Consider the following 144,179-nt stretch of genomic DNA (forward strand, 5'->3'; position numbering starts at 1 on the left):
TTTATTTTGACTTTTATTTACAGTTTGCAAATGAGCCGCACATGTCTAATGGCATGGTCAATTTGGACTACAAGGTCATCTTTCAATTTACATGTTTCAGTTCTTCAGGAACATTTTAGTGTACTAGATTGCCTTCAGCTTCGTTAAACTTTCCAAGCTTAGTTTTAGAAGTAGATGGTGGTTCTCATCTCATGTGTCATATGGATATGGTGCTCCTATGATTACACAGGGTTCAAACTCACCAATTTCTCCAAAATAACGTCCTAATGTGAAGCAATAAGAAAGACTTGTTCATATTGGTGCATAAACTAGATGGCATGCAAGGTCACCTACTAAAAAAAAGTGAATACAACAAACTGTCAGGCAATAAGAAAGGCTTGGTGCAGAAGTTAGACTCTGATGTTTTGAAGAGGTGGACCGAGTGTTTCATTTTTTTAGTTTTTAATTTGGTTGTTCATTGACTCGTGTACTCAGTGCGATGTGAAATGTTGTGTTGATTTTTTATTTACGTTGCCGGTAATTTATTCGAAGTGTAATCGGATTACGTTGCGGATGGTGATTGAAAAGTAGTGGAGAGATTTTGTGGAGTTTGGGTTAGCAACTTAATGAGAAGTTGCTTAAATATTTCATTTTCATTTTTGTTGCTTCCCATTCCATACTCAAAGGCATTTCTTTACCGATAAGAAAATCACTTTAGCCCGTTGGTACTTTAAGTTGGGGAGTTTTCTAACCGCATTTTCCCTCTCGTTATCGAAACAATATATGATGGACTGTTTATGGTAAAGAATGTCGGTTCTGTTGCAGAAAGAAAAAGAAAATGAAAGACTCAAATATCTTTTCTAGGTTAAAATTGATTTTGCTAAAAACTATACAAATTTGCTTTACTAAAAATTATATAAAATTGACTCTATATATATTTAAAACTAATTATGCAAAAATGATCGAGATCAGGTTGGGCTAATGACGTGTATGTAATTTTGTTCATGTTGTACATATTTGAAACTGATTTTACAACAATGGTTGAAGACGGGCTGAACTAATTCTAGAAAAATGGTCAAGAACGGGTTGAATTGATTCTGCAAAAATTGTCAGAGACGGGTTGAACTACTTTCTCCATATACCGTCGTTTACAAAACAAAAAGTAGAGCCAGCCAAAGAGGCAGCTCGACCTATCGATTTAATATGAACCCAAAAAACGAGTGGAAATAATTAGTAAGGTACCAAACTTCCAATGATATCCTCCTATGCAATCTAATGTAGAACTCCCCCTCTCGAAACCTACCCGCGACCCGGAGAACAAAAATCGAAAACAAAAACAAACAACTTTCATAGATGCAAGTCAAAGCCAATTCCCTGAGGAGCAACCGGATCAGGAAATGACGAATGAGCAAGATGAATCATCTCTTATTTCCAAGACGGGGTTTGCCAGAAGTCCGTTGCAATGTTGCCGAGGACCAATCATCAGCAGATTTCTTGAGGGTTAGTCCTTGCTTACTTTTTGGCCTGCCTAGGGCATCATCACAATAAGAACAAGAAAACATTAGTCAGCTTCGACCATTGGACAAAAATTGAACATTAAAAAAAGAGTGAATGTTGAGAGGCAAATCAACTCCGCAGACCCCTTTGAAAATAACAGATTGAAAAGGGGAAATACATTTTGTCCAGTGGCAGGTCCCTTGTTCACATTTAACCTCCGAGTCGATGGAGCCCGTGCCACTGATGAAGCAGCTGCAGCTGCAGCAACACGTATTCTGCAAAGAAGAAGAAGATTAATCCACTTTCAAATTATAACTTTCGTACATAATGTCAACCAACTATTTGCTTTTGTCACTCTATGATACCTTTTATGTACATCAACATATTCATCTGTTTCATCCACAATCTCCTCCTGCATTTTTCAAGACAATCATCACTACAACCAAATAAACAATTTTCATTAACTGAAAGCACGAGAATATCAATTGCGTGTACATTACCTGCAGGAGTTCTTCAAATACATCCTCCAGAGTGATAATCCCAATGACTTCACCCTCCTCGATATCCTCTGATACCTGGAGCAAACCATTTGTTGCTTTCTCACTATGGGGTGAAAAAGTTTCCTTGTGTCTATGAGGGGGCTTTGGTATCCTGGGTATATCAACAACAACACTGTCCGGCTTTCCATCCTGCTTGGATAGCAAAGGAGTAGTCAGTTGGGAGTCCATGCCAGTGTCGCCGTTCCATTCATCTCTCTTTCCATCAATGGTTGGTCGAGGAATTTTACTTTTCACTTTAGGCTTCACCACAGCAGCCATATGACTGCTGCCCTTTTGAAACTCATTCAATATATCATACAGTGGCATATCTGCAGGAACTCTGAGAATATGATCCACACATGAAAACCAGATATCCCATACTGAGTAGTGGAATTGAGAAGAAACAATAGCATATTTAAAGAAGTTGAAGCACACCTTGGAATTCTACGGATGGAAACAGCACTAACTGGGGTCTCTGTTTCAGGTCGTACAGTGAGAAGACTTTTCACCTAATCCCCAAATTAACATCAAGACCGGGGTTAAAATAAAAACATGAGAAATACCAATTACAGATGTGGTGAGTTTGAAATCCAGAGAACGAATACATAATATCAAACTCCAAAGATTTAAGTTCTAACACCCACCAGCAGAAGTCCAATAATATTCTTTGAGTTCCCAGAATAGACAGGAACTCGACTATGTCCACGAGCAAGAACTTTCCCCATTGCTTCCCTGAGGGGGAAGAATGAAAATATAATTAGACATACTCGAGACTTACAATCTACAACTTTTGCTGAATTTACAAAATAACAAGATAATAGAAAGATAATAAGAATAAGTGCCTAGTAGAGACGACTGCTTGAAAATAACAATGGTTGACAGGTTATCTTTCTGAAAGTTAATTGAAATCGTGAAAAGTTTCTTAGTAGGAGGGTTGGCTTCTAATTCTAATCATTTAGTACACTCCTTATTTAAGATGATGTTAAATGTTCCCTCCAAAGGACGTTGGCAGCATAACATACATGTGATTCTTACAGGAACCAATGGGACAGTTAACTGAGAAGGCGAAACACTAATTTTTCAGGACCAAAGCTTACCAGTCCAATTTTGAATTGACATCTAAGGAGAAAGTAGATTCAATAGGCGTCATAGCCTCCTCAGCAGTCTGTTAATATATGAGAAGAAAAATAAATAGGTTAAATTTGATTTCCCATTGCACGATATCTTTTAAGATTTATATCACTTAAGAGCAAGAATGAAATAGAAAAAGAATATACAAAGCGAGCTTCTAAAATATTATGTTCATGCTGAAGACTATCAACGGTCCAATATCATGAGTTTTAGCTACACGATGAAGTAGCTACTAATTGTTCTACTCTAATTAAGGGTAAACTTCACAATGTCAGATTAAATTAGAAACGGATAATAGTAAACATCTCAGTGGTAAATCCTATTCATTTTTTATGCATTGAAGGGCTAATATTCTAGAAATCACAAAAACCAGAAAACCACAACAGTTGAGCATCCAAAAGAAAGGCAGTTTCATTATGATGCGTACCTTTTCAGTTAAATCAAGGGCTCCACTAATTATCGTTGTCTCATCGTGTGTAAGCTCACCACCCTTGCCCTCCTATATGCGACATTAACAGAAGGCAACTTTCAAAAATAGAAAATCAAGAATAGTATTACCATTTTAGTTTCCTTACACAATCAAATGGTTTTACCAAGTCACATATTGATTCTGAATTATTCACTTTACCTCCTGGCTGTGGATGGAGACAAGGGCTTTTAACTGAGCTCGCCTAAATAATGCTTCATTATGCCCAAGAACACAGTCCAAGATCTGCAACACTTAAATTTCTTAGTGTCAACACATAGATGCCAAATCAAACAGCATCACCAATCATTTGCTATTTACATGACAAGGTGCAGAATGATGTAAAAGAGAATTTTCAACTTCTAGTTAATTTACAATTCTATTTTTTATTTGTTTCCTTTATCCAGGCCTTTTTCATATGCGTGAAAGAAAAGAAAACTGATATAAATTCAAGCTTAATTACCTAAGAACTTGTTTTATACAAATACATAAACCTACGAGGAGAAATACGATTATAAGTACAAATTCCTACAGGAAGATCAAATTGCATGAACATGCAAAGCTAGTACTATCTAAAGTGAGGAACATGCCAGAGCAAGCAGAAGCATTAAGTGATAAAAACTCCTTCATACGTACAATTAACTGAATAGCCATGGCATTAGAAAAGTAACATCTGAAGCAGGTGTGATACCAAATTTTATGCAAATATGAACTATCAGCCAGAGACTATACCTTGCCAATTGGAAAAGCAATTGGATAGCAAACAAACATTAAAATTCTCACAAGCCACACAAAGTTCGAGCCAACAGCAAGTCCGTATCTAGTGCATATTGCTTGGGGAATAACCTGGAGGATCAAAATAAATGATCAAATCAATTCCAATTCAAGAAATCACGTGTGAGTATAAATTTCAAAACTAAGTGCTAGGTTACAACATACCTCCCCGAAAAACAGGACAAAAGTCACAGAGAGAATTATAGCAACATATTGATTGAAAAGTTTATCCAAATATAAGGGAAGAGCCTGCAGAGCAACAAATACCAAAGTTAACAGCTGACATTGCATGTTCAAACTTTAAATGCTTAATGAGACGCTCATATCGAATCTACAAACATGATATCGTAACACATTCAACCTTTTAGCTTTCAATTAAATACATTCGGCATTGAATCACATCGACATTCTTGAACTAGATTAAATTAATTTCTTGCAAAACCAAATCCGATCCGAAAACAAATGCATGGAGAACGAAAACCGCTCCAAATCATAACAATGGAGTGCCACTTACCTCCATAGCAGCCGCATTACACAGAAGCAAAGTGACGAGCAGCTGGTGCTGCTTCTGAACCACCGGCAATATAATAGCTGAAACAAAAAACACAAAGTTTTCAGATACCTACGAAAAATTGGCGATTTGCGAGCGAAACGAAACCGAAATACAAGAATCGGCGAGAACCGAGATGGATGCGGACGAACCTGCTTGTTTCTTCTCGGTCGGGGAGCCGCTGCGCTGCAGAATCTCGAGGTCGACGAGGCCGAGGGACATGAGGCCGAGGGTTAGGCCGGACATTATACCGGCGAAGATGACAAAGAAACAGGAGAGGCCGGCGTAAATGAACCACCAGGCGGATCCGAAAGGGATGGCGCCAATCTCTGATGCGAGGCCCGAGTTCCGAGTCAGCATCCGAGTCATCATGATCGCATTTATCGGATGCATCGCTGCTGCTGCTGCTGCTTCTTCTTCTTGTTGATCGTGGGAGTCTCTGTGTGTCTCTGTGCGTCTTTTAGAACGATAGAATCTGAGTGTGTGCCCGAGAGGAGAGGTTGTTGGTACTTTATGAGAAATTTTTAATTGTCACGCAACATAAATGATACACGTGTTTAAATAAAAATGGCAAAAAATTTTATTTTTTAAATTATTAATATTTTAGTACATATATTCTATCATTTTTGTAATAACATATGATATATCATTCTGCGTATCGATTACACTTGGTACTTTATAGGAGTGAACGCGTGGTGGAATCATATGAGGATATTGATTTGCTAGAATCCGTGATCCGGAACAGAACAGGTTTTCTGTACCTTTTTAGTACAAAGGTTTTATGAGCTTCTTTTTTATTTACCACCTTTTTACCCTTTTACCTTTTTAACTCCTCTTTATACAAGTGAGCTTTTGAAGAAAAACAAATAAATATTAGAAAATTGAAAATGTGTGTGGAGGAAAAATAGGGGATCAAATCTTCTGTCTCAAATAAGTGCGACATTTATGTGCTCTTAATAATTATTTGACACATATTAAATTTATTAAAACAAACTTAAGAAATTTAAGATAATAAATACATGTCAGTCACCTATCCGGGCCATAAAGAGGCTATGCTTATTTTGGGTGTAGAAGATTTGGTCTCAAAAAATAGCATGTGGAAAAGTTACCAATCAATTGTTATTCGTAATTTTAAAAAGTTAATGTGCATGTTAAACATGTAAAACTAATATATATATATATATACATATTGCTTAAGGGGAGGGATCCCCATTTTTTCAAAAAAATGGAGACACGCTCCCCACCGTTAGATTGGTTTTAATAAAATTGTGTAGTTGAGATTAAAACATAGGCCACACAATTTTAACCACACAATTTCATTAAAGTTAAATTCAATGGTGGGGAGCGTGTCCCCATTTTTTTAGAAAAATAGGGATCCCTCCCCTTAAGCAATTTGTGTGTGTGTATATATATATATATATATATATATATATATATATATATATATAAGCAAGGAGAGCATAATAACTTTTTTACATTGTAAATAAAAGTAGCATGTTTTTTTTTATGTACATATCTAAAAACACAATAAGTGACATTATTATTTCACCCAAATTATGATAAGTAAATCTTTTATTTATTAATACATCCTATTAAAAATGGGGCATGTTGATCTTGTCGTATAACCAGGGACAAAGTTATAAATTTAACTAAGAGGGCACCTTAAAAAATTCGAGCTCCTTTTTTGGACAAATAAAGCTACTTCTTTTACAAATGCTGAAAAAATTAGTTACAAAATGCCTAATTTTATTACTCTATTGTTTAATTTTGTCTTTAATTGTTGTATTGACAATCAAATGCTCATTTGTACTAACTAACCAAATACATGCAACTCAATAAGGTTTAGACATTAGTGCATGAGAAATATATAGGAATGAAGTAGGGGCATTTAAAAACTAAAAGAGGATTTTCATTATTTTAATATGATTAATTGAATAATTTGTAAAGCAAAAAAAATGAGAATGATTAATTGAATAATTTGTAATGCAAACAAAATAGGATGAGAGGGGGCATGTGCCCCTACTGAGCCTTACCTCCCTTCGTCCATGCGTATAACATTAACATGTAAAGTATAATTTGTAATGCAAACAAAATAGGATGAGAGGGGGCATGTGCCCCTACTAAGCCTTACCTCCCTTCGTCCATGCGTATAACATTAACATGTAAAGTAATAAATCACATAACTTGTATTCTCTGACACCTATAAAAATTTATCCAATAGCATCTCCCTTTTTATTTATTTTGTTTGGAATGAAAAAAAGGAGAGAGGAATGTTGTGTCATGGGCTTCATAAGTGTTCACAATTAATTGTTACCAATCACTTATGTTTGGAGGGAGAAAAAAACACTTCACCATATAAGAATAAGAAAGGAAAAGTATAAGAATAGTTATGGTGGTTAGATTCTTTTTTTTTTATTTTAAACATAGTACGTTCTGAGTTTAAACTTCATTTTAATTTAAATTAAAGTAGTAATATCGCAAAAATGAGTACTCTTCAACGGATTAAACTATTTGGGATTCACCTAACAATTTATGGTTAGCAAAACCGCAGAGAATTGAAGTTTATCAATTGTTGGGTGATGACAAAGATTTGGACACGTACATGGTACATGTTAGTTTCTTAAATGTTTACTAACATATGGGCACACACAAAGTGTGTGTGAAAATTTTTTATTTTTGTTTTCGAAATAGAAGGAGAGAAGAAGAGAGTGATAGAGAATGTGGGAGTGAGAAGGTTTTTTTTTTTTTTTTTTTTCGTTAGAGATATGTTAGGATTACATGTAGGTGAGGCTTTGAAAAAAAAAACAGTAAAATTTGGTTGTGTAAAATTACATTTCTTCTCTGTATTACTTATTCATGTTCTGTTTTAATTAGAGGGTTAAATTGGTAATTTCATAGAACTTTGGTTGACAATGAGTGTTTTATTAATTAGTAGAGATAACAAGAACACGTCGAACACCTAAACTACCCACCTTTCTAATCTCATATAACTTTCACATCCAATGAGCAGCCATGTACATATGCAAATCCTAAGGAGTAAGCACTCCCATATGTTTATTTTCCTCTTAATTGTAACCATTTTCTGCATGCATGTCTCATCGTGCATGTAATTTGTTTGGACCGAAATTGGGCATAGGGTCCAGTCACAGTCCAGTCTTTTGAAATAGCCTCACTTCTTGGTGAGAATTTAATCTGGACATAAAGGAATAATAATCGTTCCAAAATTTGAAAGTACTTTTGGCGTGGCAAGTTTGGGCGGCAAGACCACCCTTGTTCACACGATATAAATAAAATTTTGCAGGCAGATTTTGTAGGAAAAATCACTTTTCAGTGGCAAAACTCGTAAATTCAAGCGGATTAAAGCTTAGGTATCCAAGTGAGGACTCATCGTTTGCCAATAATCACATTAGTCACTTGTATGAAAGGAAATGTATAAAGCCAAAGAGGCTTATTTCGCAAGAAAGAAAGCTCCTATAAAGGTAGCAGGAGAATTAGAGAAATGAACACTTAACTGAAACAACCAGAAAGACTTCTAAAAACTTTGCAACTTTTCATACACTCCTTTTGTAGTTTAAACACTTCCTTTATAGTTTTAGCTATGCTACTTTCCGTTTGTACCTTGTAATTGCAAAGAGCTTGCCCGACATGCCTCTAAGTTTGTTTGAATAGGCTAAAACTTTTTCCGATCATCTGTATTTGTCATTTACTTTCAAGCTATTGTCTTTCCACCCAATTTATTGCCATTTTAATTAACACTTTACGAACCTGCAAACTTTTTACCTTTAATTCTTGCTTATTATCTTCTTTGTTTTACTTTCTGTCTTACTCTTTCATAAATGATTGTGAGCTGTTTTGGATCACTGCTGATCAGTTTGTGATTGTGTTTTTGGCATTTAACATAAAAGAAATTTAAAGTCTGTGTCTTCAAGGTATAGAAAAGAACTTATTATGGATTCAACTTCTCCATTAATAATCTTTTGATTAAGAGGCTCAGTGAACTTGTGGCACAAGCAAATGATCTATAAAACATCTAAATTCCATCTACAATATGTTGTGGTCAACAGTGGCACACCTAACATTTTATTAACTTTGTAAAATGGCCTAAGAGCCTAATAAAGGCTTCACTAAGGTACATTTCAAAATTAACAGGAGAGTCCATCACCAATGCATGGGATGCTGTGCGAGATTCTTACAAACCAAACATAATTTAATTCATGTAGACACGTACATGGTACTGTTCGGGCCAGATCTGTCCCTCGCATAACTCCCCTTGTCTTTCCTGTCGGGGCAAGGTTTGTTGCTTATTCTTCTGCAATATACGTTTATTGTTAGTTTGCATGGTGCCTTTGTGGGGCCTTTATTAGGCCTTAAGGCTCACAATCAAAACTAACATGGATCTGAACATGCCATTGTTCTTTTTGTCTAACAGATTGTTTACTTGATTGTTCAACTAATCGATTTCTTGCGCTGCAAGTCACTTTAACTTCTTGTATTTTTGGGATTGTTCATAGATGGGTTAAGTCTGCATTGAGTTCTTTTCTTGCCTTTTGATCAAGGACTTTCATTTATAACATCATTCGTTCGTTCACAAAGAAGTTCAAGGTCATTTACATTAATTCCCTAATTATTAGCTTAGGCGGATGTCAAGGAAACAAGAGCAATTAGTTTAATAGGATTAATCATAACTAAAACTTGAATAGAATTAGTTAAAAATGACATGAGGCTTAAATTAAAGATACAGAAATAACAGATCTATTGTACATAAATACAAATAAAGGAGATTCAGACAAGATTACAACATTATTGGGCAAGGTTCGTCCTCTTGCAGACACCTCTCCTTGTGTTTGACAGTGATTGCAATCTTGGAAAAGTAAATATAAATATAAACAAGGTTTACTAAAGGGATTCAATACTACAACAAAGGAAATGGTAACAGAGCTTCTAAAACTAGACAAAAGAGAACTTTATATGGTAGACCTACCATTCGAAAGGGACAAGGGATGAACAAACTAGAGCTTTTTTTTGTTTTTGTTGTTGATTGAATTGAGAGTTGCTTGATTGATTGGTTGAGAGAACGTTTTTTTTCGTGCCCTTCATGGCTTTTGTAGACTTTTCTAGCCTGATTGTCCAAGCCTTCCTTTTTGGTAATGGCTTCTAGAGCACGGTGAGTCGTTATCAACTTTTGTTAATTACCTACCCATGCCACAGAAAAGTACTTTTTACTGAGGGTGAGCTATCCTTTGTCACTTGTCAAGCCTATTCGTTGTAAAAAATGATTTTAAATTCCTCCTAGGCTGCAAACTGTCCAAGCCCAACCCCTTTATGTTTTTTGCATTCCTAGGCTTTCAATTGTACTAAGCCCAACATTAAATATCCACCCAAACAGTGCCCTATTTTGTCACATCCCGGCCCGGGCCCCACCACATCCCGATCTTGACTCTGCCTTAGCACGATATTGTCCGCTTTGGGCCCCGACCACGCCCTCACAGTTTTATTTTTAGGAACTCACACAAGATATTCCCAGTGGATCACCTATCATGGGATTGCTCTCGTACGAACTCGCTTAACTTCAAAGTTCTAATGGAACTCGAAGCCAGTGAGCTCCCAAAAGACCTCATGCTAGGTAGAGATGAGAATATATATATAAGGCATAAATGATCCACTCCCTTGGGCGATATAGGATGTTACAATCCACCCACCTTAGGGGCCCGACGTCCTCGTTGGCACACATCCGACCAGGGATTGGCTCTGATACCAAATTGTCACATCCGGCTTGGGCCTCCACCACATCCCAGGCTCGACTCCACCTTAGCACGATATTGTCCGCTTTGGGCCCCAACCACTCACTCACGGTTTTGTTTTTAGGAACTCACATGAAAACTTCCCAGTAGGTCACCCATCATGGGATTGCTCTCGTGCGAACTCGCTTAACTTTGCAGTTCCGATGGAACCCAAAGCCAATGAGCTCCTAAAATGCCTCATGCTATGTAGAGATGAGAATATACATATAAGGCATAGATGATCCACTCCCAAGGGCGATGTGGGATGTTACACATTTAATCATTATTAATTCTGCTAATCAAGACCTTGATAATGATTAAAATTAAATGCATGCTGCAATTGGGTATTAGTGCCTTTTATCTTAGTCGTTTTAACTAAACCTTTGCACTAACCCACGATTTCCAACGTTAACTACGTGCCCGTTATATAACTTCCACTTTACTTTTTTTTGCCATTACCTTCAACAAGCTTAATTCTCAGAACAACCAAATTTTCTTGTTTTTTCAATCTTTCCCTAACTCAATATCTAGCCATTTTCTTTATCTTTTTTTTAATCCAACAATGGCTCCCAAATCACGCTTTGCATGCGAGTCTGGAGAAGGTATTGTCACTTTTCACTGTCATCTCATCAACCTTCACCACCATCAGGCTAGTCTCAACCTCCCTATCTTCTTTCTTGAAGATGAGACCCACTCATTGGGACCTACCTGGACCACTAAAGTTCTTGTTACTGTGGAAAGCAACATGCCTGCAAAGGAATGGTTCGCCCATTGTCCTTATGAAGCTGAGGCGGGCATTTCTGCTGCCAAATGGTTGAGTTTCAAGATAGGTTTTCCTTCCATGACCGATGCAGCTTTGTCCAAGTGGGTGAACGAGATAGAACCCATCTGGAAGGGGAAATGGATGGCAAATGGTATTTATGAGCTAATCATGATGCCTAAGATCACCATCCCCATCAAGCATGAGCTTCTATCAACTGCTATTATTTTCTTTAACAATGAGACCAACATTTTTTACTTCAGAACGGGCCCAATGACCCCAACTGTTCTTGACATGGCTCAGGTATTCAGGCTTAAGCTGTCAGGCAAATGCGTGGACATTACTAATGACTGGTCATCCCCTTCTCAACCAGCTGCTAGAAGTTCTGAGGCCTCCTAAGACATTGTGAGCTTGAAGTATGATTCCACAAACTTCAAAAGTTATGGGACTTCCTTTGCAGGTTTTATCCTTTTGCAAAGAAAAATTTCTACCCGCCATCCTCTTCTGCTGACAAAGCCCAAGAACACATGTATTTCCTCATCTATTGGTTGAACAAACATGTGTTCCGCAACAAGTCCAAGAGAGTAAAGCTAGAGATGTGGCCATGGAGCCCTTTATCCTTGCCCTTCTCTATCATCTGCTCTATGAGATAACCAAGGGATATCCCTTTGAGACTAATCTCAACGGAGCAACCTGGATAGTCCAGATTTAGCTCAAGTGGTACTTCCCTGAATTTCGAGCTCTAAACCTGAAATTGCCTGAGGGGGTAGCTTATGCACGAATTCTAGTAGAGGCTCCGGCTAAGGGTGGGTTCAGTTCCGTTTGGTTCGGTTTTTCTTCAGTTTTTTTTGCTTCGATTTTTTTCGATTTTGATTTTTTTTTGTTCGGTTTCGACTCGGTTCAATTTTTTTCATGAGTTTTTTTTTTTCTTTTAAATATGGAGCTTGAAGCCTTGAGCATCCTCGGTGAGAAATCAACCTGCAAGTTGAACAACAGATAAATCCACATTTTAAAAGAGCAAATATATACATTCCGTAGTAGGATGCTAGATAGGAGAATCCTTGATCCCATTGCAGCAAGCTTGTCAAAATTGTAAAAACTAACTAACTAACAACAAAAATAATGTAAATACCTACTTGAATCTTTGATAAACAAAACAGCATGCCCATTAACCAATTGGGTTGGAAAGCATAAAGATGGATTTGATGCCTTAGGATATGAAATCAAAGTTGGAGTTGATCCAGGCTTCGACCTCGTCCATGGAGACAACTTTGACATCAGGAAATGAGCAGAGCCCAGCCAAGCTCAGGCCATGGTCTTCCATTCCTGGGAAGACTGCTCACTCAGAATCTTACAAGCTGCCGCAGGTTTCTAAGGTGGGATTTCTGGGTTTTTGTTGTGTTTTTTGTTGGAGGGAGGTAGAGAGAGAGAGAGGGAAAGAGAGAAGAGGATGATGAAAGATGGGAATTGGGTACGAAGCGGCTAGGGTCCTGTGGATGGCTGCGGCAGGGAATGAAAGAGAGAAGAGGGGAATGAAAAATAGAAAAGGTGTGGCTGCCTAGGGTTTTGTCAATCACTAATAGCACAAAAGACTATAGATTTCAATTTTATAAATAAATTAGTCATACATCCATAGCAAAACAAAACCCGCTGCCAACTTAGTTTCAGTGAAACTTTCTCAAGTTGGAGTGCATGGGCTTGAACCCTCATGGCTCTAGAATTTCGAAGTTTTTTTAATGATTTTTATAATTAAAATATTATAAAAATATAATTAAATATATATTTTGGTTTGGTTCGGTTCGGTTTTTGAACCTTAAAAATCGAAACCGAACCAGCCATATTCGGTTCGGTTCGATTTTGACAGTTTCGGTTCGATTTTTTTTTGTTTTCGATTTTTTGAACCCACCCCTAGCTCCAGCTACCAGCCACTTAGCTTTCTCTTGCCTCTACTTTTTCAAAATCTGCAAAACTAGAACCGACTTGGAGTAGGGTGCCTCTGTGCTTAGGAGGTATCTTTAGTTCTCAAACAATCTTTTCCAAGACTCATTCGGGGCAGATGCTAGCTGATTCTGTAAGAAAAAGTTCATAAGCTGCATCCAACAAAGAGATTTAGCTTGGGGAGTAATGAGTGACCGAGCAGGCTATGAACGCAGGTTAGAGGTCTACCACCCAAACTTGCGTGGTAGACAAATGGGATTCAGGCAGGCTATCCAGTTTCTTTCTTTGATTCGCTTCAGTGTCGAACTTCTTATCCGCCTCAATCCCCTTCTAAGGCCACATTTCGGGCAAGCAGGTGCAGCCTAGAAGTGATGAACCACCCTTAACTTTGAATGTACTACTCTATTTACAACTTGGTGGGAAGCCAAGTAGTCTAACAAATCTGGCGAGGACATTATAAAATCTCATGACAGGCTATTTGGGCAAGTTTTCTTCAAGTTTGTCCCTAAAAAAGAAGAATTTGAGAGTTGGAAGGAGGCTATCAACGAGAAAAACCAACTTATGTTAATAAGTAACTCATCTTTCTACTCCCTTCCTTTAATTATATGATCTTTATCAATGCTAATCTTATTTTCTTCATTTTACAACTCAAAGCAACCCTAACGAAACAGTCGTCGGGCAAGAATAAGAAAAGGCTAATGATGCCCTAATTTTACAAGAAGCCACCATTGAAGCTACTAGACAAGGGGCAGGGCCGAGCCAAACTCTTGGAGAAGCTGAAAACATCTATAAGATGTTTAGTGAATCTGAGATAGAGGCTGAACCTGAGGTAGAAACTAGAACATCTCGTTGGGCTAATCCCAAGGTGGTTGAGTCATCTAATTCAGAGCTCGAGAAGAGGTCTAAGGATAGGCATGATGCTCCTACCCCCAAGTTACTCCAACCAAGATAATAACAAGGTCACAGACTTCTCAAAATGCACAATCTCTTGTTGCTCTTCCAGCTGAAGTGGGCAGGAAGAAACATAAGTCTACCAGTAAGCACTCAATCCTTAAATTTTCCCACTCTGCTCACTTCTCATAGATATCATACTCATTTCATTTTTCCTTATGATTAAGACTGCTGCTAGTAAAAAGCTTGACTCTCCTTCCAAAGAAATGAAGGTCAGTGAGGAGGGGCATCAAAGTGACAAGGAAGTTATGTCCAAGATTTTGAAGGAACTGAAGGTAGTCACTATTTGAACACTTAATATCTATTTCCTCTTCAGTTTTTAACCCTCATATACTAACTCCAATTAGTTTTTTTTTTTTTAAAGCAAGCTTCCAAGGCAGAAGGAATCTCCCAGGAAAAGCTCTCTTCACCTCCATCCCGACCTGTACATGTTTCTCCTCTTCGGGTCAAGCCTTCAAAGGTACATTCTTTTTCTCAAAACTTGTCACTTTTTAAATTCTTAAGATCCAATCTCTAACCTGACTTTTGCTATTTTTAGACAAGGAAAATCACTCCAACTCCTGCAACTCAGCAAACACCTACTGCATCTCCCTCTTAAGTTCCTCCAGCCATAACAGTGAATCTCACTTCTCAATTTAACCCTGTAACTGGATAGTTTTTTCATTTTGTAGAAGATGATAGCACCTTTGTAATTTCTTCTTTTAAGTGCTTTTCATTTGAAGATCCTTTTTTTTTTTTTTTTTGACCTGGTGCTTTAAACTTTGTCTCTGTCAGTCTTCACCTCTTCCAAAAGCTACCAAGTTTCCTACACCAGCTGTTAACGAACCAATAGTCCCTGAGATACCAGTCATCTCCGAGGTGACTAGTCCTAGAGCTTCCCCTGCTCTATCCCCATCAAACTAACCATCCCTTCCAAAAGCAACTACATTAAAAAACCTTCCAACCATGGCTCAAGGCTCAACTAAAGTATACTTAACTCGATAACTTGTCCCCATTCTCTCATTATTTTTTTTTTAATTTCAGCTTAAAGTTAGCTCTTTAACTTATTCCTTTTGCATCTAATAGGTATCTGGCGAGGGTTTAGGCATTCTTAGCCCGCTATGAGTAAAGTGGTTCCTCTTCGACCTCCTCAAGCTACTGGAGCTTCAGGGATTCCCATCCTTAGGCCTAGGAAGGTGGCTGCTACCAGATCTTATTTCTCATCTGCTACTGCTGATGATATTGCCACTACTGCTGTTGTTTCAAATGGTGTTGGTGTCATGCCCCCTCCGTTGGCTTATCTCCCAGCCATAGCCTTATTAACCGAAATAATTAAAGAGTTCGGGCAAATCAGGACTAAGTTGAGATCCCCAATGTGCCATTCTAAGTCTCAACACATTCAAGATCAACGCAAGATTTTTAGAGAATGGATGCAGAGGGACTTTTCTGCCTCATTCAGTCTTAAGGCACTTTAAGATGCTGAGAAAGCTCTAACTGAGTCCAAGCAAATGACCAAGGTGTAATATGAGTCATTCTTCTCATTCTTTGAGAATCTGAAGGCTTTGAGGGATCAACATCTTAGGGCTAAGAGGCAGGCCAATTGGGTGAGGTGCTACAAAGATAAGCATGCTCGGACTTCCACTAACCTTCAACAACTTGTAGAAGAGAGGTCGGGCATAGAAGATATGATCGTGGTGGTGGCAAGAGAAATTCAAAAATTGGAGGAACAATTTTCTGCTTTGAAGGCTAAGCAAATGACCTTCTCTAACAAACTTTACAAGAAAATAGAGGAGGCGAAGAAAGTGAACCAGAAAATGGAAAAATTAGAAGCTCAGCTAGCCAATAACAACACAGCTCTAGAAGAGCCAAGTCTCATCTTCACCATAATTCTAGAATAGTTGCTCTGGCCAAGGATGTAAATCTGTGAAACAAATCTTACCTTCTATATTTTCACAATCATTAAATAAAAAGACATTCCATTGTTCTACTACTTTATTTACTTATTTATAATTGCTTGTCATTTTACCCAAAAGCAATTATTATTTTTTTAAATATGCAAGGAATCTTTGGAAAACCACTCTAAGTGTCAAACTTCATCAATATAACAGCCTCTAACACCCCAAAGAGTTGGGTGATACTTCTTCAAGAACTTAACATTGATTGGATGTTTTTGTGGATCTCCTTATAGATATGCCAAGTAATATGCCCTCTTGTCTAAGACTTTGATAATCATAAAGTGGTCTTCCCAAGTAGGACTCCACTTTCCAAATCCTCTAACTTGTGCTCCTAATGGTAGAACTGTTTTCCACACCAACTCTCCCTCTTCAAAAGACTTCAATTTTACCCTTTTATTATAAGCTCGGGCAACAACCTTTTTTCCTTCTTGAATCTTGTTCAGGGCCTCATTGCGGGCAACATCCAAATCTTCTATCCCTTGACACATGGCCTGTATAAACTTATCACCGTGTATATCAATTTGGTTATGTATTCTCAAAAAGCTTACATTGATTTCCATAGAAAGCAATGCATCTTGCCCGAATGTTAATGCATAAGGAGTAGTTTCTCCTGCCCTTTTTAAAGTTCTGTGAGCCCAAAGAGTATCTTCCAATTTCTCATGCCATTTCTCTAGGCTATCTGCAACCATTTTCTTAGTGATATTGATTAAAATTTTGTTGCTAGCCTCTGCTTAACCATTAGACTAAGGGTAATACAGGCTGGATTGGATCATCTTTAACTTGAACTTCTTCACAAACTCTTCTACATCTTTCAAAACAAATGATAGTCATCTATCTGTGACAATGACTACGGGCACCCCATATCTATGTAGGATCTTGGTCTTAATAAATCTCTTGATAATAGTTGGATTGATAGTTTTTATAGCTGAAACTCCCACCCATTTGGTAAAGTAATCAGTTGCCACAATTATAAAGGTGTGCCCTTTACTGGAAACTGGATATATTTGCTCGATGAAATCCATAACCCATCATCTAAAAGCCCATGACTTCACAACCAAATTCAAATGCATTGATGGGGTATATTGTAAAGGACCATGTCTTTGGCATTCTTCACATCCTCTAGCATAAACTTTACAATCTTTATCCATATTTGGCTAAAAATAACCATATCTTCTTAGCAACCATCTCATTTTTATTCCTGCCTGGTAAGCTCCACAAATTCCCTTATGTATCTCAGCCATCACTCTCATTGACTCTTCTAGACCCAAGCATTTAACATAAGCTCATATGGGGTTTTTCTTAGCAGAATTCCTTCCCACATAACAAACTTAGTTGTCTATTGTCTGGTTTTCTTGCAAGTAGGGAGAGAAGGATTTCCTAAATACTGAATGATGGGTGACCTCCAATCTTCAATCTTAGGCTCTTCTGTCATTACATCCAAATTGAATCCTCCCTCAAAGATCGAATGAAGGCTTCTTGATATATCTTCACTTTTATTTCGAGTGCTTCTCTCTAGTCATGTGCTTCGGAGGCTAGTTGTGCCATCTCATTTGCAGCCAAATTCAACTCCCTAGGAATATGATTAATTGTGACTTCACTTTCCCGATATGCTAATAATTGAGTAACAGCCATGTAATACCCTGCCATTGTGATATGTTTGCACTTGTATTCTCCATTTAATTGATTAATCACCAACTCTGAATCTCCAAAGACCTCTAATTCTTCTAGCTTTAATTATATCATAATCTTTAAGCTAATGATTAATGCTTCGTATTATGCTCTGTTGTTGGTGATAACTTCATAATCCAAGAAAAATGAATAACAATGGTGAGCACCTTGTGGATTGACAATGACTATCCATGTGCCTGCAGCCTGTTATGTGCATGATCCATCAAAATATAGCTTCCATGGAATGATCCAGAGACTAGATAACCTTTTTATCTTTTGTTGGACCCAAACCTCTTTGCCCGAGCTTCCTTCTATTAGTGGAAGCCATATACTTGCAACTTCCAAAGTACCAGGAATATTAATCAACTCTTCTTTTAGTTCTTGGTGTTTTGTCAAAAAGTCTGCAATTGCTTGCCCATTCACAACCCTTTGAGGCACATATTGGAAACTGAACTCTGATAATGTCAGAATCCATTTCCCAAATCTCCTAATCAACATAGGTTTGGACATGTATTTGATCACATTAGTCTTAGCAATTATGTGAGTATGGCAAGGCATCATGTAATGTCTCAACTTGCTAGCAATGAAATACAAAGTTAAACATAGCTTTTCAACAGGAGGTGTATCTTGTTTCTACCTTAGTAAGGATTCTACTAAGATAGTACACTGCTTGTTATTTCCCTCCTTCATTATTTTGTGACAATAAACTCCCTATAGACTTCTCGGATGCTGAAATGTAAAGCTTTAAAGGTTTCCTTGTCATACCCTGAAAATTTTAATTATATAAATTAATTATTTATGTTTATGAATATGTGAAGGAAATAGGAAAATAAATCAATAAATGGTTAAGGAAATTTCAATGGGAAAATGTGAAAAATCCGTTCCTAGATTTGAATATTAAAATAAGTATTTTGTAGCCGTATTCATAATTACGACGTATTTATAATTACGGTGGATATTTCTATCGATAAGTTAAAAAGACAAAAATGCCCTAGTTGGCTTAACGTAATTATACGAGGACGTATTTTATCCTAATATATTTTATCGTATTTATTGATATATTTGGATAGAGCTTGACCTCATAAGCGTGTAGGCACAAACCGTTTATGAAACGGAATTATAACAAGAGTTATTAATGTTTAAAGTTAGGGATATTTTTGTAAATTTAATCTTCACTCTAGAAGGCTCCAGAAAATCTGGAGCAATGGGTTGTGCCACTTGTTTGGCTAGGATGAAAGGAAATAAAGAGAAAAGAGAAAGATGAATGGCTAAGATGATAAGGAGAGAAGAGAAATGAGAGAAAAGGGTCGGAGACTGCCCAATCAAAGGGGAGAAAAGGAGGGAAATGAGAGAAAGAGAAAATGAGAAGGAAAAGAAACTGGGTCTCTTGACCCGTATAACCCGACCAACGGAGGCCATGAATCCTGGTGGATTCCCAGTCAATTTCCGGTAAATTGAAGCCCTTCACCACCTGGAAAACATTTCCAATTCTTCCCTCTACCAATTTCATCCAAGAATTGATGGAATTTGGCTCGGGTACACAAAGAACCGCACCAGTGGGTGCGATGGTTCCACGGCGGCAATCCATCATTTTTGAAGGTGGTACATCCAATCACCACCATCAATAAGCTTCCCCTAACCTCAGGAACAAAACCCAAACAAGTTTGGGGGCGGCGGAGCACCGGAGGTGACAGATCAAAGTCACCCATTTCTAGGGTTTCTGGCGGGTTCAAGGGCAATTGAAGCTTTTCCCGGCCAAATTGGCCATAGCCACAGGTATAAGACTTATTCCATTCATCGAGAACTACATTTCTATAAAATTTGGTAATTTTTGGAGATAATTGAATTTTTTGGCAAGTCAGGACGGCATGTGTGGCGGCACGTTACCAGTAAGCCGATGTCGTCTTTTTATACTAATTTCGATATTCTGAATCCATATTTAATATGTATTTGGTGTGATTCCGTTGTTCGAACCTAGTTAGTGATTGTTAGTCACTTGAATGTTTTTCGGAAATGAGTTTGAAAATGGAAATGTGAACTACAAAAGGCTTGATCCCTCTCAAGGGTACGTAGGCAGTCTAACAGGGTTAGATGCAGCCTTACTAATCGAGAATTAATTCTTTAGTTGAAAATGTTGACCTAAGAGAGTAAAATATGATAATTTGAAAATATAATCATATATGTGGATAAAATAATTATGGTTATAGATCATGTGTGGGATTAAGGAATTTAATTAAAGAGTCGGGATCAATGGTAGTTAAATAAACAAGTGTTTAGAAGCCTATCACCAATATTATTTTCCGAAATAAATATTTCGGTGCGGGGCGTTACATTCCTCCTCTGGGGAGGCATGAGCACCTGAGGGGATACCATGTAGGCTTTTACTTTATCAAAGGCTTCTTGATGTTGAGGGCCCCACTCAAACTTGTCTTGATTCTTTAGCCTTAGCAAATGAGATAGGGGTTGGATCTTGCCCACCATGTTAGCAATGAATCCCCTCAAGAAATTAATCTTTCCCAGCAATCTTTGCAATTATACTTTGTTGGTAGGTGCATATGACTCTATTATGGCTTTGGCTTTATTCTTGTCCACTTCCAAGTCTCTTCGATGAACTAAGAACCCTAAAAAGTTGCCTAATTTGACTTTAAAGGCACATTTTCAATTTGTGGGTTCTCATTCTTAGTAAAGCTTGTCTAAGATCCTCTAAGTATTGCTCCTCAGTTTTAGACTTCACCACAATGTCATCAATGTATACCTCCATGCTATGCCAGATAAGGTCATGAAAGATAGCATTCATTGCCCTTTGATATGTAGCACCATCATTTTTCAACCCAAATGGCATCACAACATATTCCTAAGCCCCTACATATCTAGGACACCTGAATGCCATCTTATGTATGTCCTCTTTAACCATTTTTATCTGATTATATCCAGCATTTTCATCCATGAAAGATAACACTTTGTGTTTTGCTACTACATCAATGGACAGGTCAACCATGGGTATAGGGTATTCGTCTTTAGGCGTTGCTTCATTAATGTTTCTATAATCCACGCAACATCAAATGGCATTAGTTAAAACTTTCAATACATGTACAATGTTTGACAACCATTCTACATACTTTACAGGTTTAATAAAGCCTATTTTCACAAGTTTCTCAATCTCTTCTTTAACCTTCTCTTCTATCTTGACATCCTTCTTAGGGTTTGTTTCATCACCTTGTACCTTCTTTTATAGGATTCTATGTTCTACTAACTCAGAGTCTAATCATGGCATCTCATTATAATGCCACGTAAAACAATCTTTGAACTTATGCAAAAGATCAACTATTATAAGTTCTAGTAAGCTATTAAGTTGTATTGGCCTTAAATCCTCCTCATTCTCTAAATTAATTATTTCTAAGGGGTATTGGACTTCTGGTGTTGGCTTGTCGGGCTCTGTAGACAAAAACTCCATCGTCATTGGGGCTTCGGGCATATTATCAGGCCAATCTAGGTCATATATACATTATACCATGTGTACAACAATTCCTATACACTCTTCAAAAAAACTTTCCTTCTTAACTATCTTTTGTGCCAGAACTTCCTTCCTCCCACTCTGCCATTAGGGTTGTAAAAGTTGGCCTCAGCAATATTGGCAGTGGGGAAAATGGTAATGATTCGGCCTCCACTATTTCCCAGAACCCTTGCCCGACAATAGTTAGCTCATGGTAAACAACAATTTGTTGATGTAGCGTAAATGGTATGGACAAGCTTTGGTGTATCCAATCTCTTCCCAATAAAGCCCTATAAGTGGAATTATTGTATACTACAAAAAATGCCATCAGGATCTTCTTGGACCCCATATCCACTTCTAAAGACAATATACCATGTGTTTTAGTAATAGCCCCTAAAAAAACTAGACACAGTGAGGACTATTGGGATAAAGTCTTCTTCACTTCTGGCAAGCCTCTTTATCTGCTTAAGTGGTAACACATTGACTGTTGCCTCTCTATCTATCAATATTCTTTTGAAATGAACCATTTCCAAGTAAGTTGTCACATAAATGGGTTTTAAATGGTTTGCCGATGACAAATTTGGCTTTCTGAACACTATTTCATGAGTATAGATTCTTTCGGGCATCTTTTGCAAAGGGTCGGGCAAGATGACAACCTTCGGCTCTTCTTTGCTAGTCTTTTCAAGGTTCACAATGGCCATCATTGGTTCTTGTGACAAATAATCTGCTTGCATGACGATTGGTTTATCTGGTTCAACACAAAACATAGAGGACAATACATAAGTCATGTTAACATGAAAGTTGCAAGGTCCAGGTGCTCCCTCTTTCTTATCTCCAATTTGGCATAGAAACTGATCCATCCAAGCTTGGGCTTCTTAGTTTAACATTAACTCGGGTGATTCCTCTTCTTCCACTGTGTTGAAATCAAGTAGCTATTTTGGAGTCCCAAAATGAATACCCTCCAGTGGTGGTGGAGGTACCCTTCTTTCAGAGATATGATTCCAAAACGAATAGGCTCTGGGTTCCAACCTGGTGTAGGTATCATAATCATAATTTTTTGCATTCTTCTTAATACCATGTATTTCCCTGGGGTGATGTATCTAAGGAACATGTTCTGCTCCTCCCACAATCTTGTTGTTAGCCTTCTCCATCTCCTTTCTATTTCTCCAGCTCAGCTGCCTTTCACTACCCTAAACAAACTTTTCAATCTTAACATTCATAGAGCTTTATGACACAATATGGATTTGTAATGAATTCATATGTGCTTTGTGCTATCTCTGCATCCTTCTTATCATCTATGCCCCCACTTCTCTCGCATGTCTTCCATAATTTCCTACTACATACCATTTTCAGCCAAGTCGAGCTGAATTTACTTTTGTGACTAGTGGCTTTGGGCTCATGTTCCTTTATGTGACTGGTAGAGGACTTTTTGTTCTTTTCTCTCCTTCCTTTTAGCTAATTCTTAGTCAATAATGGTACCTGGTGCTGGCACCTCTAACTCACATTCGCATTGGCACTTACTATGCAATATTATTCCCTTGATCACAGTTGCTTAAGGCCTATCGAGCAACCTCCTACTACCTTTCGTAGGTCTATTTGTATCTCTCATTTCTCATCTTATATTCATGGTAGCTTTCCCTTTTATCCTCTCTACCCAATTAAGGTTTATCATATTAATTAGGGTTTCGGGAAATGAATCCGTGTCAATCATCATGTTGGCTTGAGACTTTTATAGCAATAAGGGTTTAGTCATCTTCTTGGTACAGTCTCTAAACCCTATAGCAATAACTTCCTCTTGACTATCAAGTCTTAGATACAGTCTGAAATGCACACAATTAGTGATAGAGTGTTTGAAAGTATAATGAATCTTGCAATACTTTTTTCCCCTTAATTCTTCAGGCTTAGGCATCTTCTTGGTAATGTCCGGCAAGATGACTCGGGCCCTCACCATCTCTTCATAGATGTCAACAGCCTTGGTTAAGTTGAAAGAATATGATTAATATTTTGGTGGATTGATAACAACAAATCCCCCATCATTCATCACGATCTTCTAATCTTTAATTGGTTGAACTAAATGTTTCACTATCAAAGGCTTGAAATGATTAGTCATCTCTGCAGCACACAGCTCTATTCCTTCACCCAAGCCATCATTACTTTCCCCTTTTTCCATACCTTCAAACTTTACTTGATGTATTAGCGCTTTATTTTTATAAAATGGGAGTGTTTTAAAGGAATGCTTCACTTGCTGTTCTTTTATTAGCAACTTCTCATACTTAGTCATTGCAATCACTAACTCTTGAAGCTAATTAAATTGTACATCATGAAATTTCTTCCTCATAGGCAACCTTAAAGCCTTTTGCGCAATTGTTATAAGTTAAGCATGATTGATAAAGAACTGTCACCTCATCCTGGTCTTCCTGAATCTCATTATGAAGTCCCTTGTAGACTCATGTTCATACAGCTTTACTTCTACAAAATCATTGATGGTCATTTCTGGCTCTACTCTATAAAATTGTTTGTGAAAAGCCATCTTCATCTGCCCTTAATTAGCAATGGAATTAGGAAGCAACAAAGAATACCATTAGGAAGCCAATCCTACCAAAGTGTTCATGAACAACCTTAATTTGCAGTTGGGGTTGTCTTCAAAAGCCATAAATACTTTAAGAATTTGAAAATGTGATCTCTGAAAGACACATTGCAATTTTCCCCACTGAAGGTTGGAAAAACAGGCATCTTGAAATTAAAAGGGATCCATATATGCTAAATAAGGCTTCTGGTAGGTGATTTTGAACATTGGGCAGGCTTAAGGTTGAGCATTTTGTATCCCCATTCTCCTTAGCTTTGCTAGCTCATTCCTAAGTTGCTGATTGGCCACATTATTCTTTGGGAAAAGGAATTTCCCCACTTTAGGCCATAATATATGCCCGAGAAAGGTTCTTTCATTGCATCAAGCTACCTCCAATTCGCTTATCCTCCCTTATTAACAAATGGTGACGGTCGATAGGGTGGAGGTTTCTTTCCATCAACAGGCAAGCTTCTAGTACTAGGGCCCTCACATGGATTGGGCATGCCAAGTTTTATCACATCTAGCCCTCATAGCTTATTGACCTCTAATAATAGTGACAAGGGGTCTGGCAAGCGCAACTCTTATGGCTCGTCTCTGACTTCTGTTTGGTTGCTAGTTCCTGTTTGTTCATTCCTCTTCCCTTTATCTTCTTTCTTCCCCAACAAAGGAAACTGGGGAAGAAAAGGTTCCTTCTCTAGATCCAACATTGGACCTCCAAGGTTGGCAGCTTCCTCCCCTGGTGAAGAGTATTCCAACTCCAATTTTCTCTTTAGTTTTCCTGTCAAAGAACATAGCCTGATAACCTCATCTCTGGTCTCTAAGGAGATTTTCTCCATACTCCTTAATACATGTATCATAATAGCTTTCAAGTCTTCATTAGTCACCTTTCCTTCAGACTTCTCAAAAGAATAAGTTGGGTTTTCTATGATCCTAGGACTGACTAAGGAAGGAAAATCCCCTAGCTGATCTGTCATGTATGTTTTCGCCAGGCAAAAAGACTGTCCGAATTCCACCTTCCACCTAAACATTCGATCATTCCTTTGTTTTGGCATGCAATATTACAAGCTAGAGGTCCCACTGAACGTGCCAAAATTATGTTCGGGCTAGATCTGTCCCTCGCATGACTCTTATTGTCTTGCTTGTCGGGCAAGGTTTGTTGCTTAGTCTTCTGCAATATACGTTTATTGTTAGTTTGAATGGTGCCTTTGTGGGGCCTTTATTAGGCTTTAAAGCTCACAATCGAAACTAACATGGATATGAGCATGCCACTGTTCTTTTTTTCTAGTAGATTGTTTACTTGATTGTTCAATTAATCGACTTCTTACGCTACAAGTCACTTTAACCTCTTGTATTATTGGGATTGTTCACATATAGGTTAAGTCTGCATTAAGCTCTTTTCTTGCCTTTTGATCAAGGACTTTCATTTATAACATCATATGTTCGTTCACAAAGGAGTTCAAGGTCATTTACATTAATTCCTTAATTATTAGCTTAGGCCGATGGCAAGGAAACAAGAGTAATTAGTTTAACATGATTAATTAAAACTTGGAACAGAATTAGTTGACATGAAGTTTAATTAAAGATATAGAAATAACAAATTTATTCTACATAAATACAAATAAAAGAGATTCGGTCAAGATTACAACCTTGTAGGGTAAGGTTCATCCTCTTGCAGACACCTCTCCTTGTATTGACAGTGATTGAAATCTTGGAAAAGTAAATATAAACAAGGTTTACTAAAGGGAACTACAACAAGGGAAATGGTAGCAGAGCTTCTACACCTAGACGAAAGAGAACTTTCTACAATGGACCTACAATTTGAAAGGGATAAGGGATGAACAAACTAGAGCTTTTTCTATTTTTGTTGTTGAGTGAACTGAGAGTTGCTTGATTGATTGGTTGAGAGAGCGTTTTTTTTCTCGTGCCTTTCATGGCTTTTGTAGACTTTTCTAGCCCGATTGTCCAAGCCTTCCCTTTTGGTGATGGCTTCCAGAGCACGATGAGTCATTATCAACTTTGAAAAAGTGTTTTTTGCTGAGGGTGAGTTGCCCTCTTGTTGGATTTATCCAATATAAATCAACCTTTAAGTGGTCTACTACATGTAATAGGAATGTAATATTGGAGAATAATGTTAATTGTGATTTGATCTCTTAAAGATATCAATCCTATATAAGGTGTCTTATATTGGAAATAGGATTGATGGAATCCTTAATTGAATATGATTATGATACTTGACTTGGAGGCTAATAAAGTAAGTTTAGGTTTCCTTTATGGAAGGAAACCCTAGCTTTTAGCCTATATATAAACACCGGTCCCTGCTAACCCTAGAGACGACAACTAAGGCTTCCCATAGAGCATTGTCATAAAGCTAGGAGTTTACAGAAGAGTTGGTGTTTTCTGTTTGTCACGGCAAACATAAAGATTGGAGTTTTATCGATCACGTCTTGCTTGCATGGCTGCTGCATATTCAATAACTACCATTGGAATCAGGTCAGTCACTCCTTCGTTTGTGTTTTAATTGTATAACCTTATAAGGCTAACACCTCTGTCACTTGTCATTTCTCACATAGGCTTGCTGCCTATTCGTTGTCAAAGATAATTTTAAATTCCTTCTGGACTTCCAACTGTCCAAGCACAACCCCTTTCTGTTTTTCGCATTCTTGAGCTTTCAATTGTACTAAACCCAACATTAAATATCCATGTAAACAGGTACATGTTAGGGTTTTCAGCAACCTTAAACATATGAACGTAGCTAGACAAAGTAAGAGACATGCATTAATTCATGCATGCATTTTCTGCATATATTGAGTGACTTGCCAAATTCCGAGGGGAGCTTTCGGCACGTCTTTAGGTGGACCAGATTGTACAAATATAGCAACTCGGACTGTCCACGTAGGTTCAAAGTCCAGATTATTTGGGCCTAATCGCCATGTGAGTAAAGTTAAAAATAAATTGTGGGCTGCATTATGGTTGTCAGGGCTCCTGGGTTTGCTTATTGTGTATTACCACCACGAAACCCAAGTCTGAAAATATGGCTTGGGCTTTTCATTTTCCTTGTGAGTAAGGATGGCTTAGCAAGTCTTTTTAAATGACGGAAAGCAATTTTATAAAAAATATTTTTGGGTTTTAAAAGTATTTGAAGTGTTTCCTGATAAAAGCATCAGTTTTTTGTTTTTTGTTTAAAACACTTCAAGTGTTCTTTTAGAATTAACTTGCATTTTTACTAAGGTTGGTTCCAAAAACATTTTATCTAAAGCGTTTTCAATCATTTAAAACCACTTGTCAAACGAGTCCTAAGTAAGTTTCTCAATGAAAAAGGAGTATATGATAATTAGATTATAATGTATTTAACCCTGTGTATGGGATTTTGGATTCAATTAGATTTTAGGGAGTTATTATTTCACCAAAAAAACATCATACACTTTTCCCCTGATAGAAGAAAAAGAAAAGAATTCGACATGGATGAACCTTTAACGCAAACATTCCTGCAAATAATTAAAAAAAATAACACGTGTAATAGTAAATTTGTATTGATGAGTCAATATGGTTACAAAGTTTGGGTGAATCTCTTCACAAAATTCGATCATCTGGTTCGATCTCCAAAAGTTTTTGAAAAGAACAAAAGGTGGGTCTGATTCATGGGTCGTAAAGACTTGATTTTATAAATGAGATGTGATATTTCGAGCTCCAGTATGCATGTTTCTTGAGGCGCACAATCGCGGTAATGATGTCAGCGTGTTGACGACGCATATGTATGCATTTAAGGGGTAAGATATTTCAGGCTCTAGTTGTATGCATGGCAAACACTCTCAGAGTAAACCGTGTTCGTGCCCCCAGACATGTTATAGAGAAATGAGATGATTGTTCGAGCCTTGGTTTGAACTTCAAAGTTGGTGGGCCAAAGTCATGCGATTTTTGCATAAATAAAAATAGATAGGTCCCATAACAGGCCTTATTTTTTATTTATAGCCCAAGCAGAAATCCCGACAACCCTAGCCAAAAACCGTGTTTTATTGCTCTCTGTTAGAAAAAGTTCCAAGGAAATTATAATATTCTTCTAAGAAGCACGTAGACAATTAGGCTGAGGCGCATGTATATCGCTCTCTTGAAGGATATTCAAGCCCACTGTAGTTGAGAAAATCCACTAACCAATGCAACATTATATCATTTGACTTGACGTCCCCCCCCCAAGATACAACAGCCCAACTGAATCATTGTGTGACTCAAACCTATCTACACAAAAGGAAGAGTTCAAAGCTCCACTACAGGAACACTCTTCTTTGGTTAGTAAGTAAAAACAAAAAGACGGAAGAATGGGGAATAATTGATGTAGAAGAAATTGGGTAGTAGCAGTAGGATAATAAATAAAAATATGATGAAAAAAAATGCTACTAATTATAGGTTTAAACCAACCTTAGCGAATAGAGCAATAAACACAAATTAGCAATAAAAGAGTTACAAGAGATACATAAAATGAAAGGTTAAAAGAATACATTTTAATTTTCCAATAACAACAAATAATGACAATCATCTTAATTTCCCACTAACAATAAATAATGACAATTATAAGTAACTTGATATTAAAAATGCATCAACTCTCTCTCTCATTCGATCATGGCTACGCGTTTCTGAGTTGTACACAGAAGCTTTTATATCACTTGCTAACGACAGCAAACCAGACCAACCCTAATACCCAAATACATATACAAGACTACAAAAACTTGGTGCTCAAGCCATAAAAATAGAGGGTAATGCTAGAAAGACTAAATTTGTGGACAAAATTTTGCAAACTAAATGACATGAAAATTGATAATTGGGTTACTACTTAAATGTTGATTAACGTGCTTATTTTTAATTGGTAACACACCATTTAGTTTGCAAATTTAATTTAAACATTTAATATACTTAGTATTACTCAAAAACAAATGCCACCGCCAGCAAACAGACATGAGGATCAAACAAAAATGACCTAAATTTCCAAGAAACTACGGATCGAAAACAAGTAGAAACAAGTTGCCAAAACGAATTAAAAGAGTACAAGAGTCAAGAGGGGATTATAGATTTTTCTTTTTGAATAGGGTTGGAAATGTAGGGTTCGATTGATTCAAGTTGACCAAGACAGCGTTCTTGGCAGGTTTCTTTTCTTTTCAGATACTCGCAAATTGCAATTGTTTTTTGTTTCATGTGAGGCATTATCTTCATTCAACACTGCAGGTGTCCATAGGAACTTGTGGTTGGCTTGCGTTTTTTAATCTAAAAGTGCCATAATATACTAGCAAGTCAATTTTGATTGCATGTGCTATGCTTCGAACAGAGCCGGCCTTGAGATGTGCGAAAGGTGCCACCGCACATGGCTTCCGATTCGGAAGACCGTCAAATTTTCATTACATGTATACAGATGCATATAAAATATATTAGAAGCAAAGGACAATCATATCTATGGTTCTAGTGCTATCGGTTTAGTTCTTAAACCTTGTAACCTATGTGCTGGGTTCGAATCCCGATGATATTGCTTTGTTAATTTTTTAAGTTTTTGCAAATTTGCAAACTTAAAAATGAGATAATAAAAACACATCTAACATGTATCGAACTCAGGACCTTGAAGGTAAGGAAAAAAAAAAAACCGGCCAATCAAACAACTCATTTTCATTGCAATAACTTGTAATATATTAATTTTATAGATAAAAACAATTCAAAAAAAAAAAAAAAACATTAAAAAAAATTAAAGGACCTCCATCTATGTCTTGCACAAAGCTCCTAAATACTCAGGGCCAACACGGGCTTCGAATATTATAGGATTGGGCATGCATGGTTCACTCAATAATTGCCTTGTACTTTAAAGGACCATGGATGATATTTGTTTTTTAGGTCTACCACTTCAATCGAGAAAACATAACAAAGGAAACACAATAAAAGATCGGATGTAACATTAATTGATATTTCTCTTTACGACATTCGACCAACTAACGATATTCATGTTACGACAGCAAAAAGTTTGTAACACGGCCGACTACCAAAAATACAAACACGCCATTTTGGTAAAACCCTAGCTCTAGCGCACTGTAAATTGATATTTCAAACATGTATATTGTGGTTCATGTCACTTTGCAACTTGCAAGTTCAAACAAACTTGTTGATTAAAAGTGGAGGGATCGGAATAAACCAGAAAAATTGGAAAGAAACCCTAAAAACACGATCAGAAGAATGAAAAGGAAAAAGAAAAACCCGTGAGCATTTAATTGTGATAGCAGTGGCATGACAACCCTCACACTACCGTAGAGTGGACTGTCCTTTTATGTGTACCCGACTATATATGACAACTTAAGATTCTAAGCAAATAGATAGCTGCCACATTTGTCTGTTCTTTCTATTGTCCTTGTTTAGTACAAATTAACAGATGAGTCGAACGGGCGGTGTTAGGCATCGTTGAAGACAACGGGAATTTGTTTACCATTCCAATCAAAGTTAACTTTTTCTTGCATTAGAAATCGACTAAAGTATAACAAGATAGAAGGAGTAGTGCTACGTTCACGATCTTAACTTCGTTTTGTCTTTCTGAGAAAACAGAGAAAAAAGAAAGAAAAAACAAAACTAAACTAAAGGTTTGTGCATACCATTCACTTGGCAAACCCTAGATTGGTGTAGCTATGTCTTCAAAGTTCAAACATTCAGTTGCTTAAAGTCTTTGATCAAAAGAGTAGAGGTTTGATGATGTCAAGTACGTAAGGCATAGGTTTGTATATATAGAGAAGGGGTGTGATATCCACACACCCCTTTTTACTTCTCTCACATCTTTTTAGTTTTCGACGGTCGGATAAATTGAAGAAGATCAACGGACAGAAATTAACAAGGGATGTGTGAGAAGTAAAAATGGGTGTGTGGATAGCATACCCTTATAGAGAATATATATGGACACCATAGAGTTTTTTTTAATACTATCTCCTAAGTTTTATGATATAACAATATAAAATATATTAAAGAATGGAGAGTTTGAGAATAAGATGTAATCAATTGTATTGAAACTGTGATTTACAAGATTTAAATATAAAACCTCATACTTACAAGTGAAAAATGATATCACCATATTTTTAATAAACATAACGATTCAGTTAATATCATAAAAACATTTAGTAACCACACAATCAGAATTTTAAGTAACACCGATTAAATTAATTAACTATTAGTAATCCCATAATATTATTCTTCCACAATTTTTAGATTCGATTATTCATTCTCGAGAAATATCAAAAAGTATGACCAATTTTCCCCTTTCTTTAATGTAAAATATATGTTGTACTTAAAAATATGATCAATTGTCACTTAGTACTACGGTTTAGTGGTATTCCTCTTCACTTGTAACTGAGAGATCTTAGGTTTGATTCTCGCCAAATGCGAGTTTGAACCATATTATTGCTAACCCATTGTAAGGCTAAGACACCCCTCCTAATGTAGATAATATCGTTTGTTAAAAAAAATGTCCAATTGGCCTCTCTAGGCTTTTCATCTAAAAAGCAAATTACATTTTCCGTTTTGGCACCCTCTCATTGCCATACATGAAAAATTAAGCCCCAACTCTTTCTTCCCGTTTAATAAAGTTGATTTTAACCCTCATTATGACGTTGCAATGAAGCTTAAGTGAAACGTGATTTTCTTACTTAATATATCTTTAATTTTTTATTTTCTTATTGAGAAGATAAATTATTTTGCTAAGTATCAACAAATGAAATGGATTGCAGAAAAGTCACAGAGAATTTTGAGTGCAAAATATTTGAAAATTCTCTTTTAACATAAGAGGTGGTGAGTGAGTGCCTGTGCTGAGTGGGTATAAAGGCCAATCCATATTAATTATATATAAAACTGCATAGTTGGAATTTGGAATCATTTTTGCATGAAACGACAAGGGATCTTGGATAGACGACCCTACCAATTACAGCAGCTTTCCTTGCTGTCCCTTTAATTTCAAAGATTCCCAATTGTAATTTAGCAATTAGGAACAGGTTAGTTCCAAAATATAATCACAGCTCAAAGCTAGATGTTAAAATTTGTCAATTACAGCATATTTACTTCCATCAAATAAAGAGGCTTTTGTGTCCCTTCCATGCATGCACGTTGCAGGTTCTTTCACCTTTGGATCTGTTGTCCAAGAAGGTTATTGGTCATGATTCTACACTTGATAAGGTAGAAGGGATAATCTTAAGAACCTTATTCAACCGTGCTAATGATGTGTGCATCTTACAATAGATTCTACATACATAAATATATAGTTGTTCACTTTTCCCAGATAACCATGAGTCGATATATATATATAGGAATTGCTTAAGGGGAGGGATCCCCATTTTTTCAAAAAAATGGGGACACGCTTCCCACCGTTGGATTTGAATTAAATGAAATCTTGTGGTTGAGATTCTATGGCCTGTGTTTTAATCTCAATCACACAATTTCATTAAAGTCAATCTAACGGTGGGGAGCGTGTCCCCATTTTTTTTGAAAAAATGGGGATCCCTCCCCTTAAGCTCCCTGTATATATATATATATGCTAGGATGAATTACGTGCATGCGTACAAGTTAATTATGTTCATGTGAGTAATTAGTTACTGATACGTTGAGTATCATGGTAAATTTCTCACAAATATGTAACAACGAACACACATATACTTGAGATTATTCAAAATATAGCTCAATATATTCGGATTTATCAATCTAATTAATGGGTCGAACTTCATTATTTAAATTTAATGATTTTACGTATTAAGCTTAATCTCTAAATTCTAGACCTATACTTTTATAGAGTCGTTCAACAATTATCTCATTTTTAATCAAATATCATTGTTTTATGTGACTTTAACGTATTCGGTTTTTGTGTGCACTTGAAAATCTTCACGAAAATTGTACATTAATTACACAATCAATACAGATTTTAATTAATATCTTTAATTTTCATGTCAAACATATCTAATTCGTTTGAACTTTGTAATTGGATTTAGTTTTGGTGATAATCGAACATAAGAACTCTCACTTACAAGTGAAAAGGAACGTTATTAGACTGTAGTACTAAGTAGTTACGTATACTCAACTTTAGAAATTAGAATGTGGATGGACGAACCAAATGCGCACACACCTATTCCTTTTTTTTTCCAATTCCCAATCGCATATATACGATAGGAAATTAGCAATATACATGTAAAATAAAAAGAGCAAAGAGCTCATCATCTCCCATGGTGTAAAAACGGTACACAAAAGGTCAAAAAGACACCACTCTCTACTTACTCTCATATATTTACTTCATACACGAGAAAGTAATGGGCCCTAATATATGGACCCCCACAGCCTATTTAGCAACTCATGATTCATGATGATTTGACGCAGGTGCACCGCACAGCGTGGTTCGTACGGACAAACGGACTGTAAGAAAGCACTTCAAAGCAGCCAGGACGGATTTCCAAAATGCTTCCCACTTTACCGCCACCCAAAGATGTAAAGGTACTTTCAACGGAACCGGATTCTCTCCAGTTCCAATAAAATTGAGCATATTGAGCAAACAATCCGGATCGTTGAAATTTGATCTAACGATTATAAACAGGGAGTTCTCTAAAAATTATAATAATTGTAGCTATTAAATCAAATTTCAACGGATTAGATCACCTGCTTAGCAGGCTCACAATATATGGATCTAGAGAGGATCCGGTTCCCTTACTTAACCACCTGACAGTGACAGCAACGTTTCTAACTATATTTTTCTTCTTAAGATTTTTTTCCTTTTTACTGCAGAGATGGCCGACCAGATTAGAGCGATAATGGAGATTCTATGTTTAGGCCAAGACCTACTTCCTCTAGTTACCGTGTTGCGGCAGCCACTGTCGGCATAGACGTGGAAAGAATCGCGGTGGCGTGATGATGGCCTCTGTCGGAAGAATGGAGGGAATTGGGTTCAAAAGGAACTTATCCACCATCCGCGTGGCGGGTGTTGCCACGAATTTTTCCCATGCTTGATCCGCCTCCCCTTGGTGCTTTAAGAACACTTCCGTGGCATCAAGGCGGTGCATGTTCCAACCCCGCCGAGCTTGCAGCCGGCGGATCTTTTGCAATTGGCGATACGCCAAAATGCAAGTATTTTCCTTGATTTTAGAAATTGCTGCTTGAAGAAGCCTCTCTTGGGTTTCATCATCGTTACTACCACTCGCTTCACAGTGTAAATACTCATGCATTTCAGGCACGCCTATGGCTTGCCTGATTCCATTCGTATATTCTGCTTCAGTTGTAGAGTCAAACATTTTCCTCACCTCGTCCACCAAACCCACCTTCACCATCCGATCCACTCTCTTCGACACGAAAGAGTGGAGCACAGGGATGGCCACATCAACCCAAAGAAAGCAACACTCGTACTTCATTCGAAACTCCGAGTGTTTATCCACCAAGGCTTCAATGTACGAATTCGAACCACCCGCAATGATCGGGAGTCTGTCACGCTCCAAGATGGATTCGATGGCCAACGATGCATGGTTCTTGAAATCATTGGCAGTAAAATTTGAGTTGGGATCGAATTTGCCTATCAAATGGTGGGGTATGCCTTTACACTCTTCCTCAGTGACTTTGTTGGTGACGATGTCCAAGCCTTTGTAGACTTGCATTTTGTCCGAGTTTATAATCTCCGCCGGATAATGCATTGCGAGGTCTATGGCAAGCCGGGACTTGCCAGTCCCGGTGGCTCCCATTACGATCACAACCTTATCTTTTCTCCGGAAAAATGGATCCATGTTGATGTTGGTGAGCGCGGGGCCATGGAAGCTCACCATCGGCTGTACTACTTGTTTGCAGGCAGACATGAGAATTCTCATTTTGTTATTAATTGAAATCTGCAAGGTTGACCCATAAACACAGGTGAGAATTCACTTCATGGAAACATTATATTCAAAGTTACACATGTAACGCAGTCCTCACAACAAAATTGACAAAATACCCCACATAGCTTTTTGGACCACGTTACCTTCAATTACAATAAACGCGGCGAATTGTTGGATAAAAAATGGCTTGCAAAAACTTCTTGATGTAGAGTATTAAAGAGAGATGAGAGAACCACAGACAGATGCAAGCCACTGGGATTACCCTACCGGCAAGGTAGTTCGGGTGATCGATCGGTAGGAGTAGGATTAGGATTCGAAACTCTCCTATGGAATAAAAAAGGGTTGTAAGTGAATGGTGATGGTTATATAGATGGGTTTTCTCTCTAGGTATATCTTGTACTAGCTTCCCATTCTTTTCAAAAAAAATACGGTTGCGGAGGAAAACTGTGGGTTTTATGAGAAAATGAAGTTTTTGAAGCTGAATGATTACCGCCTAAGCAGAAGAGATGAGAGCTTGGGGATTTTATAGTGGTGGGAGAAAACTAAAGCAACCAAGGGTTGTATAGGGTTTTCTTATGACTTCAATGGAGGGAAAAACACATGTAGATTTTTGGTGAATTGTCCTGGGCGGAAGTAATGTCTTATAGTGTGGATTTACTGTCTTTGAATATTCTTTAATTGAAAAATAAGAAGGGTTTTAAAGCATCTTTAATGGAGACCCTAAATGGAATCCTTACAATTGTATATTCCTTAAATATACAGACAAATGATTTCTAATGGGCCCGAATTGAAGTTCTCAAAATATCTCAATACATAAAAACTTGACGGATATGAATTCTCAAATATGAGGACTATATATAAAGACTTAAATAGTAGATTCTATATTAATTTTGAGTGGGAAATGCTGCTCTTTATTTTTTTTTCCTTGTTTTTTGAACCCATCCAAGTGGGGCAGCTTCTCATTTGCTTTTTTTATTTTTTTTATTTTTGAAAAATCAATGGTGGAGATGGTTTTTAATTTTTATCAATGTTTATCATATTTTAATGAAATGAATAATAATTTTTTAATATTTTAGTTCCTATATTTAGGGATTATATTCTAAGGAATTACCATTTCAGACAATATTTTTATAAAGACTCTAATATTCCTCTAAAGCTCCTAAATGAGTCCTTAAAGATGGTGATGGGAATCCCTAAATAGGGACTCTTATTAGAGATGCTCTTAGCTTTTTTTTTTTCTGGACAACAAAGATGCTCTTAGCGCTAGGAGGGACCATATAGAAAGAATTGATCGACACCAAGTTTTCTGGGTTTCATATACCAACAATTAAATGTGCCTCTTGTGCTACTTAGGAGGGCATGATCTGTTAATTTCATGGAAATTAAGTGTAATTAAGAGTGACATGATCTGTTAATTACATGAAAATGTGTGAGTAGGTAGCTAGCTAAGCTACAAATTAATCGGTTTGCCAAATTTAAAAAAAAAAAAAAAGCTACAAATTAATCGTCATTTTAATGTGTTAAATAGGAGCCACCTGTATAATAATATAATTAAAAGTATAAATAATGTTAGTCAACTCAAAGTAGGAGGGAGTGATGTGGCTCGGGGTATAATTCTCTAATGCATACACCAGTTGTTTAGTGATTAACTTTTATTAATTTGGGTTTAGGTTCTAATTCTATACTTATTCTCCATAAAATAAAAATTAACAACACGTATGCATCACCAACGATGTAAAATATTGGGTGGGAATGGGATAATTGTTTCAGGAAAGCAGTGGGCAAAACGAATTTTTCTTTACGGTTTTGATATCAATATAAATTTTTTTTAAATGTGTTGAAGGGTAAAGTGTTAGCCTTATGTTTCTGATAATTCACTCTTTAAACACCGTCCTTTGATTCCCAGTAAAATTATTATTCCTTCGAGAAACAACGCAACACAATAGTAGGAGACGTAAGAAAAAAGAACCAAATTAACTACTCCCTCGGGTCATCTGATTTTTTTTATTTGTAAGTATTTGATTACGGATTTTAAGAGAAAGCTTATACTTTTTTTACTTCTTATGTGTAAGTAAACGTAAGAGAAAGTGAATAAGTGAAATGATTCTCTTACTTATATTTTAGTAAATGCATGAAACTTAATAATCAAAGTTGGTCTTGTAAAAACTGTCCTATTTATAATGAAAATAATTTTGTTGCTGATGATTTGACTCGTTTGAGTTTGTCATGCAGTTGGGGTCCAATCTTTTTTTAGTAAGCTTCTCCTTCTTGTTGTCGGTTGCTAGTTATAGATATAACTAGAGTCTCGTGATACTCTTATGTAATCTTTTTTTTTTCTTTCAGGCTCACGCCGCATTGTCAACAAAAGAAAATGATACTAATTTCTGTTGCTTATAAGTAAATAGGTCCAGTCAGTAGATACCTCTTAGAATATATTTCAAATTAAAATCTCTCTTCTTGTTCCTATTGATAAAAGAAACACGGTTACATTATTATGAAGGAAGCAGCTATTCATTACTCAAATGTAATCTTATTGCAATTGAAATGAACATACATTTCCCAATAATACATTATTTGATAAAGATCAGATGGGGAGTTGACTGAAGATCAAGTCGAAAGGCATAAGTTGGATTTACAGATGGTTTAGGCGTCTGACTTGGGCATGTACGGCTTCACTTGGGCGAAAATGGGGACACACATCAAACTTAACTCTTTGCCGTAATATATGGGGGTTTTCAACCACATACTCTCGTCTACAATGTTTTATTAAGATTTTAAGATTTACGGATGTTTTTGGTATTTTATTATTTCTTTTTTCTATTAATTTTTTGATTCATAGGGCTTCTAGGATTAAGTTACATTATACATTACGATTGATATCATATCTTATCAATTATTCAATATTAAACATTCGGGTTTTCTCGTACTTTTTTATGAATTCCACTGTTCTTGTTCTTATCAATTATCTTCTCTTTGTCAAGATGGGTGTCGTTTATTATACAAAATTATTAATTATTACAAACTAATTAAAAGAAAGTACATTATACATTACATACAAGATGTGCATGCCTTTAATTTTCATATATTTTTGTACGCGAATTAACTTTTGATCTAGTCTTTCAATTTGATTGGAGGAAGCTCCATAAAGAAATGCTAGCTCCAATATTGGTTGCTGAGGAATAAGTTCAATTGGAATACAAGAAATTTGAAGAACTAATTTAATTCGATTGGTTGTTAAAACCAACCAAAAATATAATTTTTAAGTGGATAAAATGTTGTCTCATAGTTTAGCGTTTGCATGAGCTGTTGCTTGGATGTTGATTACAATTGTCATTTTCTTTTCCTTCTAATTTTTTTATGTAAAAGATATGATATTTCTTGTTGAATGACATGAAACTGAGGAGAGTTAAGAGTGATGTTGAACTACATAAACAAAAATAAAAAATTCAAAGCCGATTCAATAAAATATTGCGATGTGAAACATAAAAACTGATGTAGAATAGATGGTTGAGAAGATTGAAGAGCAGCTTGAATGATGCAAAGTTGGCAACAAGGCTTATGGGATGTAGGTATGGTAGATCGGTGTCAGAATCATGCATAATACATGTCGTTTGGAAGAGAATGACGCGAGGACCAATACGCATTGGCTTGGCTTGTGAATCAGAGGCAAGTTTGGCCAAACTCCTTCTTTACCATCCCAAAACAACATTTAAAATTTTGGGATACTTCTGGAACTTTGTTAACCGTTTCTTTTATTTCCTCCTTGAATGTTAAGTCCTACTAGGGTTTGCCTTATGTTTTGGACGTATAAATACACCTCTTTGGTGTTGGTGTTGAAGATCAAGTCGATTCTAGGGTTTCTTAGAGCATTCTAGCGTTGTGATATATTGTTCAACAAAATATTGGTACCCTACAATATAAAAAAAGGGAGAGTTCCGAACCCTGAATGATGAACAATCAAAACTCAAGCCACCAAAGAAAATGTGGAGGCTTCTCAAACCACATGCAAAATAAACCAAGCTAAAGTGATATGTCACTCCATCTGTATTGTACCACAACGATTGGATTAAGTATTCTTTAAACTAATGAGTTTTAATAATCTAATGACACTATATATGATTAGTCATTGCCAACAATAGCGCGTTGTAGGTTCCTCATCACGTTAGAAAGCCAAAAGCTTATTTGACATGTCTCAAGACGTCAATGTTTTGTTGAAGTTTAGAGTTTTTTTTTTTAATTTTTTTATTATATATATATACACACACACAAGCGAAGGGGAGTCAAGATCTTAGAACTTCAAATGCTCATAACCAATTGAAATCGGTAAATTTGATAACATTTAGAGAGAGAGAATTAAGGAAGCAGCGAAGAAATTGTTTACAACTGTTAACTTAAGTTTGATTTCTGTTCTTTTAACCAGGTCTTTGTGGGTACGCCAAACAAAACCTTGAGGAATCATAAGGCCATGAAAAAGCAGGAGAACATTAGTACTCATCATAGTGTGTGAAATTGAGAATCTAAAAAGCTACAGAATCTTGCTAAGCTAGCTAGTTTGAAAGAAAAAACCAGCAGATCACACTTGTATTGGCCGTGTTATTAACTTATTAGGGTAAAAGACTGTTTACTACCCTCATGTTTCGTGGTTTTCAACATTTAGTACATCATATTTTTTTCGTCTCAGAGTCATACCTAAAGTGTAAATTTTGGGACAGTCTCATACATCCGTTAGTCAAACTGTTAAGTTTTTCGTTAACTGTGAAGTGGCGCACTGACTGGGCGCCACGTGTCATCCACGTTTTTTTTTTTTCTTTCTTTTCTTTTCTTCTTCTTCCTTCTTCTTCTTCTTCCTCCGACTGCAACTTTCTGTTTTTTTTTTTTTTTTTGCTTCTCCCTTTTCCTTCTTCCTTCCTTCCTCCTTCCTTTCCCTTTCTTCCCCTTCTTCCTTCTTCTTCCTTCTTCTTCCTCCGAAATCTAGGGAATGTTTTTTTTTTTTTTCTTTCTTCTTCTTCCTCCTTCTTCCTTCCCCTTCTTCCTTCTTCTTCCTTCTCCTTCTTCTTCTTCTTCTTCTTCCTCCGAAATCTGGGGAAGTTTGTTTTTTTTTTTTTCTTTCTTTCTTCTTCTTCCTCCTTCTTCTTCTTCTTCTTCCTCAAAAAAAAAAAAAAAAACACTTTTATCTTTTCTTCCTCTTCTTCTTCCTCTTCTTCTTCTTCTTCTTTCTCTTTCCTCCTTCCTTCTTCTTCTTCTTCTTCTTCTTCCTTCGAATCTGCGCAGATTCAATTTTTTTTTTTCTTCCCTCTTCTTCTCCTTCTTCCTTCCCCTTCTTCGTTCTTCTTCTTCTTCCTTCGAATTTGGGGGAAGATGAAAGTGTTTTTTTTTTTTTTTTTTTGAGGAAGAAGAAGAAGAAGAAGAAGAAGAAAGAAAAAAAAAACATTCCCCAGATTTCGGAGGAAGAAGAAGGAAGAAGGGGAAGAAAGGGAAAGGAAGGAGGAAGGAAGGAAGAAGGAAAAGGAAGAAGCAAAAAAAAAAAAAAAAAAAAAAAAAATAGAAAGTTGCAGTCGGAGGAAGAAGAAGAAGAAGAAGAAGGAAGAAGAAGAAAAGAAAAGAAAAGAAAGAAAAAAAAAACGTGGATGACACGTGGCGCCCAATCAGTGCGCCACGTCACAGTTAACGAAAAACTTAACAGTTTGACTAACGGATGCATGAGACTGTCCCAAAATTTACACTTTAGGTATGACTCTGAGACGAAAAAAACTTGATGTACTAAATGTTGAAAACCACGAAACATTAGGGTAGTAAACAGTCTTTTACCCAACTTATTATATACTCTCACAGACAGTTATATATCAATATGATTTGGTAGTTACTGGTTGAAATGCACTTTGACTAATAACTGTTGGTTGTGTTGACAATATTATACAAATCTAGCTCGATATATGATATATGCCCTTTACTTCAACTCATGCAACTCATTTGTTAAACAAATGTACGTACTATGCATGTATAGATACACTATTTCCTTATTTAGAACTTACAAGCAGTGAAGCTCGTGCAATGTTGTAGGTTTCAAAACTATCTTAAACGTGTAAAAAGTAGATATACGTGAGAAAATATATGCTAAAGAGTAAGGTTATATACATATATTGCATGAGAAAATTGAGAATGCTGATATGACACAATTAGAGAGTGCTATTTACATTCTTATATTACATGACAAAAATTAGGATGGTAGTACGCCATAGCCAGAGAGTACTATTTACATTCATATATTACATGCCAAAAATTGAGGATGTTAGTACGTCATCCTCATGCATTGTTCTTCAAAAGCTACAGTCAAATCCTAGGGAGACTTTTACATCTAAAATTGTACAAAGCTCAAAAAATAAGATTTGTCACCCATATGTGCCATTTAAGACTTTATATATATATATATATATATATATATATATATATATATATATTACACCCCATGTATTCAGGAAGTGATATTGACATTACAATTACAACTTTTTTGTTACCTTCTACTTCAACTCTGATATAAGTTCAAGAGTGTTAGCGGATGAACAAAGCACACCCATTGTCGGCAACCAAAGCTTGCAACAGCAAGCTGGAGCAAGAGGAGGCCTCTTCCTTCATTTGGGCCGAGTAGCAGACTGAATCATCAACAACAGGCCAAGCCACAAACTTGGGTGATCTGGAAAACCCTTTTTCCAAAATTGGTCCATGCAAGAGGGCGCTCCAAATCAAACGCAAACCCCCACAAAGAGGGCAACACAACGTCGCACCTGTGATAAAAATGCAGATGGCTAAAGAATTAACATGAGTATGGAACTCACTATTAGACCTCTAGCAATCACATAACTTTGCACAAAACACTCGGGTAACTTACAGTAAAGGTTACCAGTATTACACAAAAGATACAAAAACAGAAGAATAATTCAATACCTCTAAATCTCATATGGGAGGCCAGTAGATTCAAATGAATTGAATGGTGGAGGCACATTATCACTCTAGCAAAAGATGTAAATCAGATGACTCTGTGAGTAGATAAAAAATTGATATTAGACATCCAGAGAACATAACTCATTCAGGACAAAGTTGAGTTTGAAGTTCTTTGAACATCATTCAGAACAAATTCCCATGTTACCTTCATTTAAGACAATATGCTAGCTCCAATATTGGTTGCTGAGGAATAAGTTCAATTGGAATACAAGAAATTTGAAGAACTAATTTAATTCGATTGGTTGTTAAAACCAACCAAAAATACAATTTTTAAGTGGATAAAATGTTGTCTCATAGTTTAGCGTTTGCATGAGCTGTTGCTTGGATGTTGATTACAATTGTCATTTTCTTTTCCTTCTAATTTTTTTTTATGTAAAAGATATGATATTTCTTGTTGAATGACATGAAACTGAGGAGAGTTAAGAGTGATGTTGAACTATATAAACAAAAGTAAAAAATTCAAAGCCGATTCAATAAAATATTGCGATGTGAAACATAAAAACTGATGTAGAATAGATGGTTGAGAAGATTGAAGAGCAGCTTGAATGATGCAAAGTTGGCAACAAGGCTTATGGGATGTAGGTATGGTAGATTGGTGTCAGAATCATGCATAATACATGTCGTTTGGAAGAGAATGACGCGAGGACCAATACGCATTGGCTTGGCTTGTGAATCAGAGGCAAATTTGGCCAAATTCCTTCTTTACCATCCCAAAACAACGTTTAAAATTTTGGGATACTTCTGGAACTTTGTTAACCGTTTCTTTTATTTCCTCCTTGAATGTTAAGTCCTACTAGGGTTTGCCTTATGTTTTGGACATATAAATACACCTCTTTGGTGTTGGTGTTGAAGATCAAATCGATTATAGGGTTTCTTAGAGCATGCTAGCGTTGTGATATATCGTTCAACAAAATATTGATACCCTACAATATAAAAAAAGGGAGAGTTCCGAACCCTGAATGATGAACAATCAAAACTCAAGCCACCAAAGAAAATGTGGAGGCTTCTCAAACGACATACAAAATAAACCGAGCTAAAGTGATATGTCACTCCATCTGTATTGTACCACAACAATTGGATTAAGTATTCTTTAAACTAATGAGTTTTAATAATCTACTGACACTATATATGATTAGTCATTGCCAAGAATAGTGCGTTGTAGGTTCCTCATCACGTTAGAAAGCCAAAAGCTTATTTGACATGTCTCAAGGCGTCAATGTTTTGTTGAAGTTTAGAGTTTTTTTATTTTATTTTATATATATATACAAGCGAAGGGGAGTCAGGATCTTAGAACTTCAAATGCTCATAACCAATTGAAATCGGTAAATTTGATAACATTTAGAGAGAGAGAATTAAGGAAGCAGCAAATAAATTGTTTACAACTGTTAACTTAAGTTCAATTTCTGTTCTTTTAACCAGGTCTTTGTGGGTATGCCAAACAGAACCTTGAGGAATCATAAGGCCATGAAAAAGTAGGAGAATATTAGTACTCATCATAGTGTGTGAAATTGAGAATCTAAAAAGCTGCAGAATCTTGCTAAGCTAGCTAGTTTGAAAGAAAAAACCAGCGGATTACACTTGTATTGGCCGTGTTATTAACTTATTATATACTCTCACAGACAATTAGATATCAATATGATTTGGTAGTTACTGGTTGAAATGCACTTTGACTAATAACTGTTGGTTGTGTTGACAATATTATACAAATCTAGCTTGACATATGATATATGCCCTTTACTTCAACTCATGCAACTCATTTGTTAAACAACTGTACGTACTATGCATTTATAGATACACTATTTCCTTATTTAGAACTAACAAGCAGTGAAGCCCGCGCGATGCTGCAGGTTTCAAAACTATCTTAAACGTGTAAAAAGTAGATATACGTGAGAAAATATATGCCAAAGAGTAAGGTTATATACATATATTGCATGAGAAAATTGAGAATGCTGATATGACACAGTTAGAGAGTGCTATTTACATTCTTATATTACATGACAAAAATTGGGATGGTAGTATGCCATAGCCAGAGAGTACTATTTACATTCATATATTACATGCCAAAAATTGAGGATGTTAGTACGTCATCCTCATGCATTGTTCTTCAAAAGCTACAGTCCAATCCTAGGGAGACTTTTACGTCTAAAATTGTACAAAGCTCAAAAAATAAGATTTGTCACCCATATGTGCCATTTAAGACTTTATATATATATATATATATTACACCTCATGTATTTAGGAAATGTTATTGACATTACAATTACAACTTTTTTGTTACCTTCTACTTCAAGTCTGATATAAGTTCAGAGTGTCAGCGTATGAACAAAGCACACTCATTGTCGGCGACCAAAGCTTGCAACAGCAAGTTGGAGCAGGAGGAGGCATCTTCCTTCATTTGGGCCGAGTAGCAGACTAAATCATCAACAGCAGGCCAAGCCACAAACTTGGGTGATCTGGAAAACCCTTTTCCCAAAATTGGTCCATGCAAGAGGGCACTCCAAATCAAACGCAAACCCCCACAAAGAGGGCAGCACAGCGTCACACCTGCGATAAAAATGCAGATGGCTAAAGAATTAACATGAGTATGAAACTCACCATTGGACCTCTAGCAATCACATAACTTTGCACAAAACACTCGGGTAACTTACAGTAAAGGCTACTAGTATTACACAAAAAAGACAAAAACAGAAGAATAATTTAATACCTCTGAATCTCATATGGGAGGCCAATAGATTCAAATGAATTTAATGGTGGAGGCACATTATCACTCTAGCAAAAGATGTAAATCATATGACTCTGTGAGCAGATAAAAAATTGATATCAGACATCCAGAGAACAGAACTCATTCAGGACAAAGTTGAGTTTGAAGTTCTTTGAACATCATTCAGAACAAATTCTCATGTTACCTTCATTTAAGACAAAAAAAATTACAAAATTAAAGTTGGGTTTTTCATATTCTCTATTGGGTATCGAAAGTCATGGGGAAAGCTTGGAAATAACCAAAACAACATCCAATTTAGTACACACCTAAGAAAAACATAAGCAAGAAATAAAACAATGAAAGATCATAATAGGTTCAACAATACTAAAATAAATTACAGTTGGATTTAAAGATGCATACTCAAGCAGCTCCTTATTGCTTTCAAATATGGCCAGGTCTTCTTCCTTGAGATTCAAGGATACTTCTATGCCATCTCAGTATCGTTTATCCATCAACACAATTAGATTCTTGAACTCCGTACCCAGAGTCACCTTTCTCCATCCAAAATAGGGTTCATAGAAAGGAAACATGCATCAACTGCTACAGCTATAAGTTTCTACACCATTCCTTATCATGAGATTCCAATAATACTTGAAAATTCCCACACATCGTCCCCGCCGATACCAATACCATATTTTATTTTAAATTCCCTTAAAGATTCTAATACATTGATATGTACAAATTTTCATAAAATTAATGTAAAAATTACCTTGTACTGGAGACCACAACCTCAAAAATTGCTACTATACCCAAAAATTTAATCACAAAGAATTCTGCAAAACCTAAAAAAATTTAGTAAACTGACATAAAACCAAACCCAGAAATATAAGGGCACAATTCTACAAACCCACCAATTTAATGAAGAATTCTCCAAAACCTAGAACCCTCTGCCAAATGAAATGGTCAAAGCATGGAAAGTAGACTCGCGAAATCCAATCGTTAAAAGCCATCGAAGGAAAGGTTGAAATATAGCTATAAAAACATATCCAAACAAGTAAAGTGTACTTGGTTATTAAACGTAAAATTCTACAAAATCATGAAAAACTTGCTAAAATTCAATTATATTAAATCACAAATTTGAAGCTGATTTTGACATGCAATAGGTCTAAAAGGTACCTGAGGTGATTAGGTATGGTTTGACATCTTCTTCTTTCTTCACCTCTTTCTAAGTTGCTCTTTGCATAAACCACAATTATTAAAAAAATAACCCAATTACGTTATATTAATTTGTAAATACAATTACAGGTCCACCAGAAAATTATAGAACTCAAAATTAAAAAACACCAACATGAATTTAAGCAAAACCTAGATCAGATTCTCAGAGGGTTTATCAAAAATAATAATTTAATCAGAAATTAACACTGAAAATAAATAAAAAACCAAAAAAAATTTGACATTTCTTCGTTTTTTTTTACCTTTAAGTTCCTCAAGAGTGCTGGAAAGCTCTTGCTTCGCCATATTAGCTTTCTGGGCTTTTACTCTGGAATCTAATTAAGAACTGAAGGCCCTACGGGAGTAGAAGAGAAAGCAGTGAAGGTTTTAAATCACTTGGATTCAAACCATTATGCAGCTGATGACAAACAACATATTGTTGGAGTCAATTCCTAATTGGCATTAAGAGCACTTAAATGATTATGTGACTTGTTCTTGAATAATTGAAATCACTCATAAGTAAAGGTCGAATAGATTGGATTAGTGTTTAGGAATTTAGGGTTAAGGAATCTAGCCGGAAACTGGATTTTTCAAAGAAATTTTCCATAAACATATTAGCTTTTGCAAGAAAAACTGGATAACAACTTACCTCTGATTCACCTTAAATCGTAATTAATCGAGGCATGCAACAGGTGATTTTGGTTCCTGAGACGAATGTTAAATGACTGGTTGTAATAGCAAGGTCCGATCGCCAGTGTTCGACCGGAAACAGCTCGCTAGATTTCAGGCACCAACTTAATAATTGAAAACGGCTGAGAATTTCTAGAAATAGATTTGAGGGTTAGATTGAATGTGAGAGAGGGTTTTTTTATTAGTTGGTTTTTTGGTTTGTATTCGCTGAAAGCTACAAACTCGTCGCCAGCAATAGTGGTGAGTCGTGGAGTGAACAGCGAGAGAGACGGGTGAGAAAGGTGTAAAAGAGAAGGGAAAAAATAATGTGTTTATATATTTTCTCAGACAGTGGCACACTTGCAATAACAACAATTAAATAGGGGCAAAATCGTCAATGCATTGTGCTTATGAACAGTGAATCATAATGTTTTCAGTTTTAGTATAGATTGAATTTTTGGGCCCTTTCTTTTTTAATGGAGCACTATAGTTTTTTCTCTTCTATGGTGAAGTTCATATACTCCAAAATATGTTCGTTTGCAAGGTTTTTATCATACAAGTGATTAAGATTGTTGATGCACAAAACCGGAGGGGTCTTGGAACAACGTAAATCCGACCGTGAATCTGCAAGAAAGTAAAGAACACAAGATGTATCATGGTTCACCCCAATGTTTGGGCTATGTCCACACTGATGTTGATTGTATTTCTCTCTAATTGTATGTATGGATTACAAGGATGAGGGGGAGTCCCCCAGAGAAAGAGAGAGTTTGAGAGTGTGAGGGGGTTGCTGGATATGAGCCTCTCTTTGGGGATGTGAGGCTTGAGGATTGTGAGGGTGAGGAGTCCCTTTTATAGACTAAGGGCTTCTTCCCTTTTACATAGATCATGGGCTCAATGTTTGGAAGCCCAAGTAACGAGGCCCAATATAATATGGTACTAACAAAGATTATTTATCCGCGTGTGCAATGCAAAGGTTGTGTTTGATTCTTCCCTTTTTATGATATAGTGTATATTAGTGATATCTTGTCACACTAGCTTAGATTTGATAATCTTTTATTCGATTTCTTAATCCAATATGAAACGACACAAATTAACAAGTTTCACTTAATCTATATCGTGTAGTCAAACGAGCAATTTCTGTTATATATGTAACAAAACTGCTAGCACCCAAACCAATAGGACATAATACAACATTAATAATCATTAACAAGAGAATAATCAACATTATCTGAAGTACCAACTTGTTAAATAATCTAATTGAAGGTTGTAGAACAAATTGTCAAACAATTAATTAATAAGCTTCGATCTTGATGTCTAGAGTTGGAGTCGATCGAGAGCATGAGGGAGTGTACAAAAATATAGCTTTTTCTCATGATCGGCTGATCACTGACTCACTATGATGGGGTTTTAGTGTTCGTGGATGCAAAGCTGCTTTAAAATAACAAATTCAAATGGGGTTGCCACTAAATTATTTATATACATAAATAGGACGAGACAAAAAGGACCTCAGTCATACTTTTCCTCTAAGCTAAAATCGTTTGACTGTCTTCCATTTCTTCGAATATTCAAACTAATCAACATACAAAGCTAATCTTTGATTCCTAATCTTTAAGCGTGACTACTAGTTTTGTTTTTTCTTTTCATCAACAGAGCTAGCGCGATTAATAGTCTTCGGATTAACATTTCTTTTCAACATTTAGCTGGTTTATGTGTCGATGATAAATATTGTTATCATACTTTTGTTAGTATAACACCGAAACCCTAATTAGGCATAACCTGAATATTTTGGAACAACTGATCTGGCCGTAAATGTAACACACACACAAAATTTAGTTTTAACCAAATGTTAATTTGCTTGTAGTTCTCTTGTACGTATATCATCGTATATTTACAATTTTGCATGTGCAATATATACACACATGATGAGAGAGAGAGAGAGAGAGAGAGAGAGAGCACCACAAATAAGTAAATATTTCCTTCTACATATCCATCAAAAGACATTTTTTCACTTAGATTTAACTTTTGATTTGGAGTATAGTTTCTATATTTTGAGGAATCACGATAGCTGTTGCACCCAAAATATGAAGAGACTCGGGAGCAATCATAAGCAAGCTTTACACAAATACACTTTATATAATAGAATCCACATAATATACAACAATGCTTGGCTATTTAAGAATGAATAGAGAAACTCCTACTCAAAATTTTTGGTGCTCAAATTACAGAGTTTTGTGGTTATGATTAGAATCGTTCATTATTTTTTGACAATCATCTCTATAAATGAATTAAAAGTAAGATAGTTTAGTCAATCTATTATTCGAGATAAAATTTCAAGTAAGAACTTTGCCCGACGAAATCATGTATGGCAAAAGCCTTTAACCACGAAATCCTTATTTAGTAGGACGGAAATCTTTTCGTTTGAAAAGGTAGTTTTTTTTTTTTTTTTTTTTTTTTGTAATAATCATATCTCTAAAATAAAAAAAGTAGCATAGTTAAGGGAGTACTAATTAGAAGAGTAGTTGAGTGGGAATTGCTCCCAACTTGGATTGAGCTCCAAAACCGTACTTACTAATTTAAAACAAATTAAAAGATAGGCATATGATGAATAACCATTAAAGTGATTTCCATCCTCAAGTTCGTGGGGTTTGGATTTATTGGCTGAATATGCACCAAGTTATTCATACCATATGGCAGCAAAATCTACAAATTATGGCTACGGTTATTTTCAAAACTTCATGATTACTTGTGCCAAATTAGTAGGAAAACTTTTAGAGTTGTCAAAACCAGGTTGGGAAAAACATAGGTTGACAAGATATTGAAGCAATTAGTCATGGGTGCCCAATATTAGATTGTGAAAAACTAACGAATTGGTTCTTTTTGTATGCATCACGATTCACCAACATTCTGGGTTATTGGTTTTGCGTGTAACTGAATATTAATATTGGAGGCCTCATTGCGCAAGGCCTCTGCATAAGTGTATTTCAAAGGGTTAGGTCTAGGAATGGGTAGGCAAATGTCAATATAAACGAGGTAGTATGTATCTATGTGTATATATAACCTTTTCCCAAGTTAGAAAAAGAAGTATCATTAGACTAATAGTTAACTGATGAATATAGTGAATATCACATAATTACTAGGAGATAAACTAATATAAGCAACTAGAATGCTAGAAATCACACAGTTGGACTATGTCATAACCATTAGTCTTAAAGTTTATTTCTTTCTAGGACTTGAAGTTTAATTGAATATTTTTAAACAAACGATACTATCTACACTAAAAGGGGAGGGGGTAGGCTAAGTCTCACAATGGACTAGCAATAATGTGGTTCAAATTCGTCTTTGACAAGAATCGAACCTAAAACCTCTCATATACAAATAAAGATGAATACCATTAAACTGTAGTACTAAGTAGATTTTTCACAGTTGAATTAATTTGATAAGATTTGATTAAATTTTAACCATATTTTAATATGAAATAATGCGCAGGAGAGCAATCCTCTTGAGTGAAATGTCACAATTTTCAAAAACAAAGTAAAAAGAACACAAATGACACATACCACTTGGGCCTTGTTGTTTATCTTCTTAAGCCCATATATATATTTTTTGCAAGAAAAATAGAAGGGGAAAGGGCCCATATTTCACAATACACGCGCTGGCGCTCTAGAAGCGCGTGTGCGTCTATAACTTGCCACGTCATCTGCGAGAGTAAATGGCAGGGACGGAGAGGCCGCCAAGCGTGACCATCTCTGAGGCAGATTTGCGGACTATTCACTCTCTCTCTTGTCAAATCTTCACCTGAAATTTGCATTTAAATACGAAATTAAATTTAAAATAAAAATGTTATTTAATCGGAGCGTCTGATTCTGACATGAATCGCTCGCTGTCTGCGTCGTCTTCGTCTTCTTCTTCGTCGTCTTCCTCCGGTTCTTGGTTCTCCGGCGTAGTCCGGGGCCGGTCGGACCGGGCCGGGTCTGTCAAGATGGGAGCAGACTCCGTTTCGGGCGGCTCCGGCGACCATTCCGCTCCCGTTGTGCGGAAGAATCAGTTCCGGGGTGTGCTTTTCAAGTACGGCCCCAAACCTATTCAGGTATGTCAATTTCTTATGCCAATTAATGCTTCTTGTTTCTGGATTTTGCTGCATTGTGTTTGAATTGTGAGTGGCGATTGAACTGTGAGAGCTCGATCTCTGTTTGGAAGTTGATAATTTGAAATAATTGGGGTAATTGGTGCCATTTCGATGTCGAAAAATGTAAATTTTAACATTTTGGTGGTCTGAATTATGTTAATGGGGTGTTGGGAAGATTGAAATTTGGTGGATAAAATATTTTTTGAGCAGTTGTCAATTACAGAGATTGGTATTTCGAAGGAATGGGGTTAATTGGTGCCATTTTGCTGTCGAAACTGAGTCTGAAATTATGTTAATGGGGGTGTTAGGAAGAGTGGGGTAAAGTTTTTGTTGAGCAGTTTCCAATTACTGAGATTGGTAGTTTGAAAGAGTGGGGTAATATGGTGCCATTTTGCTGTCGAAAGATGCAATTGTTAACTGTTAGCTAATCTGAATTGTGTTATTGGGATGTTGGGAAGATTTGAATTTGGTGCATAAAGTTTATGCCAATTACTGAGATTGGGATTAGAGGTGAAATGCTGGAGTTTGGGTGGGAACTTAGAAAGTCAGGATGGATTTTGGTAACATGCGAAAAATAGATGTCAAGTAGTTCACTGGCAGCTACTGAGAGAGAACGGCATTTAAAAAATGATAGGATTTTCAAAATCATTTGTTTGGATGCTATTTATCTACAGAAACTAAGAGGAGAATTACCTGGTTCTGTGGTTCGACGATTCAGTTGTGTCTTCTCTATCAATTGTACCTATATCCTTTGAGTTCAATCGAACACATTGCTCTCCATAAAAAATGTTGGAAGGTTCAGTGAGCTGCAGCAAGAGCACAAGTTTCATGCATATTGGTTTAGCTTGGTAACATTTTGCAAGATTAAACTTGTAAACTAGATTTCTGTTTAAACTTTAAATTGCTCATAGAATTAACTAATTAAGTACTTTGGATTTTAGGGTAAAGGCCAGCATTCGAACAGAAAAAAGTTACTATCTTAGTATAGGCTAGTTCAACCAGATCACACTATGGAAATTTTTTTTTCCTTTCTTTTCCAGTGCATGTCTTATATGTCATTCTGTTCTGATAAATCCTCTATTTTCATTGAATATAAATTATAAAGTTCTTGCTGTTTGTTATTGTTGTCAAGTATAGCTTAGTCACTGTTATTGTGCGTGCTTTAGGAGTCCATTTTTTTATTATGCTTATATATTAATTTCCTTGATGATGTGTCAGTGAGAATTATACTTGCGATGCAGGTTGCATTTAAAACAGGTGATTATAGACAGCAAGTCATTTTTATTGGTGGACTGACTGATGGTTTTCTGGCAACAGAGTATGTAACATTGCTTGTTAACTTTTCTTTTGAAGTGATATTTTGTCTTACATCACCAACGCTTGTTTGTGTGACTAGATTTCAGCCTATATATAATTTTCACTCAGAGCAGTTTTCTTCATTCAATAATCAGAAGTTCACTGCACAATGTTGCGAGGTCCTTAAAGAAAATTTTAATAATGTGTCATTCCTTTCATATCTTTCTTTTATGTGATTTACAGATACTTGGAACCTCTTGCAATTGCTTTGGACAAGGAGAAATGGTCACTTGTTCAACCTCTCTTGTCATCTTCATACAGTGGATATGGCACTTCCAGCTTGAAACAAGTAACTTAATTCAACCAATCCCTTGCTTTTTTATATAGGTTCTTGATTCATGCCTGTTTCCTATGTTTTTAGGTACAATAGGGTAAAACATACCGTTGCAAGTTGCAAGACAGTTTTAAGTGTATTGTATCATTATGGTTTTAAGGATCCATGGTGACTGGCCTGGACCTTTTCATCAAGTTTAGCTTGTTTAGGTTATTACATGTTGAAGCTTTCTGTTTTTAAGTGGGCTAAGTTGGCCTGGAAAAGTGAACTTTGGTTGTTCAACTTTTTTTCTAAATATTCATATATATTATATATACATATTTTACTCTCTATTTTTGGGGTTTGGGTGCTGAAGTTACAAATATTACTGGTTTTACTTATAAGATATTGTCGCCTTATGTATTGAAGGATGCAATTGAACTTGATCAGCTGATCAGTCACTTTATAAACAAAGAAGATTCCGAGGGTGTGGTACTGCTTGGCCATAGTACTGGCTGTCAGGTTTGTGTTGATTGCATTTAGACTTGAGCTTTTGAAGTTAACGAGAGCAGTCATCATTATCACTTTTTGAGGCATATAATTAGAATTCCATATTTTTGTTCCGACTCTAGGATATTGTACATTATATGCGCACAAATGCTGCATGCTCCCGAGCGGTTCGTGCTGCCATTTTGCAGGTACTATGCTTTCCTTAATTTGGTTCCTTTGGTCATATTGAAATGAAAATTTGAATGCGAATAAGTTCAAAATGCTAGATGTGAAGCACCTCGTTCAGACTGTTTGGTAAAGATATCATCTTGCCATTTGGGTGTAAAGCTGGCTCCCGTATTACTTGTCACCAAATTATCAGTTATAGATTGTAGTTGATTGGAAATATGTTGAGAGATTTGTATTCACAAGATCGTAGTTTTCATCAAAGAAATATGTTTTCTAATTCATATTATGTCAACATTGTGTTTAGCCATCTTTTATTTGATGTCTGATGAATCGATGATTGATGTAAAGTCCTTAATCTTTCTTGCGGCAATACCTTCTATCCTTGTCTGTATGAAGTTATGAACCTATACTTGAATCTATGGTCACAATGCCAATTAAATGTCAGGCCCCAGTCAGTGATAGGGAATACAGAGCAACTCTTCCTGAAACAGCTGCTATGATTGACTTGGCTTCGACCATGATTAGTGAAGGACGTGGTTCAGAATTAATGCCAAGTGCAGCAGATCCAGGAGCCCCAATAACTGCCTATCGGTGGGTATACACCCATAATCATCATCCGTAGTAATAAGATATGAAAGTATTACCAGTTTTGAAATGAGCTTTATTAGAAAGAATAGGCTTCAAAATACATAGAGGCTTGCAATGGGTTGCACCATGACATTAAGATCGTCTTGCTGCTCAGCCATCAAATACCATATTGCCTTTCATTAGTGCTATTCGTCTTCGTCTAAAGAAACAAATGCCTTGCAGGTATCACTCCCTTTGTGCATACAACGGGGATGATGACATGTTTAGTTCTGACCTTACTGATGACCAGCTGAGGTTGAGACTTGGGCACATGACTAACACACCATGCCAGGTAGAGTATCCCTTATTTTATTTTCTTATTTGCGAGGAAGAGTCTTTCTAAGATAATTTAATTTGATTTGAAGTAAACCTTTAGGCAAGATGTTAACGACTTTAGATAAGAACACTATTAAAAGAATTTCAGAATAATATAATTATATATTTTTGTTAGGAAAGTACTTGATCATAGATTTTTTAGAGGGGACGATAGGAAAATGGATAAGAAATATAAGAAGACGAAGGTAGAATTGCATTGCTTCAGGATTCCAACATAAAAATGGCAAATGCATTATCAGCCTCTTGGTTCTTATCTCTAGTGACAAGCATAAGTTTTGTTTACCTTTTATATAAGAACGATGCTACTTTCTGGTTTAGTGTATGGAGTACAAATTAAATTACTCATATTTCGTCTGTAGGTTATATTTTCCATGGCTGATGAATATGTGCCAGACTATGTTGACAAGAAAGCACTGGTTCAAAGGTTAAGAAATAGAAACTTTTGCTTATTTTACATACATTTTTTATATGACATTTTGTGTTGTTAAGAACCTCACGAAAGTAGTACGAACAAATGATTACTCATGCTGGTTAATAATGCGTTTAAAACAGACTTCTCCTGTGGTGTTTCCATGTGCATGTGCACACTGTATCCGTGTCTGTCCATGCGCAAGGGATTAATCTCTGATCCGATTAAATAATTGTACTGATATTTGTTGATCTCATGCAGATTGTGCAAAGCTTTGGGTGGTGCTGAGAAAGTTGAAATCGAATACGGGAATCACTCCCTGTCCAACAGAGTTGATGAAGCTGTCCATGCCATCATCGATTTTGTTAAAAGAGATGGACCGAAAGGCTGGGATGATCCATGGCATTAGCTGTAGTGCGTTGCTCTGTTTTCCTATTTTCATTTCTAAAGTTCTTTCGTTTATTCTATTCTCATTGATTTCTTGTCTTCAATTTTCTGAGCTTTTCCAGTTTCTCCTTCTTCTTTTCGATCTTGTTTCACTCACGTTGTTGAAATTGCATTGATAGAGAGAACATTACCGTTTTTTGTGAACTTGTCAAGAAAGAAAACATAGAAAATCACATTTTTTTGCAATATTGTCTTAGCCTTAGCAGTTAGGGCTGGCTTCTTGTTTACACACATTTGATCGTTTCTTCCTGCGAAAGAATATCATCATTTGCCCTCTCGGGTTGGATACCTTAACGAGTTGGAGTCATAGGACACTGCTGCTGTTGTGGCTGTTGAAGCAGTGTGAGTCTAGTGTGTACCGTTTATAACATGTCCTTTAGCTGTGGGTGTTTGGTGAATTCTGCCAGCGGCCTTTCTTGTTAGTATGTGTTTTTGTGTCTTGAGAACGATATTTGAGGTTAAGATTTAGGTTAAGTCACACTATAGGTCAATCCTAAGGAAGCATTGAACTCTTCATCTACATGAGTCGTAACTTGATACATCTCCCTAACAAGTAGAGTGGAATAACATTATACCGTATTGCTAATGACACCCTTTTCTTTTCGCATTAATCAACAATTGTCAGAGGTCGCACTTGGTGCGATGGCAAGTGCCTTCGCCCATAAGCGGTAGGTCTCGGATTCGAGACTTGGGAGCAGCCTCTTCATAAATGGGGGTAAGGCTAGCTGACATTTACCTCTCCTAGACCCTGCGTAAAGCGGGAGCCTTGTGCACTGGGTACGACATTTTTTATTAATCAACAATTGTCATGCAATGCATGAGAATAAGTCCAGTTCTTCCATGAGATTGTTAATTATGTATTGTGAACATGTTTTGTTATTGACATATCATTTAGGATGATATCGACGCCTCATTGATAATGATATTAACATCTGTTATCCTTATTTTACATAACGATTTTGTGCTGTGTAAGTTGTTCGCGAACAACAACGGACAAAACGAGTGATAAGGTGGAATCGGGTGGTTGGTTGATAGCTGGTGGGGTTGGCACCCACCCATTTGCGTGCGCGCAAATTTTGTTTGAAGAAGGGTCAAATTCCACCGCTTCTAAACGATTTTGTTATCCCGAGTTAATTTTTGTCATTTGATCATTTTCAATTTATTCAGTTTAACAATCAGATATCTAAATAAGTGTAAAAAAAAAGTGTGGATGGCACAATCCGAATAAACAAAATAAGAAAAGCCATTCTATCAAAGCTTGACACACTTAAAACATTTGGGCTTTTTGTCCTTTTGCCCTTTTGCTCCACCACCACTCCACCCCACTCCCATCATCTTCCTTGACATTTAGGCTTGCCACATAGATTATGAATCTCTTCCTTCTTTTTTCCCTCTTCTTTCCTCTTCTCCTATTTGAACAATCACGGTTAAGCTACGTCAACATCTATTATTAATTTTTATAGAAAGAGTAAGATAAAATAGAAAATGTGAGAAGAAATAATGAAATGGGATGAAAAGAGGATGTGAAAGAACCCTAATACTTGCCATATGGCTTGCTCCTTCATTTGCTGGCCCACTATCACTTCACCAGTGCTGCCATTTAACACAATTGCCGACTGTTGTCCCAAATGCACGCATGAAAGGATTCAACGGTGGGTGACCGAGGACCATTGAATTAAATCCAACCGTCAAATATTTACTAATCTATATCTATACTATTAAGAGAATCTTTCTTGTCAAATTTTTTCCCTTTTTTTTTATCACTTTTGATGCACACTATTGACAAAAGGAGGGTAAAATAGTAATTTTGTATCTTTTGACAAAATGATAATCATATCCCTATTTTTCCTATTTTACCCTCTTTTTTTTCATAAAATGACAATCATATACTTATTTTTCCAATTTTACCCTCACTTTTGATACACAATATTTATATAAGGAGGACAAAACAATAATTATGTAATATTAAAAAAAATATGCACTTATTAAGAAAAATTATTCACACTCATAAAATGTTTGCTCTGCTAGTGTTGAATGATTGTAAGTAGTTAAGAAAAATTGCAAACAACACAAACGGGAAAGGCAACAGCGGCATAAAGGAAAAATTGCCGACTGTTATCCCAAATGTACACATGAAAGGATTCAAGGGTGGGTGACCGAGGACCATTGAATTAAATCCAACCTTCAAATATTTACTAATCTATATCTATACTATTAAGAGAATCCTTTTTGTCAACTTTTTTTCCTTTTTTTTTTCTATTTTGTCCTCATTTTTTATGCACACTATTGACAAAAGGAGGGTAAAATAGTAATTTTGTATCTTTTGACAAAATGATAATCATATCCCTATTTTTCTTATTTTACCTTTTTTTTTTTCATAAAATGACAATCATATACTTATTTTTTAATTTTACCCTCACTTTTGATACACAATATTTACATAAGGGAGACAAAACAGTAATTATGTAATATTAAAAAAAATATGCACTTGTTAAGAGAAATTATACACACACATAAAATGTTTGCTCTGCTAGTGTTGAATGTACACCTAGCAGTTTCTGACACGACACGAAAATGACACGAAAATAACGGATTTCGGGTCAACACGATAACTTATCGAATCATTATTGAGTGATCCTTTAAGAACCCGTTATTAACGGGTTCTTAACGGGTATACACGCAAGTAACACGTGGGTAACCCGTTTCAACCTGTTAAGAAAAAAATTTATATTGATAATTTTAAAGTTTAATTACTAAAAGATTTATTATAAAATACAATAGTCATATTAATATATACAATATATTCTATATTAAATACATAGTTTTGTATTATTATTCTATATAAGTTTAAAAAAAAAGTTTTTGTCATTATTTATTTTTATTATGAGAGTTCCTCATTATCATCATTAGGATAAATTTTACTTAACATGTTGTTGTCCAAAATTAAAATAAACTAATATAGCATTTGTATAGGCAAGAACTAAGAAGACATACATACAAGTATAAAAAATGTGAAAGAATATATAAACACTCGTGATTCATCATTATTCCTCCACGAGTAGATAATGGTTACTGTAATACCCTGAAAAATGTAAATATATGAATTTAATATTCAAAATTTTGAATATGTAAAAGAATCGTGAATTCATATTAATTCATTTAAGTCTAGCTTTAAATTAAACTAGTTAAGAAGTCTGAAGTTTGGAAATTAATTATCTAAAATCGGTAGACCTTTTTAGGTCAAAATTTATATTTTTGAGTAAAGCTCGGTCTCACGAACACGTAGGTGTAGACCGTTCGTGAAACGAAGTTAACGAAGAAGTTATTAACGATTGAAACTAGGGGTAAAATGGTCAGTTGGTCATAAATTTGGAAGGCTCCAGATTTGTTGGGGTTGTTCTATGGGTGCCACGTGTGTGGCTGTCACCGGAAGGTGATGAGAGAAAGAAGGGTGCGGACCAATGGGAAGGGGGGGAGAAGAAAAAGGAATTAAAAAGGAGGGAAATGGGGGATACCGGATTCCTTTGGATCCGGGTACTGTGTGCAACCCGACCCGGCCATTCTTTCCGATTCCGATCACCTTTGATGATGAAAATGGTGCCAAAACAACCCTCCCTTCAACCCTAATTGATCCCTTTACCAATTCCATTCCAATTTAAATGGAAATATGTCTTAAATTAGCTAAACCCGCACCGGTGAAGGCGTTACAAACCGTGTCGGCGATCTCTCCTTGGTGAAGCCACCACCATCGACCACTACTATGGGTAGGCTCCCTGTAAACCCAGGAACATGTCCCAAGCCTTGGTTGGGGCGACGGGGGCATCCGAGATGACGAATTAAGGGCACCCATTTATAGGGTTTTCGGCGGGTTCGAGGCGAATTGGAGCCTTTCTAGGCCAAATTGGACTTGGCCGCATGTATAAAGTTTGCTTTACTCTTTGAGACCTTCATTTCTGTAATTTTTAGAATTTTTAGAAATAGTGAATTTTTCCGGCAAGGCGGGGCGGCCGACCGCCACCTACAGCAGTGGGTGCGGCGGCGCACGGCCAGGGAGTCAACATTGTCTTTTTATGCGAATTTTGTTATTCTAATTATGCTTTTGAGATCTAACTGTTGTGGATTGAATATTTATACAATTGTGGTATATGTGGGATTTAAATGAATATATTCGGTTTTTGTTTGAATTTTTGGAAACGTGAACTACGAATGGCTTGATCCCTATTTAGGGTACGTAGGCAGTCTATCGAGACGTTAGATGCAGCCACAAAACAAGTGAGATTAAATACTTCGAGGGTAGATATTACTATAATGGAAATTGACCTATAATTTCAGGGCCGGGTCGTTACAGTTACACTTACATTATTGTTTAGATTTTTAAAATCCTCCAAACCTTCATGAATAATGTTTTTTATTTGAGGGAAAAATTAATAAAATTAATAATAACTATTGTAGAAGTGTAAAAAATGTAAAAAAAAAATATACAATCACTCATAGTGACAAACTTTACAACTTTCATGAAGGGGTCAGCTTCGAAATCCAACACTATAATTCATAAACCTTAAATTTATATTTAATCGTCGATTGCCATTTACGCTTTATTCTTCTTACTGAATTTCATTTTTAAAATTTTCTTTTTTTTAAAACATGATCATTTGGCGGATGTAAGAAGATGAACGGTTCAGATCTTTGATATCACGTTTCAATATTTACGATTATTGAAATATGAGTCATGCCATATAGTTTGTAGAAACTTTATAAACATCAAGTAATATTTTCACTAACCGTAAAACTCTAAATATAATATTAACGATCCAAACCGTTCATTTTCCTGCATCCTCTAATAGATCAAGTTTTCAAAAAACAAAATTTGAAAAAACAAAATTTGATAAGAACAATAAAGCGTAAATGTAAACAAAAATCAACGGTTAAATTTTGATCTATGATTTATATGATTATAGTGGCGAATTTTTTACACACCCCGATCCTAGAATCAAGCCGTGCTGGCCGTCACGTGAGTGTGACGTAACCAAAAATGCAACGCGGAAGCAAAAGATAAGAGAAATACGAATAAACAAAAACCAAATACTAGCAATAATAACCAAGTAACGTGCTAAAGTAAGTTTAAGTGTGAGACACACAAATTCAGAGCACAAGTACTAGGTGCAGTCAAGTAGGACCATAACTAAATTACAACACCCGCAGGTGAGTCCTACACTTATGTAGTCTGCCAGTACACCGTGGGGATCCTCGTGGGCCACCAACGCTGCTAACTAGAACCTGGAGGGGCGCAAAACAAAGTTGAGTGGGTCAGTAAAACCAAAGCTTTTCGAAAACATTTCATCAAAAACAATTATAACCCCTCGCTGTAAAACCTGTATACTTTTCCTAGAAAATAACATAATATGCATATAACTCTTCATATAACTCAAATCACAAATCTTTATCAATTCCAGAAAAATATGCCATGCCATAAATGTCAATAACAGATTATGAATGCATCAATATAACAGGTGACATAATGAATCAACCGGAGACCCTGCAGTTGATCCTGTACGGTTAATTCCATAGCTCAATATCCAAACCAACCGGAGTCACCACGGTGACCTGTACGGCACTACTCTGCACATAAGTCGGAACTACCTGAAGTAGTCTGTACAACAAGAATGGTGTAATAATACGTTCTAGTGCTTCTCTCATCAATCATCTGTTCACATAATCTAGGGTCACCTACCAGTCGGAACCACCTCTAGTGATCTGTATGACTAGCATGTCGGAACCCTCTCATGGTCTGTAAGACATGCACCTACTTGGATCCAAAGTGAGCGTGCGGTGCGGTGAATACTATAAGCACTAACACCAGGGGTGCAGGTTATGAGCTCTCAACATAATTCACATCATCAATGATTCACATAAATAACATAAAACTCACCTGATACTCACATGTGCGTCCACATCACCAATTCATATATATATTCATATAATTCATAATATGCATGCATGGCATTTAAAAAAAAACATATGTTTATTTAAATTCAATTTCTGGGAAAAATCAATAGTATATAGATAAACACAGAAAATACTGCCCACTCACTGATAAGTCGAAGGGTCGTAATGATGGCCGTCACGTGAGAGTGACGTAACAATTTACACATTTCGGAAGCTTTAAAGATACAATTACTAAGATATAACGCCAGAGGGTGAATCCTACTTTTGTGAATCCTGTCAGAACACCGGAGCTCCCCAAGGTGAAGTACTAGTTTGAATGAAACCTTTATCAGTTAATTCCTGTAACTGAATTTTCAATTCCTTTAACTCTGTATGAACCAATCTATAATATAAAATATGTACTTGGAGACAAGTAGGTGCATGTCGTACAGACCATGAAAGGGTTCCGACATGCTAGTCGTACAGATCACTAGAGGTAGTTCCGACTGGTAGGTGACCTTAGATTATGTGCACAGATGATTGATGAGAGAAGTACTAGAGCGTATTATTACACCATTCTTGTTGTACAGACTACTTCAGGTAGTTCCGACTTATATGCAGAGTAGTGCCGTACAGGTCACCGTGGTGACTCCGGTTGGTTTGGATATTGAGCTATGGAATTAACCGTACAGGATCAACTGCAGGGTCTCCGGTTGATTCATTATGTCACCTGTTATATTGATGCATTCATAATCTGTTATTGACATTTATGTCATGGCATATTTTTCTGGAATTGATAAAGATTCATGATTTGAGTTATATGCATATTATGTTATTTTCTAGGAAAGTATACAGGTTTTACAGCGAGGGGTTAGAATTGTTTTTGATGAAATGTTTTCGAAAAGCTTTGGTTTTACTTACCCACTCAACTTTGTTTTGCGCCCCTCCAGGTTCTAGTTAGCAGCATTGGTGGCCCACGAGGATCCCTACGGCGTACTGACAGACTACATAAATGTAGGACTCACCTGCAGGTGTTGTAATTTAGTTATGGTCCTACTTGACTGCACCTAATACTTGTGCTCTGAATTTGTGTGTCTCACACTTAAATTTACTTTAGCACATTACTTGGTTATTATTGCTAGTATTTGGTTTTTGTTTATTCGTATTTCTCTTATCTTTTGCTTCCACGTCGCACTTTTGGTTACGTCACACTCACGTGACGGCCAGCACGCCTTGATTCTAGGATCGGGGTGTGTCAATTTCGAAGTTAAGCTCTTCATGAAAGTTGTGAAGCTTGTCATTACGAGCGTTTATATATTTTTTTTCTATATTTTTTTACACTTCTACATTAATTAAAAAACTATTAAAGACTTTTAGGTAAGTGAAAATATACTTAAAAGAAAATTGTGTTTTTATGTTTTGGATGTGACAATATGGTATGTATATACTTATTTAGTATTATGTTTTTCATTTGATTGTTTATTGGTCTAAAATATATTTTCCTTAACGGGTAATCGGATCATATTACCTGTTAATATTATCACGTCATTTTACCCGTTTATTTTAACGGGTGTTACACGACACGACCTGTTAAGATATCGGGTATGACAGGAAAATGACACGAACACAGAAAACACGACACGAATGCCAGGTCTAGTTGAATAATTGTAAGTAGTTGAGAAAAATTGCAAACAACACAAACGGGAAAGGCAACCGCGGCATAAAAGAAAAAAAGAAAAATTGCCAATTGTTAGAGCAAATGTTGGCTTTTTATTTTATTTTATTTATTTATTTTAGTCAAGGGTAGAGAAACATTGATAAAACATAGTTTAAACGGACATATTACAAAGTATGTAGTCTTAGAAAAGACCGGCATTAAAAAAAAAAATTGAATCTGTTTTATGGGGCTTTTCATTACATTATTTGGCATTCCATTCTTACCAACCTGCTTACACAATTCAAGAAAATTTGGCAAAATAAACCGTCTTTTCGAATAGATTAATTATAATTACAAGGTCACGACTCACAAGGAAAAGAAAAGACCCCAAACTAAAAGGAACAGATTCAACCCAAAGAAAAACTAAACGATACAAAAACACAACAAAAGCCCACTGAAAAAACGGTCAAACACCAACCAACAGCTTAACCAAAGACAATAAATCGTAAACAAATAAAAAGTTTTGAAACTTTCATAAAAAAAAGGGCAAAAGACTGTTTACTACCCTCATGTTTCGTGGTTTTCAACATTTAGTACATCAATTTTTTTTCGTCTCAGAGTCATACCTAAAGTGTAAATTTTGGGACAGTCTCATACATCCGTTAGTCAAACTGTTATGTTTGCCGTTAACTATGACGTGGCGCCCATGTGGACAATGACTGGGCGCCACGTGTCATCCACGTGGAAATTTAAAAAAAAAATATATATATATATATATATTATAAAATAATAAATAAATAAATTTAAAAAAAAACGTTTTTTTTTTCTTTCTTTCTTCTTCCTCCTTCCTTCTCTTTCTTCTTCCTTCTTCCTTCTCCTTCTTCCGAATCTGCCCTTTTTTTTTTTCTTCTTCCTTCTTCTTCTTCTCCTTCTTCCTTCTTCTTCCTCCTTCTTCCTTCTCCTTCTTCTTCTTCGAATCTACCCAGTTTTTTTTTTCTTCCTCCTTCCTTCTCCTTCTTCTTCTTCTTCCTTCTTCTTCCTTCTCCTTCTTCTTCTTCGAATCTACCCAGTTTTTTTTTTATTCCTCCTTCCTTCTCCTTCTTCTTCTTCTTCCTTCTTCTTCCTCCTTCTTCCTTCTCCTTCTTCTTCTTCTTCTTCGAATCTGCCCAGTTTTTTTTTTCTTCTTCCCCCTTCCTTCTCCTTCTTCTTCTTCTTCGAATCTGACCAGTTTTTTTTTTTTTTTTTTCTTCTTCCTCCTTCCTTCTCCTTCTTCTTCCTCTTCTTCAAATCTGCCCAGTTTTTTCCTTTTTTTTTCTTCTTCCTCCTTCTTCCTCCTTCCTTCTCCTTCTTCCTTCTTCTTCCTTCTCCTTCTTCTTCTTCTTCTTCTTCTTCTTCCGAATCTGCCCAGATTCGGTTTTTTTTTGTTTTTTTTATTTTATTTTTTTTATAATATATATATATATATATATATTTTATAATTTTTTTTTAAATTTCCACGTGAATGACACGTGGCGCCCAGTCATTAGCCACATGGGCGCCACGTCACAGTTAACGGCAAACATAACAGTTTGACTAATGGATGTATGAGACTGTCCCAAAATTTACACTTTAGGTATGACTCTGAGACGAAAAAAAAATTGATGTACTAAATGTTGAAAACCACGAAACATGAGGGTAGTAAACAGTCTTTTGCCCTAAAAAAAGTTTGGATTGAGTTTATCTTAATAAAAAAACCATGTTATAACTTTATTTAATGAAAAAGACTTAAATTTTAATGAAAAACTCTTAAATTTTAATAAAAATGACAAAAAAAAAACTTAAATTTTATTGAAAAATACATGATTTTAATTTTTTTTTTAACTGACGCGCAGACCCGCGCGCCCCTCACACAAACTGTTTATACAACTTACTACACTATTTATGAAATTTAATGGTACTACACTGTTTATGAAACTTACTATAATGTTTATGAAACTTAACGATAGATGCTCGTCCCAGATTTTCAAGTTCTTTCACCAAACTGCAATAAAAAGGATTAAAAAAAATGATAGAGATCAACGTCCACGTCGTTAAAGTCAAGCATGGCTAATAGCTTAATACCATTACTAGAAAAATGGGTGATTAGTCCAACGATGTTGTTAGTGATGTTGCCCCACCCCTACCCCTAACCATCTCAGCCCACACCTAACCGACTCCCTCCCAACCATACCGCCTCAAATGTGGTTCTGAATCGAACGGAACCCACTTCAATTTGAAATTCTAATTTTAGAGGAATAAAATATGCTTGGATTATGTCAAAGGGTTATGCAACTGAAGGATTGGTTGGGTGCTCTTTGCATGCGCCTTTAGTTAAGTTTTTTTTGTTTTCTTTCTTTTGTCTTTATCATTAAATAAAGTTATATGATGGTTTTTTTATTAAAACTCAAAGTTTTGAAGCCCTTTTCATTAGTTTTCCTAAAAGTTTTTTAGCCAAATAGTCTTTGATATTGTCACAACTCTTCATTTTGATCCCTGACTTTGAAAATTAATAGAAGTGGTCCCTGAGTTTGCCAACCGTCAATCATTTCGGTTCTTTCATGAAAAATCTTCGTTAAATGGAAAAGCAATTGGACAAAATACCTTTAATTTAACCGAGATTTTTTACAAAATGACTAAAATGATTAACCGTTGACAAGCTTATGAACCACTTCTATCGATTTTAATATCAAGGAACAAACTAAAGAGTGATGCCAATTTCTGTGACTATTTTGGCTAAAATGCCAAAATATAAACTTGTTTATACCATACTTAGGGCCTCCGTATTTATATCTCATATAAATACTCGGGGGACTCAAATGTAATTATGTAATAAATGGAGGGGCAAATATGTAATAAGTGAGGAGCCCTTATTCTATAAAATGGCCTCCTCACCCTCACAAACCTCAAGCCCTCTCATCCTCTCAAAGCTCTCACTCTCATATTCAGAGCTCTTTCTCCCTCAGAAATACAATATTAGTGTGGACGTAGCCCAAACCTTAAGGTGAACCACGATACATTTTGTGTTATTTACATTTCTTACAGATTCACGGTCGGATTTACATTGTTCCAAGACCTCCGGTTTTGTTCATCAACATTTGGCGCCGTCTGTGGGAAACGATACAAAAAGTTGTGTCAGGTTTCTTTCATTTTTTTCACCTCCGCCGTGAATCTGCAAAATCACAAAAAAATCCAGTCACTTTGAGCAACCGACAAGTGCCAGGAGAAAGAATATCTGAGTGAGAAACCAAAATAATAGATAGGCGAGTAGAGAAGCACCATCGCCACCATGTGTCCAACGAAACAAAAGCACCGGAGCTCCGTCGCTGAACACGCCGAAAAATGCTCCAGATCGGAGGATTCTACAACCTCCACCGTCCACTGGATCTCCGAGTTCATCCCCGTTTCAACCCGACAACCCAATTGCTCCACTCCTTTTCGAAGCTCCTATATCACGTCGAAACAGAAAGTTGAAGATTGCAAGTGCTGCAGCCATGACTGATGCAATTGATTTATCTGGGGATGGCGATGTTCTTAAGAAAATTATAAGGCATGAAAAACTAGATGCAGCTGCCCCGACCCAAGACCTTCTGCTCGTTGATGTTCATTCGGATATTTCCAATATATTTTCCATTTAGGAATACAGTGACTGGGTTCTTTGTGATTTTCTTTCTCCTTCAGCTCAAGTGGGTTCTCAGATTTGCAGCTGCTGAAGCGAAGTACGAGTGTAAATTGAGAGTTTGAGAGCTCAATCGAGGGGGCAATTGCTCATTGCAAACAGTCCCAGCAGTTGTTGAGTTTAAAAATGCAGTTTGTGGGGGTGAATAATGGGTCTCAGTAAGCATGCGTCTCAGAAATCCCACAATCATTTTTTATCAACCCGACTGCTACACATTCGAAAGCATACGTCTCAGAAATCCCACATTGGATCCCTCACGGTAAACCAGCGGATTTCAGCAGTAAAGTCTAGTTCTTTGCTGCTCTTGTCCAGTTTTAAACAAATACAAAGAAGGAAGAGTAGAGCATGAGCGATCCGCGATTGAATGAGAAGATTACTGCTGAGTTCGTTAGGCTTGTGTTGGATGAAGTGGCAATTAAAAGCTTAAAGCCATATGGTATCCAAGGCCATAAAGAATGGGTGGGCAGAGAAGGAGCGGAGAGATAAGCAAGTGTTGTCACTTTAGAGAAAAGGAATACAGAAAGCAAAAGCAAGGAACATGGATATCAAGAAAAGAAAAAGATAAGCTCTCTATTAATCCTATCACGATTCCTTTTGTCTGCCAAGTGGAGAGACAGAAAGAAAAGCAAGAAAAGCAAGTGGGTGGTGTCAAGGTTGTCCAGGCAGTTGTTACGTTTTACAAGAGAACATGCAGGAAATGGAAAAGAGAAAGTAAAAGCAAAAGCAAAAAAAGATAAAAAGAAGCAGACATAATTACGATGGTGATGGCATACAGAAAATGGAATTATGGGCGTGACCCATTGAGCAGAGGGTCGGATTTATTTTTGAATGATGTAATTTATTTTTCGTATCTTTCGGAGACATCTGTATAAACCCCATTAGAGGGTAATAATAATAATAATAATAATAAACTGCAAAGCCCAAAGTAATGGGCTAGAATACTATATGGAAGGAGAAGGCCAGTATGCCCAAAAGAGTCAGGCCCTATGGCTCCAAAATTATTCGGCAACTTGCCGCTATTATCACCAACCAGGTGATCAAAAGTACGTCCAGTACTCCAAAATTATTCGGCAACCTGCCGCTATTATCACCAACCAGGTGATCAAAAGTACGTCCAGTACTCCAAAATTATACATAAGCATTACTCATGTCAATCATACATAAACATTCATGAGCATCACTCATGTCAATCATACATAAACATCCATGACCATCATTCATGTCAACATTCATGAGCATCACTCATGCCAACATTCATGAGCATCACTCATGTCAACATCCATGAGCATCACTCATGTCAATCAGCTTCAAAAGCTTCATTTACAGAGCTCTAGCTTCAAAAGCTTCATTTACAGAGTTCCAGCTTCAAAAGCTTCATTTACAAAAGCTCTAGCTTCGAAAGCTTCATTTACAGAGCTCCAGCTTCAAAAGCTTCATTTACAAAAGCTCTAGCTTCGAAAGCTTCATTTACAGAGCTTCAGCTTCAAAAGCTTCATTTACAAAAGCTCTAGCTTCAAAAGCTTCATTTACAGAGCTCTAGCTTCAAAAGCTTCATTTACAAAAGCTCCAGCCTCAAAAGCTTCACTTACAAAGCTTCATCTACAAAGCTTCAGTGCAGGGTATACAAATACCGCCTCCGAACAACCGCCACTTCGGCCCATACATGGATTCAATTTGAAGTCTCCAGCCAACAGACTCTATTGACCGAAGACTTGGGGACCACATTATGTACCATATATTGGGCCTCAACTGGGCCTCATGAAAAATACTTGGTGGACTCTAGCCCATTATTCATGTATTGAGGAGCGAGCCCTTATTCTATAAAAGAGACTCCCCCACTTTCATTAAAGAGCACCCATTACTTATGTATTGAGAAGCGAGCCCTTATTCTATAAAAGGGACTCCCTCACTATCATTAGAGAGCATCACTGCCTACTAAGCAACCGTCTCACCGTGAGCATCGACTCTAGCCCATCATTTATGTATTGAGGAGCGAGCCCTTATTCTATAAAAGAGACCCCTTCACCTTCAACGCCACAAGCCGAGTCAACCAAGACAACATAAACCACAAGCAGAGCAGCCTCGCAACATGTGCTACTTCTAGTTGAGCATCATTTCAGATTGAGCACTGCCTCATATCAAGTATCAGTCCTAGACAACATCTAGTTACTTCGGCCTACACTTAGACTAAATTTCAAGTCTCTAGCCAAAAGACTCTCTTGACTGAAGACTTGGGGGACTACTATTTATACCATACTTAGGGCCTCCGTATTTAGATCTCGTATAAATACTCGGGGGACTCAAATGTAATTATGTAATAAATTGAGGGGTAAATATGTAATAAGTGATGAGCCCTTATTCTATAAAAGAGCCTCCTCACCCTCACAAACCTCAAGCCTTCTCATCCTCTCAAAGCTCTCACTCTCATATTCAGAGCTCTCTCTCCCTCAGAAATACAATATCAGTGTGGACGTAGCCCAAACCTTGTGGTAAACCACGATACATCTTGTGTTATTTACATTTCTTACAGATTCAGGGTCAAATTTACATTGTTCCAAGACCTCTGGTTTTGTGCATCGACAAAACTAATTATAAATAAAAACACAACAAAACCAAAAGGGCGAAACAAGAATAAAAAGAAAGCTGCGTAATTAGCAGCTAATTAAACGGACAATACAATAGGGCTATCATATGAAGATCCCAAAAGATATCGATCTCAGAAGGAAGTTGTTCTTCCGTTACCTCAAAAGATATCGATCTCAGAAGGAAGCTGTTCTTCCATTATTCATCAAAGAAATGAAAGTGAAGTGGTTTAGGGTTTGAAGAGGAAAGGCTGCATTCGAATCCGCCGCTCACTACAAGACAACAGTTCATCTACCACGAGAATTCTACCACGGGCTTTATCAGCTCGTTGTAAAAAGTATAAATTTACCACAAGCATAGTAAGTGCGTGATGAATAATAATTGTTTACCACGGGTAAATCTTTGCCCGTTATAAAATAGTAGTTAATAATCACGCGCAAAGTTGCACATTATAAATATTCTAAGTAACTACGGACAATGCTCGTGGTCAATATTGTTAGTATCCACAATGTCTTTTTATTATCTACCACAATCATAATGTGTGATAGAATCATAAATTCACATATTTGGAGGAGGCGGGACACCAAAATTTTGCAAAATTTTAGACATCTTTTGTTGAAATTTCAAATTTTTTTGACAAATCCACATTTTGCTCTATCTCCTTTCCATGTCCATCTCTTCCACTTTATCTTCCTTTCCCTTTTCCAAAAACAAAAACAAATTCTACCCCCCTTTCAACTACGCTCCCACGTTTTTCCAAAGCTCAACCGCTTCGGTTTCTTAAAACAAACAAAAAAAAACATCATAATTTGTCTCTCCCCGGTTTCCCATAATTTAATTTGCATCTTCTACAATGGTGTGTGGTATGTTAATCCTATAATGTTCTATCCAGTCTCTTCGGAATATTTCTCTGCCCCTGGTAAGTTTCTTCACTAAATCTTCAAGGACCTGTTTGAACTTTAAACTCTCTGTGTTATTTAAATTCAGTTTTTCTTTTCTACTTTTTTTTTCTCAATATCTTTTTGTCAGTTGCTACAATGATTGTTAAATTATGAAGCAGGGGAATCTTAGGTGATGGAAATATCAACAAATTTTACACCGGTGATTTCATATAATTTTTTTTTCCGTAACTAATTTAATTTTTCCTTTGTGAATGTTGGTATTGTAGGTAAAAATCACAAGAAGCTTACAGAAATGAAGCAGCAAATTGTCGAGACCAATTTGTGCTTGACAATGGCATTTTTTTCTTAAACCCATCAGTTTAGATTTACTTGAGGTTATTTGTTTGCGTAATCTATTTTACATGGTTTGAATGCAACAATCAGTTTGTTCCTTTCTTTTTACTTTTGTTTCTTTCCATTTGGTTTCTTTGCAAGTGTCTTTGCAGTGAAGTCTGCAGACCTGAAAGAAATTTGTGCATAGCGAGGTAACAGTTGTAGAGGAGTGTAGAGAGGAGAGGTTAGTGGCTATCTTAAGAGGACGGGTCACGTACTATCCTACATATCTAACTTCTCTTTGTAATACGTAGCATGATCATTTTTATCTTCAAGTATATCTATATCAGATGGAATCAGATGGAAATGTATTTTTTATTTCTTTCATACCTTGATATGAAAATGATTATTTTTGTTGATTTGGTGGTTATGTTCAGTAACATATGAAGAACTACCAAATTCGACACTACGTACCATGCGTTCGAATGTTTTAATTATGCACAAAATAATAAAAAAGACCTTATTTTTCTTTCTTGATAAAAAGTGTTGGTGTTTTGCAGGCACTTGCAAACTTAAAGTGTGATTGGCTTGCTGGAGATGTGTGTCTTCTGAAAGAAACGATTGAAGAGAAGAAGATCATCATTGGAGGACGAAGGAACAAGGACTTGAGTTTTGTTTTATAGTGTGAAATAAAGCCTCTACATGTTTTGGTGATTTTGGTATTTCTTAATATATATATATATATATATATATATAGTAATATATATATAACTACTTATTTTGTTGTTATTTTTGGTGTAATATTTGAATATGTGAATTTTTATAGAGTAAATTTGCAATTTTGTATATAAATATCTTTATATATATATTACTTGTTTATTTATTAAATAATTTTTTTTTAATTTTTGGAAATCTTTTTATAATGGGCATTAGCCGTGGTCAATTTGTAATCAACAATGGCCATAGCACGTGGTGTTAGATCCCAATCTACCATGGGCACAATCCGTGGTTACATTGCATTTGACAACGTGCATAGTCCGTGGTAAAAGCAAAGACTTTTTATCACATCCAGAATACTAACGGGCACGATGTCCGTGGTACATTGCACTTTACCATGGGCATCCACCGTGGTAGATGAGCTTTTTTCTTCTAGTGGCTGCATGTCCGGCGATGTTCATCGTCATCATCACCGTAAGATCAACCGCACAAGGAGGAAATTGAGCCACATGATCAAGTGAGTTTTCTTATTAATTTCCCACGTAATGCATGCATGTGCTAATTATTGATTAAAATTCACGTAATATGAAATAACTGAATTAAAATTCGCTTTTTCATTATCTTTGTATTCTTTGTACTATTTTCTTGAATATATTTTATTGGGATAGGATCAAAGAGCAAATATTTTTATAAATACTTTTACATTGTTTTTAACCTTTTTTATTACATAACATCTAATAGTTCTTATTTATTCATTAAAAGACATGGATGCTCATGTGGATTTTAAATAATATTAAAGATAAAGTAAAACTGAAAATCCAGATTTTATGTTTTTTTTTCAATTTTATTTTATCTTTAATATTAGTTAAAATTCACATAAGCATTCATGTCATTTAATGAATAAATAAGAACCATCGGATATCATGTAATCAAAAGGCTTAAAAAAGTGTAAAAGTATTTATAAAAATATTTGTCCTTGATCCTATCCCATATTTTAGATATATTTATCATTAAAAATTTGTTGATTGCTTTTCAAGGTTGGTTTAGAGATTGCGTTATAACAGAACTTTTTATTCTGGTTTGTCAGTATATAATACAGTGGCGTTCCAATTAATTTACAAGTTCAAGTTACGAGAAACATTTTCCTTTTAAGGATTAATTATGTAATAAATCAATTAAATTAACTTTTAGTGTTTAACAAATTAATATTTCATGAATTAGTGTTTCATCCCTAAACTATTTCGGATTTGGTTGATTTTTGACATGGTTAATATTTGAAGACTAACAAAAAAATAGGATCATTGTGTAAATTACATATTAGAAAACAAAGCTAAGAAAAATAGGTTAAGAAAGTTCAAATAAAAGTGTTGCTGGTTATTTAGGCCGGCGTTATGATGTGGAAATCCACTGGAGTTTTTTGCTCTTCTCAACGCTCAATGGTTCGATTTCTAAATTGGTGATCTTATCTATATCCGTATTTTTACTATTCACACACTGTTTTTAATTTTTAATTTCGAATCAAATAAATTGAAAAAACATTAACAAACGTGTGTATAAAATAAAAATTAATACGTAATATCACTGTCCGTTCTCTATTATGGCCTTTTTAATTTTTTATATTTTGTGTTCAGACAATCACTCGAACATCTACACGTGATTCCAGGTGGCACGACATCCCAAACCACCGTCACCATGCACAATCAATATTTTTATCAGTAATCATAATGCATTAATTGACATAAATACCCTTATCTTACACCCGCCAACGCTCCTTCCAGTTGGTCACCACTGTCGGCTGTCCGTGACCCACTGCCCATCAACCTCACCGCCATCTCCATCCAATCCAAGGGCATTTTCGTCCATAAAAATTAAGATTGATTTTCCCTCCTACTCCTTGCCGGTTTCCTACTAAGAATTTGGTATGTCATTACAGGTATTTAAGGCTACTATATTTAAGTTTTATAATTATCTGAATATTTTATTTTTAATCTCAGTATTCACTTCTATATCATTCAGTTTTATGTAATACTGTTAAATATTTTAAAAGTGTGCCAATTATCTAATTTTTCAGAAGTCAGGGATTATGAAAAGTTTAAACGTATGTGTTTTTTGCATAGCTTATAAATTATAAAGCTAATGTTAAGAAGCGTATTTATAGACAAAATCTTTAAACTAAATGATATATTATTTATAAAAAAAATGAGTACGTTCATCTACAAATTTAGCCCCCTCGCATTCCTCAAATTATAAACAGCTACAATTAGAAACAAAATAGAAAGAGGACCCCTCTTCCCTTCTTCTTCCATGAGTAGGACTCCAGCAACCAGAAATAGGGGGGAGAGAGAGAGAGAGAGAGCTGCATTCAAATTCACAGATTGATTCTCTCTGTTTTCAGAATTTAAGGAGCAGAAAAAAAAGGAAAATATAACATTGTACTACTGCAACCTCAGACCAAGTGAGTATTTTCTTAATTTTTCCCTGTATTATTATATGCGCGCACTGCCTCGAACAAATCGAGAAAAGCACATTCCTTGTCATCAAAGTAAACAGCTTTTTACCATCTGGGTTTGTTTTTTAGTGTAATTGTTGTTAATGTTGTTTTTGTTGATGCAGTCTGTGAGAAATGCCGGAGAAGGGGCTGAGCTGGCCGTCATCGCAGCTGTGGACGGGGAGTCAAAGGTTCGGCCATCTGCTTCAGTGGCGAGTTGGGTTGTTGACGGCGGTGGTTATCGTCGGAATGGTCGTGGTTTGGAGCGTCGATGCCACAACTATGCAGAGCTTCGTCGAAGCTACGAGGTCCCGCCAAGCTTATTACCTCACTACAAAAGTTGGTGCTTTAGCTAATCTCGCCCAAACCCATCAAAATCTCGACTTTAAATCCTTCCACATTACGGTTAACCAGACCCAGAAGCAGACCAAGACAACCCCGAATCAAACCAATACGACCCAGAACCAGATCAAGACGACCCAGAACCAAGCCAATGCGACCCAGTTCAAAACCCACTTGGATTTTCAAAAGCCAGTAAATTTTTCCCAATCTGAACCAATTTCTGCCCATAATTCAACTGGGGTTTCTCTAAAATCAGGAAGTATGAGTTGGGTTGCAGCTGGATTGGAGCCTAATTTAACAAAGAATCTTCTGGCTCGGTGGCTAGCTCCGGGAGGAGAGCCCTGTAAAGATTCTAAAACAGTAGAAATTTCAATTCTTGATTTGGACGGCAGGGATCTGATCGAGTTATCAGCCGGTGAAGTGTATGAGTTTCAGTTTCTGGCATTGGGGGAGGATAAGAACCCTAGATGTTTGGGTGGGGATTACTTCGAAACCGATCTTTCTGGGGATTCATGGAAATCTAGGCCTCTGGTGAGAGACTTTGGCAATGGTTCTTATTCTGTTAAGCTTCAAGTTCATCAGGATTTTATGGGGTTGTACAATTTTACTGTTATTTTACTCTTTAGGCATTTTGAGGGTCTTAGATTTTCACCTGCGAGGTTTGCGTATGATCGAGAGCTGCGAAAGATTCCGATCAGGTTTGTAAAAGGCTCGGCGAAGTTGCCTGAGCTGCGTACTTGCGAAGAATCCGATTTTGGGAGAGAGATTTGGGCTGGAAGGTGGACTAGGCATGGGAAGAACGATGACTGTGAAATCAGTAACGATGGTCGATATCGGTGTTTAGCTCCGAACTATCCTTGCCAAAGTCCATGGTGCAATGGCTCATTGGGGGTGTTGGAGAGTAATGGTTGGGTTTACTCCACACATTGTTCGTTCAGATTGTTTTCGGCTGATGATGCTTGGAATTGCTTGAGCAACCGGTGGATTTTCTTTTGGGGTGACTCCAATCACGTAGACTCAATACGGAACATTCTCAATTTTATCTTGGATCGGCCTGATATACCCTCGGTTCCTAGACGGTTTGATATGAACTTTTCAAACCCGAAAGACCCTTCACAGACGGTTCGAATCACAAGCATTTTCAATGGTCATTGGAACGAGACACAAAATTACCAAGGATTGAATTCTCTGAAAGATGAAGGATTTAGGAACTTATTAAAGACGTACTTCTCTGAACGGACGGTTCCGGATACTATCATCATGAACTCTGGATTACACGACGGTGTATTTTGGTCCAACATAAGATCATTCTCTAATGGGGCAAGCTCTGCAGCAACATTTTGGGTGGAAATTATGGAGTCGATAAGGCAGAGAGGATTGACAGTGCCAAAAGTCTTCTACCGGACAACAATAGCCACTGGTGGGTATGCACGAACTCTGGCATATAACCCTAGTAAAATGGAGGCATTCAATTGGGTATTGTTAGAGAAATTGAAGGAAGCCGGGCTCCTCTCCGGTGTAATTGACAATTTCGACATGACCTTCCCATGGCATTATGATAATCGGTGCAACGATGGGGTGCACTATGGCCGAGCTCCTGTAAAGATGAAGTGGAGAGATGGCGAAATCGGGCACCATTATTTTGTAGACCTTATGTTGGATCATATACTGCTGAATGCACTCTGCGCAGGAAGGCAAGCTTCTGCAAACATGTGAAGCAACTTCAAATTTTGCGGCGATTTTAGAACACGAGATTCCCGAAATGCAGGTTTTTTCTGGTGCTTGAAGGCAAAGTATGAGGGTGATGCATTCGTGTTGTTCATTAGACTGGGCTTTTAGCATTCTTTATTTGTTGTCTATATACAGTTATATATGGTGTTAGACCACGTTTGTACATCATTAGAGAATTTTGTATTTCAAGTAATTAAAGTTTAAGCCTCCTAAAGCCAAGTTATCATTCAATATCAGGATATTTTCGAGCTTGTTTGGTATCCTTCTTATATCTAATTTTTGGTTAAGTGCTCTAAGTCGCAAAATAGTTTTTGGCTATCTAAATTTCTTCGGATTTAAGTACTCTAAGTCACAAAATATTAAATACTCCGGAGTACCATAAAATTTTCGGTAAATTAGTTTCAAATTCAATACCAAGCAACTTCTTAATTTTTGAAATTGAAGTTTTGAATTTGGTATATGTTGTTCTGATGACACACTACTCCAGGACCCAAGAAGGAAAGGTGTGATTAAGGGCTGGTTTGGTATTGCTGTTCTTTGAAAAAAAGCTGCTGTGAGAATAAGCGGCTGTGCTGTGAGTATAAGCGGCTGTGAAATAAATCAGCAGAGTGTTTGGTAAACTTTGTTGTAAAAGTGCTTTTGAAAAAAAAAACAGTCTGATAGTGGATCTTTTCATTAAAGGAGCACTGTAGTTCTGTGTGCTTTGAACAAAAGCGAGTTTTCCAAAGCTACAAATTGCAGCTTCAGCTTTTTCCTTTGATTTCAGCTTATTCTCACAGCAGCTTCCAAAATAAGCTCTTTTTTTTAAGTTTACCAAACACCAAAAACACTCCCAGCTTTTTTTCATAGGAGCTTTTTTTAAAATCACCTCAACCCCAAACTGGGTTAACTTTTTGGCTACAAGAAATTAAGACACTCAGCTTGTCCGGCTTTTTATTCCTCAGTGCTTTTCCAATTTTCCATTAAAAGTGCCTATTCATTACCAACAATGTCATATCCAAACTTACGAAAATTCTAATTTAAATATATTCGTTGGTCGGACAGTTAGTCTTTCATTATACGTGGACAGATTAACTAGCAGTTTTGACTAATATGAATATAACTTTAAGTGTAGGATTTTGGTGATTTTGGGTATGAGCTTGTTAAGGCGTCAAAGTCCGGCTACTAATTTGAAATCAATCCTAAAATTTAAGGAGCCAAGCAGTGTTTAGTCTCTAAACCACACAGATTATGTCCTCAAATCCATTTCTTTTCTGACTCTAATCAAGACGCAAATGAGATATGAATGAACCGGATGAAAGTTGAATGGCAGCATTGATGAACCAAGCAGTGAGCTGCATTAATTGGTTCTTTAAAGGTTTGATTGGTTTAGCTTGATTTGGTCAAGTTTTAATGCTAATCAAGACAGTCGCCTACTCAAACAGGCTTGAGTGGTCCGCGCAGGAATAATAATATGCTTAACTTGATTCATAAATTGTTGAGAATATCGATCCTACATCGGAGAAAGATAGAAGTTGTATGTGCTTATAAATAATTGGGTTACTCTCTATATTATCTCTTGGTTTTATGATGGAATCTCAACTTTCTTCATGATATAAGTATTGAACTAAATATGGTAAATACCAAAAATATATATGACAATATTTGGGAATTTCTTATATATTCATTAATCTCCAAAATTGAGTATATATAGGAGTTACAATTAGTATTTCATATGTACTTCACCAATGTGGGACAATAAACTACTATTTACACTCTAACTAATATATAACTCGCAATACTCCCCCTCAAGTTGGTGCAAAGATGTCACGCATGCCCAACTTGTCAAGCGAGTTGGAAAACACACTATTAGACACAGCCTTAGTAAGAGCATCAGCAAGTTGATCTTCAGATCTCACAAACGGAAACATAATAATTTCAGCATCCAATTTTTCCTTAATGAAATGTTGATCAATCTCCACATGTTTTGTTCGATCATGTTGCACTGGATTATGAGCAATCTCAATAGCAGCCTTATTATCACAATGAAGTTTCATAGTACCTTTAGGGTTAAACCCAAGATCTCTCAACAATTTTTTTAACCACAACAACTCACATACACCATGCGACATACCACGAAACTCAACTTCTGCACTTGACCTAGCCACCACTTTTTGTTTCTTGCTTTTTCAAGTAACTAAATTACCACCCACAAACGTAAAGTATCCAGATGTAGATCGCCGATCAGTGATAGAACCTGCCCAATCTGCATCTGTATACCCTTCGACATTCAAATGACCATTCTTGGAGAAAAATAGGCCTCTGCCAGGAGCCATCTTCAAGTACCTCAAAATACGGGTTACTGCATCCATATGGGCTTCACTAGGTGAATGCATAAACTGACTTACCACACTAACTGCATAAGCAATGTCAGGGCGAGTGTGAGACAAATAAATTAATCTCCCCACAAGCCTCTGATACCGTTCCTTATGAGTAGGAACTTGATCTGGAAATAAGCCCAGACGATGATTCTGCTCAATCGGAGTATCAACAGGTTTGCAATCTAACATACCTGTTTCAGCTAACAAATCAAGAACATATTTCCGTTGAGACAGAAAAATATCATGCTTGGATCGTGCAACCTCGATTCCAAGAAAATACTTCAATTCACCAAATTCTTTCATCTCAAACTCAGTAGCTAGGTACTTTTGAAGACGTTGTATCTCCTTCTGATCATCACCAGTCACTATCATGTCATCAACATAAATAATCAATGCAGTTAGCTTACCATTTTGTCGCTTTAGAAACAAAGTATGATCTGAATGACTCTGGATATACCCAAACTTCTTCATTGAACTTGTAAACCTCCCAAACCACGCTCTGGGAGATTGTTTCAAACCATACAAAGCCTTTCGTAACCTACATACAACACCTTTTCTAGGAAATGTTCCAATACCAGGTGGGAAATCCATATACACTTCCTCCTTAAGATCACCATGAAGGAAAACATTCTTAACATCAAACTGCAATAGAGGCCAATCCTGGTTTGCTGCTAAGGACAGAAGAACACGTACAATATTAAGTTTAGCAATAGGAGCAAATGTCTCCTGATAGTCCACTCCATAGGTTTGAATATAACCCTTAGCAACTAATCTAGCTTTATACCGGTTAATAGAACCATATGCTTTGTGCTTAATAGTAAACACACATCTACATCCAACGGCTTTTTTTCCGTTTGGTAAAGGAACCAAATCCCAGGTAGAATTCTTTTCCAAAGCTTCCATCTCAACTTGCATGACATTAACCCACTTAGGGTCAGACAAGGCATCTTGCAATTTTGTTGGAATTGAGTACAATCATCAATAAAAGTAACAAACCAACGGAATCCATTAGAAGTAACTTTCGCTGGACCCCACACATCAGAATGTATCAAATCAAATGGCAAAGTAGCTTTAGAATCACGTACAGGAAATGAAGCACGATGACTCTTAGCCATGACACATGTTTCACACTTGAACTCTGAATCACTACAAGTGTGAAACAAAGAAGAAAATAGATGTTTCATATACCTGAATGATGGATGTCCCAATCGTCGATGCCACAACCAAATTTGATGTCTGTCATCCACTTTAGCACTTAAAACTTGATGATTATTTGAACCAGAAACAACAGTATCCTCCATAGTCAAGATGTACAAACCCCCTATTCTTTTACCATGACCAATTATCTTCTGAGTTTGAATATCTTGAAAATAACAATACGTAGGGTAGAAGTGAGCAGAACATTATAAGGTATCAAGAAGTTTTTCTACCGACAAAAGATTGCACTTAAGATCAAGAACAAGTAAAGCACGGACCAATGATAAGGTTGGAGTCAGAGAGATAGTGCCTTCACCCTTCACAGGGGAATGTGCTCCAGTTGCACTAGTAACATACGGATCACGAACATAGTCACATAACTCATCAAACACTCTAGGGTCACTAGTCACATGATCAGTGGCCCCAGTATCTATTTCCATTTATTTGTTCCACCAAGATGCATAATAACACTATGATTATATTGAGCCATTGAACAAAAATCACGAACAATAAAGGCATAAAAGATACGCAGCGAAATGAAAACAATTTACCAGATATTGTAGCAGAGACTATTCACGGCACTGTAGCAATCACTGTTTTACGGCACTGTAGAGGATCACTGTTCACGCATTGTATTGTAGCGCTACTATTCTTTTTTTTTTTTTTTTACGAAGGAAATCATGAAAAATGTGGGCACAAAATTAAAGCACACAGGTCACCAAGAGCGAACTGCTCTGATGCCATATTGAACTAAACATGGTAAATACCAAAAATATATATGACAATATTTGGGAATTTCTTATATATTCATTAATCTCCAAAATGGAGTATATATAGGAGTTACAATTGGTATTACATATGTACTTCACCAATGTGGGATAATAAACTACTATTTACACTCTAACTAATATATAACTCGCAACAATAAGAGCAGGTTGTCATGCATGTGAAGCCTAATGGCCACACATACTCCACGTCACTCAATTTGTGTTGTCCATGTGCTTGGCTTTAAAATTCACCATATGTGAAGGGGGGCGTGTTGACCCCAAGTCACCCGGTTTGTGGGTCCATGTGCTAGGCTTTAAAATTCACCGCATGTGAAGGGTATGTTGAGAATATCAATTCCACATTGCTAAAAGAATGAACTTTGCATGTACTTATAAATAATTGGCTACTCCTTATATTACCAATTAATTTTATGATGAAACCTTAATTTTCTTCATTAACATTCCAATCTTAATAACTTGCAGTTGCATTGTACAATCTGTCATTTCTAGAGAATATTTTGGTATCGAAAAATGATTTTCACACACATTTTTTCTTATGTTAATGGCGTAGCCACATAATGTTGGTCTGGTCAAATTGATCGTTGTAGCCCACCCAATCTAAACCTATTTGCACCAAACTCACATATAGTCAATGTAGCAAGAGACACCAAGCTTGTAACAACCCATCCCCAATTATTACGATTTTTATAATTTAAAAATGAGAAATTACGAAAATGCTCTTTAAGGCAAATACATTGATTTTTATTAACCGTCTTGTCATGTCATGTAAGATCTGTTTTCTTGGCGTATTTGGGTATTACTCGTCGTTACGAACGCGTAGGCGCAAACGGAATGTAATTTAAAGTTATAACGAAGGATATATTAGTGAATGAAGTTGAGGGCAAAATTGTAAATTCATTATTTTCTGGAATGCTTTAGATTTTTTGGAGTAAAATATGGTCATGCCACGTGTGTGGCTGTGATGGAAAGGAAATGAGGATAAGGAGGGATGCGGATCAATCAGTGAAGGGAGGAGAAAGAGTGATCAATGGGAAAGGAGAGAAATGAGAGAAAGAAGAAAAGAAAAGAAAAAGAAAGGGAAACGGATCCCCTTAAGGAATCATAATCAAACCTGGTTCTATCTCCCAACTCCGGCCACCATGGACAGTGAACTTGGTGTCAAAATGATCCTTACCTCGAGGCCAATCGATCCCTTTGTCAATTCCACCCCAAAAATTAGAGAATTTGGCTTTGAATTTACAAAACCCACATCAAAAGGTGCGACGGGTTTATCTTCGAATCACCAAAACCTAAAACAATTTCCTTCAACCACCACCACCAATAAACTCCCCTCAACCCCAGGGACAAAGGCCATGCATTGGCTGGGGTGGCGGAGTTTTTTTTGGGGCTTTTCCCGGCTAAATTGGCCTTAGTCACATGTATGAAAGTTGCTCCACTCACTAAGATCTTCATTTCTGTGAAGTTTGAGAATTTTTAGAAATAGTTGAATTTTCTGGCGAGTTGGGGCAGCGGCGTGTGGCCAGTGGACCACCAATGTATTTTACGTTAAATCGATATATTTCTCTCAGATTTGATATCCATATGATGTGATTTGATTATTGTGAATCTAGTTTGATTAAGGTGCGTTACTTAGTAAAAATATGAGTCGACGATCCGACCATTGGATCGTCACTAAACTTTAATATGTTGTAGTACATAATATTTAAGGATCATAGGAACTTACGGATCTGGAATCCGACACATGGATCTTCTCAAATTGGATTTGTAAGTTCGTAAAATAAACGTTGACCGCCACTTGAATTTGCAATTGGCTGAGATCCAACCGTTTGATCATAATGAAATTTTAGGATGATGTTTTAGAAACATAATGTGGATCCTTGGAAGTTACTGATCAGAAATCCAAGGAGTGAATCTTCCGGATCGAGTTACGTAGGGTTATGGACCCTACCGTCGATCGTTGACCGACAATTGACTTTTGGTCAATGGGTCTCAAATCATTCTAGAACGCCCTTAGGGATGTGTTTTACGTAAGTTATATATTCTATCGATAAGAATTATGAGATATGATTTAATAATTATTCTAGGCGCCAATGGTTCGAGACGCCTCGATATTCGTGCTAGAGAGTTGTAGCGTGGACTCCAGGTGAGTGTGCTTTTGTTTTCTATATATATGTATATATGCTTTATGATTTCCAAGGAACTATTTTTAAATGAATTTACGATTTAAATGCCATGTCAAGGATGCATTATATCTTAGTATTTGCATTAGTATAATTTTGCATAATATGTAATGATGCTGCGGAGGCCCAGGTAAGCTTCAGGTGAGTACATTATGATGATAGTGGTTGCATTGTGTATGGTTATGTGTAGATGCATTTAGAACTCATTATCCTGCACCACGGTGTTAGTGCTCCGCCCGAGGCCAGGGCCTAGCCTTCACGTGATCGTTCACCTCATGCACCGTACGCTCACCTTGGATCCAAGGCAAGTGTCAACCTATCATACATACCACATTAGGTGGTTCCGACTTGTAGGTGACTTGCAGTACCCTTCACGTGATCGTAGGACTTAGCGTATTTATTTACACCCAGCCTGTCGTACAAACCACATTAGGTGGTTCCGACTCGTGTGCAGGAATTGGTTATGAGCTATAGATTCAGCCATATAGGTCACGTTAGGTGACTCCGGCTGATATATCATTTTATATTGATTTACATCACCTAGCTTACATATTTATCATTGAGATACTTGACATGATACGTACTTTGGTTTTCATTGCTTTTGAGCCTGATTTCTTTATACGTATGTATTATTTTTTTCTAGAAAATTATACAGGTTTACCAGTGAGGGGTTATTATTTTTGGAAAGATAAATGGTTTCAAAAAGCTTTGTTTTTGCCCACTCACGTTTTCTGTTTTTCACCCCTCCAGGTTTAGCTGATGAAAGTTCGTATCGACGAGAATTCTTGGCGAATCTCAGTATAGGTGGCTATCTCTGAGGGTATGATCCTTACCCACACTACTGTACTTTACTTATGCTCTGACATCGCATGTGAAATGGGTTCATTCCCGCTCACAGCGCACTCTTGTCTTTAGGCACTTTTAGGTTTAAATTTGTTCACATTTTCTACATCACTATACTTTATGGCTTCATCACCTTCCAGGTGTCGGCCAACACAGCTCGATTCGAAGTCCTAGTGGACATTCCAAGTGGAGTGTGACAAAGCCCAATCCCGCCGGTAAGAAAAATTTTACAGGACACATCAATGATAATTCTTACTCCACCCTTGACTTTTGCCTACTTATATTTATTCTTTCCCTTGATTTGTGAATATTAGAAAAAAATAGGAGTGCGAAGATCGGTTTCTTTGGTGTCTGCCTTTCTATAGATTATCCATATGACACATTCCGATCTCGATATCCTCCAAACATCAGGATGGGCACATGCTGACCGATACTCGAGGGTGACGAAGTCATTATAACATGCATACTAGTTATAAAGAAAGAATGAACGTAAATAAAATATGTAAATTTAAATATAACGAAATATGCAAATGCGGGAACGTGTTCAGAGAATACAATTAGTCAAGAATACTATGAAAAGAATATTATATAACAATGAGAATACAAAGAAAAGGGTCCTACACCAAGAGGACAACTCGAAGCTACTGATAGGAGAATGCTTCAACGTTGTGGTAGTACGCATCGATTCTAAGTCCTAAAGGGAGCACAAAACAAAAAGGTGAGTGGACCAAAATTTATAATAATAATAATAAGAAAACTCATTTTTCTTTCTGAATATACTAACCCTCCGTTTTGAAAACACATAAAGTACCACATAGTATGTTTTCTAAAAACCTTAACATGCCATGAAAACCTTCGTAAAACATGAATATATAAAGCAATGCTAAAAAATGGTAATATAGTCGCCCAAAGGCAAATCCATAAAACCTCTGTAAGTCATAAAATAATGTACTTAACTAGGGGTATCATAGTCGCCTGAAGGCATATTCATCATCTGAGGGTGAAGCTGTACGACACTGGGTTACGCTAGTGAAGAAACATGAGAGGCCCCATCACTTGAATGTGAAGTTATATGACTCTAGGTTACGCTAGAGAAGAAAAGGTACATAAGACACCGACACTGGTTTCGCCAATGAAGTTGGGAGTATGTCATAAATATCTCACTACTTATCAACTGTGTCCTATGGCCATAGACAGATACATACTCGTGTTGTATATATGTGTTGTATGATTACCCACTAAGTAAGCACAAAAAACATAAACATACTCTTTCTAAATCATATCATCGGAGATCAATAGCTCAAACACCATATCATAAATCCATAAGAGTGTTCTAACTCAAATCATCATCATAAATCACATTCATGAGCATATTCATAAAGCGTAAATTCGATAAATCATAAATATATTTCATGAAACATAAAATTAGGAAATCATGCTTTTCATGAATGCAATCCTAGCATTTTAATAAAATCATGCAATTTGAGAAAGGGTCCACTCACTGATACTTCATCACCGAAGAGTCGTTCAAGTTCAGGGTGTAACATCCCACATCGTCCAGGGGAGTGATCCTTAAATGTATATTTTCATCCCTACCTAGCACGAGGCCTTTTGGGAGCTCACTGGCTTCATGTTCCGTAGAAACTCCGAAGTTAAGCGAGAAGGTGGCCAGAGCACTCCCATGATGGGTGACCCACTGGGAAGTTGCTCGTGAGTTCCCAGAAACAAAACCGTGAAGGCATGGTCGGGGCCCAAAGCGAACAATATCGTGCTACGGTGGTGTAGCGGGCCTGGGATATGGTGGACCCAAGGTCGGGATGTGACAAATGGTATCAGAGCCAATCCCTGGCCGTTAATGTGCCAACGATGACGTCGGGCCCCTAAGGGGGTGGATTGTAACATCCCACATCGCCCAGGGAAATGATCTTTAAATGTATATTCCCATCTCTACCTAGCATGAGGCCTTTTGAGAGCTCATTGGCTTCGGGTTCCGTAGTAACTCCGAAGTTAAGCGAGAAGGAGGCCAGAGCACTCCCAGGATGGGTGACCCATTGGAAGTTGCTCGTGAGTTCCCAAAAACAAAACCGTGAGGGAATGGTAAGCCCAAAGTGGACAATATCATGCTACGGTGGTGGATTGCCCAAAGTGGACAATATCATGATGGGTGACCCACTGGGAAGTTGCTCGTGAGTTCCCAGAAACAAAACCGTGAAGGCATGGTCGGGGCCCAAAGCGAACAATATCGTGCTACGGTGGTGTAGCCGGCCTGGGATATGGTGGACCCAAGGTCGGGATGTGACAAATGGTATCAGAGCCAATCCCTGGCCGTTAATGTGCCAACGATGACGTCGGGCCCCTAAGGGGGTGGATTGTAACATCCCACATCGCCCAGGGAAATGATCCTTAAATGTATATTCCCATCTCTACCTAGCATGAGGCCTTTTGAGAGCTCATTGGCTTCGGGTTCCGTAGTAACTCCGAAGTTAAGCGAGAAGGAGGCCAGAGCACTCCCAGGATGGGTGACCCATTGGAAGTTGCTCGTGAGTTCCCAAAAACAAAACCGTGAGGGAATGGTAAGCCCAAAGTGGACAATATCATGCTATGGTGGTGGAGCGGGTCCGGAAAGTGGTCCGCCCCGAGCCGGGATGTGACACGGGGAGACAGGGTCGCCACTAAAAAACGCACCTAAGCACATAAAAGGAACAATTAGTAAAGCCCTACTAAAATGATTGAATTTTGGAAAATGGAGTGCGAATTTGGAATCAAGGTGTCGAAATACCTTAATAGGGGTCTCGGAAAAGTCAACCGTCAACCCAAAAAGTCAACAGAAAAGTCAACCATCAACCTAAAAAATCAACCGAGACATCGAACTGGTCAACTACGTTAAAACTTCAGAATTTCACTAAACGGATGCTAAAAACAGATTCAGGTCATCGAAATTACTCTAGGAGGATTCCCGAGAAAATTTCGTAAAAGTTAACACAATGAATATTCCAAATCCAATTAGGAACCGATCGGGTCAGATCTGGGTTTTGATATGGCTTGCTAGTCAGGTCCCGGGTCAACGGGTAAAAATGTCTGGTCAATAGATTTTGTGTTCTTAGGTTGGGTTGGGTTGATCCAGTCTTTGTCATCAATTTTCGCGAAAAAGAAAGCTGAAATTTTAAAGGCTCCGTTAGGGGTCAAAACTCAACTAAAACCAGTAATCCAATATACCAATTTGAAGCCCAAGAATTAAGGAATCGAAATATACCCATTAGGGTTCTTGGCCATCGTCAGAGTTGGCCTAAAAATGACCTACAAAGTCACGGTTCTTGTCGAAAAACAGGGTAAGCCTTCCTCGAGCTGTTTCTACATCCCATCTCTACCAAATTAGACATTCATGGCATAAATTCGATTGTGCACAATGAAAGGAAGAAGAAAGAAAGTGACTTGAGGCTTACCTAGTCAGAGATAGTGGAAACTCGTCAGATTCAATGGTGCCATGTCTCGGTTCGAGCCCGGCATTCCGTCTGAGGTTCTTGGATTGGAGTAGGAGTGAAGAAGGGTGAGGTGATAATGGTGGTGCTTGCCGGAGTGGCAAGTTGGTGGTGCCGCTGTCAGTGTTGCAGAGAAGTGGAAAGAGACAGAAAGCTAAAGGAAATAGAAAAATATAGGGAAGAGAGAAGAGAAAGTTGGGAGTTTGGGGGGAGAGAGGACACGAGGCAAGAGAGGATGAGATTTTGAGTGGGATGTAGGTCCCACATGGTACTCAAAACAAGCCCATAAAAGACAAACATAAAATATCTCCCGAACGTGAAATTATCAATTTACCCTCGACATTCCGAAATTCGTAAAATCCTCGTTCTAACTCCAAATTTAATTCTGTTTGTGCCCACGCATACGTGGCAACGAGTATTAAAAGAATATGCTAAGGAAATGAGTCTTACGCGACACGACATGATGGTCAACAAAAGTCAATGTTTTTTGCCTCAAGGGGCATTCTGGTAAAATCACATTTAAAATTATGAAAACCATAAAATTAAGGACGAGCTATTACACCATAGTTTTATGATCCTTAAACTCAAAGCAAAATCATACTTAAATGAAAAAATTGACATTTTTAAAAGGCTACATTTGTGTGATTGATTTCCAAGTCATAAGGTCCGTTTGGTGGGTTAGATGAGATATGTTCTGATCAATTAAAATGGGCTTGAGTCTAGTCTGTTATTTGCTGTGTCAAAATGTGATATGGACAGGATTGGACAGGATAGATTTAAACCACAATAAAGTGAGTTATCTAATTTATCCTTATACATAGGCTATAAGTCATGTCTTACAAGTTCATGCCAATCTAATCCTATCCTTTAAGGGTCAATCTCATCCAGCCCACCAAACATTGCCCTAAGGGATTTTGATCAAGTTAATAAGCAATGTGTCACAAAATATTAGATAGAATTCGAAAACCTATATGAGCATTTGCAAAGCGTGTGAGAGAATTACAAATCTCTATTTGAAAGGAATCATTTACAAATCCATCCGACATGCATTTATAATGTTCATATGGTGTATTTCTAATTGTTAACGCGGTCATTTTAGGCTTTTACACCAGTGTAGGCCTAAGAGGAAGCCCGACAAATGCCCAAGAAATAAGAGAAGACCAAGGCCCAAGGTAAGAGGGGAAAACCAAGACCTTAAGAGTTAAGAGGAGACAACTCTTTAGCACATGATATACCATGTCTGGAGTGCTAGGAAAACGTGCTAGGCATGCAGTGCTAGACATGAGTGTTAGGAAAATGTGCTAGAGAATGATGCTTTACTGGGACCACTAGAAGGGTGCTTTATCGAGACCACCAGAATGGTGCTCTACCGGGACCTTCAGAAAGTGCTTTAATTAGACCACCAAGCCAAGGTGCTTTAATTAGAACACCAAAGTGCAAGGAATACCATATCTTTACCGAGACCACCAGAAAGGTGTTTTAATTAGACCATCTGACCAAAGTGCTCTAATTAGACCACCAAACCAGAGTGTTCTAATTAGAACACCAAAGTGCTAGGAAGACCATCTCTCTACCAGACCACGGTGCTCTACGGACGACCGGTACGATGACCAAGATCAAATATTTATTAGACTAGATATGTTAGTTGGCATATTTAATAGGGTGGTTAAGGAAATGTCACACCACCTTTGTTTTTTTAGTACAACGATATATTTTACACTAAAGGGAGATGGAGTTCGATTAAACCACACAATGAGCAACCTAATTTCGTATGGAATTTGCCATCTACTAGATTCGAACTTAGGACCTCTTAGTGAAGATGAATATCATCAGACCATAGTACTGAGTGGCAGAGAAAAGTGGGAGATTGGTTGGGGTGAAAATGAGGCTTTGAGCCATTTTTATGTAATCTTAAGCAAATATATAGACAGACTAGAGTGGATGTAATCCCGTTTATGGGTGAACCACTATATATTCTTGTGTTCATTTTTAGCCCAGTATTTGACATTTCATGTCCCAAGCCTACCAAGGGCTAAGTATATTTCATTGTTTCGTTCAGAATCTGTGACCGTCCATCTGGATTCATTTGGATTTGGCCTGCAAATTTGGAGCGTTAACACTAATTCTTCCAATCTAATATTTTGTAATTCATCCCTAACAAACTTGACGTAATTACCTTGAAATGTAACCTATCCAACCTTGCTCTTCATTGTTAAGTTTGGTTAACCATCATGGTCCAATGAACAGAAATTCAAGATTAATTGAGTCATGAAATGCATAAGAAACCCAAAGCAAGCAGCCATCATTGAGCAAAAACCATCCAGCCCATCTACATACAGATTGGGTTTGTCAAGTTTGAAACAACTTTCAGCCGCAGTTGTTGTTGGTTTTTTTGTTTTTTGTTTTTTTTTTGTTTTTAGTTTATTGCTTGTTTGCTAAGAATTTTAATTTGTCTTTTGACTTTTTTCTTCATTTTCTTCTATGCTAAAGTATACATATAAATATATATATATATACACACACACGAGCCAAATGAAAAATTAAAGAAGAATGAATGGATGTGGTGGGAGGGAGGAGGAAAAATTTAAAGGAGGCTATATGAAAATAAAATCCATTAAAATTTCTCAAATCTCAATTGAATACACCATCAACCAGTTTTGCTCCTTTTTTTTTTTTCTCTCTATCTTGTCGTCTTTCTCCAACCCTCTGCTCTATATCTTGTCGTTCCTTATGGTAACTGGGTACAAGCCTGATATGCCGTTCACAATGGTCATCTATATACATGATGCACTATGAGACCAATATTGTTCTAAAGAGGATGATGAATAGGTTTTTGAACCTAAAATTTTGTACTCAAGTGCAATTGATGCTTTGTTGTACTTAGCTCAGTGCACGAGGCTGAACACCTCTTTAGCTGTGAATATTTTAGCAAGATACATTCATGTGCCTATATGCAGACACTAGAAAGGTGTAAAAGATGTTCTACGATATCTAAGTGGTATTATGGATTTGGGTTTGTTCTATCCCTACTCAACCATGAGTGGAGTCGTCGTCCTTCTCGGTCCTTGAGTTGATTCTTGCTCTGTTGGTTATGTTGATACTAGGTAGTTATCTGAGCCGCATTAGGCAAGGCCATAAACGAGTTACGTTTTTACCGTTGGTGGAATCGCAATATCTTGGAGGTCTACTAAGCAGATTTTAGTTGTTACCTCTTCGAAGCATACTAAGATACTCACCCTCATAGCACTCGTGTGTGTACATGGTTTAGAGTCGTTGTCAAGCATATTCGAAGCACTTGTGGATTGTCATCTGTATTGACGTCCCAATAGTGATATTTGAGGATAATTGTACATGTATAGACTAGATTTAGAAAGGATATATCAAGGGAGACCATACCAAGCACACTGCGTCGAAGTTCTTTTTTTCTCATCAACCACAAGGGCATCAGAAGATCGAAATCAAGCGAATTCGTTCCAATGACAACCTCGCTGATCTCTTTACCGAGTCATTACCAAAGTTCAGTTTTCTAAAGCTAGTCTGAGAATTTGGAATGCATAAACTGTTCGAATTATACCGCTTGTAGTCTAATTAAAGATTTTGTTAAACTGAGGGAGAGTATCATTTAGATACCTAGTTGACCTTAATGTACTATTTTCTCTTAGTTCAGCATTTATCCCATTGTGTTTGCTAACCTGACAAGGTTTTTTTTAGCAAGGCACCTATCTTAAGTTAGTCATCCTCTGATGTGAGCATTAATCGCCACTTGTTTTCTTTAAGCTTCGACTTTTCACTTTTCACTTTTTCCCTGAAGCTTTAAATTTTGTCCCATTTTACGTTTTACTATTATTAAGTTTTTGTGAATATTATCAGTTTTCTTAAATAATATTAACTGCAAGACTCCCTCAGTGTGTAACCATAAAAACATAAGACTACCAAATAAAACAAGCAATTGCAACCCATAAAAAAAGAGAAGAAAAAAAAAGGCAATTACAAACCAATTGAGCCCCATTTCTTTCTCTTGCCGTCCCTCTCCTACCCTCACGGCCTCACTCTTAATTTTCCTTCAACACCCTTTTTGTTTTACACGCAACAAAACATGAAACCACCGCCATCATCCACATTACATCAATCAAAGTTACATAAATCACAAGATTTAAATACCTCAAAAAATACTCAATGCATTCAGAAGCAAACCCCGACCCACCTACCGGTTTTATCTCCCCACAAGTAACTCCAGGAAAACTCCATCAACACACGCCAAATTATACAAAAAAATATTAATTAAATAATTAATTTTATCAACAAATTTTGTACGACTTTCTGCGCCCTCCTGCTGATCTCGGAAGATTTCTCAATCAAATCACGCAGATAAGATAAGAAGGCAAGAAAACAAAAACAGTGGGTGCCCGGAAAAGAACGAGGCAGGAAGCCCGCATCTTTTTGGAGCCGAATCAAATCTGGCAAACCTTGGGGGGTTGAGGCCTCGCTTGTCGTTGAAGCAACCTATTTACAACGACGACGACGAAGAGTGCAGGCCTTGGCGTCGGAGATTTTCCATGGCGTTCACTTGGGCTTCTGCGCTCAGGATCACTCTCCTCCTCCTCCTTCTGGCCGCCGTTGCCACTGCTTGTTTTACTCTCCCTATTGAAAAGGTTCGGTTTTTCTCATCTGGGTCAGTTTTGTTTTCGTGTTTTGATAGCTTAATCTGTGAGTTTCTTCCTTATGGGTTTTGTTTTCCGTTAGTTTTCGATATGGGGTTTCGATAATTGGATTTTTCTTGTGCTTTTTGATTGATTTTGTGATGTTTGATTGGGTATGCATCTTTTTGTTGATTGGATTATTGGGTAGGTCTTACATTTCGAATTGGTGGAAATTTTGGATTTTGCTGCAGCTGTGTTGATTTTTTTCCCACTAGAGCTATTCTTTGGTGCTTTACATTTTTTCTGAAATTGAGGGTAAAGTTTGAATGAAATATAGGGAGGAGCCCAATTTGAATGGGATTGCGTTTTCAAGCATGCAGAAAATGCTGAACTCAATTTGATTGTTTGTTGATTTCTAACTAGGTTCTTATCACTTGAATAGTGACATGGATATCACTTTGTTTCTCGTTAGTCTATCTACAATTGCAGTTTCCTTTTCGTTTGAAATGTGACAATACAGTAGGACTTCTCTTGCTAAATTGCATTAATTCTGTCAGCTGCAATAGGAGGTCTTTTTGTGGATCACTTCCTTGAGACCTTTTCGTACCCCAATTCTTTGGCAAAGATGCTGATACCAAAGTCTCTTATTCGAATATGGTCATGTTTGTTGATTGATAAAGTAACTGGTACCTGCAGATTTTGAAGCACTTCTTATTATGGGTTGAGCATGATCTTGGTCCTTGGGGTCCCCTTGTGCTGTAAGTAAATTGTAGGACTTTAATTTTGTTTCTACTTCTACCATATCGTTTTTTTTCTGGGTTTTGACTCTGACTAATGATAATGTGCATGTCTCATTTGTGATTGCTGTCAAAATTTTAATCATAATGCTTAGTCACAGAAACAGATTGCTGACAGGTTAAATTGTCCGCAAACATGAGTTACTGGTGAAACAGTGATAGACTGCGTCTGTTTGCCCTTTCAACTTATATTTCTTCGGGTAACATGCAGGGCTATTGCATATATCCCACTAACAGTTTTGGCAGTACCAGCTTCAGTACTTACTGTAAGCATTTGTCCAATGCCTTAGCAATTGTTGTTACTGCACTGTAATTCTTGTCGAATAATGATCTAGCATATGCTTTGCCTACTTCACTTAAAGTTTTCTTTTACTGTTATATTCTGCAATATCCAGTCATGGTCTAGAGGGGAAAAGAGAGGAGACAACTTCAAGAAAGATTTTTTTTTAATTTGTTTTATTTAATTTCAAGTTTGCACACTTATGTGATTCCTCATTCTAATGGTTCAGCTTGGTGGTGGTTATCTTTTTGGCCTACCAGTTGGCTTTTTTGCCGACTCAATTGGAGCCACTGTAGGTGCAGGGGCTGCTTTCCTTCTTGGAAGAACTGTAAGTTTCAATTCTAAGCTCTTGTTGTTTAGAAAAATTTCCTGGTGTTTAAGTTCTGAAAAGAAAGAGAATATATAATTGCATTTGTGTGTGTGAATATATAATTGCATTTGTGTGCGTGTGCGTGTGTGTGCGTGCGTGTGCTCCCATTGGTCATAAATATAGTATGTATGCTTTCTTTATCTTATTCTTAAATACCCACACAGATTGGGAGATCATTTGTTGTTTCCAGATTGAAGGATTATCCTCAGTTCCAGGCAGTTGCCATTGCAATTCGGAGATCCGGATTTAAGGTTTGTGTGATTCATATTTTACCTTCAAAAAGTGCATTGACATTCAGTATGCACATTTAATGGCGTTTGCACGTGCATCTTACCTTATTAATTTACCCTAATTTAATTGTTTTACAAATGGTAAACAATGAAGCATGGAAGTAGCGAAATGGCTACAGCATAAAGTGAATGTATCTATAGTAGAATGTAAATAGATGCCGATATTACTTGTTTCATTCTTTCTGCAGATTGTTTTGTTGCTTCGTCTTGTGCCCTTGCTCCCCTTCAACATGCTAAATTACCTCCTCTCTGTGACTCCTGTTCCAATAGGACAATACATGCTGGCTTCCTGGATAGGGATGATGGTATTTTTTTCACCCTCAACTTTTATGTGATTCCATCCCAACATCTTGCTATACTATGTTCCGTTCTAATCACAAGTAATGGACACAATGTTTTTCTTTTTAAAATGCATAATGGGATATTGTCATAGTTTACCATCGCTTTTCTTTCGATATATATGTTGATCAAGATGGTTGTCTTAGTGTATCTTTACAAGAATATAATTGTATGCTTGACTAGCATGCTTTGTTCACGTTGTGAAGTTAGCATTTACCCCTTTCAGTTACTCCACGTGTTATAATTTGAGCCTGAAACATGCTACCCATTCATCCATCATGACTTGTTGTGGTCCATCAATTACACTCAATTGTAAAAATGGTTCAGCATCTTTTAGACATCGGTCATATCAATTTAATGTATTAGAGGGAGAGTTGCACTGTGTTAAAAGGTGGTCTGCTTATTCTTGAATTTGTGAATTTAATATGTGATGCATATGCACGCTTCCATCTGTCTCAAGCTGATGTCAGTCTTTTGTTCGGACAATATATAAGTTCTGAACGTAACATATAGTCATATATTGGTAAATATGTCTAAGTTCTGCTTAGGGAACTTGTGTACGAATGCAAATTACATGTGCTCTTTAGGTCCCTACCAAGCTGAGTAATATTAATTGTTTTATCAACTGCTATTTTTTGTTGCAACGTAGTTTCAGAGGACAACTGGACAAGTTTCCTGAGCAGGCTTCAAACTTAAAACTTTATGTTAAAGAGAGATCTTTATCATAGGGGGAGATTTTTGTTTCATTTCGATGTTAATGTGTTCGATATTGGTTCTGTTACAGCCAATAACACTTGCGCTAGTATATGTTGGAACAACTCTTAAGGATATTTCTGATGTGACGCATGGATGGGGTGAATTTTCAAAGACCCGTTGGGTAAGAGCTACCTGATATTTTATATGTTCTGGACTGCTTGTTATTTTTTAATTTGTTCAAATGATCTCTCCTCAACATTGTTTACTGAGATTTAGTATCCGGTGCATGTTGCGAGCATCATGCCCCAAAAGGGTGTATCGTAACTGTTTGTTATGGACATATAAGCTCTTAGAGAGCACAATTTATAGATTTAGAATTAGGCTCTGGGATTTGTATAGCATTGTTTCTGCATTGTCTTTATCTCTGACATATGTTCACTCTCTTATATTTTGCATGCAGGCTTTTATCATACTGGGCCTTGTAGTCTCCGGTAAGTTGCAGCATCTCGGCAAGCACACACTACCTGTTTTTTTCAGCCACCTTCTCTTCTTTTTCTTCTTAGTGTAGTGGGAGCATCGGAACTACCATGCTAGATAAAGATGTTTGGGTTCTTACTATCATAGCATGAAGCTTAAGATGAAAATGACATGTCAATGAAACAAAGAAGAAAGAAATAAGCAGAGAAACGGGAAAGATGATTTTTGAACTTTGGCACACGCTTAAGTAGGAATGCCGGTGTTTTTGGATTTACAAGTGTGTTGAATGGTTAAGGGGGAAAATAATGGGAACGGGAAATATTTAAATCACTCGTGAAATTTGTATGTTAGCATTTTCTACATGTGTGGTGGTCATTTATTAATTGCGGTTAAACAAAGCATTTTGATATTTCCCCAAAAGAAGATTATGGACCAAGTGAAATTGCTACTACCAGAAACTCGGTTAAACATTGTACTACAATTGAAGTTTTGAAGTTTTCTGTTTTCTTTTTCTTTGGCTTGTTTGCAGTGATTTTAATGATTTGTGTTACAAGAGTTGCCAAGGCCGCTTTGGATAAAGCTTTGGCTGAAAATGAGGATATTGATAACATCGATATTATACCGGAGTTACCTGTTGTCTCCGAAGCACCAGTGCATCTCAACCAGCCGCTTTTAATCAAGATAGACGCGCCCGACGACCATCATGAGAAATGAAATCCACGCTCTCTGTAAATTCTTCATCCCACCTCCTCCTTCCAAAGTGTTGTGCTCTATTAATTCTGCAGCATCACATAGTCATCAATTTGTTCCCTTTAGATTTTGTAATTTGGAACAAATATGGCTTAACTTGACCATTAAGATTGAATTATTTGAGTTTTGTCCTTTTCAACATGAAATAAAAGATTAAAGAAATCATTGAGGTCATTTTTGTGAGCCTGTGAATGGTTGGTTTAATGTAAAGCAAACGATTAATCTATTTGCTCCCTACAAGTCTAGTATTTATACAGAAGATTTGTTGTGCCCTGTGTTGTCCTCTTGGACGGTTGGTCGAAATACGAGTCGCTTTTACCATTATTTTATTATAAATTTTCTTTCTGCGCCGAATCGACTGTTGAATATGATGTTGTGAGTGGAGAACAGTCTGAAATTTGAAGATTTGGTTTGGCAAGAAATGAAGAAATTGATCTACCTGCCACAAAATTAGGCTTTGTGTTCTACCAGCACAAACACCCACCCCAAAAAGTCATGGGAAGATTCTTGCATATCACACAGGTATGCATCTCGGTCTCCCTTTAGCACTTATGAAGTGAGTCACGTGACGCGGGCTATAAGATGATGGCGTTATATATCTCCAGTTACGCTGAAGTTTCTGCCCAGGGCCATGGCCCATGAAAGAAGTCCTAATCTGCTTGTGGTCCAAATTACCAGGGTAATTGGAGTGATTGTGGGAAGCAAAAGGTGATTGCTTAGAAACTTGAACAGGAGTGAGTGAATCAAAAGATAAGTTGGAATAACCAAATGGGAAGCAACATCATATACTCATGAGACCTCATCATTAAGCTTGGTGTGCAGTGTGGGTGCCATTTCTCTCTTTCTCCCACCCAAACCTTTAATTAATTTTCTGTCTCCACGCTTTCTTGTGTTGAAATTTTGGCCCCTTGAGACCCTACCACTTCCTTAATGCAAGGGCTAACAATATTCTATCATGTCACATGTTCCCCTAAGGAAAAATTATAGTGTTTAACTAGGATATAATCACTTGTTATAAATCTACGTCTTAACTAGATATCAATGATATATTGATCAGATATCAACGACCGATCCAATGTTAACGAAATAATGATCTTATATTGAAATACTGATTATTTCAATTGGGATTTGAAAAATAACTCATTTGGCCCATTTCATATTCATATTTCCCACTTTGAAAGTTAATCTCAATAAACTTATATTATAACATGTGAACTAATTATACCAGGTAGTCGTATTCTAATACTACCCAACTAATCACAGCCATCCATTCAAGAATATGAGAAAGTATGTCATGAATTGACTTTATGGGGATCATTACACAGGTTATATATGGACTTAAAGACGTCAAATATGAGTGGTGTGAATCTTCTGCAACACAAAAAACCGAAAAAATGCATGTTGTCTTTAAGTCCAAGGTGACCAAAGTCACCAAACATTTCAAGTCACTCCAATCAAAAATGCCCAGATTTGGTATCTTCCCAACTGGTGGCTGCTTTGATGGATGCAGGGATCACACACAGCAATCCTCAGGATTTGGAACTAGGGTTTGGAACCTGAGTGACAAGCCTGTGGAGCTGCAGATTAGAGTTGGGTCCATACTAAAAAAAGTTCACACTTTGAAACCAGGCTGCTCAAAGAGGCTAAAATGCAAGAGCATATACAAGGCCTACATGCCCGGCGGAGAGAGTGGCGGCAGCGGCGGTGGTGGCATGAAGGGCTTGCTGTATTACTACGACGAGACCTGCCACCCTTACGTTTGGATTCATGACACTGGTGGTGATACTTTGAGGATGGTCAAGCAGCAATATATCAGCCTTGAGGACCTCAGGGACTGTTGTGAGATCAGAATTTTCAGGGATCATCAGAGAGGCTGCGTTTTGGTTCGGAAGAAACCGAGGCCGGAATTTTGCTGATGGGATTGGTTTTGATTTTGCATCTGTTTTTGTAAGTCTGTAATGTTATGTGTTTGTAACTTTGTATTGGCATTGTTAAAGCATGCTAATCTTTCATGTCTTTTGATTTTTTTTCCTCGTTGGAGGGCTAGTTTGTCTGTTTTATTGTGTGTGATTGAAGAATTCAGATGTTTTATGGTCAAATTTTGAAGAAATGTGTATGTAGTAGTAGCACAAAGATGTATACTGAATGAAATTGTTGCAGGTTTGGATATGGTTTTTCTTAATGTGGAGTTTGGTCATTGAGAAAAATAAAAAGGGAGAATAAGAGAAAACGAAATAAAAAATGAAAACTGAAAAACAAAATGGTACTAAAGGCTTTCTTGTTGTTGAATTGTGTTGTGGGGGGAGGGGGGATGGATGATTTACTGTTTTGAATACAATAAAAATCATGTATGTCATCGGTGGTGCCACTGAGACAATATATTGATTGCAAGAGAGTTTACCTAGCTGCGATTTTATGATACTGCATTGGCTGTGAACCGAAATTAGTTGGTAAACATGTTGGTTGTGTAGTGTGTTTTTAGAGTTTATTTTGTTGCTGAATTCTTTTTGTCATCAGGACTCGAAACCATATTTTGTTATAAAATCAAAATGAAATCATTTAACAAGGCAGTTTTAGTTGTTTAATTACATTAGAGTGTATAAATACATGAAAGGTATGAATACGGCAAGCAACATCACTCTTATGTGCTACCAATTAACGCGCAAGTCATTCAAGTGCAATCATCAATAAAACAAGCTTCTTCTTCCCACTATTAGTCCGTGAACACCAGGGTGTAAAACAAGGCAGCCATCTCACTCGAACTGAAGTACCAATTACGAACGCACTGGACAAGCAATGCATTGGACAAAGGCAAAGATGGCTCGGAGGAAAAGATCCTTGGCGTGGAACCTGTAATGGTATACCATACAAATGGGGAATTCTCACATAATCATTTTAATGTCTCACACATTTTTTTCTTTCTTTTTAGCTATTTAATTGAATAAATCGGCTATGATTTTTTATTTTTAATACAACTATATATTTACACTACGAGGATGAGAGAATAAATTTATTGCGAAATTATCATTCTCAAAATTCGAACATAAAGTCATCTCGAACCGAAATGACTAAACATAGCTACGTCTAGAATTTTAGCCCTGCCTCAGTAACTTATTAGTTTTAAGTTTATATTTTAAATTTATTAGTTAATTTAGTTAAATTACCGTTGGATGTTTTCAAAGTTAGCCGTTGAATTTGAATCAATTTATTCAACTAGAGAGTTGGGTCCCAAAAAAAAAGTGCTAAAAGGGGGGCTACATTTGGTAAGCTTGATGCCCCTTTAACCAAATAATTGTATGGTGGGCTCTATAAAACTATAGCACATTCATCGGTTGGAGATGAATTTTTGAGCAAATCAGGTCATTTTTTTGGCATTTGGACATTTGGCCTTCTCTATTGGAGATGGTCTAAGATCTCTAATTTATAAGTGAAGAAAAATACTATTAAATCATAGTACTAAGTAGCAACAACGACCATGATTAAACAAGAGCGTGCTAGAGACTTAGTACTAGTTTGGTACTGAGATGCTTTTATAAAAAGTGGGTATAAAAAAAACTGAGCTAAAAAATGTGTTTGGTAAACACTTAAAAACAGCTTATTTTTACAGTTTTGGGTGAAAAATAAAAACTGAAAACGTGAAGCAGCAAAAATGAGCTTATTCTCACAGCACAGTAGAAGTAGTGTTTTTTTTTTTCAAAGTATAGCAATACTAAATCAACCCTTAAAAATACGTGTGCTTATCATTTCCTTTGCAGTCGTGATGTGAAGAAGTTTGGGCCTTTCCAAAGACCAGTGTCGCGAAGAGCTAATCACACCATCCATACGCAACCAACACGTCCAACTCGCTTGAGCGGCAACTCACGCATTGAAAAAAATGAAAACTAATGAAAAAGATTTGAAAACTTTGAGTTTTAACGATAAAAACAAAATAAGAGGTAAAGTGAATAGTATCAGGATTAATTTTTTAGTGTAAAAATGTGATTGTTGCGTTAAAGTGAATAATACCAAAAACTTTTCGTTAAAGTTTTTTTTAAAAAAAGACGCATCATTTTTCACGTACCCACTGCCCTACCTGACTTGCGCATCGGAGAGTGGTTGCCCAACATTTCTACCACAACTACAAGGTGACCTCCTCCACAACTTAAAGGAGCAAGAGAATACCCGAGCTAGAGGCATTGCAGCCTATCTCATTTGGGCGTTGATCTATTTTTATACACAAAATTGAATCGGAATCCTCTTGCTTATAAATAAAGTTAAAGATTTTAGCACCCCTGATTGGTCTTTAAGTGTTTGTAACTAAAAGATGAGCGCAAAAATGGCCATAAAATGTTATGACGTCAATGTGATTCTTTAATAAAATAAAAGGCCTACGCCATCAATAGTAGACCGGCCATTGCCTAAAATAAAATGCACATGACAGAATATGATGAGTTATGAATCTATAATAGTTTAAGTTATCTAATTTATCATTTTACATGAGTTACAAATCATGTCTTATAAGTCTCTACCAATCCAATCTTATCCCTAAGGTTTAATTTCATCCAACCGACCAAACGAGTCAAAAGCCTTAAGATCAATCCCTTCACAATCTACAATCAATTCAATTCAACCTTACGAAAAGAAGAATTTAACACATTGATTTCGAGTAAAAAATGTTGAATTATAGACCAACTTAAATAAAAGTTTTATGTTATAAACAAAAAACTCTATATAAAGCCGCAAAGAACCAAAACCGTGACAAATAGTATCGTTTTAACTTTTTTACTCGACAAATAATTTCTCTTCACGCGAACAAAACGCGATCTTGTTCCTTTCTCCTTCCTCCTTCCTCCTACAGTCGTCGTCTACAGTACACGGTTCCCATACCAAGTCCTCCGCCTAAATCCACCATTTTTCTCCACTCACAATTCACAACCCAAAGCTTTGATCTTGACAAATGGGGATTTCATGGAGCACCAACAGAAGAAGGAACAACTATTACCAAAACCCACCACCGCCTCCGCCGCCACCGCCGCCACGTCAACCCCATTACATCTCAAGTTCTCATCCTTATTATTCATCGGACCATGCCTCTCTTTCTCCACCTCCACCGCCACCTCCTCCTCCTCCTCCACCGCCACCTGGCCCTTTGGTTTCAGCTTCTTCTTCCTCCTCTTTTTCATTTTCTTCTAATAACAACTACCCATATGCCAATTCCGCCACACCTTACGCCCCACAAGGACCGCAACCCAGAGCTCCGTACCCCACACACCCTCTCCCTCTCCTGCCTCCTCCTCCTTCTCCGCCGCAAACCCATTACTGCTACGGCCACTACAACTCCTGCAACCATGGCAATTCCATGATGGGGCGCTTCAGTTACAATTACAATTACAATTACCAGCAGCCTTATAATTATGGTGCTACTCAGAGTAATGGGTGGCCCGCAATTCGGCCTCCTCCGCCGCCTCCGCCGCCTTACGTTGAGCATCAGAACGCCAAGAAGGTTAAGAACGATGTCAACGTGCATAAGGACACGTTGAGGCTTGAGATTGATGACCTGAACCCTGATCAGCATTTGGTGTCTTTCGTTTTCGATGCCATGTATGATGGGAGGTGAGCAAATTGGGATTCTTTTTGTTGTCCTCTGGTTGTTCGCTTCTTGAATTGGTCTATGTCTTATGTTATGTCTGTGTTTGAAGCTTGTGTCTTGTAATAGATTGTGTGTTTTTGAAATGTGTGTGTTGATTGGTATGTATTCATGCTCAGATGTTGTGGACAAGAAATGGGATGGGGTTTCGATCCAAAGTTATCGGCATTTAGGACCTGAGAATACTAAAGCCCTTAACCGTATAACCATAAATTTAAGAATTTGAGTTAGCTGAGATGGAAATTTCGTAGCAATTAATTAGGTAGAGGCCATGCGTGTTAATGACAATGGGGGAAGAGGACTGTAATGCTTTTGGATTCATTGCTGCCATATCCATGGAAATGGAGTGCTAGTGTTGCTGCTATGATACTGAACCGGAAAAAATTAGGGGAGGTGGGACAAATTTCTGAGATGTGTTCTGATATGTGTTCATTTAGAAGGGTAAGGAGACAATACCCTATGAGTTATACAAAACTCGCTTTCATATGCAAGTCTACAGTTACATTGATTATCTAAGCATATGAAATATTAATAAGATGTGGGACTTATGAAGCGATTGTCACTTGATGCTCATATTTGAATCTTTGGATGATGTAATTGCTGATGGACGCCTTAAAAGAAGCTCATGAATTTCGCCTTTTAATATGTGTCCTAGCTTGGGGGATGACAGTGGTAGATATGACCATAAACAAGAAATTAGCTACAGCCGTCAATGCTAGTTGGCAAATCAATGATTCGAACAACTTCACATTAGGGTTTGAAGTATAATTTTTTGGTAGAAATTTTAGCTCTGCACCCTGAAGTTCTAGGTTTTTATCTATCTTGAGAAGGTATGGGTCCTCCTTCTCCAATAGGAAGGTTCCCTATCATATACAAAGGGTTAATTTTCTTGCTTTTGTTTGTTGAACACTGCTCTCAAGAGGAAGTAGAAATATGAAGGGAGATAATTTGCTGCAATCACTTGTTGGGCTAGCGTTTTTTCCAGATTACTGCTTTTCATGATAAACTCTGGATTAGGAGGTCATACTACCTTTGATATATTTCATTCTTCCTACAAAAAACAGGGGTCATACTGGCATCTAACTAAAACCTCTCACATTTGGTTATCTTTACTGAAGTAAGATGAAGCTATGTTGAAACTGTTTCTTAGAGTTTTCGTCAATTATTTTATAGGTTTTGAGAAATCATTAAATAAAGTAATGATTTTATCTTTGTAATTGAGTCTGCTCTTGTGCTTCATGTAATGAATTGTTTTTTAAATAACTCTTTATTATTTGGTCCACACTGTTTATAGTACCAATGATGCTATAGTCCATGTCTTGTTTATCCACATTTCTTTCAGTCTAGAGGTTCATTGAAGTATTATATATAATTTGCTTTTCAATAGTGCTTGGAAACAACTTTCTTGGATTAGTGCTACTTGTGTTATGCAGAAAACCATGCTGGTAGGTGCTTTAGGTTGTTTGCACTTTTGTCTATATATTTGATGTGATTAGCATTCTTAAGTGATAAGAGTTACTGTCCAAAAGTAGCACTAGTGTGAAACATTTGGTGTTATGATTGCTGCATATTCCTGCTGAGCATTTGCGTGTAGCCAGCTAGCATATGTTGTGCATGTACATGGCACTCACCCTATGCATTTTCCCTATATATAGAAAATAAGTGGGTTCCACTTACATCACATGCCTAGTGGCCACGGTCATGATTCTCTAACAGTAAAGACCATGGCTAGTTCTCCATGGTTATATGGTAACAGTTTCCATTTTCTTAGCAGTCTTTTTAGGCGATCTTCATTTCTTATGGGCTTTATCATGTTCCTTTTTTCTGATCAAGTCTTCTTATTGACAGCATTACGGTCTTCTACTTTGCCAAGGAAGAGCCAGACTGTAGGTTTGTTCCACTATTTCCTGAAGCATTTATGCCAGTGAGAGTCCCCTTTCAGAAGGGTCTTGGCCAAAAATTTTGTCAGCCCTCAGGAACAGGAATTGATTTAGGCTTCTTTGAGTTGGATGATCTTTCAAAACCATCACCAGGAGAAGATGTATTTCCGCTTGTAATATCTGCTGAAACATGTCTGCCACCTGATTCAACAGATGAGCATATTGTTGGGCCTACCCCATATACATCCCCTCATATGCAGATTACTCAAGCTGTGCTGGAAAAGAACAATGGTGACCATTTCCAAGTGAAAGTAATTAGGCAGATACTGTGGATTGATGAAGTTCGGTATGAGCTACGTGAGATATATGGAATAGGAAGCTCGACAGTGGAAAGCTTTGATGACACTGAACCGGGGAAGGAATGCGTGATATGCATGACTGAACCTAAGGACACTGCTGTGTTGCCTTGTCGACATATGGTGAGAGTTTGTCTAAGATACATAATTATATGGAGAGGGTGCTAATTATCATAGAATATGCTGGAGAATCTGCACTTATACCATACGGTAGAAAATCTGTTGAGACTGATGGTCTGGAAGGCTCAAGCCCATTGTGCTCGAGGATGTCTCTTGTGAATAGACTGATCCAGGCAGATGGGCTTGACTCATCCGATCACACATCTACGATAGTCCGACTCCCACACTAGATTTCTGTTAAATTTTGGGTTCTCTTGGTTAGTGGTTAGGAGCAAGAGCATTGGATGGTTGGATCAGTAACATGCTACCATGGTTTTTGTTTCTTTCTCAAATTTCTAACTGCTGTAGATTTAGTTTCTTTAGATGACGAGAAATATAATTCTCGATTAGAATTCCTTTGTAACTCCTAGAATGTGTATGACAATGCAAGCTAGGATACATACCTCAAGCTTTTCACTTTTAAGACTACAGTTGTTTATTCTCACTTCATTTGTTTTTTCCAGTGTATGTGCAGTGACTGTGCAAAAGAATTGCGGGTTCAATCCAATAAATGCCCCATCTGCCGTCAACCCATTGAGGAACTTATAGAGATCAAGATAAATAAAAGTGAGCAATGAAGATAGTTGTTTCTCCATACTATGTGGATTGTGGTATGGCTATCGAATTCTTTTATTTGTGTGTTTTCACCTGTTGTATAAAGGGGCATTTTTGTTTTGTTTTGTATATTGTAATTGCTGTGTTGCTTTCTAATATTCATGTGATTATCTTACATAGATGACTGAAATTTGATCCTCAAGAATTAACTTTCTTAACCATTATATATACCCATGGTGTGTGCAAACTGCAAGCTCTTGGTTCCCTTTATAGGCAACTCGTTTAGAACTTGTAAACTAAAAAAATTAAGTAAAAAGTGCGGGTTTGATTTCCTTGAGTGTTTTGTGGAGCACTTATACATTTAAGGAGTCTTCATCTTGTCATTTTACATATTTGAAAGTAGCGAGTGGTTTTTTTTTTTTCTTTTTTTTTTTTTTTTTTGAGGTTTACAGTATTTAATTAAAAGAGATCAATTTCCATGCTTTTACTTCACAGTCCTCATCATTTTCTTACCTTGGGGGAGAAGAAGAAATGGGGGAGGCACATGTGTTTGTTAACTTTCCGCTGCTTTAGTCGATTCTCTATGGTATCTTTACATTCTATACATATATCTTTATGTGTACATATGGATTCAAGGAAGAGAATGAAGAACATTCTAGGTTGGGACATCTAGATAGGACAAACATTCTGTGCCTCAAGGAAGTACTTTTTTTCACTCTGGGATACATCTAAAAAAGAGTCTGGGAGGGAATGTTACCTGTTGAAGTTAGCGTGAGGGGGCAAATTAAGATTCTAAACCTATAAAGCTTAGGTGGGTTAAATTGCATCTTATTGAACTTCCCTACTGTATTTGCCCTCAGTACTTTATTTCTTATGTGTGTTTGTGTGTATTAGGTTCTTTATAGAATCACACCATCTGATTATGTTGTATGTTAACTTTGTATTTGTTCACTGTTTAGCGTTTGAACAAATTAATCCCGATCACATTACTGGTTGATATGTTAGCTACTGTGAAACCATGGACATCCGAATCCTTCGGACTTGTATAGGAACATACTTTATGACCAGTTAGGAGATGTATTTTCTCTTGCTGATTCAATTACGTGACCCTCGGGTTTCTTTGGTTTCTTCACTAGTGAATATTCTTTGTGGGTGTGGGTGTGGGGGGTGTGGCATCTCTTGCAAGAGAGGATGCGATTGACTTGTTTTTAACAGACGATTCCTTGCATCAACAGCGTCGGATTCTATATGCCAAAGCTGTCATAGTCTTCCCCTGTTTAACCTCCTTTAACTACACTACAAATTGCTGGTAACATCGCGCTTTGATCCTCCACACGGTGTGTATGTAATCACCAGCTGTTTCGTTGTTATCGCACAAAACTGTATGCTTTACCCCGTCACGAGGTTTTCTTACATTTAAGGCACCTCTAGTTTTCACTGCTATTTGCCTGCACTGAATGTTAGCTATAACTCCCATATGATTACCTACTCTTCTCTGTATATCCTTTCCTAATGTTGTCCCATATATGATTACCTACTTTTCTCTGTATCTCCTTTCCTAATTTTGTCCGTGCAGTCCGTTAACCACTGTATATATATATATATGTTCACTTCTGCAACTTGTTGATATCCTTCCGAAACACTTGCGCTACGAATTGGTTTCCTCCTAAATCTTCTGGTAAAAAAAGAAGAAAGAAATATTGTTACAAATTTCATTAATCACTACCGTCATTGCGTTCGGACTTCTGTTCGAATCTCACTTGTTACATTCGCATAATCTGCAGGGAAAAATCTAATAAATGACGACCTCAAATCTTCAAATCTCTCTTATCAATCACTATCTGCAGAAGGCCAAGTGGTGCTTCATGTGACAACTTCTGCATAAATGGCAATGGCATTGCTTGGCCGCCCAAGTCATTCCTTTTTAAAACCTCCCTCACAAGGAAAAGATGTTATATCAAGTTCCGTACATAGGAGAGAGGCTATAGAGCTACCCACTTTAACCTACAGTCAAGTTTCAACCAAGTTCTAAAGCCCCCCCCAATGCATGTAATTTAGACCCTTCTGCTTTTTAAGTGTTGCCTTGTTGCCGTGTTGCCCACCGTCTCCTTGTGTATGGAGGCCAAATGGAAACCTAATTAATAGTTTTCAACTTTTTTTTTTTATGTGGTTTCGGAGAGGCTGTTAGTTATCTCCGGTTGTATATTCACTTGTGTTCGTCTATCTATCTCATCACTACAATCGGTTGTATATTCACTTGTGTTCGTCTATCTATCTCATCACTACAATAAATTTTACTTGATGAGAGAGAGACATAAGTGGATATACATGATTGGTTATAATTCAGATTTTAAATGTAAATAAGGATATACAACTAGTTAGAAAGCGAATCTCAAGTGATGAGATAGATAGACACAAATGAATAAGAATCAGTTACAATCTCCACTGTTTATGTGGAGATTTTATAGTGATTAGTTGCATGATGTGAGAGAGAGATGAGAATATATTCTGCTATAATTATGAATCAACTTTGGTTTTGCTTAAACTTTACCTAATCACTAAAGTCACCTCAAAAAACGCAATCAATGTTCCAAAATCAATTTCTCTTTTATGTGAATTAGACCAGGAAACCAAAGCCATTTGGTTTAAGTCCCTTTCCACACCGTCCAAACATCTTTTTTACTAGCAAAGTTACCACTTCAAAGGGGGAAACAGGAAAGCTAAAAAGGCACAAGGGTTTGTTTATACATCACCTCTCTCACCTCAGGCTTTTAAGGACATCAATGATTTGTAACCTCACGAAACAAGTGTCCAAAACTCATGAAAAAATCTACCAAAACCACAAGCAAGCAAAGCATGATTCATCTGCATCAATGGAGGAGGAGAGGAGAGGACTTTGCTTGTGGCCCTCAATAGTTGCTTTCTTTTGCCTAATTGCTGTTAAAGTAGGACATACACCAAAGAAGCTTTATTAGTTTCATAACCTAACCTACAGCTTGCTATTTTCCTTTCTATTCTTTTTTTTTCTTCCATATTTTCCCACATTTCATAAATAATGGACACATTGCACCAAACCCTAGCTCAATTGGGACATTTTCTTCAAGTTGGTGTAGCAACTAGCAAACCATTTTGGGGAGAATGAATGATATATACACAAAAGGATGAACTCTTTTTATTTCCACCATTTGGGAATATGATATTTTTGCATGGGGGTTTAGAAATAGTATTGTGGAATTAAACTAGTCTCTTTCACATACTTTTATGTTTTTTTTTTTATCAGTTAATGGCATTTAAAAAGAAGATCCAAACTTTTGGCCTGTACCAATTTTACCAGAGCAATTTCGGGTTTTTCTTCGATAGTTCAAGTAATTCGATCTTTTAACAATCTTTATCATTCGATTTCATAGAGTCAATTTTCTCTGTTTATTTCCCGAACTACTCTCAAACTATTAAAGAAAGTTAGAGCATTTCCGTTCACTTAGAGTGACCTATGCGCCAATAGGCGAGTATTCACACGGACAAATCTATTTGGGAGCTAAGATAAGACAGGCATTTGTTAACTTTTTTTTTCTTCTTAAAACTCTTACCTTAGATTGTATTATTGAGAAACACCAATTAACAATGTTGTTCTTTTAGCTAAAATGATCATTGAGATTGAAAATCGATAGAAGTGGTCCATGAGTTTGTCCACCGTAAACCATTTTGGTCTTTCCGTGAAATATTTGTCAGTATTCTCGTTACTATTAACTAAGAGGATTGAAGGAAGATTAAAGAAAGCACTAAGGTTGCAGGAAGGTGATCTTCTCAAAGATTCAATACTGTTTGCACTTAGAGTATGATTTCCCTTGCTTTGTGCAGTACAACCTTGAATCCTTCTTTTTTGCGTTTTGTAACGTTCCCTCCCTCCCTTCAAGACCTATGACTTCTCTTTTTGCAGGTGAATGGTTCCTCTTTTCAGGCTTCTTTAATGAATCTTAGTTATAGCTAAATCTTCCTTCCTCTTTCTCCTAGCACAACTGCGACCTTCTCTTTTGTTGTAAGACAAATGAACGCCACTGCTCCTGAGAAGATTGCATCGTGCACTCTTCCTAGAGCACTCCTTCATCTGGTCAGCTTCCACAAGCGTTAATTCTGGTAATGTGTCTCTTGGATTTTATTCATTGTTATTCTTTGTGAATTAGGAAGTTCACCTCTCTCTTCATTAAATGAGGGCTCTGTTGGGTTTTCACATGAACTTAAGGCTTTGAGTCTAATTCCTTTTTAATTGACTTAGTTGGCCTACTAGGGAAAAAGGGGAACTAGGTTTGTTCTCTCTCAAACTCACTTACGTGGACTTCAAAGATTGTGGGCTTGGATTTTTGGGCTCCCAAACAACCCAAAGTCTTCCATAATCTTGACTCTGCGCCCAATAAAATTTCGTAAACATCCACACCATGATTCACTTGGCAAGGCTGGCACGTGGCTTGGGCATATTTTAGCTTGAATAGTAGTTAGCAAAATAGAGCTTGGCGTGATGAATATGCAAGGAAATATGCAAGGATTTGCATAGGCGTGGCATGATGATACAAACATCCAGTCTGATTATCATTATTTTAATGGCATGGCATGATTGTGAATGTTTTCTCTTCTCAATTCCACGCCTTGTCATGTGTTTAGGCTTGATTCAGGGCTTTTACGATAATCGGGCCTTGAGACTTAATTGAGTTTGCATGTGACATTCTTGGACCCTAACAACGGTCAATTATGATGTATTATGTGCATCAAGCATACGAGCTTGACGTATGTATCTTCTATGCCAAGCGAAATTTTCAAGACCACACCTCTTGAAGTGTATATTTGTCAACTCAAGCTTCTTATGAACACGTGTTAAACCCTTAATATGCGGTAATTTTTTTTTACCACAGTTGTCAAATCAATAGATCATCTACATTTTCCTTTTTTAAAGATGTAGACAGAGTTTATTTATCGATTTAAATATTTTTTTTATGGTCGATTTTCCTTTTTAGTCTCCAGTGATGTATTTTGACGTAATATTATATTTAAAGTATTTTTATTGTACATGTTGACCAAATTAAATGAAATCTGGGGTTCAGAGTTAGGCTGTAACGTGTCTGCGGTGCAGCTGGAGTATTTACTTGTGTAAGATATGACTATGAACTTTATAATACATGTAAGTCGAATTCGTATGTAATCTTTTATGAGTTAGGGGTACAATTGATCTATAAAGAGGTTATGATCTTCCTATTCTGTAGATGTAAGAAAAGTTTTTTAAGTAATATAACTAGCCTCGAAGTCAGAGTTTCTCTCGTCGGAAAAGGGTTGGAGATCCCTATTCTATTTATATTTATTCTATAACAAGTAGTAGCCTGGTAGATCATCCGACGCGTAATAAAGATTCAACCATCAAGAACATGGATCGACTCCATTTCCGTACTTCTTTTGCCCTACTCAATAAGAGGAAGGCATATTTTAATGTTGAATTTACGGTTGACTTTATTTCCTCTCATTTTCTATAAAATTGCATTTGTCAATTTCATCTCACATGTTTTAGGTCTAAGTTAAGTTTAACGACCTTTATTATTTTGAATGTCAATAAACCCTAATAACTTGTGTTTTCTTTCAATAATCTTTAGTGAAGGTATATAATTTAGTTCAGTTAGCTGACCAATTTTTGACATTTGGTTACAAAAGTAATCAATTTTATTATCATTTCTACAACAAAATGTCAAAATTTGATCATTCTTTTTTTTTTGTTTTTGTTTTTTTGTTTTGTTTTGTTTTCTTTCAAGACCTCTGCACATAACCCATAGATTGATTCATGTCAAAAAGAGTTCACACCGCGAGGAATGTCGTTTACTCAAAAGTTATTACTCATAGCACGGGATTCACCCAGATTCTTAAAAATCCGTTGGATTTTAAAGAGGTGAACTGGTAAATTGCTTCTGCCAAGCTCAAAGTACGAATAGCAGCAGCAAAGTACACAGGAGGAGGAGGATTGGAGGAATCAGACTGTAACAAAAAAAAAAACTATCTGAGCATTTACACGAAAGAGAAGGTCCAATTTAATGGCATTATTTATTTTACCACCGATTTTGGGAGGGGAAAATCTGACACAGTTTTCATTCGCATCTGCTGATAATAATTAATAATTATCAAATATTAAATTTAATAGTTGAAACGAAATCTGACCCTCTTCAATTTCACCATCGCTATTTAACACTCACCTCCTCATTCTCAGTCCTCACTCCTCCCTCCTCCCTCCTCACTCCTCCATGGTTGTTATCAAAGCCAAGCCAGTAAGCAATTGTTAGCTTCCGAGCCAAGCCAACTTACAGATCACAAAATAAAAATAATAGCAACAAATGATAAAATCCTTGGAGGAGGCACCACTTTAGAGTCTCCTTTTCTCTCTCTCTCTCTCTCTAACCCTGAAATAGAGGAAGCAGAGATGCCCATTGAAGTTTAATGTCTACCCACCTCATCTTCTGAGCTCCCCACCCCCCCCCTCCCCTTCTCTCTCCCTCTCTCCCTCTCTCTCTTCAAAGACTGAAACTTTGTTGGTTCTAAACTTACTCTGCTCAGAGAGACTCGGACCCGTTTGTTTTCCCTCTGCGTTCTTTTGCTCGGAAAAAAGTCCCCAAAAGAAATAACAGAAACACCCCATTTTCTGTAGCTCCTGTAATTTCACCGCTCTCTCTGTTTTCTGCAGCTTCTGTTTGATAGATCTTTCAGCGACCCTCTTCTCTGTTTTTACTATTAATTGTAACATTGTGTTAATTTGTTGCATTTGAGCTGTAACTATGAGTAAAGAAGAGTTCTTGAAGATCCAGGTACACTCTCTCACTCCCATCTTCTTAATTCTTTGCTTCATTTGAACTCAAATGTTCATAACTTTATAAAACTTATTAAAAAATTTTGACCGTTGTGAATATTTCTTTTTCACTCTGCTGTATTCTTTGGGTTATCTGTTCATGCAGAAATGTGCTCTCAAAGTGAACATCCACTGTGATGGATGTAAGCACAAAGTGAAGAAAATCCTGCAGAAAATCGACGGTATCCTCCATTCCCCCCCTCACATTTACCCTTTTGCTTTTGTTCGATACAAATTTTAAAGTTTGCATCTTTTCTAAAATTTGTTGGTTAATTTTGAACAGGGGTTTTCACCACCGACATAGATTCAGAGCAGGGGAAGGTGACGGTCTCCGGAAATGTAGACCCTGCTATTCTGATTAAGAAGCTTGCGAAATCCGGCAAACATGCAGAGCTTTGGGGCGCTCCGAAGGTGAACAATAACAACAACCAGAGCAACCTCCCCAATCAGTTCAAGAACATGCAAATTGACAATGGCAAAGGCGGAAACAACAACAGCGGCAAAGGCGGGCAGAAGGGTGGCGGTGGCGGTAACAGCCAGCCAAAGGGCGGCCAGCAACCCCAGCAGCAACAGCAGAACCAGCAGCTTCAGCAGCAGCAGCTGCAGCAGCAACTCCAGCAGCTCCAGCAGCTCCAGCAGCTGCAGCAAATGAAGGGGTTCCAAGATCTGAAGCTGCCCCAATTGCAAGGCATGCAAATGCCCCCTAATTTCAAGGACCAGAACCCGAACCCGAATCAGAAGGCGGTGAAATTCAACGTGAAGGAGGAAGAGGATTTGAGTGACGATGAGTACGATGACCTCGATGATGATGACGACTATGACGATGAGTTTGATGAGTTTGATGATGACATGGATGAACGCCTTCATCCTCTCACTAAGGGGAAGCCTGTGGTGATGGGCAATGGTGGCCAGGGGATGCCGCCGAACATAATGATGATGAATGGTATGATGAAGGGGAACCATCCGCAGATGATGAATGCTGCAGTCCAAAAGGGTGGTGGTGGTCAGAATGGCGGTGGTGCTGCGGGTAATGGGAAAAAGGGCGGCAGCAGTGGGGCTGTGCCTGTTCAGGTGAATATGGGTGGTGGGAACAATGAGGGTAAAAATGGAAATGGAGGAAAGAAGGGTGGCGGCGGCGGTGGAAACCAAAACCACAATCAAGGAGGCGGGGGTGGAAAGAATGGAGGCAAAAGTGGAGGCTTTCCGTCGGATGGCAAAAATGGTGGTGGGGGAAATGCCAAGAATGGAAACAGTGGTCAAGGGGGTCCTAATGGGAGCATGGACAATGGCAATGGGGGTAAAAAGGGTGGTGGAGGCGGCGGCGGAGGAATGAGTGAAGTTCAAGCTTTGAACAATGCTTTCCAGAACATGGGTGGCCGTCCTCAGGGCATGCCTGGAGGTAATGTGGGACAGATGGGCAACATGAACATGGCAATGGGCCCAATGGGTAGCATGCCTATGGGCCAAATGGGCAACATTCCAGCTGTCCAAGGCCTGCCGGCTGGCGCCATGAATGGCGGTGGTGGCGGAGGCGCCGGTGGAGGTGGATACTTCCAAGGAGCTGGGCCTGAGGCCATGCCTGGTAACCCCTACCACCAACAACAATACTTGCAGGCTGTGATGAACCAGCAAAGGGCAATGGGCAATGAGAGGTTTCAACCAATGATGTATGCCAGGCCTCAACCTGCTGTCAACTACATGCCACCCGGCCCACCGCCGCCATACTCATACGCTCCTCCTCCAGCAGGTGAACCACACACTCACTTCTTCAGTGATGAGAACACCTCAAGTTGCAATGTGATGTGAAAACCGAAAAATTACTGGAAAAATGGTCCTGCTGCTGCTGATTTGGGTTAATTTGCTGAGTTTGTGGTGGTTCTGGTGGTGGTGATTTCAGTTAATAGTTCCAAGGACTAGAAATCCGATGCCATATTATACATGGAAATGTTTTTTTAGCTTTAATTTCTCTCTTTTTTCCCATCTATGATCATCTTACCTTTTAATCCTATGTTAATGAGGGTTTAATTATTAATAGAGAGTATTTATAGATAATATATTTAAAGTAATTAGGGGAGCAGATGGGGATGTAAGTGGAAGGAGAGGGAGATAGTGCTCTCTCTGCTCGCTCTATTTTTTATGAGGATGTTTATATATGTTTATATAAGTTGCAAAAACAAAAATAAGATGAAAAGAATGGGAAGCCCATCTCTCTGCCCATTTTCTCTCAATAATTTCCAAGTCCAAAATCCTCTCTTTTCTTTTCTTTATTTATCAGATTTTTTTTTTTAGTTCAAACAATATTTTACACTAAAATACACTAATCACTGAGACCGCAGTAGGTTGAAGAGGAGGAGAATAGCAGTGAATGTGGCAAGTGCAATGTGCATTGTTGCTCATTTTCCATTTACAAAATTTGCCTGCCCTCCCTGTTTCCTCCAACGTGATTGACATCATGGATGTTTGGGTGGTGGGTCCACCTAAATGAGTAGGGCTAGTGGAAATCTGGACCCACAATCCGCAGCAGTGTTTTTGGTGATGGTGTTTCATGTATGCCCCCCTGCTTACAAAGAAAACTAAATTATTGATTCTCTCAAAACCCAATAAACACTTGCTGAAAGTTCAAACCTTTCAAAGTCTTTGCTGTTAAAAAAAACCTGGGTAAATTACAATTTACCACATCCGGATTTGAGATTTATTGCAACCTCATTTAATATCTTTAAAATATTTTATTTTTATTCTTCATGTACTATTTTATTTTAAAATAATATCTTTGTTACATTTTTCATTTATTAGTATGTGGTTATCACATTTATGTCATGTGACTAAACACCTAATAAAAAAAATTAATTATCAAAAACAGAACCCAGAAACCCATTCCCCGGATCTCTCTGCAATTCCAACCCTCTCTTCCTCCATCTTCACCTCCCTCCCATGGCCAATTCACCCCAACCCCACCACTGACCCAAAAGCATATCAACACAAAATCCATACCTCCCCTCCCATTTCCTCCCATTCATCCACCCACCACTGCCATAAACCGCCTAAAAAACACCACCATGTCGATGTCGGCGTCCATGGATTCCTCCAATTAAGCAACCTGAAGAATTTTTCTTCACCAAAGCCCCAGAAGGGCCAACAGATCTCACACCTTCGTCCATCTACATCAACCGCCCGAAACCAAAAAACCCTAATTTTTCATAACCCCGCCGTCCAATTGAAAGGGCAAAGGAAGATTTCACAAAAATCTTACCTCGCCGGAGAGTCTGAGGGTGGGGAAGAGGGAGAAGAAGAAAGGGGAGGAGAGGGGGTGAGTCCCCCGCCGGGGGGGTGGAATGGTTTCTGAGTTTGATTGTTTTTTTAATAGGATAAATATTATAATATTTAAAATGCATAAAAAAAAAAAAATTTGGCACGTGACACAAATTTGGCACCCACATCAGCATAAATGTGAATCTCATATTTGCCACGTCATCACTTAATGGTTTATTTAACATATTTAACAGATTTTCTAACGAATGTATGAAATTGAAATAAAATGATAACTAAATGTATGAAATTGAAATATTTTAAAGATGTTGTAAGGAAATAAAATCGACCCCAAATCTAAGAGAGTAAAATTTAATTTACCCAAAAAACATGTAATTAGAATATAATAAATAAAACTTTAGTATAAATTAACAATATAGATTGCTTTTTATTTTATTTTGTTCTTTGGGACTCATAAGTAACAATTTTTCTCCACATATGCCATATAATTTGACATATGTGGGCAGGTTTTCCTTTTACATACATATCAATTCACGTTTACACATTAAAAAAAATAGATGTTGCATGACACACTTCGACCGTAATATTGAGGACTTAATTGTTGAACTCGTTAAGCAAGTGGACATCTAGATGTTGCATGGCATATTTATGGATTTATTGTTGGCATGCATTTGATTTCATACTTATACATAGTATGATTTTTGGGAAACTATACTTGTTTTATAGCGAGGGGTTAGTATATTTGTAAAATAAAATGATTTTATAAACCTTTATTTTTGTGCCCACTCACCCTTGTTTTTCTTCCCTTCAGATTTTAGCAACTGAACTATCTTATTGACGAGGATTCTTGGCAAATCTCAATATAGGTGGCTACCTTTGAGGGTACAATCCTTATTCGTACTTTACTTATATTCTGACATCATGTGTGAAATAGGTTCATTCCCGCTCACAGCTCACTCTTGTATTTAGACACTTTTAATTTTAAATTTATTCACATTTTCTACATCACTACACTTTATAGCTTCGTCACCTTCCAGGCGTCGGCCAGCACAGCTTGATTCGAAATCCTAATGAATATTCCGGATCGAGATGTGTCATTGCAGGTAAGAAGTCAAGCAGTGCTCTTAGTGCTCTTTCCTTACTTTCTGCGGTGAAGTTTTCATTTCATGCGTCTCTTTTTGCATTCCTTATATTTTTGTTCATTAAGTCTCCCTCCTCTAATTAAAAAGGGGTGATTTATGTACTCTCCTTCACCTTCTACACCATTTTACTTTAATTATATTCCTTGATTTGCTTTGAATTCATGATAACTTTCAACCCCAGCATGGTTTGTTACCAATATCATCGATATTGTCCAAACTTAACCATTTATTATTGGTGTTGGGTTTCATTACAAAGGGTCTATGTGATATAAGAGATGGGAACTTTTATGTATATATTATTTTGTCATACATCTGATGTTGATCTTATTCTCCAACAATTCATTCCAACAGTTGGAGGATAAAATTATTGTGAAAAAAAAAAAAGAGGATAATAAAACACTTTTTTACTCTTTCTTAACATTTTTGTTTAATCTTGTTTGTTATGTTAATTTGATTTATTAAATTTTTTTTTTAACAAACGATATTATCTATACTAAGAGAGAGAAAGAGGGTTTAGCCTCACAATAGGCTAGCAATAATATAGTTTAAACTTGCATTTGGCGAGAATCGAATATAAAATATTTCACTTACAAGTAAAGAGGAATACTACTAGACCGTAGTACTAAGTGACCATAAATAAATAAAGATTTGTTAAGAGGCTAAAAGTATTGTGAAAATCAACTAAAGAAGTAGAATAAAATGGGGGTGCTTTTGAATTTTGTGTAGATAAATGTTAAAGAAACCATTTCAAAAGTGAGACTACTATCATCTTATGTTTTTAGCACAACATTTTTTAATATTAATCAGTGTTCTAAAAATTGACCTAGGCGACTGCCTAGGCGCTGGAAGGTAGCCAACCGGCGCACTTAATTCCTAATCGGCTAAAAAATTGGAGAGCAGATTAGGCAGGACTAAGCGGAGATATGCAAATCTAGACAGGGCTAGACGGAGCTGGATGGAGACTAATCGGGCTTATTTGAAGATGCCGAAATCTGCAATTTTTTTTTGTTGCGGAGGCTCCGCGAAGAAGAAAATTGTTCCCTAGCTGATTTTGCACTATTCAATTCAGATGGTCCCACCATCTTTTATCTATAGTTGCAACGTTTTCTTTGAAATGGTCCCCACCATTTTTTTGCAACTTTTTATACTCTTTTCTTTTTCCACTCTTAACCCGTTATTACCTTTCATTCTGTTTTTTTATTTTTTTGTTGTTGTAATGTTTTATTATTATTATTTTTAAGATCATACCATATGTATTTTTATTATATACTTAAAAAAATTTATTCATGAATTTCATTCAATTATAATTTTTTGTAAATGTTAATATGTACTTATTTACAAGATATACAAGAAATTTACCTAAATCCGTCTAGATCCCGTCTAGCTACCTAGGCGCTAAACTCCAGTCCGTCATCCGACTAGCACCTAACGTTTTTTAAAATCTTGATATTAACATAAAAATTAACGTTAATCTATGAAATAGTAAAAAGTTATATTTTGAAAATCTCTTTAGTATTTTTCTTTCGCATACATTGGGCAAACCAGCAGATGAAGAAACAAAAGAGTAGAAGGTGTTGACAAAGACAAGCTGACAACTTTATATTTTAGAAAATCTAACGGCGTTGACACCTTCGACAGAAATTCAGATCTGACGAGTGAGTGAGTGAATGAGTGAGTGAGTGAAGGAAAGAGAGAGCATAAAAAATTTAAAAAAAAATTTAAAAAAAATTTACAACGGAGAAGAAGATGAAGGAGAGTGGACCCCACAACACAAATATGATTTGTTGGATGTGTTGGATTCGCCACATGATGATGATAATGGAGAAGCTGCTGCTGCAGCAATGCTGGTATGCTGTTCCGTCGAGCTCCATCGATCCACTGTCTAATCAGACAGCGATTGATAGGAAGCGCCGTTGTACCTTCCCAGAAGCACTTCTCTGTTTCCCTCTGCTTACCATTCCCCTCTATAGAATTTAATAAAACTTTGATTAACGAGAAGCACAAGTTTAATTACTAACTAATTGGGTCAAGCTTTGGGTTACTAATTTACTAATTTAGTAGCATAATCAGTAGACTAAAGTGTCTAGTACTAGGATTTTTTAAAAATTTAATTGGCTGCAAGCAATGACTTTTGTTTGATATTTTGTTTTAATGGCTTATTAAGGTAAGGGATTTTAATTGAGATTCTACCAAATATGGACTTCAAAAATAAACATGTAAGACTATTATTTTATATGTCAGGAATTGTTTATGTATTTAACTTTGGAATCAAATTATTAACCTAATTTGTAAGTGGTAGATTCCTTTAGTAGATAAATCATTCATTGTAACTAACTCGTTTCAAGTTTAAACTTTTTATTTAGTGTAGATTAGAAGAATAATATTGCTTGTTCCAACCATAGTTTGTCTTTTGAGTTGCATGAGAATGTATGATAGACTGATAGTAGACTGTGAATCAAAATTGCACATTATCAAATTACATCAATAATAATATATAATTAACTAATACTGTTTACACGTATTAGACTATTCATGTCGTTGATACTCTCTAATAGAAGTATAAATTACAAATTGTATGAGAACAGAGAACTCATATGCTGTATGTTTAAATAGCATTATTCTATTAAAAAATAATATGATGCGATATATTATTAAACTGCCAATCCAGACTGTACGTTCATGTATAATTGCTCAATCAAGAGTTATCCTTTTTTGTTTGACACTAGAGGATTTATTTCTTTGGGTGGTAAATTTTTTATGGGGACGCTAAGAACATCCTCACGCAGATTTTCTTATTTATTTTTTCAATTTTCTTTTTTATTCTGTACTGTGTCTTAATGACCTAAATAATCTAATTTTTTTTTAAGATTAACTCTGTAAAAATAAAATAAAAATCAACCAAAATAGAAATTATTTAACTATTCTATTAATGTAGTCAAAATTTCAGTGTTAAATGAGAAACACAATTCTTCTCTTATTGAATAACCATTAGATGGCTAAACAATTCCAAACTTAGTTAATCTTTTGTAGAGATAATTATTAAAGGGTGTCCTAATAAAAAAGTTCGGATCTTCATATGACATTTCAAAATAAAATATAGAGAATGCTTGTCTACTCCATAACCTTTAGGCTTATTAATTGATTTGCTCCCTAAAACTATCATTTAGTCTTATATTTTACCTCTTGAAATTAGTTTCGTCTCACTTTACCCCATGAAAACTACCATTTTCGTCTCCTTAGTTTCGGTTCACCTATTTTTTTCTATTTGTCAAATAGAAATTAAGTTAAAGGGTGGTAAGGATATTTTACTTTTGACATGGGTTAAAGGGTAGTAAGGATATTTTTGTCTCCTTAGTTTTAGTTCACCTATTATTGCGATCAAGTTCTTGAGTTCAGTTGATGATTAATCTTCTTGGTGACAATGACAGTTTGTCGTAAACTTAGAAAAAAGTTTCTATATATGTAAATTATGGGGTTTGAATTAAAGTTGTAAAAACTGGAATTAGATTGCTTTAGCAGACAGCTTGGAAACAAAGAATTGTATAAAAAATATAGTGTTCATACTTTTTCAATTTAACGTTTACTTGGCCGAATTGAACAAAAACAAAATGAACAATGAGACGAAAATGATAATTTCAAAAAACAAAATGAGACAAAATCGGTTTTGAAAAGTCTTAAGTGAAACTGAATGATAATTTCAAAAGGCAAATCAATTAGCTATTTGGAATTTTGTCATCTCCAAAGTCGTATGTGTTTGCTTGCAAGATCAGCCAACGACTTCTGTATCAGGCTCTACGGTTGCACGGGTAACGAGAGACCTAAGCCAAACATTTAATGCTCGTAGCTGCAGATCCAATATTTCTCAGTCTGATTGGTTAACAAGACTCACATATCCTCCTCTGGTTTGAACCAATCCAATCGTCAACATGAATGGTCGGGACCCTCTCTCCAAACTTCAGAACTTGGGTTACCAATTGTCAATCATGCAAGCTGACACGTGGCAGGTGAATGAGGACGTCTTTGACAGGTAGCTGGGGAATCATGCATATACACTCAAATTTCACATGGGATGTTGTATGGCTGCATGCCTGTATGGCAGTATGGGGATGATGGTTTGGTTCAGTTTTAGTGGGTTTTCTTTGGATTTAGTTGCAAAATTATGCAATATGCATATAATGCCATGCCAAACGGCACACTCACTCACACAAACCTAACAACTCACTGCAACAATTTCGCTTCTCTGTTTGCTTCATCAAAATCGTGTTTCTTGTTTTGGCTTATTATATTTTCTACTTTTGCAAGCTACTACTGTTTCTTTCTTAGATATTTCACATTATACACCTGTATCTATTATGTTATCAAACTGTTCGGATGTAATCACAAGAAAGAAAGCATCTTTGTATACATCACGTTACACATGCATAAAAAGCATATATGTTTTGTTTGTGTGAGTAACAAGAGTTAAACCCTTAGCGATATACTATTTGAAGGAAAGGGACCCTTTCTGGATTCCTTCCTTCTAATCCACCAAATTCAGGAATACGAGTCATTGAAATTTGATTTAATGACTAAAGTTATTATAACTTTTAAAGTGAACCTTTGTGTGTAGTTGTTGGCTCAAATTTCAATGGCCTGAATCTTCTGACTTGGTGGATTAGGAGGAAGGGATCCAAAGATGATCCCTTTCCCTATTTGAAAAGCTACAAAGAAACGATAAAAAAATCTGCAACTCAATTGATTGAAGATAAAGACATCTAATAGAACAATCCACGACTTACAAACTCTTAATAATGCTGATTAAAATTAAGATTGAGAGGATGGATTGACAAACCAAGGTTAACAGTAGGGTTGAGAAGGAGAGGCTAACCATGATGATGATCCACAAAGAAAAGAAAGCGGCAATCGTGATTGAAGAAGACAGAAGCTGGATCCTTTTTCTATTATTTTTGTTCACTTTTCTTCTTTTTTTCGGGCCCTTAATTTTGACTGAGGATTTGAATTGATAATGATACATGAACTTTCACATGGGTCCTCAATCCTCATCTTATTTAATATATTAATTGGATAATCGTGATATATATATATATATATAGTTTAAGATGATGAACTATATATTCTTCTTCTAATCCTAAAACCGTTTAAGATGATGAACTATATATTCTTCTTCTAATCCTAAAACCATGTAACATTCGATGTCCATTAAATAAGGTAGGATACAAGACTGTCTGAAAAGCGTGACAAACTTGCCCATTAGGGAAGCAAAAAAATTGGTTCTTTCTGTCAGCATATTGTTCATATTCTTTACTTCTGTCTTCTGCTAATTATTCATGGATGAACACTAACTTGCAAGGATGGATTTAATCAGTCTCATGATCCCGCAAACTTTCAATCCAAATCAACCATAGTTTATTATTTATTTTTTCAATGGAGATTTTTATAATTTTTAGGGTCAGATGTCTAGTTAATGATTTATGTAAATTATTATACTATTATTTGGAATTTTCTCATTATTACCCTAAATAACAAGTATTTTTTTGGTACTAAATGATAAATATTAAACAATGTCACCTAACAGTGAAAATGTTCATGAAAATTGCAACTATGATAAGATAAGTGAAAAAAAAAAAAGACAAATGAATCGACATAACAACACTTGTAATCAAACAAGACCAAACCAGTCCGAAGTGACAACAAGAGAGAAGCAATACCGTGTTTGATAGACTGACTACATAATGTAATTAGAACCCCCTCCCAAATTTACTGCTATGTAACCAAACAGGGATTAGTCAATGTACATATATAACTTGTATTTTTGTCTTCTTCAAAACGTTTACATTTTCTGGGGACTAGGTAGATAAGAAAATAAAGGAGCACCATTCCATGTCTATCCCCAAAGAATAAAAATCAACCATTAACTCGAGAGAAGAGTGCACCGTCTGATGAAATAGTGAAATTTCGAAACGTACGTACATCAGCTGCAAAAGGGGAGATAGAGTTAAAATTCGACGAGATATAGAGTTAAAGGTCAAGAGTGTTAGAAAACCCTAAACCTAGAAGCGCATCGACAACAAATGTGTCTTTGCTGGAAACCATTACCGCCGGTCGGGTGGTGAGGATTTTTTTTTTCCCCTTCTATTTTGAAAGTATTGAAACACAAAGAAATGAACAAAATATTTAATTAAAAATAGTAAAGTAAGATGATATTTAATTAAGAGACTCTTTATCAACTCTCGATTAGTTATTTAAACGCCTAAAAACAATAAATAGTTGCTTCAAGAGACTGCCTTGACACGGAGCTGGGGGATTCCTCTGGCAAGCGATGAGGGAAGGGGGCTAGTTAATATGGTTAGAATGTTAAACATTTAATAACATTACATGTCACTCACTTTTTTCACTCTAATTTGTGTTGAAAACAAGATATTTAGAATAAGTTAAAGTAATTAGTATTGTTGGAAATGAAATGTTAAACTGACCAATGAAAATAATTTTTAAGGCAATCACTAGATACTAAATTAACAAAATATGACTGATGATGTTGTAATTGAGTTTGAACAGAAATCATCATGAATAATCTTAGAATCATCAGGGTGTTTAAGTAATTAACAAATTAAGGATCTGCCTAATGCATTCAAATAGTGGAGAGATTTTTCAATGTGACTGGTACACCGGATGGTACATAATGTGTCACTAAACAAGTGATAGGATATGTGTACTAAAAAGTTAATAATTTAAAAAATAAAATTTCTCACAATTCCTATTAAAACACATGATGTACCACTTGTGTTTCCGTCACAACTAAATTTTTTTCAAATAATGATGGATGGATGTCAGAGATGGGGTTCGGCCACTTTGTTTCTTTGTTTGGTCAAATCGCCCAAAAGTGCATCCCATCTGACCGGGCCCCGTAAATTGTCTCCAAAATCAACAAATAACTCTCCTTTTAAATTACGAAAGCACAAATTAAAGGAGACAACAAACGCCAGTTACATACTTTAATTATTGCGTACTTGACTCATGCAAACAATTCGTACGTATCCGTGCATAACAAAATGAATCACATACTTAATTTCATTTTATTAGACCATGTTCATGAGGTTTGTAACTTAAAAGTAATTCAAGATATTTGTTAACAGTGACAATTTGACATTAAACTGAGGGGAATTATTTTTCTTTATGTCATATTGCATCAATATACGCTTTCAGTATGGTTGTCATGGAGCAAAGCCTTCCATAATATAACTCTAGAAAAAGAGAATCTCTTATTTATTCAACATACAAGTTCGATAGTTTTTTCGCTTGTGAACGGTAAAAACTAAGAGAAGATAGAGAAAAAGGATCAAGAAAATTATAACACTCCATTGTGATTGGCTGGTGGCACTGTCATCTGGTGTCATGTTTATGAGAGATTCTTTCCTCTGGGAGGACTAAGGCAGGATCATGCATGCTTAAAAATGTTGTGCAAGATTGGCAACTAACTTGAACTAGTTATCAGAAATTAGAAGTTTTGGTAATTTATTATTTAAAACATCTATTTACAAAATTATGATAAAATATAGAATTATACGATATTAAATCATCGGAGTAAAACGATATAGGCTGCAAAGTTTCAACTCTCAAACCCAATGACGAATGGTCATGCACTTTTTAGGAGCCCGATGAACATCCCTTCATTTCAAATTTTATTGAAACATAAAAAAAATATAAAAGTTACACCTGAGAAAACAAAAACTTCATTTTAACATTTAATTTAACAAAATCTATTGTTTGACAAAAAAAAACAAAAAAAAAAACTTCATTCTATTCATAAAGGATCTTTTATATCTAAGTAAATAAAACAATTCCGAATAATTTCAATGTCTAAATTTATCTTCTTGGCATATATGGGATAATTTAAAAGGCAAGTTGAAACAAGTTTTATGGAAAATTAAATATTTGTTTAGGGGCAAATGCTATTGATCAAGGGCGGCGTTGAAATTCAATATGCCTAACCTGTAAATTGTGCTAGTCTTCATTGTTGTAAGTAGGCCTGGTGGGGGGTTGTGGTGGTGCCACCATATCCTTCCACTTCCTATGGTGTGAGAAGGTTCATTTGGAGTGGTCCACTTTATATCCCTGTCCAATTTCCTCTTTCATCCCACTCATACAACACCATCAACTACCACCATGCACGCTCATACGTATCAAACATTAAATCGAAGATCCAGTCGTATCCAAAATTGGTTATATAAACTCACAAGCATTTGTCTGGCAGTTCATCACACTAATATTATTTATTGTACTATGCATACTGTTGATGCACAAAATCAGTGAAGATTTTGGTACAACAGAAAATGTTAAGTTTGTGACCTTTGCTAGATTGCTCCGATCACTAGTGTGGATAAGTATGTACATAGATAGAAACAGGAAAGCAAACACAAGATGTACGTGGTTCACCCAGATTGGCTACGTCCACAGAGTAGAGGAGTTTTCAATAATTGTGAAGGGTTTACACAAGTACATAGGTTAAAGCTCTCCTTTAGTGAGTGCAAGTGAATGATTTAGTACAAATGACATTAGGAAATATTGTGAGAGAATGATCTCTATTTATAGAAGAGAGTTTCTAGTTTCATTCTAACATTGACACGTGTCGTGTTGTGATTGGCTTCTGATGTTGAGACATGTCGCTCTATGATTGGCTTCTGATGTCGACACGTGTCTCGCTGTGATTGGCCTCCTGGTTTGAGGAAAACTCTTCTGGGTCCTTAACGGTATAATGTTGACCGGTGCTCAGTAGTTTCGGGATTGATCAAGTATGGTATAAACAGTGCTCCCCTCAGTTCCCGAGTGAGGGAAGCTCCTCGGTTGGGGACTTGCAAGATCCAAGCCATTGAGTAATCACGAAACTTCTAAGTACCGAAGTGTGGTATCATTTTCACTTGCCTTATCTGTCTCATATGTAGATGTGGCATCTTCTGTGGAAGTACTTTTCCTTTATCCAAGGGTGGTATCTTTAATCGATGAAGATGCACAGGGTAATGTATCAATTTCACTTGAAGCTTACTTGTAGTTTCGGGCTTGTTCAAGTGCGATACAAACCCTATAGTAGGAGTCTCACAAGTCGCCGAGCTAGGAGATTTGCTGAATGAGGTAACAGACAAGGTAAGCAATCAGACTTCTAAGCAAGCAACCTGAATTGGAGGTTTAACTTCGGCTTCTGGTTGATTGTTCTCCTTCTCCTTGTGTCGTAAACAGCAACAAGGATAAGGAGAAGCAAATGGAGAAGATATGATATGAGATACTTTTGCTTTTGAAGAAGTAACTTTCTACAGGCTTATTCTTGAATTAGGCTAGAGGGTTTTCTGGTTTCCTCCAGAGTATAAGGCTGACTCAAAAATTTGAGGGTCAAAACAAGTCTATCAAATCTAGAGTACGTTCGACCCTGATGATATGAGATACTTTTGCTGTTGACAAAGTAGTGGATGTATCGGCACGTGTTCTGTTACGCTTGTCTCCACATGCTTCCTTGTATCCTTCTTACTTGCCCTATTTGTTCCTTAGACAGATGTGGTATCTTCTCTGGAAGCATAAGATGTTGAAGATGAGTACTTGAGAGCAATGCCAGGTAAGTAATCAGGCAAAGGGTTCCAGGCAATCAATTCCTGACTGGAAGCTTGATTCCAAGTGCTGACTGATTGCTCTCTTTCTCCTTATCTTGCAGGTAAGAATAATGTCAAAGGAAAAGACAGGGAGAAAACATGATATGGAATACTCTTGCTTTTAACCCTGATGATATAAGATACTCTTACTCTGGTGTGGCTTGTTTGCAGAGGTATTATCGGGGGGAAAAGAAGCTGAGTATTTCGAGAGGCTCTGCTGAGAGTGTCATCTCGGATGTGAAGAAAAGTTGAGCATTTTTTTTATTTGCAGGTCTACCTGGCTGTGGAGGATGAAGGTCGACATATATAGGAATTATCCCAACAGCAAGTGGTAACGCTGTTCCTTTACCCTTCTCGGTCATAGCAATGTAGTGAGAGCTGCAAGATTCACGTGTTTTAACTTTGTCAGAGCATTTTGAAAAAGTTGTCTGTGGTATCTGGAAAACTGATGTTGCGTGTGAAGATTGCAGACAAGCTTTATCCAAGGAAATCTAGCTCTCGATGTTAGGAGACCGGTGTCTCTTCGATTTTCGAACAAGCAATCCTGTCCGGGATCTGGCTCTCGAGATTCGGAGAACGGTGCCTTTTCAATTTTTGAGAAAGCAATCCCGTTAGGAGTCTGGCTCTTGAGATTCGGAGAGCGGTGCATCTTCGATTTTTGAGCAAGTAATCCTATTGGGAGTCTGACTCTCGAGAATCGGAGAGATGTGGCTCTTTTTTTTTTTTTAGCAAGTAATCATGTTGGGAGTCTGACTTTCGAGATTCGGAGGGCGGTGCCTCTTCGATTTTTGAGCAAGTAATTCTGTTGGGAGTTTGGATTTCGAGATTCGGAGGTCGGTGCCTCTTCGATTTTTGAGTAAGTAATCCAGTTGGGAGTCTGGTTCTCGAGATTCGGAGAGCGGTGCCTCTTCAATTTTTGAGCAAGCAATCTTGTTGGAAGTGTTTTCTTGAATGTGAGTAAAAGTTCGGCATTTTTGCTAGTCTGCCTTGCCACGGAGCACGGAGGTTGACACACATAAGGACTTTCCAGTTATCAAGCAGTGATGTTGTTCCTTTACCCTTGTAGGTAATAATAGGGTAGCTAGACCTTCAAAATTTATGTGTCTAAACTTTATCAGAGATCTTTGGCAAAGTTATCTGTGGTACCCGAGGAGCTGATGTTATGTGTGGAAAGTGATGCCTCTTCGGAATCCGGAGAGTGGTGCCTGTTCGATTTTTGAACCAACGGCCATGTTGCCATTTCTTTTATAAGGGCACCAAATGTGTGCATGAAGTACATTCAGAGAGTTATTGCTTGTAGGAATTTTTCCCTTACTTCAGAGATTTATTGCACATAATTTCTCCTTCATCATTTCTGAGAATGTTTGGCCCATCCGACTGTCGTTTTAACTTGAACTTTGGTGAAGAGGCAGCCATGCCTTCTCAAGATAACATATGGCGCTCATCCTTCTTATCCTCTACTGGTACTCTTACCGTTGGGGGCTCTGTGATGAAGAATGATATGACCGCTACGGTGGTGGCCAGGAACCTTCTCACTCCCAAAGATAACATACTACTTTCCAAACGGTCAGATAAGTTAGCTGTTAAGGATTCTCTGGCTCTTAGTGTTCAGTGTGCAGGCTCTGTGTCTAATATGGCCCAACGCCTATTTGCTCGAACCTGCCAAGTTGAATAATTGGTGGTTGAAGTCATAAGTCTGAAACAGGAGATCAGAGAGCTCAAGTATGAGAATAAAGAGTTGCACAGGCTCGCACATGACTATGCTACAAACATGAAAAGGAAGTTCGACCAGCTGCAGGAATCTGATGGTTAGATTTTACTTAATCATCAGAGGTTTGTGGGTTTGTTCCAAATGCATTTATTGCCTTCGTCTTCTGGGGTTGTACCACGTAATGAAGCTCTAAATGATCAACCTTCGGTGCCTCCTCCTTCTGGGGTTCTGCCTAGTATTGAAGCTCCGAATAATCACCCTTCGGTGCCTTCTCTTTCTGGGGCTCTGCCGACTGTTGAGACTTCTCCTGAGCAACCTTTGTAAAGGCTCCCTCTTGTTTGTTTATTTTTATTCATGTATATGTACATATTTGTAACTTATCGAAGATATCAATAAACAAGCTTTGCTTCATTTCAACGTATTGTGTTAAATACACCAATACCTTCTTCACTAAGTTCTTTGAATTTTTCCTTTTGTTGAAGCTTTGTGAGTGAAGCATGTAAAGCTTTGCTTCATTTCAACATATTGTGTTAAATACACCAAGGCCTTCTTCACTAAGTTCTTTGAATTTTTCCTTTTGTTGAAGCTTTGTGAGCGAAACATGTAGGTTGAGGTAGTGCTCCCTTAATTTCTCGAGTGAGGAAAACTTCTTATTTGGAGACTTGAAAAATCCAAGTCACTGAGTGGTCGTGAGACTTCCGAGTATCAAGGTGCAGTAGCATATGGTAGAGGCATACTTTTGATCACCTGGTTGGTGATAATAGCGGCAGGCTGCCGAATAATTTTGGAGTACTGGGCGTACTTTTGATCACCTAATTGGCGATAATAGCGGTGGGGTGCCTAATAATTTTTGTAGTAGTGGGCGTACTTTTGATCACCTGGTTGGTGGTAATAGCGGCAAATTGTGGAATAATTTTGGAGTACTGGGCGTACTTTTGATCACCTGGTTGGTGGTAATAGCGGCATGTTGCGGAATAATTTTGTAGTACTGGGCGTACTTTTGATCACCTAGTTGGAGCTATTTTGGGCTTATGGGCCTTCGCCCTCTACACAACATTCCAGCCCATTTATTTTGGGCTTTGTCGTTTTTTTTTTTTTACCTTCTAATGGGGTTTATACAGATGTCTCCGAAAGATAAGAAAAATAAATTACATCATTCAAAAATAAGAAAAGTAAATCACATCTGTCTGATGGGGTGTTTATTCCTTGCTTTTGTTTTCTGCTTTCGTTGCTTCACACTAGGTGCAGAAGGGGTATCATTATGTGTGCTGTGGCTTCATTCGCTCCCCATGTTGGAGAGGGATGCCTGGTCAAAAGAGAGTGTACGAATGGTGAACACCAGCTTGGCAAAGCTGAAGAGAGTGGGAATAAGTGTCGTTCCCACAAACGGCGCCAAATGTTGATGCACAAAATCAATGAGGACTTTGGTACAACAGAAAGTGTTAAGTTTGCGACCTTTGCTAGATTACTCCGATCACAAGTGTAGATAAGTATGTAAATGGATAGAGACAGGGAAGCAAACACAAGATGTACGTGGTTCACCCAGATTGGCTACGTCCACAGAGTAGAGGAGTTCTCATTAATTGTGAAGGGTTTACACAAGTACATATGTTCAAGCTCTCCTTGAGTGAGTACAAGTGAATGATTTAGTACAAATGACATTAGGAAATATTGTGAGAGAATGATCTTTATTTATAGAAGAGAGTTTCTAGTTTCATTCTGACATTAACACGTGTCATGTTGTGATTGGCTTCTGATGTTGACACGTGTTGCTTTATGATTGGCTTATGATGTCGACATGTGTCTCGCTGTGATTTGCCTCCTGGTTGGAGGGAAACTCTTCTGAATCCTTAACGGTATAACGTTGACCGGTGCTCAGTAGTTTCGGGATTGGTCCAGTATGATATAAACACATACAATAAGTTTTAATATTATTGTTTGATGCGAAAATTATCTTAACACACAAATTTAACCCTCTTTTGACAATTGTAGTACAAGTATAAGTAGAGATCGTTCTGGACCGGGGATTAAGAGGGTTTGCTAATAACCTCTAAACTGACTCAAAAACATAAAATTAAACTTAAAAACACTTAACAAGATTCACAATACTCAAAGCAAACTTAAATTACTTAAAACAGCTTAAAACAACCAAATAAACTTAAACTAGACACTAGGAATGACTTTGGACGAAAATTGACTTTTACTTGAATCAAAACACTTAAAAACACAAACTAAAACAGATTTGAAACACTTTGAAACAAGAAATTAAAAGGGAGGATTTTGATTGGGATGAAGTTGAAACAAACAAACAAGTATGAAAAACTATACAGATTGTAAAACAAATTTGAGAAATAAGATGATGGATGAGATAGCTAGAGGCTTTTTCTCCACACATGACATGTATGCAAATACTTAATTTCCAGTTACTACTTCATTGAATTATGAATGACAATGCTCCAAATTAACCGTGACATCACTAATTAACTCTCAGATTTTCCTTGTTTTATTGGATTGGATGACATCATTCGACAACCCAAAATATTCTTCAAAAGTTCCCTACATGACATCATAATAGAGATACAATCAAAGATCATTACGTTTAATGAAAATTATAAGCATCGACAAAACACTTGCAACTATGACATCATGTCACTCATGCTAGGAATTGAACTTAACGCGATCGTTTATAAGCGACCTTCACTACATGTGAATATAAGTTTGTAACGATTATATGAAACTTCTTTATATTCTAGCAACGGATTTATGCATGCCAATTAAGTGTCGACCCTTAATTAACAAATACAAATAAGTTATCAATCAAATAGTTAAGCCAATTGCATTCACTATTCAAGAGTTCATAACTGGAATTTATCAAATTATATTGCACACATAATCATGGCTTTGAAATCACCCATAGCCAAGAGGGGTTTAACCACTCATATTTACAACAAAACGAAAGGAAATGAATTTAAACATTAGAAACAAAAGAAAGAAAACACCTAAACGCTCCAACGATCCAAGTTGGACGGCAAGCACGTCCAAGCACTTTCCTTCCCTTCCTTTGCTACGGCACAAGGTGTTGGTGAGTGTTTGAAGATTTGTTTGTATGGAGGAATGGATGTGAAGATGAATGGATGTGTTTGGATGAAGATTGTGTTGAAAATGGGAGTGAATGATCTAACAAAGTATGAACTAAATTTATGTTACACACACTTCCTTTTATAGAGGAAGTGCAAGGCAATGGAGGGGGACATGGAGTGGTGTTGAAATGATTCAAAGGTGAAAGTGAAATAATTATGCAAAGGTGAAAGTGAAAGTGAAGTCATGATGCAAAGCATGGGTAAAATGGAGTGGTGTTGAAATGATTCAAGGGTGAAAGTGAAGTAATGATGCAAAGCATGGGTAAAATGGAATGTTGTTGAAATGATTCAAAGGTGAAAGTGAAGTAATGATGCAAAGAATGGGTAAAATGGAATGGTGTTGAAATGATTCAAGGGTGAAAGTGAAGTAATGATGCAAAGCATGGGTAAAATGGAATGGTGTTGAAATGATTCAAAGGTGAAAGTGAAGTAATGATGCAAAGCATGGGTAAAATGGAGTGGTGTTGAAATTTGAAATGATGGAGGGAACAAGGAATGGTGTAGCAATTAAGTGCAAGAAGGGAACATGGATGATGATAAGGTAATCTTGACTCATGGTTCTTCTTTGGTTGTTGAGCTCTTTGTCATTTTTACATTAATTCTTCTTTCTTTTTAACACATTCCAAGCCTCTTTAGTCTTCAATTTCGTCCATCTACCTTACTCCATGCATGTGCTATCCATTCCAAGCCCAAAACTGCTCCAAAATGCACCAAAATGTACCTTATTGCTGTATAAGGCCTATGGACCTACAAACACATGAAAATAGTTTAAAATACATAATTAACTAAAAAATAACAACATAAATGCATGAGAACAAGCTAACTCAGTCGCATGAATATGCTCCTATCATTGATCTCTAAGCAACTGCTCAATTTATTGTCATCAAAGCTCCATGTCAGTGTGTGTGCATGACATAATATGCCAAAGATTCATAGTTTTTTCGTAAAAATACAGACACTACACTTCCTACTAGAACTACATCAACAATACACGGATTCTTAAAAGGGAATGCGTATAAAATATGTATTTATACATCAGTATATACAAGTTTTACCAACATAGCTAACAATTCGGCGAAATATTTATTATGCCCATTTTATATCATACGCGCATTTACAATTCGTGCATAAATTTGAGGCGTGGCCAGTTTGTTCGTTTTTTTACAAGAGGTAATGTGTAAAGGTGAAATTGAACACACTTTAGATGTTGGAATAAATACTCTATTAACTATTTTATGGCACATTTACATGAAAGTAATTAGAATCAAAATGCGAATTTGAATTCTAATTACAGGATACTAAATAATTATCAAATACCGGAAAAACAAAAAGTTTGTGGGACCTACATGAATTTTGGAATCCAACTACAAAATTTGAAGGAATTGAATTCCAGGTTGTTCGGGAATCGGAATGGATTTTTTCTCCCCATTCTACCCTAACTTATTTCTAAATTTCAAGATTGTCTTCGCATTAACCGAACTCCACCGACCACTGCCCAGTTTAATATGAAATTTACCATAATATTAGCAATAATTAAAATAAAATAATTAAATTTCAGTGTGTTTACTGTTTAGTGAATAGAGGCATTTTAATATTTTTATTCTATTAATTAGTTTTTAAAATTTAACAAAAAATAGTATATAAAGTAATTTTTTTCAACTAATGACATTTTAGTAAGGAGAAATTAGGTTCTCATCCCTCCTTTTGCTACTCCATTGATTAAAACTTTATTCTTTTTCAATTTTTAATCAAGGTCCTTGGGTATTAATAACATCATTAATTATTTCAATAATAAAATATTTTTTATTTCTAAATATATTCATTTAGTGTTAAAAATGTTACAATTGGAATATTTATATTTTTGGCTAAATTTTTTATCATATATTTTTATTTTTAGTTTGTAGCACATTTTTAATGTGCAACCATTTTTTAACTTGTACCAATTTTCTTTTCATTTTTAATTTGTACCCATATATTAATTTCTTTTTGTGCCCATATTTTTTTAAAGTTTTATTTGTATTTGTACCCATATTTTTTGATTTATTTGTACCCATTTTTAATTTTGCTAAATGTACCCATGCTAATTATATGTATTTATTTTATGTTTTAAAATATATTAGTAGTTATTTTTTAAAATATGTTAATAATTATATGAGTACATTATTTTCTTGCTATACTTTTTTGAAGAACAATATTACTCTAATATTTATTTTTAAGTATTTATTATATTTTAACATTTTTATTTGAATTTGTTTAAATTTCATAATTTGTGGGACATTAAATGCATAAATGTACGAGTTAAATCTCTTAAATGATGTTAAGGATCTTGATCAAAATATTTAAACAAACACGATTTCAGTCTAACAATTAGGTTGATTAAGGACCGGAACCAAAGTCAATTATAGTGATTTCCTTTCCAATTTAGGTGAATTAATAAACAATTTATATGGAATCTATACCAATTTATTCGGATTCTAGAAGATTTTAATAAACAACTTTAACAAAAATCTAATTTTGACTCTTCTTCATTCCAACTCCTTATCAATTTAATTCCTCATTTTTTATTTTACTAATTAGTAAACGAGTCATAGAGTTACAAACATGCAATCCTAATACCAGTTAATCATCACACCATCTAACAAACTATACAGTTAATAGTCACCATCTAACAAACTACACAGTTAATAGTCACCATCTCTATGTTGGGTCGGGTGAGATCACTCGAGTGAAGTGAGAGTCCTATGATTAATAATTAAGTTGAATTGGTTGTCTGTTTGGAGTATGATTTTCTCCTTTTTTTTTTTTCTTTTTTTATTTGAACGGTTACGATTAAATATCTTATATTATATTTTTATATAAAAAATAAAAATAAAATAAATAATGTGAGAAGAAAGAATGGAAAAAAATGAAAAGATGAGAGGAGAGAATCCTACTCCTGTTGTTTTCATATGGTAAGCAAAAATTGAAAGACAACACATCCTCCACAGATGGACCACCATGTGTGATGTTCCATCACTTTTTAGATCTTACTGTAGGATTGATTTGATATCTTCACTGCGATGTGATATTATTGTGGCCAAGGATAGGATATGCAGTCCACACAGTTGTTTTCATATGCACATCGCACCATATCTCTTCGAGTTGAACTCCTCCACCATTTTGGTTTAGGAAAACTATTGAAATGATTGAAAATTTTGAATTTTAACGATAAGGATAAAATAAAGAGTAAAATGAATGGTATCATAGTTGATTTTTTAGTGTAAAAATATAATGTTTCGTTAAAGTAAACAATAACGTGAACTTTTCGTTAAAACTCCATTTTGGTTTTGAATAGTCCCTCAGATGGCGGAACCTCATGTATTTCGGATTACTGTTAATCTGATGTGATCTATTTTGGCCAAGACAGAAAAATTACATCACTTTAACGTCTGCATGGATGTTTTTTAAGGTTGTTTAAACAAATATTCTCTTGCATTCAATGTAAAGATGCAAGCATGGAAATTGTGTTTAGATTCGTAACGCATTTTGTGTGGTGTTTGAAGATTTTTATGTTGTCCGCCAATCATTTGATAATTAAGATGTGAGAGTTTGTCTTAAAAATTGTTTATGATTAGATCATAGCATAATATATATGTCTAGTTTTATAACTCATATCGTTTTACAAATGAAAAGATATGAACTTTCACGTAACTTATGATAAAAAGTCATTCGCACATGCATGATCGAGTAGATCATCGCATAGGTCTTCTGTTTAGTTTCATAGCAACACATGTATCCTAGTGGGAGGAAAATTTGAAATTGAAATATGATCAAGTGATTCTAGTAAAAGGAACTTTAATAAATAGAAAAGCTTTGAAAACACTTAAGACCTCTAAAGTCATACAGTATATCATTTCTTAAGTATAATTAAGATGCACATAACATGTCATGGGTCTATTGTTTTAAAATTTTATTACTAGTATATGTGTGCAAGTGGAGTTGGAGAAACCACGACACCACTTTCTAAATTATGCTGCATAAAGTCATCAGGATCAATGATAGATATTTAGGTATATTTTAACTCAAAACTTTGACATGTACCGGATGTCTTTCCTTTTATTCCTTTTTAATTTTTATTTTTGTAATGCCTTGATCGAAGTGGGTGTTGTCCCCAGCATGTTTGAAAAAAAGATTTAGTGCTGCAAGCTATGCAACCGCAGCGTTTTAGTCAAGCACTCGTTATTCCATGGTACTTTTAGCTATTGGTGAATATGCATAATGCATAGGCCACTTTGGACATTGTGCATGGAATATACAGTTCCTAGGGAAAAAGGTTTTTCTTGTTTCAATTTATATTTTAAACCTCTATATCTTGTTAGGAAATGTGGCTTAGATTGTTGGATTTTGGATCGGTTTTTGTAAGGAGTTATGTGGAATTCTTCCTACAACCCTTTTGACAATTTGGGTGACTATAACTTGCATTTAGCGAGTAAAATCTTTTTTTTACACAATTATAGAATCACTCTTCAACTATAGTCGGTTCTCACTTAGTACAAGTTTTTGAAAAAATAAAATTTGGTGCTAATTTTAAGAAGTTCATCTCACTCAGTGAAAATGAGCACAACCAATCAAAAATAGACTTGAATTCTCTCTCTTCCTATTTCTTTCATTCTCATTCTCTCCCTTTAATCTAGACTATTTAAAGTTGTGCCACATATTTAATGAGCTTCGTTTTTTTATTGTTTTTGTTCAACATTATTTCATCTTCTATCCTCATGTCCACACTACCATTTACCCTCCTCCTTCCACACGTCAGCCATGATTGGCTTCTCAAGTTGATCTTGATACCGTAGTAGGAGTGTTTTATATCAAAAAAAAAATTTCCAACTATTTGTTTTGAAACCATTTCCTATAAACCTTTACAATTTAAAATATTGTATAATCATTATTATTATTATAGAACTTGATAGCTATCTCAAAGGTCTCAAAGCTGTTGAGAAAGTTGGAGGAATGCTTGGATTGTGTTGCCGTTCTCATCAATTTGTTCAACAACAAGGAGGAGGGGATATAATCCTCCATATATATAAAAGTGGTTAGCTCACTCGAAGTATAGCTCCAAAGACAACGATAATTAATCACATAAATATAACAATTGAAAGATAAAGCATAGTTCAGTTCGTAAAAATATTTCTAATTTTTCCGTCATTTCAGTTACATGCAAGTTCTTGTATATGCATCATAGTGATTTTGAACCATAAATGTAATGTTAGAATTGCAAGTTATTTTGACTTAATCTAGAAGTGATTGTGCTAGCTAGAGAGATGAGTTGGCTTAAGAAACCGTGGGTTTCATGACACAAATCCTTGTAATGTCGTATACATAGATTGGAGTTTTGCTACAGAAAGAGAATGATTACTATTGAGTTGTCATGAAATATTTGATTAAGATTAAAGCTGATGATTAGAAGCTGTTCATTTGGTGACTTTTTCAGTCCTGTAAACTGTTTTATTCACGTGCCTTTGCATTTCGGGAGATACCATGTTACAAAAGAAAAAGCTCGACTCCGATTAACTTTCATCAACAAGATTGGACTCGTATCATATAACAGCCAAGTATGACTATTTTATACTTGGACTCCCATTTCTTTCCCATATTTTTATTTTTTGAATTTCCTTCTGTGAAAAAAGGTAACAATGTCGCAATATTTGACAGAAGCTAAAAGCTGGGAAAGGAAGGGTAGGGGGTCATAGTTATTTTTTCTGATCATCTCCTGTGCTTTTGTACGCGCTGGTCAAATTCTTCCACTCTACTCCATCTCCTGTCTCATAAAGTTTCAAGTTTTGCTTTTCATAATAATTGCGCTTTGAAATGTTGGGGGTTGGTGACCAAAAAGAAAAAGAAACTGCACGAGTTCTTGATTTTGCTGCATGCTCTTGAATTTATTTATTTATTATAAAAATAAATATAAACTACATATTAATAAAATATTTTTTATCAACTAAAAAAAATTGAAAATACTATTTACTCTTCTATTACAATAAAAAAATTAAGGACAATAACTTAATTTTACAAAATAAAATTTTACTGTTTTTGTTTAAGCATCACTTACATATGATTTTAACATCTTTAATTTTAAAAAATTAATAAAAAAAATTAAGCATCTCTCACTCTCTCCCTGCTCCTATGTTCTCTCGCTCTCTTCCTCTCTCATTCAATTTAAAAATAAGAAATAAAAAGTTTTACACAGTTTGTGTGTTAGTATATACTAGTATTTTATTTTCTTAAGAGTGATGCTAGAAAATTTTCGTTTTACAAATCACATCTAAATCATCTATCTAATAAGACCAAGGTTCATAATACATGCAGGTATCAGTTTTTTTTTTTTTTCTTTTGGAAAGATAATTACAATGTGGTCAAACTGTAGTTTTTCTAATATTTTCTTATCTTAAAGTTGAGTAATATTTCGGAATACTCAAAACATGGTCATGTGTTAATTAAAATGTATTTATTTTATTAATATATCCTATATATGAGACATATCAGAAGTATAGTTTACTCTTATTATAACATATGAAAATAAGTTTAGAAAAAACAAATTTGGCTACTTAGTATTCAATTCAATATCAATTTCCGAGAGGTTTTGGCTTTATTTCCTTCGTTTTTTTTTTTTTTTTTGGTGAGCAAACGATATTATCTACACTAAATAGAAATGGAGTGGGCTAAGCCTCACAATTGGCTAGCAAAAATGTGATTCAAATTTGCTTTGGCGAAAATCTAACCTAAGACATCTCACTTACATATAAAGACTGTATGCAGTACTAAGTGGCTTTGTTTCCTTCTTATTAGTTGTTCCTTTTTAAGAATGAGGATCCTCTTTTGTGAGGATTTTGGGAATCCTCAAATCGTGTTTGTTCATCATACATCGTGCGGTCAGTTTTCGTCAAGTACTATTTATATTTAATTTTAAATAATAGTATGTAAAATGATTTCTGACCACACGATGTACGATTAGCGGATTCGATTTAAGGATTCCCGAAATCCTTACAAAGAGTATCCGGAGGGGATCGTCATTCCTTTTTTAATTCTGAGGGACTGGCGCGCCTTCCCACAGAGTAATCTTCTCCCCCCTTATGAGTTAAGGGTCCATGGGTACTTGCACTCAATATTGATTATGTATATTAGGGTATATTACATTTTACCCCCTTAAGCTTGGGGTTGATTGCAACCTCATATAACATCTTTAAAACATTTCAATTTTATACATTTACTTATCATTTTATTTCAATTTCATACATCCGTTAGAAAATCCGTTAAGTGATGACGTGGCTAATATGGGATCCACATTTGTGCTGACGTGGCTGCAAAATTTGTACCACATGGCAAAAATAAATAAAATTTCTATTAATTTAAAAAATAATAATTTAATTAGAATATTAATACTAAAATAATTAATTAAAGAAAAGTTTTTTTTTTTTTTAAACCCTAAAACCCATGTCTTCCCCATCCTTAGCCGCATTCGCCCAAATTCCACTTTGCCGCATGTTATACGATAAACGGATGTGATTGGAGAATTTTCAGGGTCCTCACAAAAATGATCAGATGAGGATCCTCTCTCCTCCAAGATTAATCATGTCCCCCTTTTTGAGTTGAGGTTCCATGGGTGCTTGCACTCAATGTAACGACCCGTTCCCAATTTTTACGGTTTATATAATTTAATAAGTGAATTTACGAAAATGCCCTTCGAGGCAAAGACATTGACTCTTGTTGACTGCCTTGTCATTTCATGTTAGATTCGTTTTCTTGGCATATCCTCATAGTACTCGTCGCTACAAACGCGTGGGAGCAAACAGAACGCAATTTGGAGTTATAATAAAGGAGTTATTAACATTTAAAGTTGGGGACATTTTAGTAAATTGGTTAATATCTAGAAAATTCCAGATTTTTGGAGCAAAATCTGGGATGCCACGTGTGTGGCCTAGATTTAAAGGCAGAAAAGATTGGTGGTATAGATGGAGTATAAAGGAGAGAAAGAAAAGAGGAACTGGATTAATCAGAAAATGAGAGATGAAAAGGTGACTAATCAGAGAAGAGAGAAATGAGGGAAATGAGGGAAGGGAGGAGAGAACCGGCCAAACCCGGTTTCTCCATCCAACCCGCTAACTTGACCCGCTTATATCTCCTTCGTACGAACTCCGTTTTGGGTGATCTTGGTGTCCATGGAAAGCCCTTGAAGCGTCCTACATCTCTGTAGTGTTAGATTTCCATCTTACCCAAATTCACAAATCGAAGCCACAAACCCACAGGGGCATCCGACGGTTTTAACCTTTTTCCGGTGACTCCGGCGAGTTTCACCGTCAATGATCACCACCAAAAGACTCATTTCAACCCCAGGAGCAAGGCCCAAGCTTAGGTGGAGACATCTAAGTTCGTTTTGGTGGCGAATCCACAACTACCCAATTTTAAGGGTTTCAGGTGGGTTTTCATGAAATTGAGGCTTTTCCAGCCAAATTGGCCCTAGTCACATGTATAAAAGTTGCTTCACTCACTAAGATATTCATTTCTGTAATTTTTTCGAATTTTTAAAAATAGTTGATATTTCCGGCAAGTTGGGGCAGTCCTCTAACCTTCCTAGGCTAAATTTGAATACCCTGATTCCATTGGTGAAGTTCGATTGACGAATTTTCGTCGTTTGAGCGTAGTTCCATCAAGGTCCGCCGCTTGATCATTATAGCAATCGACCATCCGACCGTTGAATCGTCACCAAACTTTGATACATTATAGTACATGATATTTGAGGATATTAGAAACTTACAGATTGGGAATCCAATGTACGGATCTTCCCGAATAGGATATATAAGTTACATGTTCTATTGATAAGAATTCTAAGACATAATTTGATAAATGTTCTAGGCGCTGATCGTTCGTGACGCCTTAATGTTTATGCTAAGGAGTTGTAACGCGGACTCTAGGTGAGTGGGCTTTTGGTTTTCTATATATATACGTATATATGTTTTCCATTTTGCCAAAAATTGTTTTAAATGGATTTACGTTTTTAAATGCCATGTCATGCTTGCATTTCATTTTATTATATGCATTGGTGGGTATATGCATAATATTGTATGACGTTGTGGAGGCCAAGTAAGTTTCAGGTAAGTACTGTATGATGTTAATGGTTGCATTGGTTATGGTTATACGTAGAGGCATGTAGAGCTCATTATCCTGCACCTCGGTGTTAGTGCTCCCGCTCATGGTCAGGGCACAGTCCTTCACGTGATGTTCACCTCCCGCACCGCACGCTCACCTTGGATCCAAGTTTGGTGCACTGCCCTGTCGTACATACCACATTAGGTGGTTCCGACTCGTAGGTGACTGTGATTATTCGCATAGCCTTTACGTGATTATAGCACTTGAGCGTACTTATTTACACTCAGTCCTGTCATACAGACCACATTAAGTGGTTTCGACTCGTGTGCAGGAATTGGTTAATGAGCTATAGGTTCAGCCGTACAGGTCACGTTAATGAGCTATAGGTTCAGCCATACAGGTCGCGTTAGGTGACTTCGGCTAGCATATAATTTTACATTGATTTATTTCACCTGGCTTACTTATTTTATTGTTGAGATACTTGACATGGCATAAATCGGTTTTCACTACTCTCAAGCATGATGTCTATATACGTATGTATTATTATTTTCTGGGAAATTATAGGGGTGTTACGGTGAGGGGTTATAACGTTTTCAAAAGGTTTTTATTAAAAACTTTATTTTCAGTCTCACTCACCTTTGTTTTTGCACCCCTAGGTTTTAGCGGCTGAAAGTCCGTATCGACGGGGATTTTTGGCAAATCTCAGTATAGGTGGCTACCTCCGAGGGTATGATCCTTACCCATACTATTGTACTTTACTTATGCTTTGACGTTGCGTGTGAAATAAGTTCATTCCTGCTCACAGCGCACTCTTGTCTTTAGGTACTTTAGGTTTAAATTTATTCTCTTTTTCCACATCATTATACTTTATAGCTTCGTCACCTTCTAGGTGTCGGCCAACATAGCTCAATTCAGAGTCCTAATGGACATTCCGGGTCAGGGTGTGTCACTCAATATTGATTATATATATTATTTAGGAGCTAATCTAGCCTAATCGTTTTATTTGAAGAAACTCAGGCTTTTCTGGTATTGTATTTAAAAAACTTCATATTTTTTTTTAAAAACATTTCTTAAGAATATGTTTTAAGAACAATTTTTTTAAAGATCCTAAAACTTGTTTAGTATGACATTTATAAATTTTTTTAAATTTTAATAATTAAAAAAAAACACCCTACAACAATTATCCGTCAAGAATTACTACTAAATTCAATTGCACTGACAGAGAGACCCAAAGTGAGGATCAGAGGAGAGGGAGATGAGAGAGAAGGAGTAGAGAGGGAGGCGAGAGAAATAGAATTTCAATAAAGAGCTAGTAGAAAAAAAATCAGGACGAAAAGAATAGGAGAGAGAAAGTAATGGATTTCAATTCAAGTTTAAAAACTCACTTTTTGTATTATTTAAAAGTAACTAATTTTTAATTAAATATTCTAAACGAACCAGTGCCAAAACAAATTAATATTGTAAGAGATCTACTCCAAAAAGAAGGAAAGGGATCCTTTTTGGATGATTTCCATCAAATCAACGCAATCAACAAATCCCGATCCTTAAAATTTGATCCAACGACGACAAACAAAAAGTCTCTTTACAAATTATAATAACTTTAACTGTGGGATCAAATTGTAAAAGCTTGAATTTAATAAATTTAGTATAAAAGATCCGAAGAGAATCCATTTCCCAAAAAGAATACGTTTATGCGGGAAGGAGGGAAGTACTATGCTTTGATAATGATAGTCATTTATTGGAACAACAGAGTGGCTTGAGTGCCTTAAGCACTAGCTGTTGGTGGGTAGCTTCAAATTCTTTTATATAAGAATTTATATAATCTCACTGTCAATTATATGTCTTTATATTATTTAATTCTGTTCTAATTAAAAACGTTGAAACGTATCTAGAATGGATGTATAGTAAGATTGTCAGCTTCTCTCTCTACAACGTGAAAAATTAGATAATATAAAGTAGAGAGACAAAAACCCACTTACAGCAGTGTATTTGAGGAAAGGATTCTCGGAAGTACTTTTCTGCTTCTAAATATAGAACTGAAAGGGTAAATGAAGATCGTATATACTTTTAGAAAATTTTTATTAGAACCCATTCAACATTCTTTTACACCCAATTATTAAAAGTGAACTTTAACGAAAAGCACCCGCTACTGTTCACTTTAACGAAAAACTACATTTTTACACTAAAAAGTCAATCCTGGTACTATTCACTGTACCCTTTATTTTGTCCTTATCATTAAAACTCAAAGTTTTCAAGCCATTTTCATTAGTTTTCCTTTATTAAAATTCCTAATTCACCCTTGTATAAAACTTAAAAACAAAAAACAAAATCAAAATGTCTTTTTACACCCACTGTCACTTCCACCTCAAACCCCACCAGAGATTTGCTGGTGATTTTTCAAGGCAACTTCTGCCATCCATGGCAGCCCATTTACCTTTCACAAGCTTTGACATCTAACGCCTTCCATACAACACAAAGGTACCCTTGGTCGTGATTCTCCACGTCGCCGACTCTATAACACTCGAAAATTGTGTAGGCCCAAATTTGCTTTTGGCATTTGTCGGTTGAAGGAAGTGAGCAATAGAGAGGAGGAGGAGGAGGAGAATATAAGATGGATATAGAGAGAACGGAAAAAAAGCCTGAAAAGAGAAGACGCTGACACAAAAGATTCACCCGCCTCAATGAAGAAGATGCCGGAAAACAGCGGGCGTTGGTCGGGCTGATATGGGTTCATCTCCTTTCAATATATTTTTCTTATCTCACATTAATTTAGGGGTAAAGTGGAGAGTTTAATGGCAAAAATATTTAAGTTGGGTGTGGAAAGAAGTTTTTAGGGTTCAAATAAAATTTCCCATACTTTTATATCCCACGTCACATTGAAATTCAACGATCCAAATAGTTATTTTTCAACTTGCACCTCATAGATCATTCTTGTAAAATAAACATTTAATTGAGCTCACATAAATTGACAAAAACTATATTATAAGAAATATTGAAATTTCGTGATGACAATTAAATAGGTAAATAGTTTCAAATTGAATTGAATTTTTGCAATGGTGATCTATGAATCATGACTTACAAAATAGACGATTCTAAGCGTTGAAGAGTGAATCCCATAACTAATTCTCATTAAAAAAAAAAGAGAATCTCTTTCCTTAAAGCAAGCAGGTCAGTTAATAATTCAATCCAATAGTGGTGCGGGAAAGATGGGTTGTTAGGGTTTTCAAGTGCTCCATTATTCAATCCAACTAGCTATAGAAGCAATTCAGTGCGCCTGCTGTTTCTAGATGTAGATTGCTAACTTTGGACGGGTTGCATGAGTTCAATTATTAATTATTTTGCATAGAATGTGAGGCCCTTGTCTCCTATACCTTTGTTTTTCTTTTTTCTAGAAAGAAAAAAAAAGGATAAATGACATTTTACCCCTTCAGGTTTGGGGTCGATTTCAATTCCTTACATATTTAAAACATTTCACTGTCATACCTCAAGTACTATTTTATTTCAATATAATACATTCGTTACATTTTCCATTCATTGGTTTGTTAAGAGCTGATGTGGCTACCAAATTTATGACACGTGTCAAAAAAATAATTTGTTATGCATTTAAATATTAAAATATTTATCCTATATATATAAAAATAAAAATAAAAAACCCAGAAAACATTCCCCCTTGACCCACTCCTTCTCCTCTGTCCCACCCCATCCCACCTCATCCCACCCAACCCCCCATCCCACCTTCTCCGCAACCATCCATCCCACTCCCTCTCCTCCACTTTCTTTTTCTTCAGCGAGGATGTCGAGTTTAGTCTTTGTCCACCGCACACTGTCCAGGCTCGCCTCGCCTTGCTGTCCAAGCTTACGGCCAGATCCAAGCTCAGCTCGCCTTCCACAGTGCATCGCTTGAATGACTTGGATGCCCAGACTGCCTACTCCAATGCCTTGTTCGGACCCTCGGCGGAGGAGATTGTGTTCCGGGCCAGCTTGAGCATAAACGGCCCGAGATCCGGGTTGTCTAGGGAGGTATCAACGAGAATAGGATCCGGGGAAGCGGGTTGGGGCTTTTTGGATTGGGCGGGCGAGGGTTTGGATCGGGACGACAGTTTTTTGGTGTGGGGGGAAGGGGTTCCGGAAACCGGGGCGGGTTAGATTGCTAGGGCTGGGGATCCAGGACCGCGATTTGGGGCAAGGGTTACGGGGAAGGGGAAGGGGTCGGGGAAGGATTTTTGGGTATTTTTTATATTATTTTTATAGGGTAAATAGGATAAATATTATAATATTTTTAATGCATAAAGAATTATTTTTTTGCCACATGGCACAAATGTGGCAGCCACATCAGCTCTTAACGAACCAATGGATGGAAAATATAACAGATGTATTATATTGAAATAAAATAGTACTTGCGGTATGAAAGTGAAATGTTTTAAAGATATTGTATGAGATTGCAATAGACCTCAAACCTGAGGTGGTAAAATGTAATTTACCCAAGAAAAAAGGATATCTCATAGGTTTTTTTACCATTTCTTTTGGTGAGTAGCATTCATGTCGTTTTTCTCGTGTTCATGTCTTTTTGTGTCATACCTGATAACTTAACGGGTCATGTCGTGTAATACCCATTAAAGTAAACGGGTAATATGACCCGACCCGAAATCAACCCGTTAATATTATCAGGTAATATGACCTGACCCGTTACCCATTAAGAAAAATATATTTTAAATCAATAAAAATGAAAAACATAATTTGACCCCAAAAAATGTAAAACATAATACTAAGTTAGTGTATTTATACTAAATTTCAGAATTGACCCCTACATGAAAGTTGTAAAGCTTTTCATTATGAGTGATTACATTTTTAACACTTCTACAATAATAATAATAATTTTTTTTTTTTTTAATTTTGCACTCAAATAAAAAAATATTGTTCATGAGATTTGGAGGGTTTTAAAAATCTAAACGACCATGTAACTATCGTCTAAGCGTTGAGGATGCAATTATGAACATTTATTATGCTTTCACATCTTTTAGGCTTATACATTAATGATTATGAGTTTTGTTTATTTTGAACTCCCTTAAAAATACTATTCATGAGAGTTTGTATATGGTTTTAAAAATTCAAACGATCATATACACATCCTCAAAGCATACAGGATGTGACTACGAGCGTTTGCATATTTTTTGCACATGTAAATTAATTATTATAATTTTTTTTAATGTGTTTGGTATTTTTAAATTACTTGATATTTTTATTTTTAATGTGTTTTATGATTTTTAATCTCAATCTTTGCCTATAATGTCACAGCCCGTCCTAAATATATAATTTTCGACGATGTAAAATGACAGCTTTATCCTTGGACGGGAAAATGATAGTGTGTATGTGTGACATATTGAGACTTAGAGATTGTTTTGTGGTCTTGAATTGGTGACCACGTGGATCACACACACACCACACTTACTCATTCTCTTTTCTTCCCGTGCTCTCTCTCCTTTCTCGGACTCTCTCTCTCTCTCTCTCTCTCATTCTTCTTGTACGGACAAACACCAAGGACCTCTCAAACCTCACTGATCGAGGAAGAAAATGGTACCATTGTGTTTGTGAAGCCCAGACGAGTCGATTGGTACCCATTTCAGGTAAGGATACCTTTGAAATCCCTAGTTTTTCATAACCCCCGATTGGTGCACTGTTCATGCACACGTAATTATGGATGTTTTTGGGAATTTGAAGCTTGTAGGAAGCTTAGTGAGGTCCCAAGGAAGCCCGGAGTGCTTCGTTTGAAGGTTTTAGAAGTCAGGATAGTGTGGATGAAGTTTGGCCGATTTTCTTGGAATTCTCCGGTGAGATTCTGTGACTTTTAGAACTTTAAATTAGTATGATTGTGTTCTACAAGTTAAGAGCTTCATTTTGGTATAAAATACGTGAAAAATGGTGCAAAGACAAGCGAGAAATAGGCAGTTGCAGGTCTGCCAAGAATCCGGTGCCAGTGACACAGTTTCGGCATATGGAGGTTAAAGGTGATGTGCGTGAGGGCACGTGAGGCCGTGCCCTCCCCTGGCGCGTGAGTCACAGAAAAATTTATCTAAAAATATCACGATGTTCGGGAGGTTGTGTAGGTCACGTTGGTATATTCAAATACCAAAATTGAGCAATGTATGAGAAATTATTAGCTAGTTTTGCCTATGTGCTTTAAAATAACGTTTTTATAG

At 36.6% G+C, this 144,179-nt stretch overlaps 8 protein-coding genes and 2 long non-coding RNA genes across 14 annotated transcripts in view; 8 read left to right on the forward strand and 2 right to left on the reverse strand.

Annotated features, from left to right (window-relative positions):
• Positions 1-1,051: 1,051 nt before the first annotated feature.
• LOC103403838 (DUF21 domain-containing protein At4g14240-like) lies at positions 1,052-5,463 on the reverse strand. Of its 2 annotated transcripts, none has more exons than XM_008342688.4 (13): positions 5,089-5,463; positions 4,901-4,977; positions 4,552-4,635; positions 4,345-4,458; positions 3,775-3,858; positions 3,574-3,645; positions 3,113-3,180; positions 2,660-2,747; positions 2,451-2,524; positions 1,977-2,355; positions 1,842-1,888; positions 1,655-1,751; positions 1,052-1,507 (listed from the first exon to the last, which is right to left on the reverse strand). In XM_008342688.4, exons 1-13 carry the CDS (start codon positions 5,327-5,329, stop codon positions 1,481-1,483), a joined length of 1,452 nt encoding a protein of 483 aa, XP_008340910.3. In that variant the 5' UTR covers positions 5,330-5,463; the 3' UTR covers positions 1,052-1,480. The 2 variants fall into 2 exon arrangements, with proteins under 2 accessions (XP_008340910.3, XP_008340911.3); XM_008342689.4 differs by having other exon boundaries at positions 1,052-1,503; positions 5,089-5,440.
• Positions 5,464-33,207: 27,744 nt separating this feature from the next.
• LOC103403839 (adenylate isopentenyltransferase 5, chloroplastic) lies at positions 33,208-35,351 on the reverse strand. Of its 2 annotated transcripts, XM_070814927.1 has the most exons (2): positions 35,011-35,351; positions 33,208-34,879 (listed from the first exon to the last, which is right to left on the reverse strand). In XM_070814927.1, the coding sequence occupies exon 2, from the start codon at positions 34,859-34,861 to the stop codon at positions 33,857-33,859; it is 1,005 nt and encodes a 334-aa protein (XP_070671028.1). In that variant the 5' UTR covers positions 34,862-34,879; positions 35,011-35,351; the 3' UTR covers positions 33,208-33,856. The 2 variants fall into 2 exon arrangements, with proteins under 2 accessions (XP_070671028.1, NP_001315661.1); NM_001328732.1 differs by lacking the exon at positions 35,011-35,351 and having other exon boundaries at positions 33,857-34,861.
• Positions 35,352-50,158: 14,807 nt separating this feature from the next.
• LOC103403840 (UPF0613 protein PB24D3.06c) lies at positions 50,159-54,866 on the forward strand. 2 transcript variants are annotated; one of them, XM_008342691.4, is made up of 9 exons: positions 50,159-50,535; positions 51,816-51,892; positions 52,114-52,219; positions 52,613-52,705; positions 52,816-52,881; positions 53,307-53,452; positions 53,672-53,780; positions 54,184-54,248; positions 54,495-54,866. In XM_008342691.4, the coding sequence occupies exons 1-9, from the start codon at positions 50,317-50,319 to the stop codon at positions 54,640-54,642; spliced, it is 1,029 nt and encodes a 342-aa protein (XP_008340913.1). In that variant the 5' UTR covers positions 50,159-50,316; the 3' UTR covers positions 54,643-54,866. The 2 variants fall into 2 exon arrangements, with proteins under 2 accessions (XP_008340913.1, XP_008340914.1); XM_008342692.4 differs by lacking the exon at positions 54,184-54,248 and having other exon boundaries at positions 50,160-50,535.
• A 14,288-nt stretch (positions 54,867-69,154) lies between these two features.
• Positions 69,155-70,457, forward strand: LOC139192878 (uncharacterized). Its single transcript, XR_011577394.1, has 3 exons — positions 69,155-69,458; positions 69,708-69,997; positions 70,314-70,457. It is a non-coding gene; the product is annotated as an uncharacterized lncRNA (long non-coding RNA).
• Positions 70,458-72,437: 1,980 nt separating this feature from the next.
• Positions 72,438-75,282, forward strand: LOC103425671 (uncharacterized). The gene is made up of 2 exons (XM_008363758.4): positions 72,438-72,925; positions 73,084-75,282. Exon 2 carries the CDS (start codon positions 73,094-73,096, stop codon positions 75,014-75,016), a length of 1,923 nt encoding a protein of 640 aa, XP_008361980.3. The 5' UTR covers positions 72,438-72,925; positions 73,084-73,093; the 3' UTR covers positions 75,017-75,282.
• Positions 75,283-89,867: 14,585 nt separating this feature from the next.
• On the forward strand, positions 89,868-94,691 carry LOC103403841 (uncharacterized). The gene is made up of 9 exons (XM_008342693.4): positions 89,868-90,530; positions 91,215-91,276; positions 91,527-91,581; positions 91,825-91,923; positions 92,130-92,216; positions 92,444-92,560; positions 93,379-93,471; positions 93,751-93,781; positions 94,297-94,691. Exons 1-9 carry the CDS (start codon positions 90,435-90,437, stop codon positions 94,479-94,481), a joined length of 825 nt encoding a protein of 274 aa, XP_008340915.3. The 5' UTR covers positions 89,868-90,434; the 3' UTR covers positions 94,482-94,691.
• A 1,036-nt stretch (positions 94,692-95,727) lies between these two features.
• On the forward strand, positions 95,728-96,686 carry LOC103425673 (uncharacterized). The gene has a single exon (XM_008363760.4). It carries the CDS (start codon positions 95,825-95,827, stop codon positions 96,431-96,433), a length of 609 nt encoding a protein of 202 aa, XP_008361982.3. The 5' UTR covers positions 95,728-95,824; the 3' UTR covers positions 96,434-96,686.
• A 2,551-nt stretch (positions 96,687-99,237) lies between these two features.
• LOC103425674 (probable E3 ubiquitin-protein ligase LUL4) lies at positions 99,238-105,256 on the forward strand. Of its 2 annotated transcripts, XM_029096330.2 has the most exons (4): positions 99,238-100,109; positions 101,992-102,502; positions 103,003-103,149; positions 104,878-105,256. In XM_029096330.2, the coding sequence occupies exons 1-3, from the start codon at positions 99,454-99,456 to the stop codon at positions 103,114-103,116; spliced, it is 1,281 nt and encodes a 426-aa protein (XP_028952163.1). In that variant the 5' UTR covers positions 99,238-99,453; the 3' UTR covers positions 103,117-103,149; positions 104,878-105,256. The 2 variants fall into 2 exon arrangements, with proteins under 2 accessions (XP_028952163.1, XP_008361983.1); XM_008363761.4 differs by lacking the exon at positions 104,878-105,256 and having other exon boundaries at positions 103,003-103,268.
• Positions 105,257-108,619: 3,363 nt separating this feature from the next.
• On the forward strand, positions 108,620-112,195 carry LOC103416806 (heavy metal-associated isoprenylated plant protein 32-like). Its single transcript, XM_008355025.4, has 3 exons — positions 108,620-109,923; positions 110,071-110,146; positions 110,248-112,195. The coding sequence occupies exons 1-3, from the start codon at positions 109,894-109,896 to the stop codon at positions 111,768-111,770; spliced, it is 1,629 nt and encodes a 542-aa protein (XP_008353247.3). The 5' UTR covers positions 108,620-109,893; the 3' UTR covers positions 111,771-112,195.
• Positions 112,196-143,934: 31,739 nt separating this feature from the next.
• Positions 143,935-144,179, forward strand: part of LOC114822106 (uncharacterized) — a 1,396-nt gene continuing 1,151 nt past the window's right edge. The window contains exon 1 of the long non-coding RNA XR_011577500.1: positions 143,935-144,179. This exon is cut by the window's right edge and continues 82 nt beyond it. This is a non-coding gene — a long non-coding RNA (uncharacterized lncRNA).

This window comes from Malus domestica, chromosome 16, assembly GCF_042453785.1.
Source record: "Malus domestica chromosome 16, GDT2T_hap1".
In the NCBI taxonomy this organism is placed as follows: domain Eukaryota; kingdom Viridiplantae; phylum Streptophyta; class Magnoliopsida; order Rosales; family Rosaceae; genus Malus; species Malus domestica.

Excerpts from the sequence above, each read along its gene's own strand:
- LOC103403838 (XM_008342688.4), bottom strand. The coding sequence starts at position 5,329 with ATGCATCCGATAAATGCGATCATGATGACTCGGATGCTGACTCGGAAC. Across the intron at positions 4,978-5,088 it reads GACCGAGAAGAAACAAGCAG|CTATTATATTGCCGGTGGTT; the intron begins GTTCGTCCGCAT and ends TTTTTGTTTCAG. Across the intron at positions 1,508-1,654 it reads GACCTGCCACTGGACAAAAT|GCAGGCCAAAAAGTAAGCAA; the intron begins GTATTTCCCCTT and ends ATGATGCCCTAG.
- LOC103403839 (XM_070814927.1), bottom strand. The coding sequence starts at position 34,861 with ATGAGAATTCTCATGTCTGCCTGCAAACAAGTAGTACAGCCGATGGTG.
- LOC103403840 (XM_008342691.4), top strand. The coding sequence starts at position 50,317 with ATGAATCGCTCGCTGTCTGCGTCGTCTTCGTCTTCTTCTTCGTCGTCT. Across the intron at positions 52,706-52,815 it reads GCCATAGTACTGGCTGTCAG|GATATTGTACATTATATGCG; the intron begins GTTTGTGTTGAT and ends TTCCGACTCTAG. Across the intron at positions 53,453-53,671 it reads GCCCCAATAACTGCCTATCG|GTATCACTCCCTTTGTGCAT; the intron begins GTGGGTATACAC and ends AATGCCTTGCAG.
- LOC103425671 (XM_008363758.4), top strand. The coding sequence starts at position 73,094 with ATGCCGGAGAAGGGGCTGAGCTGGCCGTCATCGCAGCTGTGGACGGGG.
- LOC103403841 (XM_008342693.4), top strand. The coding sequence starts at position 90,435 with ATGGCGTTCACTTGGGCTTCTGCGCTCAGGATCACTCTCCTCCTCCTC. Across the intron at positions 92,217-92,443 it reads TTCGGAGATCCGGATTTAAG|ATTGTTTTGTTGCTTCGTCT; the intron begins GTTTGTGTGATT and ends TTCTTTCTGCAG. Across the intron at positions 92,561-93,378 it reads CTTCCTGGATAGGGATGATG|CCAATAACACTTGCGCTAGT; the intron begins GTATTTTTTTCA and ends GTTCTGTTACAG.
- LOC103425673 (XM_008363760.4), top strand. The coding sequence starts at position 95,825 with ATGGGGATCATTACACAGGTTATATATGGACTTAAAGACGTCAAATAT.
- LOC103425674 (XM_029096330.2), top strand. The coding sequence starts at position 99,454 with ATGGGGATTTCATGGAGCACCAACAGAAGAAGGAACAACTATTACCAA. Across the intron at positions 100,110-101,991 it reads GATGCCATGTATGATGGGAG|CATTACGGTCTTCTACTTTG; the intron begins GTGAGCAAATTG and ends TCTTATTGACAG. Across the intron at positions 102,503-103,002 it reads TGTTGCCTTGTCGACATATG|TGTATGTGCAGTGACTGTGC; the intron begins GTGAGAGTTTGT and ends TGTTTTTTCCAG.
- LOC103416806 (XM_008355025.4), top strand. The coding sequence starts at position 109,894 with ATGAGTAAAGAAGAGTTCTTGAAGATCCAG. Across the intron at positions 109,924-110,070 it reads AAGAGTTCTTGAAGATCCAG|AAATGTGCTCTCAAAGTGAA; the intron begins GTACACTCTCTC and ends CTGTTCATGCAG. Across the intron at positions 110,147-110,247 it reads AATCCTGCAGAAAATCGACG|GGGTTTTCACCACCGACATA; the intron begins GTATCCTCCATT and ends AATTTTGAACAG.